General features: G+C 33.7%; 5 protein-coding genes across 6 annotated transcripts in view; 2 read left to right on the plus strand and 3 right to left on the minus strand.

The window, feature by feature from the left end:
* Positions 1-4828: 4828 nt before the first annotated feature.
* LOC124359743 (retinol dehydrogenase 12-like) lies at positions 4829-31050 on the minus strand. Its single transcript, XM_046812741.1, has 8 exons — positions 30896-31050; positions 19537-19727; positions 18081-18173; positions 17709-17945; positions 16507-16695; positions 13993-14105; positions 12303-12392; positions 4829-5027 (listed from the first exon to the last, which is right to left on the minus strand). Exons 2-8 carry the CDS (start codon positions 19706-19708, stop codon positions 4920-4922), a joined length of 1002 nt encoding a protein of 333 aa, XP_046668697.1. The 5' UTR covers positions 19709-19727; positions 30896-31050; the 3' UTR covers positions 4829-4919.
* Positions 31051-31699: 649 nt separating this feature from the next.
* LOC124359745 (sperm flagellar protein 1-like) lies at positions 31700-38618 on the minus strand. Its single transcript, XM_046812745.1, has 5 exons — positions 38440-38618; positions 35300-35415; positions 33814-33982; positions 33009-33130; positions 31700-31985 (listed from the first exon to the last, which is right to left on the minus strand). The coding sequence occupies exons 1-5, from the start codon at positions 38537-38539 to the stop codon at positions 31854-31856; spliced, it is 639 nt and encodes a 212-aa protein (XP_046668701.1). The 5' UTR covers positions 38540-38618; the 3' UTR covers positions 31700-31853.
* A 2730-nt stretch (positions 38619-41348) lies between these two features.
* On the minus strand, positions 41349-81656 carry LOC124359746 (nicotinamide/nicotinic acid mononucleotide adenylyltransferase 1-like). Its single transcript, XM_046812746.1, has 6 exons — positions 81489-81656; positions 75306-75491; positions 62929-63030; positions 59555-59709; positions 54532-54742; positions 41349-43735 (listed from the first exon to the last, which is right to left on the minus strand). Exons 1-6 carry the CDS (start codon positions 81654-81656, stop codon positions 43712-43714), a joined length of 846 nt encoding a protein of 281 aa, XP_046668702.1. The 3' UTR covers positions 41349-43711.
* A 17972-nt stretch (positions 81657-99628) lies between these two features.
* LOC124359747 (tubulin alpha chain, testis-specific-like) lies at positions 99629-108422 on the plus strand. The gene is made up of 7 exons (XM_046812747.1): positions 99629-99868; positions 102300-102601; positions 103181-103420; positions 103538-103728; positions 104015-104111; positions 105976-106221; positions 107331-108422. The coding sequence occupies exons 1-7, from the start codon at positions 99748-99750 to the stop codon at positions 107379-107381; spliced, it is 1248 nt and encodes a 415-aa protein (XP_046668703.1). The 5' UTR covers positions 99629-99747; the 3' UTR covers positions 107382-108422.
* A 20730-nt stretch (positions 108423-129152) lies between these two features.
* Positions 129153-144179, plus strand: part of LOC124359748 (protein LZIC-like) — a 15272-nt gene continuing 245 nt past the window's right edge. The window contains exons 1-5 of one of the 2 annotated variants that reach the window (XM_046812749.1): positions 129239-129370; positions 131468-131585; positions 137065-137200; positions 137750-137905; positions 138832-138967. In XM_046812749.1, coding sequence (XP_046668705.1) covers positions 137090-137200; positions 137750-137905; positions 138832-138967 — 403 coding nt within the window. In that variant the 5' untranslated portion in view covers positions 129239-129370; positions 131468-131585; positions 137065-137089. Of the gene's footprint in view, positions 129371-131467; positions 131586-137064; positions 137201-137749; positions 137906-138831; positions 138968-144179 lie in introns of both variants that reach the window. The other variant, XM_046812748.1, reaches the window with a different exon arrangement.

A 144179-nucleotide genomic window follows, 5' to 3' on the forward strand; every position in this document is an offset into this window, starting at 1 on the left:
CAATTGACCTCTTCCACCAAGATAGCTAGAAATCCACGAATGAGCGACACCTCTTAGTCCAAGACAAGACAGCCTACGTAACAGGATGTCATGATCAATCATGTCAAATGCTTTTGACAAGTCGAAAAAGATCCCAGTACTTTTCAAGCCAGAATCCAGGGACTGAACCACAGAAGAAACCAAACAATGCATGGCATCAGATGTCGATCTATTCTTCATAAACCCAAACTGATTCAAAGAAAACACCTGGTTTGAATTCATGAATGACAGGAGTCTTGTTAGGAATATGCGCTCAAACACCTTAGACAATGTGGAAGTGAGCGAGATGGGCCTATAGTTGTTACAGTCGTCCTTCGGTCCCCTTTTATGAACTGGTGTTATAATTGCATTTTTTAGTGATGAAGGGAACTGACCCAGGTTGAATGACAGGTTTATAAGATACGTAAGAGGTTTGACTATTGCATCAGCGACATGCTTCAATAGCTTTGGAGAGATTTCATCAGGTCCAGCAGAACTTTTAGGCTTTAGAGATCTAATTTCCCTCATCACCTCTTCTTCTGAGGTAGGAAAAATGAAGAGTGTTTTACTGATCATTTCCGGCTGTACAACTCCGTGCGACGACCCAATACTACTGCCTATAGACATTGGTTGACCGATACTGGAATAAAATGAACTAAACACTTCAGCCACCAGATTGGGTTCCACCATCCTGGATCCTTTCTCGTCAGACAGATGGATGAAATAAGTTCGCTCACTGTTGGATGATTTAAGGTCGTTGATGATTTCCCACGTTGTCTTTGTTTTGTTGGTAGACTTCTGGATCCTATTTAACACAGAATCAGACTTGTGCTTACGAATCTCCTTTTTGTACATCCTTCTCAGTTGCCGGTATTCAGATCGGAGAGGGTGAGCTGCTTCTAGATGATTCGAGTCAGAATAGAGAGAATGCAGCTGATCCTTCATAGATAACAGTTGTGGAGTAAGTTTAGGTTTCAAAGTTGAGTTTCTACCTTTCATAGACTTCCTGAGTAAAGGGAAAGAAATATCAAAATAATATTTCAACTTATTCATGAAGACATCAAACAATGTATCAAGACCACCCAATTCAAAAACTTCACTCCAAAGCTCCCTTTTGAGATGAAAGTGGAAACTACGAATATTTTGCGGTGTGAATTGACGTGATAACCTGTACAAAGGGCCAGAGTTCAAGTCAGCGACAGAGAGGTTAAAAGTAGCTAACTGACCATGATGATCAGATAATGCGGTTAACACAACCTCACTGTTTACCAGCCGATCATCTATGTTAGTAAAAATGTTATCAATCACAGTCTTAGAGTTTTTTACCTCTCTAGTGTAGGATGTAATTGTATGACGCAGATCAAACGAGGCCATTGTGTGGAGAAATCTTTTACACCATGATGACGCAGATGACAAGTCTATATTAAAGTCGCCTACAACAACTAGGTGTTTTTCCTGATAAAAAACACTGTCTAAACAATCACTTATACTGCTCAGGAACTGTTCGCAATTATAGGTAGGAATCCTATAAACAGCTAAGACAAACATAGATTTGCCGCATGCCAGTCTCACCCTGGCACCAGCCATTTGGCAGAAGTCTTCAACGCAAAATCTAGACACATCAACAGCCTCCGACTCAATGTGGCATCCAGTCAATATGCAGACTCCACCTTTTAGCCGGGCCTCACGACAGTATGATGACACAACCTTGAAGTCAGGTAAACTAAAACAATTAAGCTGCTCGCTAGTCAAGTTATGTTCAGTCAAACATACTACGTCATGACTTTCACATTGAAGATGGATCTGAAGTAGATCGGCATTAGATTTAAGGCCACAAATGTTTTGGTGGAAAACAACAATTGGCCTCTCCCGGCCATCCCTGGCATGACCATTCGAAGCAAGGGAAGCGCCCGTTAGGTATTCAGCTCTCGGCCCCAGCTCTTCCATAAAAAATTATTTTGTACTGATGAATGGGTCCAGACTCCACTTCTCACCACCGGATAGCAGCTCGATCTAGGTTTTGATAAATTTGGCTTAAGATCATTACTGCTCGACGACCCGCTATAGAAGGGTTTTGAGGCACCAGACACCCGCAACTTTCCATCTCGTTTTAAGTTGGAATTATACCATGTTCTAGTCATGAATCGTTTGTCCATACTGTTTGAGGACGAATTTAAATGGTTTCTTTTATGAACAACAGGTTTGGTAGATAAAAGAGCTCCGCGACTTACCGCCCCCCGAGGCCCGAGCGCACCCAAAACGAGGTCCACGATTAAGCGTTTCCCTGCCATATTAAAGTGTAGCCCGCGCCCCGCGTAACAGCGCCTCGGAACACCTTCAAGAGATATAAAAGTTGCATGTCTATGTGAGTCCACTAAAGTTTTAAGCTTTCTATTTGTTTCGGAAATGAGGGGATTCACACTTGTATTATTATATCGTTTAGGTATGCCCAATATTACTGCATTTGTATGACTAAGATTATTCATAAGATATTCGAAAGAGTCTAACAGGTTATCACAGCAGTCGGGGATGTTATTAGTTCCAGCCATTACTACAGCATAGTCATTATTCGTCAAGGTTTTAACGACATGGGTGCTGCCATCAATTACATCTTCAAGTTTCCCCCCTGGCTTTATCATAGCCGTTACTACGTACTCATCATTAGTGGCAGCGTTTAGACTGTGACCAATGGTGCGTCCATGAGAGTCACTTAAAATGAGCACCTTATGACTAGATTTTACATGCTTATCAAGTTCACTGGTAGACATACACTGTAGGATTGTCGTAGAGTCTTTTTTAGGATTAACAGCATTAACAGATTTCCTGGATGGCAACACCTTCGTCAAATCCTTGGGGACCATAGTACCGTTTTTGATTTTAGGACAAAACGAATTATTCCGAATAGTCTTAGAAAAATAAGAGTTACTTTTTGACTCATCGGAATTCATGCTATTTGTGTTATGGCACAGTGTTTCCTCGCATTGGAGTGCAGAATAAGAGTTATAAAGTGTCACTCCTCCAGCTAACTCTGTCAAATTTTGAAGCTTGGAGCTCTTTTTTGGACTTCTTTTAGACTTTTTAGGTTTCTGAATTTCCCACTGACCACACTCAGAGCGAAATAGAGTGAGTTTAGGAATCAAACTCTCACTTTTGTTCGATTCTGTTGCTTGACTACAATGTGTAGAAGGAAAGGGTGTCTGAGTGTGCTCAGGGGAAGAGGCAGTGGTTGTTTCTATATCTGTAGATGGCTTGGAACTACTTGTTACAATAATAGGCTTTGATACAAAGCATTGACAGTACCATTCATAGAAACGCATTGCAACTTTAGGTATTACGTAAAAATTAAGGATAAACTTAAGATTTACAATGAGGTTGATCCCACATTCAAAGTCATTACGCTGTTGAGCACAAGGCATTTCAACGAACTTGGACTCACAGACACCCAGTTTGACAGACAAAGTCTTTGCATGCACCTGGTTTAGACATTTAGATGAATCAAAATGAAATGACAACTTATTGACGTTATCAACCAGCAGTAGACTCCAGTGTGAAGCACTGTCGTCGGTCAAACCTTTGGTACTATCACTAATACAAGCAAAAATATATGTTCTTGCATTAACTGACAACTGTGCAAGGAGAGACTCAGTATCTTCCATGCAGGATAGTTTCAAAAGATGTGTTACTGAGGGGTCAATTATTAAAATATCATCTCTATTCAAAAGACTTTTGTCACAAGCATCGATAAAATATTTTAAGTTACCATCATCCAGCCAACGCCTTTTGTCCCAGTCATTCGATTTACTTCTGAGATTGTTCAAACTGTTAACCAAACCATCTCTACAACTAGTCAGTTCATCAGTTTTTGTTTTGAGAGCGCTCACCTGCGAATCGAGGTCATCAATTCGCTCAGACAGTGACAAATTTTCAGCTTCCAAATTTTTTGATTTCAGCTGGGAAAGTTTCAACTTGTCGTTCAAGCTGTGTACAGCACCCTGCAATACTTCAATCTCAGCTTGAGCGATATCAAGGGTCTTGAAAGAATCATTTAAATCATTTATTCTAGACTCTTTTTCGGAGTCCAGTTTGGCCTTCAAGAAAGCTACTTCACAATTTAGTTCATTGTTAATAGACTTTAGTGAGTTACGATTATCAGCTATTTCATCATAAGCCTTAATTAATGCACCTAGTGCAGACAATATCTTAGAGAGGTTAACATCGGCAAAATTTACAGATATACAGTTTAGTTCAGACAATAATGACAGAACTACCATTTCCATTTCGTCATCGAGATTTTTTGTATTATTTACAATTAAGTCCACACTTGGCATTTTCATCAGGACATCCATAATATTCCCTGAAAATTATCAATATGACACAGTGGTAATATATTAAAAGAACCTATCTTAATATTGATAGTTAATTAACAATGGACAACTAATTATAATACAAAATATAGCAGTCCAATAACGAGTATGGTCGATCCAGGTACAGGAACGAAGAGCCGTGAGTTTTAAGAAGGCAATGTACTCGCAGGGCTATAGCGTAGTTGCGTCACCAAAACTGAAGGCGTTTCCAAAATAGATATAAAAACTCTCAACTATTCCAAATTTAAGTTTATTTTATTCACTTTTATACACCCAGTGCGTGCTCGCGCACACACTGTGTGCACATACACAAACACACACACACCTGTGAAAACCATTTTTATAGATGGGTGTTCCAAAAGCATATAATTCTAATGGCCATAAAGGAACATCACTATACTTCCTAACGAAGTTATGGGTCGAAAGTAAAAAGGAGTGAAGAAAAATTACATTTTTTATAATAATTTATTTTTAAATTTTTCATATTAGTACTTAAGGCTATAAAAGATTGAACTAATACTAAATGCTGAATTATCACTAAAAGTGCTTCTCTGCAGATTTCAAATGAACAAGTTCTGCACTCTTCTCGAATAGTTTATCCTGTAGGTTTGTGTTGTGTGCGATGTTAGCAACACAGTGGGACACCTGGAAAAAATTATAGCTATGAGGAAAAGTCAATCTCCTTAAAATTCAAAAAAATATTGAGACATTTAAACTTGGGCAAGCAGGGTGTTGTAACTAAACAAAATAAAACTGATCTTCAAGTATGTCAGAATCGTAATTTACACCAACATTTACATAATTTTAAAACAGTAAAACATCCAACAATAAGTGTTACTTAACACCACTAAGCTTACACAACAAATTCACAACACCAGATCAAAACCAATTGCATACGTAGTCTAAGGATACTGCTTTCTTAACAACAGTTTTGTTAATTGAATTATTACACAAAAAATGACACTACAGTGACAGGAACAAATACAGCCTGCTCTGGCTACAATAGCGGTAAGTCATGTGAACAACAACAACAAAGACGTGTCGGCATGTCAAGTCAAAAATCTTTATTAACATTTTCTTCAAGAAATGTAATAGAGTCACAGAATTTACAATCATGTTTACAAATAAAGTTAAAGGATTTAACAATAAGTCAAAAATTGGTTTATTTATTAATTGTGTGCAGTTCTTCCTAGGTGGTCCTGTAGTTCCTGCAGCGGTCAATGAATTCATTGAGGGTATAGATGGTTTCTTCAAGCAGCCAGTTTCGCAGTCTTCTTTTCAGAATGTTGTTGTCTCCTCTCTTGATTTCAAAAGGAAGCAAGTTGAAGAGCTTTGCGCCGGCATATGATGGTTTCTTCGTAAAGAGTTCCATCCTGTGTAGTGGGAGGATGTAATTCTGTGCGTTTCTAGTTGCATGCCCTCGAAAGTCTCCAAGCTTCTTCAAGTTTTTCTTTGTGTCGTGAAGAATTACCTCCAGATTCTAGGTACTGATAGCCGTTACTGTCAGGATTCCGCGATCCTTGAACACCTGTCTGCAGCTTTCATGCGGCAATAGACCCACCATAGTCCTTAGGGCACGCTTTTGCAGGACAAGAACTTTTTGAATATTTGTACTAGATGTACTGCCTCACAGTACCACACCATATCGTAGGTGACTCTCAAACAGAGCATGGTAAGCGGTGGTCATAGCTTCATATGTACTGGTGGCCTTTACCCTTTTCAGAACAAATGTTGCCGTGCTTAGTTTTTGGTACAAGTAGTCAACATGCAGAGTCCATGAAAGACAGCTATCCAGAATCATTCTCAGGTGTTTTAGTGAGTCAGTCATTATTATATTAGGAGGTCCTGATACCCTATCTTTTAGTCATCCCAGGTTCATCTGCTTTGTGTTTGTTTCATTGAACACAAGGTCATTCTTTTCACAATAGTCTTGTGCCATACTTAGAGATATGTATGTATTTATTTCCAGTTCTTCTGCAGACCTGCTGGTAGTGAGTAAGGCTGTGTCATCAGCATACATGATGGGATAGCAGTAAGCTTCCAAGTACTTTGGCAAGTCTGAAACAAATAAGATGAATAGAACGGGTCCCAGGACGGATCCCTGGGGCACGCCCCGTGATACACCCCTAGGTTCTGAAGCCACTCTCTTCACTGACCCTTCAATAACATGTTTGATTTCAACAATCTGTCTTCTGTTACACAAATAGCTTGTGAACCATTTGAGAGGTGTTCCCCATATTCCCAGAGAATCAAGCTTCTTCAGTATTAGGCTGTGGTCAAGACAATCGAAAGCCTTGCTTAAGTCTAGAAAGGTACTAACAACAGAGTTTTCAGACTTAAAGCTATCGATAACAAACTCAATCAGGTCAACAAGCCCAGTTGTAGTGGATTTTCCAGAGATGAAGCCGTGTTGTCTCTCTGGTAGGAGCTTGTTAAACTCAAGATGTTCAATTAGTCTTATTAGCACAACTTTTTCGATGACTAGATACCGTTGGGATAAGTGATATGGGTCTAAAATTGGTTATTTCATCTCTTTGACCTTGTTTATGCAGAGGAATTACTTTGGCAGTTTTTAGTTTATTTGGAAAGACTCCTTGTGAAAGCGATTTGTTTATGATGTCCTTCAAGGGAGCACACAACTCTTCTTTGCAGAGCTTCAGAAGTCTTGAGGAGATATCATTTACACCAGCTGACATTGAAGATTTAATTCCTTGGATGATAATCCTGACTTCTTCACTCGTTATAGGTTTGAAAGCAACAAGTTTGCTCCTCGAGTTGTGCTGAAAAACACCTGTAACAACAGTTCTTGGGGGGTTCTTGGCTTTAAAAGTCTTTTCTGCCACTGTTGTAAAGAACTTGTTAAAATGTTCTGCTATCTTTAAGGGTTCCTCAGTTTGCTCTCCTGCGATGCTTAGCTTCCATTTTTCTCGTTCAGCACTCATTTTCGAAGCCCTCTCACAATTAATCATTCTCCAAATCATTCTACTTTTATTTTCAGAGTCAGTTATCAACTTTTCATTAGCCTTTCGCCTGATAGATCTTAATTTTAAGTCATATTCCTTTTGTTCTCGAGGCTGCTATTTTGTCTTCTTCCTGACCTGTGAGAATGTACCTGTTATTAGCAGCAATATATAATCTTCTTAGATTATCTGCTTCTGGGCTGGAGATGGTTAGCTTAGATCGTTGACTATTGCGTTTTGAATTTCTGTAAGGACAAGTTATGTCTAACACGGTTGTCAAAATGTTGATAAAGTTATCATATGCCATGTCTGCTTCTGATGCCTTGTAGATTTTCTCCTAAGATTGGTTAGACACTAGGTTTTTAAAAAGTGCCACGTTACGAGAGGTGAAGGTTCTGTTGCAAGATGTTGGGTTCTTTTTAGATCTACAAGGAAACTTGATTAGTGCATAACTGCCCTGTATGGTCGGATATGCCAGTGTCAACAATATCTACATCTATCATGGTATTGTTCAGATTAGTGCACACAACGTCTATGGATGAGATGGATGTGTTGGTGATTCTTGTTGGTGGTAGGTCAAGCCTAGCTATGTCATAGGAGGCTAAAAGATCACGGAGGAGGAACTTCTCATTGGTATCTTCCAGACTGTCAACATTCAGATCTCCAACCAAACAGATTCCGCAGTTATTTTGTGGAATATTGTCCAAAGCCTCGGCAATCAATGCTAGTGTTTCATCAAAAGGAGCATTAGGAGGTCGGTACATCCCCAAGACAAAGAGATCACCTTTCCCTGTCATCATTTTTATGACAGCCATTTCACAGATTAATTCTTGGCTTAGATTAGCAATGCTGTGATCTTTTACAGAGTTGGCTAGAGTTTTGCGTTTGTATATAGACACGCTCCTTTTGAGATGGTTGACTCTACAATAGGAAGTTATGAGGTTATAATTGATCAGATTAGCATTAGGAAGAATGCTGTTGCTAAGTCCATGTTCTGTCAGCACAACTATGTCAGGCTTAGAATGATCAAGGAAATGGTTGAGCCTATCAAGTTTGTTGCTAAGTCGTTCTACGTTGTGGTGGAGAATTTTGGTTTTCTCAGGTGAGTTTTTTCCATCTGCTTTTCTAATTTGGGCTGACAAAACTGTTGGTTGTTGGTGGAGTGTGGGACTTATAAATTTACCTTGTCTGGATTGCGTTTTGTTAATATTGAGTTTATGAATGTTCTGGTCGGGAAAAGCTGAGTCTGTTTGAGCTTCTCTTTTTTCCTTTTTGCCTGTGCTAAAAAATGTGAAGAGTTTGGTGCCTTTTGTACAAGATCTACTCTCTGATCAACTTTGTTCTTCTGGTCTGTATTGTTGCCCTGATTTTCAGCATTGATCTTGGTTCTAATTGATAGAATGTCTGTGTTTAAGGTACTTACAGTTTCACCAATACTTATTATCTCGTTCTCATCTTCAACAGAATAAGGTTTTTTGGTTGAGTTTATAGGTCTTGGTCTCTTGAGGTAGGCAGGCAGTTCTACATATTAGCCATCCTCATAGCAATGAATGTTTGGGAACGCAGTAGACTGAAGGATTTTCTTAGGGTGAACTATTGCAGAGATTTGGTGAGTTTCGGGAGTAGACTGCTGAACTTCTTGGTTCCTTCCATTTATTTTTCTTATCCACTTGCTCAAGAGATCATCTGCTGTTGGTGTAATGTGTTTAAAAGATCCTGTATGTCTGGTTATGGCGACTAAGCAGTGGGGCAGTGAGTCATATATTTCATCTTTATACTTGGATGTTCGTATTACTATGATGTTCTCCGCCTGTCTCCCTTGGTATTCATGGATGGTTGAAATGTTATACCCCATCTTGCTTAATTCAAGCTTTTCAGATTGTTTGAAGACCAGGATTTTGTATTGACCAGAATTTATCTGCAGGTTGGTAATCCCGTTAGGGCAGATCAGCATTGACTCATTGCTTTCTGGATTGCTGGTTGTCATGCCTTGTTCGTAGAAAGTTGAGAGAAGATCTGCAACACTACTTGTAAATCGGTATGAATGAGTGACTGAGCACTTGAGTCAATTCTGCTGTTTCCAGGATGTTAAAGTACTTTAGATCATGGAGGGTTCTGTTTATGAAAGGTATTTGGTTTTTGTCCCCAATCAGCAGAGCCTCTGAAACTCCAGCAAGAGCGCAAGGAAAGAGAATTTCCCCTGCGTGTAGCATTAATGCTTCATCCACAATTACCCTCTTATATTTTCCTCCATTTTTCAGGTGGTCTGTGGAGTGTATGATGAAGGAATGTACTGTTCGACAGGAGTCCTTTATTTCTTTAGCAGATGTTTCTTCTCGTTTTAATTTTAGCCGCTTGCGGAAGTCAACTGCTGCATCTCGTGTTGGGTCACCCTCCCTATGGTTGTTGATAATAAAGGTAGTTTTTCCGCAGCCGGGGACTCCTTGAACCAACTTAAGCCTTGTTCCCACTGTGTCTCTGCTACCGATACCCTTGACGCTGTTGTAGAGTCGTAGATGATTCATTACCTCTGTTTCCTCTGAGACGAGCAAGATATCATTTGCTGGTTTGATGTTAGCATCAACTACATATTTTGAGTTTTTACATGCAAGTTTAACAAATCGTGATCCATCAAAGCCATGGCTATATTGCTTGCCAGGGTTTCTTCCCAGTAAGATATTTCCAGACTTAGATCGATTATGTCATAGTTGATTTTGGATGGAGAAGTTATTACTTGCTTCATCTCTTGACTGGATAGATGTTTTTCGTTTAAGCTGTGAGATCTATAAAATTGAGAGAATTGTTGCAGCAGAAGGATTTCAGCTTTCTGCCACAATTCCCTCTGCTCTGTCATTGCATGCTCTGCAAATGCCTGTTTCACGTTGCTTGTGTCAGTTGTACTTTTGGTCAGAGTGCAATCGTTTGTCATGCTTTGTACCTCCCCCAAGCAGATTGAAGTCACTGGTTTCCTCCAATCACTGTATAAAATTGGGATACTGTTTGTTGATATTCTGGATACCTCTTTCTGATGCTTAAAAAGTTTGTTTAGGACAGTGTCTATGTTTCTTTTAACGGTTATATCTTTAGTGTAAAGTCTGAACCTGTGCAAGTAGGCGTTACATTCAAATTGCAGCCGAACTTGTAGTAGATCTCTTGTGGTGGTCATCTCTGGACGTATTTGTAGCCAGGTGTTGTCTATGTCAATTGAGAGCTGGAGGGGGTATTTAATACAATCATTTAATACCTCCAGAAACTTAAATAATTTTGTCTTCCAATTGTTTAGGCATGACGAGTAGCAGATAATGAGGATAGTTTTCCCTTTAACTGTAATTGATATAAAACTGTTATAAGAGGTCTTATTTGCTTTGACTCTGTCTGATATTTGTGTGAGTAGTTCTAGGGGTAGTGATGGTTGGCATGTGTTAGTGTCTTTATCATATAATGCCACACCGCATGCTTTTTCCCAGTCAGAGTCAAAGCTCAATTGTGAGGAGATCAGAGGAGTTTTGTCAGGAACAAATGTAAACATTTTTAGGCTCGTTATGTTACCTTCATCCTGGGGGTTTAGAAAGGACAAACGGCCTGTGTTTGTGCTGACTGCGGTTTTCCTAATAATTCTTCTACAGAGTGATCTAGTCTGGTGTGTATCAGTATCTTCATCATCGCTTAGTTCATGATTTTCTACATTCCTGCGTGTTACACCATCCAGTTTGATCACATGGCCGGATTTAGAATCCGACAAGTGTTCCAATATGGGCTCTTTCTGTGTTGCCGTATTTGCTTCAATGCGTTTTTGAGATACAGAAAAGCAATTTCTTCCTTTCTTGCAGGGTATAGATTTATTGAAAGTACTTTGTTTCAATGTTTTGGTTTTCTTAGATTGCTGTTTATTTTCAGTTTTGAAGCTGTGGTACTGGATTTGAGTTTCTAAAGATTCGACTCTGTTTTTTTAGACTATTCAGACTGTTTTCGAGTTCTGTTGGATCACTCAAAATTCTGGGGATAAAACTTGACTGCATGATAGTGGGAGTAGTTAGATCTAGGTCTCTTTGACATTCTATGCTTTGATTTTCGGACTCCGCTTTTTCTGCCCGCTCCCTTTTCTCTGCCACTGCCTGTAGCTTTGTTGTTAGCTTTTTAAGGTTGTCTATTTCCTTAATGTACCCCGTAATGAGTTGTGTTTGTTCCTTGTCATGTTCTTCGAACATGCTCTGAATTTCTAGGCAGTTTGATTTTCTTTTTTTGATAATATAATTCAACACTTCTTTCCACATTAAATATAGGTCTTACAAAAAAAGTAGACATAAATTATAAGAAATTTATTTTACTAGTGGGTTCTGTTCAAATACAAATTTTCTAAACAATAAACCAAAAACTAGAAAAATTTAAAATTTTTAATGTATTAAAAAAAATTACATATTCGCTTACATAATTTTTGTTGGCAAACATCAGATTCTTGTTCAGTAACCTCGAAAACACAAAACAAGCCAAATAAAATAATTAGACTAGAACTTTCCACTTCAAGCCTGCCTTTTAAAACACCATTTGACTGGGCTATATGTCTAATGCAATCGCGTTTTTAGTAGAACAAAAGTGGATTTTTATGCTTAATATGTAAATAATTATATACTATATAAATATAATAAAAGTACTTGCAAAAACTAAGTGGTAGATTGAGTAAACAAAATTCACAGCAGGATTCTGTGAATAACCAATAGTGACAAATGCTGCTTACATTAATTTGAATGTTAATTTTGATTTTCTATTCAACTCACTACCAATAAATTTAAAAATCTTGTTTATACTTGGAAACTCCTGGTGTTGTTATAATTCAACCACAAAAGATATCCAATAAAATAGAATTTAAAAATTTGTTTAGAAAAAATAACAAGAAATAATGTTTGATTTAATTAAGTTATAATAATAGACGCTTTTCTAAATTATTCAATATAACATTTACCTTGCAGTCAGCAAAATGTTCGCCTGTGACATAAGCAAGTTTAATTTCGGTAGCAGCATATGCTGGTGTCATTGCTGCCTCACATGGTGTCTGAAACATTTAAAACAGTAAAAATCTTGAAACAAGATAGCATAATTTATTTATTTTGTTTATGGTTATTATGTATCATAGAATAGCTAAACAATACAGAATTTATTAAACTTTCCCTCCAATTTTCCTTTCCTATGTCCCTTCCCATGACAGATGTTGAGGAACCATATGAAAAAATGTAGTGCGGTAAAAATGGTAATTGTGTAAATTAAAAAGATTTCAAGTAAATTCTTTAGCATTATACTTGATTGCTCATGCACAAAATTGGATGGTGTCACATATAAACTGTTTTTAAAAAATACAATGAATTATAAAGTAAAAGGAGATAAAATATATAATTAAAGTGCCAATGTAAAATAATAAAACTAAGAATTGCAATATATTCAATTACATAAAGAGTTCCTCAAGACAATATTTATTGATTTCTTTGGAGATTTTTCAAAATACTTGTAAGTGTTTTTACATTGTGCTGCTTTGTCTTAAATGTTGAGATAATTTCTTGAAACAATTTGAACCAGCCAATATTGTTGTATTGTCTTAATTTTTTAAATTATAAAGTTGTATAACTGGATATTTTTTCTAAATTGATCTTTTTACTTCTATATTATTGTTTTTTTTTATCATGAGATATTGACACACACACACACACACACACACACACACACAAAAGAAAAATCGTGTTTATAATAAATTTGTTTTCTTTTTATAGCATTTACCAAAATTTTAGGATAACTTCTTCAATACAGATTTAATTAGGTTTTTGTAAACTTTGTGTCAACTGGGTGCCAAATATTTCTTTAGAGAATTTTGGCTTGGAATACATCAAACACCTTCCACACAGTTCAAATCTTTCTCCTAAAGACTCATTTTTTTACGTGAAATTTGTTCTCGCAAGCTTTTTAACGATCATGATAAATTAAAATGTTTTCAAAGTTTTTACTGTGCTTTATATTACAAATGTCTGCAAACTGGCAAACGCGTAACTTAAGTAGAAAAATAGTTTAAAGAATAATTACTTGTAAATAATTTTCTTATTGTGTTCTTTTCTTTCACAAGTAAAATGGAATTAATCTTGATCACCACCTGTATCTGTATATTAGGAAAGGAATGGAAATAACAAAATTGAACAAAATGGTCAGTAATATTGAATCACATGTGACTGGTTAGTGATCATGAACACGTCCTCCCCAATACAAAAGGAATAATTTTATTATTCTACATACAGAACAAACACATTCCATGACTTATCTTTAAAGTTTTGGATCTTCTTTACCTAAAGAAATCAAACAACATATTAATCAATTGTGTCATCTCAATCTGCAGTTATTATTACAGTGGCCATTTTGAACAGCGTACGAAATGACAGAACTACCCTCAGAGCATCACTGCCAGATGTGTACAAGATGTAGCTACACCACCACTAAGACCATGTCTCTACCCCTACACATTCAATATCCAGACGGCAAAGGAACTTACTTTCCAAACAAACCAAATATATACTATTTCAATAAAGATTGCTGCACAAAAAGTATTTGCTCCACCAGGACTTGAACCCGGATTTCTTACTTTCCAGTACGTTATACATACTACGGTTACTTACTTTACCAAAAACATTGAGCCACAAATTGCAGAGGATTCCAATGAATGAGCCAGAACATTTCTTGGTCATGTCAGTCAGTGCCATACCAGGGTGGACAGTATTCACAGTAACTCCTGTATAAATGTCAGGAATTTTGAAGCATCGAAACATGAATAATACATGACATGAATTTCACAAAAAAAACTGTCTTGTTATTTTACAATTACTTAACTGATGACCGACTATGAATAATATAACTGGTAACAGAAATGTTACACTTGTTCACCATTGTAAGTTTAATAAAAATAACTGAAACATGATATCCTGTGAAAATGGTGTCATTATAATGAATGTTTTACTTGATTCTAATTTGTAAATACAACTGCCACACATTGTTTAGTAAACAATTGTTTGGTGGTAGATTTACATATTACGAGTTTGGTGTATGAGTGCAAAGTTTCTTGATTTCCTAGCTTCTCTGCAAGGTAGTGGTTTGACAACCTGATCATCTGACTGACCCGTCTTAGTCGATCTCGTTCACTACCATGACGCGGTCTATTGATCAGGTCAGTGCAGAGTTACAAAGCCTTCCCGCTACAGCGTGTCATTCCGGTCATTGTGACGACTGAACAGAATGACTGAGCGAAAACGTAAGGATCCGCTTGCAAACAAGTGAATGAATAGAGGAAGAAACAACATATTGTACAATCAATATATACGAGTACATATATCAAAATTAATGTATTGTTTCCAGAATCTAGTACAAGTAAATATATCCATCAAAACTGATAAAAATTTACTGTAAGTTACCAGATACTTTACTAAATATTGTAAATGTCAATTCTTATGTACAATGGACTTTATTCATTGATATGCCTTTGATTTATCATAATGATTCCTTAACACATTTTTAAAATAAATTACTAAAAATCAAATACATTGATGATTTGAAAATAGTTTATTTTTATAAGTAACAACATATTTTAGACGACTGCATGATTATGGGGACCTACTGTAATCTATAACGCCTAGAATCTACCCAGTTTTAGTTAGTTACATTATAATATTCCGCTATTTTTTTGAAGTGAAAACTTCTTTAGGCGCGTTGAGCGTTTTGGTAGAGGGTAAAATCCTCGGTTCGCGTCAACGACATGCTAATGATACTAACCTGCATGAAAAAGTCAGTCTCGCTGTGTTTTTTAACCGTAGACTTGGCCGCGGACTACTAACCTGCATGAAAAAGTCAGTCTCGCTGTGTTAAAACTGTCCCGGCGGAGTATGAAAACAGACTGCGAAAATCAGTGACCTTTACGGCTTCCTCTCGCGATTTAAAAGTGAAGCCAATGTCGTACAATTCTGTAAGATGCGTCAAATTAAAGCTCTTAATATTGGCAATCTATTGGTTACATTTTTAAATATTAAAAAAATTTCGAAATAATTTTGATTATTGTTTACATTTTACATAGCGTTTACAATGACAAGAAAAAAGTAGTAAGCGAGGATTTTTTTTTATTTTTTGGTCAGACAAAATTTGTCAGCGAGAAAGTTGTGTGAAAATAGATGAATATTTTTTTTTGTAATTTATCATTTTTTTATTGGAAGTTTAGTTTAGCCTGTAGTAGCGTATGAAGTGATGAGTGAACGTTTCTGCCGGAACTGTAGTTGGCGCATTGGCTCACTGATACCGTATTAACGTAATTAGTTTATTGTGCAATAAAAATACCTTTACGAAAGAACCAAGTTAATTTAACTAATTTATTAGTTTTAAAAATATTGTGGGTTTAATTGTTATTGCAATTATATACTTTATCCGTAGCAATAACTGTATTATTTACAACGGTGTTCAACTCACTGTTGTTCACTCGGTGTTTACTCACTTGTATTCTATGTTTAACGAACTATTAATATTGAGCAATTACAACAAGTATAATGATTGCATTGAACTTTTTATTAAGATATTGTTAAGATAATTGTATATTAATTATTTTTTCAACCACTTTGTATTTATATTTTGTTCATGATTTGTTTAACCCATCATATGTAACTAATAAATAAAACATACAAAATTTCATATAATTTTTGCATATAGTTTTAATTACTCTCAACTTAATAGTTCCGTTTTCACTTCTATCGGCAGTCCCACTACTGCTACTGTTTTTTTTTTTATGGATAAAGGTTTTTAAATGGACTAAATACTAATATTATAAGTTTTAACGATTCTTAATAATAATGTATCTGATTTGGAAGAAAATATCAAATTTAATCTGTTGGCGAGAAAAAATGAATGCAACGTTCAGGGTGAACATGTCTTTTGAAACACTCTGACCTGGATCAATCGTTCACCTGACTGACCTGTTAGATGTGAACAGGTAATGACTGAACGACACATCTGTATGGCAAAGATTAGGTACAAACTAGTAAAGACCATGTTGGAGTTATTTTTCTTAGACAAACATTTGTAATGGCAAATGTCTATAAAATTTGTGCTATAATGTTAAGGATATCAGTTCAGTTTTAAGGAAACTGATAGTTCACCTGTCCCCTGCAACATCCTGGCAAAGTACTTGGCAGTGAGGATGTTGGCCAGCTTTGAGTTGAAGTAGACTCTGCAGTTAGGCAATCGTTGTTTGTCACAGTTGAGGTTGTCCATACTAAACTTGTGAAAGTGGTGGAAGAGAGATGACACAAACACTACGCGGCTTGGTGACGACTTCTTTAGTAAATCTGTACAGTAGAAAGTTATATGATGGAACTGCCAACTCTTAAAATATCAGAATCGATAATATTAGTGGACCTTTTTTCTTTCTTCTGATTTAATCATGAAAAGTGACTCTAAAAAAAATGTCAGTCACTGATGGTGGACAATTACACATTTCCAAAAACATTGCTAAGTTATTCTAGGCCTCTTCTCAGATTTGTATTAATTTTAGTAAATATAAAAAATCAATTGATTATCAAATTCTAAAATAATGATGCTTGAATATCGCAATTCTGCCATTTTTAATGTGGTGTTAATAGTTTAGAGCTAAAGCAACAAAGTAATATTTATAGTTCAAATAATTTCAAGAGTCAAGTCGAATATTCAATTCAATTCAATTTAATAACACTGAATAGAAATAATTCCAATAACAATTTTATATGGCCATCAGTCAAAGATTTAAACAAATTTATGAAGAAGGTGAATGATTCTACTTAGGAAAAAGGAGTTGTGTTAGGTAAACTTATGAACATACCTTGTTCATATCTAGTAGAACTTGAGAAAGATGCACAGTCGTGTGCAGAGACATTGTGCACTTAAAGAAGATAAAGTAAAAATCGTTCCAAAGCAAAGTCAAACATCAGTTCTTGCACCAAATAGTTTTTTAATGGCTAGATTTTCTTAACTAAAAATGAAGCGAATAAACTTTTACAAACATTATTTTGTAAAAGGAACACGTAACAAGGAACGTGTTATGTTTGAATGTCCTGAATATTCCTTTTAAATTTACACAAGATTTTCATATTTTGTCAGATGATTGTTTTGTTATGACTCAGTTACAATGATTAGGTTATAACACTGTTTTCATAAATGATATGTTTTTATTTTGTTTGAATTATTTCTTAATTATTTTTTCTCTTTTAAAATTAATTATGTATTGTAAATAAAAACATATCAATGATTATTTTTAATTTTTCTAATCAGAAATATCTTTAAAAAGGCAATTGAGTGAATACAATAAAAAATAAATTGTGGTGACCTAGTAGCAAGTTGGTGAGCAGGAATGGCCCAAAGTGATTGACTTGCATGATGGTATTGAGCCCATCTGCTGTAGTAGGATTGGGTGAACATGCTATCGCAGCATTGTTGATCAGCACATCCAACTTGCCCACAGAGTCATGGAAATCCTTGGAGAACTTCCTCACAGAATCCAGCGAACTTAAGTCCAGGTGCCTTACTTCCACTTTATTGTTGTTTGTCCGAGCCACTATTTGATCTGCACATAATATTTTCCACAATAACCATTTCCAAAATAACACTAGAAAAAATACAAGCAATTTACTAAGAGACAAATCTTAACTTCCAATACACTGAGTTTGTTCTGTTAAAAAAGTGCAAAAGCATTATGTACCTCTAGCAATCTGGCCCAAATGAACATCTTTGCAGGCCATAATAAGATGACCACCTCTTGATGCCATCAGGTCTGCAGTCATTCTTCCTATTCCTACAAACATTAACAATACTGTGAGCTCATTCACTATTTATTAATTTATTATTATTTTAGAAATAATTATATATAATGTAAACTACTGCTACTGAAACTAGCTTCAAAATCACATTGCTCCATCTTTCTGAAGGTAGTTGTTTGTTTTCGCTTCTTTTACATAACATTTCATGGAATCGTTTATTTACTACAAGATTAGAATATTTAAGAAATACTTGTGATGTAAATTTATTTCGCAAACAAATTTTTGTTAACACAGAATATTGATTATTGCCTAAAGCTCAGGATTTCAATATCAGAAAAACTCAATTCCGGAGTTAAAAAATTGTTTCTTACGTTTTATAATGTAAATTTGGCAACAATATATTTTATTAAATATTTTACAACCTAAATTTCTTAACTCAGAATATAAACTACTACATATATTACCAAGATAAACATGGGAACTATTTAATATAATTTTTTGTCAAGCTAAATATAATTACAGTACAAATACAAAGTAGTTAAATTGAATATACTGTAGATGACTATCATCGTTAAAAAATGTATTGTTCAACATAAATAAAATAAAATATTTGTAATACTTCTTGATAGTAAATTGAATGATTTCAATTTCTTCACTTCGCTTGCCGGCAAAATTGTTTTAAGTAAGCATTTGTTTTCTGTACTCAATAAGTGCCCATGTATTTGCAAAAATTTAATTTTTACTATTAAAATATATAATTATTGGTTTATTATATAATAAGGTAAATTCTCTCTCTGAAAGTGGTAACATACTATTGTATTACTGCAATTCTAATTAAGGGTGAAACATAACGTAGATTAATTTGTATGACAATTATACTTTTTGCTGTTGTGTTTGTAAAAATTCTCTATAATTTTATTTTTTGTAGAATGCCATGACTTAAATGTCAACAATCCCGGGATTGCCCTGTTGAAATACTGGGATTGCCAGAGCTTAAAAACCACCAGTAAATCGGGATCGCTGGATACCGAATCTTGGGATTGCAATCCTTTTAAGTACAATCCAATATTCAAACCTAGATTATTGCCGGGATATACCACATCACTAGCAAATTGTGCTGACTGGTCAGTGAATTGAAAATAAGCTCAGTGAGACTCAATCTTGGTTCTAAAAATTAATTGCACATTCAATTAATTTTAACCGCCTATAGTATGAAGTAAATATGCAAAATTAAAGTATTATTTAAAAGTAATAATAAATCATATACCTACTTATGATGAATTTAATCTCAGAGTCAAATGGTTTTCCAGAGATTTATTGGTTTCTTGAGAGTGTTAAGTTCATGTTATTAATCTTGAAAATATTGAATGGAAGAATTAAAGGTGCAACCGTACATACCTGTCTCTGCTCCCGTAATGATGAAAGTCTTGCCTTCTGTTCGCTCTATATTAGTGTCATAATAGGCAATAAACATGCGCATATAAGCCCAGTACAACGCTACCACCAAGACTAGGATCCACAGCCATGTACTGTTGACTGCAATGAACAGATAAGCTGAGAGCAGACCCATAGCACCGATTACTCTGAAACTGAACATTTTTCAATCATCATCAGTGAAAGAAGTTGTAAGAAATTGTGCACAACAATTATGCACCTGGTGAAGCAATGAGAATACCTCTTCACCTGATTACACTCTAGTTGTAGTCTAGAGGTCTCTGATGCCGAAACAATGTAAAGCGTTAATTTTAAGCTTCTTTGCCACCGATTTGTTTTATTTTCTCAGATGAGATCTCAGATCAGATATTACTGATTTATTTACAAAAAGATATATCTACAAAATATTATTAGATGCTGATAATTTAGACCCTGTTGTGTATATAAAATGTCTCAGCCTTGTAATCAATGAAACTTTAAGTTGGAACGAGCACAATGATTATGTTTTTAATAAAATTGCTTCAGCTCTACACTGTGAGTTTATTTACTTGTAACTTAAATAAACAAACTGTAATGAATACAATAATAAATGGTAATAAGAATTGTTTCATTCTTATTTAACTTAATATTGCATTGTTATATATAGAGCAGTTACATTAATTTAGGTAGGATATTATACTACAAGAAAAAAGCCAATTGGATAGTGTACAATTAAAAAGAATCCACTTCTACTCTACTTTTACATATAATCATAAATATATGCTTTACACCAACTTTTTATCTTTATATATATTTTACGCTTTTTTATTTTGAAAACTGTCACGAAACATAATATGTTAAACTATTTTTAAATTTAGAATTTTAAGAAAGGAGACATCAATATAACACTTGCTATCATAGGCAGAAAAATTAACACCAACTAGTATTTCATTTCATAAAAACTGAATTTATTTGAAAAAAGCTTATATCACCTCACAAAAGAGTTTGTATATGAATAAAAACATTTAAAGGGACCAACATGCACCTTACTCCTTTGAGGAGTTTTGGACAAATTAAAACAAAACAAAGTCATGTTTACTGTGTGTATTTTTTAATTATATGTATAAGTATAATTAAACTAAATTTATTTAAAAATTTTCATCCTCTGACTATTAGAAGTAAGAACTCACTATTTCAATTTAGCTGTTATTGTTAATACTTTTATTTAGTTGTAATTTTCGGATGCTAATCTTGCACAATAATTGTACAATAACAAATAAAAAAGTAAGAATAACTTCAGAGCAAGGTAAATAACATGCACTGATAGTTTTTAAACTTCTGAACTGCTAGGTAGGTGTCATATTCTCAAATAGCCTTCCAGATTCAATAAGAAATTCACAAGGCGTCACAAATATCTTAAAAGAAATATTAACATCACAATAATTTTAAAGTATGCTGACACACCTGAGGGATAATCTAATTCTGTCAATGACTGAGACAACTGTGGAATAAACCAAAACAATGTATGATATAGATAAAAATTAACACCCCAGTAGTTTTAAAGTGTGTTGGACATGAGGGATAATATAGTTATGTAAATAACAGAGCCAAAAGTACAATAAATCAATACAATGAATGGTCATAGTCATACATTTTTATTCACCCATTCATTAGGAACAAAAATGCCTCCAGTTTAACCTAAATGTTTTTTTCTTGTCATGAGCTTGACAATGTTGAAAATATATCATAATATTCTGTACAATTAATTTAGTGTCAAAATTCTGTCTATCTATCTAAATTGTGTCTATATATGTACAAACTCCTCCAAACTGTAGTAAGGCCAGTTCAGCAACCATTGGTAGATGGTCTTCCACAATAGTTGGTACAAGTGATGACCTCTGATTTTATCAGAAAGGATGTTCCAGTATTTGGTACCAATGAATGATGGTTGCTTCTCAAATACAGTTAGGTGGTGGATAGGAGAGCATTGTTGACTCTCCTTGTCTGATAATTATGGTTCTCTGCTCCTCTTGTCAAATTTTGTTTCTTTGTAAAAGTGATAAGAGTATTTTTATCTCCAGAATGACAAGTCCAATAACAGTTGGGATGTTCAGGTGTCTAGGTATTCCCTGCAAGAATCCAGTGGGCCTAGGTTAGCGAGAATACAAATTGCCTTTTTCTGTAGTATCAAGACTCCATGACTCTATGGAATTTTCCGTTACAGGACTTTCCCTGAGCAGTAATGCCATATCTCAAATGGGTTTTGAACTATTTTAACTGTTTTGGGACTACTCACCTGCTTAAACCTTCTCAAGATATACAGAGAGGAGTTTAGCTTTTTACAAAGCTGGTCTACACGAGGGTTCCAGGATAGTTGGTAATTTATCAGTGCTCTCATTTAAGTACATTGTTACAGGATTAGACTTATTAGATGAAGTATACAGGATGCTCAACTGGCCTATGTGGTCTGAGATGTGGTTCTTTGCTATTTATACAGATAGTTCATTTTAATGAAGGTTGGTCCCAACAAGGTCAATTGAAGCCATGGTATCACCGATAATACTAGTCAGAAGTAGTCCAAGATGTTAGATGTTGTAACAGGAGAACAGTTCTTCTTGTTTCTCATTCTTCCTGGTGTTTGGTTTAATACAGTCCACATTAATATTTCTCATTATTACATGCTATAGATAAAAATCAACATCCCAGTAATTTTAAAGTATGCAGAAACACCTGAGAGATCAATCATAAAATTCTCTTAGTGACAAGACCAAAATGCAATGTCAAGACAGTGTGTGTTACAGATGATTATTTCAAAGTGAGGTACTGAGTAAATAGTTTATTCCATCTAAATTTTACAAATATGTTGATGGGTTTTAAACATTACGTACAATTATTAAAAATTGCATTAAAATACTTGTAATCTGTATTACATATTTACAGCAATAATATTTCTTACAATTTTAAGTTTATTATGAAACCAAAAAAATTCAAATCACAACATATGATACGTATCGAACATAGAACTTTCTTTTAAGCTAATTTCCTCACTAATAATGACTAATACAGACCGTTAGGAATTAACTTTTTATAATTTTATAAAATGTACAAGAAATTGAGTCCTAATGGTCGGTACTAGTCTTAGCCCTTATAACGTCACAGACGCCGTATGGCGCATAGACAAACTATCTCCAAACGGCAAAGACGCAGTACGGCGCATCGACACAAAACTGCGTCTATAGCAAATTTAAGTTACTTTTAAATCCGATCAATGTCACTAACGGTATGCGTCAACCATGTGTGTGGGTTATTGACCTATGTCAAGCGTCAAAATATAGCTGTCGCGTTACATTGTTTGAAACAATGTCTCATACTGCAGACAGGTCTCTAAGGGAGGCGGTGTTGCTATTTTCTTAAAACAAAATTGTATCTTCACAAACTTTACAATCAAAGAAACGTCTGAAAAACATTTTGAAGCAGTCGGGGTCAAACTTGAAACAAACAAATCAAAATTAGTCGTCGTAGGCATATACAGGTCTCCTGGAGGAAATGAAGACGTTTTCTTTTATAGTTTAGAAGCTTTACTTACGGACCTGGGTAAACAAAAAAATTACATTCTGATGGGTGATTTTAATGTTGATGCACTAAACAACAATCACCCATCTACCAAGCGTTTAGTCGATTTGCTAAGATCATTTGATCTTGAACTGTTGGTGAAATCTCCAACGAGAGTAACCACTAATACTCAATCGGCTATAGACAACATTATTACTAATATCTCTGATGTCGCAGTGACTGTGGTCAATACAGCAATCTCTGACCACTATGGCCAAGAGGCTATTATCAGAGGTAAACTATTCAAAAAAGAACCGAAAATTCCCAAAACAATAAGAGACACAAGGCCTGGAAATATTGCTCTCCTCAACGCCTCCCTTTCTAAAGAAAAATGGGATTTTCTAAATTCGATACAACCGGTAGAACAGCAGTTTAAAACTTTTAATGAATATTTAAATTTCCATTTCAACACCTGTTGTCCTACTAAAACAGTTAAAATCGGTACAAAAAAGACGCAAAATACTTGGATTACAAAAGGCATCCTTGTTTCAAGGGAAAAACTTAAGTTTTTTTCAGAAATCAATAGAACCACGACCAACGAACAATTTAAAGCCTTTTTTCGAGTTTACAAAAGAACTTATAGGAAAGTAATCATTGCTGCGAAAGCATATGATGTTTCTAAATTAATTCTTTTTTCCAAAAATATTTCCAAAACTGTCTGGGACATTATAAACAACAAAAGTCGCGAAAATAATCAAATAAAAGTCCAAATAGGGGATAGACTTGTGAGTGATGCCTCAGAGGTCGCTAGCGAGTTTAATAGATTTTTTGCATCTGTTGCTGGTGGGCGAGATCCTCGTTCATCACTTCCACAAGGAAACCCCAGGCGTAGACAGAGCCCAGCAACCTCATTGGTGCTGGCTCCTGTGTTTGAGGAAGAGATTAATCAAATAATTCAACAACTTCCAAACAAAAAGTCTAATGACATTAATTTTATGTCAATGTGGCTCATAAAAAAATGCTCAAAGCATATAGTGAAGCCACTGACCAAATTAGTTAATCTATCGTTTCTAACAGGAGTCTTTCCCTCTCTCCTAAAATTGGCAAAAGTGCATCCAATTCATAAGAAAGATAACCCCAATTCAGTAAATAACTATCGGCCTGTCTCTATTTTGCCTGTATTGAGCAAAATATTCGAAAAACTTTTTTTGTCAAGAATGCTAAATTTTTTAAACAAACACAACCAACTTTCAGACGACCAATTTGGTTTCAGAAAGGGAAAGTCGACAATTGACGCTATAGTGAATCTTGTCGATATGGTTGTAGAGGGAATTGAAGGTCATAATCACACATTAAGTGTATTTATTGACCTTTCAAAAGCATTTGACTGTGTTGACCACAAAACACTGCTTGACAAATTAGAATCCCACGGCATTCGAGGCGTGCCACTTTTATGGATTAGTTCATTCCTAAACCATAGAACACAGGTCGTCCAAATTTCGAATCAAATTTCAAAACCTACTGCACTGAGATATGGAGTTCCCCAGGGATCAATACTCAGTCCAATTCTTTTCCTGATATATGTTAATGACATTGAATCATCACTACTGCATGGAAAGCTTGTGCAGTACGCAGATGACACGACTCTCTGTTTTAGAGGAGGTACAAAACAAAATTTAGAAATACAGACCTTTGTTGACCTTAACAATTGTGTCCAACATTTCAATAGCCTCAATCTTCAAATAAACTCATCAAAATCAAATTTCCTAAACTTTTCAATGCGCTCTATAGATATTGAAAGAGGTCCTGCTGTTATGGTTGCAGATACATTATTGGAAGAAGTCTATTCTTCAAAGTTCCTTGGAATACACCTTGATCGAGGGTTGACATGGAAAAATCACATTGATTATGTTTGTGCCAAATTATCCTCAGGAGTTTATGTCTTAAGATCTTTGGCAAAATACTGCCCAAGTCAGGTACTGATTACGGCGTACTACGGGTTAATTTATCCCCACCTTTCGTATGGAATCGTTTTGTGGGGAGCCTGTGCAAACAACCATTTTATGAGAGTTTTCAAATTACAAAAAAAAGCAATTCGCATTATCGCTAATTTAAACTTCAGAGAGTCGTGCAGGACAGCGTTTAAAAATTTGCAACTGTTAACTTTGCCATGTCTCTACATCTTAGAAACAACCTTATATTGTTTGTCTAAATGTGCCTTAACCAGAGGACGAGACATACATGAATATGAGACAAGAGGCAGAGATAACTACCGTTCGGGAATGCACAGAACGGTGGTTTATGAACATTTGCCTTCGCAGGCAGGTGTTCATTTTATAAACAGATTGCCAAACAAAATTAAAAATGCCTCAACGCCCAAGGTGTTAAAAACTCGTATCAAACTCTGCCTGGCGTCAAACGCTTTCTACAGTGTTGATGAGTTTCTGGCATTCAACTGGGAGACCACGCGATGAGGAAACTGACTCCAGCGCCGAAAGTGGGCGTAATTGGCATGGAATGAATGGGGAGTGAATGTTTGAATGTTGTAAGTTTAAATGTGGCCTTGATGTGGGATGAATGGAAAAAATTTAGACATGAAAATTGACGTTTGCTATGCAATGTATATTGTCAACTGCAATTAAACGATTTGATTTGATTTGATTTGACGCGGTGTCACTCTCCCCGCCACACGCCACAGACGCCGTACAGCGCGCGCGCTTTTGTTTGCAGTTTGGCTTCAGGTAGTGCGTGTCTAACCATCGCATAGTCGGTTTCCTTCGTCGTGCTTTCTGTTTATATGGTTTTTATTTATTTGTTAAAAGTATTGATATCTTAGTTTTAGTATTCATTTAGTGTCATTTTAGTGTTTAGTGTCACCTATTTAGTGTTCATTATTAGTGATAAATAACATGTCTCGTAACATTGACGATCCTGAGTACAGTGACTTTGTTAGTCATCTTATGAATGCAACCTTATCTAGTACTTATGGAGACATTATTTCAAGTGATGAAGAGAACATTGAAGATAATACAGACAAAACCACAATAACTACTACGCCTTCCTTCCCAATTGGAACATTACCTTCTACTTCGACCGCTAATGTGCGTATTCGTACTGTTATCTCGAAAAAAAGAAAACGTAAACAAACTGTGTCAAACAAAAGACCAACAAAGACCGCACGAACTGTTCCCACCCCCAGCAAATGGAGAAATGTGACTGCTAGCGACCCCGGGCCAAGTAAGACGATTCCTATCTATAATATCAATCAAGGTACAAATTTACCATCATTTTTTGACAAAACTACTCAGCCTATTGAATATATTTTTCTCTTTTTCAATAACGAAATAAGAGATTACATTTGTAATGAAACAAACTTGAATGCTAACGAAAATAAAAATAAAAACCAATTTCCTAAATCACGGATTAGACAATGGAAAGACATTAATGACACTGATCTCAAAGCCTTTTTAGGGACTGTAATCAATATGGGCTTGATAACAATGCCTACCGTTGAATCTTATTTCAGCACAAAATGGGAAACAAGTATACCTTTTTTTTTCACAAATATTTTCCCAAAGAGATTTCCTAAATATTTTTTGGAATCTACACTTTAACCATGACGAAACACCCCGTAGAATTTCTGAGGGACCAAAAGGGTTCCTTATAAGTCCCCTAACAGACCATATAAAAAAAATGTGCAAACTTTTTTACACCCCTGGTAGCAATTTGTCAATTCATGAAAGTACAGTGGCCTATAAGGGAAAGGTTGGATTCAAGGTATATAATCCCCTAAAGCCTAATAAGTTTGGCATGAAAGTTTTTGTTGCATCAGATTCGGAAAATGGATATATATGTGATTTCATTCCTTACTTTGGAAAAAAGGAGCTTATTCCAAATTCTCCACTCTTGAAGACGACACAGGTCGTAAAAAAACTCACAGAGTCAGTTGTATTGAAAGATTTGTCAAATCCAACAACTGGAACACATATTTATACGGATCGTTACTATACCAGCCCTGAACTTGCCGTAGAACTTTTGAAGCTGAATTGCCATCTGACCGGAACAGTAATGACAAATCGTATCGACATGCCACCAAACTTGAAGACCAGGGCTAAACAGCTGGAAAAAGGAGATATTTTGTCAGAGAGAGACAATAATATTCTTGTCCTTTCCTGGCGAGATAAGAGAGTGGTTACAATGCTATCAACTAAATGGAAAGGGGATATACAACACATGACTGATGTCCCAAGTCAATGGCCTCATCTTGCACCTACACCTAAACCAAACGTTATATTGGATTACATCAAACGTATGGGTGGCGTCGATAGAAGTGATTATTTTATTTCTACATATCAGTTTTTAAGGAGAACAAAAAAATGGTACAGAAAGTTCTTTTTTTGGCTTTTAGAAGTAGCGATGATAAATTCTTATCTTCTTTATAAAATGATGCAGATAAAGTTTATGACAAAACCACTCACGCACCTACAGTTCCGGAGAAGTCTAGTTCGAGATCTTGTTGAGGACCGAGTTAGAAATAAACCATCAAGAAAGAGGAAAGGTAGACCATCAGAAGGACCTCTCCTTGAAAGACTCAATGGAAAACATTTCCTAAAGAAGAGGGATAAAAAGAAATCACGCTGCGTTGTGTGCTCAAAGAGAGGCCTACGGCGCGAGACCTGCTACTCCTGCAAGACATGCACAGGAGAACCAGCCCTACATCCAGAGGATTGTTTCGAGGACTACCATTCAAAAGAACACTATTAGGTTAGTTGTATATTTACAATCATGCATTTCTTTTTTATATTTATCACAAGTGTAATTTATATAATTGTCTGGTAATGTTTATAGTTTAGCTAATAAAATTTTGTGTGCCTTTTATTTTGACTTTATTTATATCTACAATTTAATGCCTCATAAATATATGTACGTACAAGATAATTTTAAAATTTTTACTTTTTTATACTTACCATAATTATAGAAAGTAAAAATAAAAATCACTTTACACATTAAAAATTTTTTTTTTTAATATTGTGCCGTTTGCTGGAAGTCGTGAAAAGATATACTGACGTTATAAGGGTTAGATTATTCTATACTACTTTAATATTTATTATAATCCTAAATGTACTTTTAAATTTAACATTGCTACTTCTTCCTTCAACATAGTTCTTTTTTCCACCATAATTAAACAAAATTCACATTGTATCAACACTTTCTACTATAGCTACATTAACAATAGAAGTATTGTAAAAACTGTATTCACAATAAAGAACTTTATTCTCCTTTATTCACAACTGTCAAAGAAACTAAATAATAGTGACTTCAACTAAAATAATTGTAGCCTATTCAGAATAATAAAAAAAAACTAGCACAATCTTACAATAATTCTCAGATAACAATGTTTTTATAATTAATTTATTATCAACAGCATAGATCAGCTGTTTTTATGGAAAAGATAGCTTATTGTCTTGAATTCATTTTAGTAAAAAGAATTTTTATAACAGGAAATATCGTGATCATTTAAAAATAATAACGGAGTTAGTTTGTAATTTTTTAATATTTTATTTTACACGCTAGAACATGTTTTTTTAAGCCTACATCACTTTCAGGAATTAAATATAAATACATAAAACCAAATACAATTGATGATAATTTTCTGGTTGCCCTCAAAGGGTTGCCAGCAGCAACAATCAATCCCCTGGTGTGTTCAAATCTTACTGTAGCAATAAATTTTATGTTCAAACTTCTCTAATTTATAATGTAAAGATCTTTAATTTTATCTATATTAATCTTTAACTTATTTAATTAATTCTGGTTTGCAATTATTGATATGTAAAATATAAGCATATTGAAGTTCTTGTCTGTTAATTTCTAATTTTTTGACTAAAAAACTTTGGATAAAGAATTGATGATTTGTCTTTTAACATCATTTTCTGACACTTCATTCCAACTTTCATGTTGCAATATTTTTCAATACTTTTCTTAGAAAAAATTATCAGTTCTACTTTTTATGTCGTACTCGCTTCTTAGAAACTGCTAAATAAAAGGCTAATTTGCTATGTGAAAGATTAACAAAAATGTTGTCTATATATTGCCTGCCCTGTCAGATTCCAGGTTAATGCCTGAAGTAGTTTGTCTAAACCTCTAACCCCAACATATCTAATATGGCAAAATAGTTATATCTAGTATAATGCCATTAAAATAGCCAAAAAACAAAATAGATTTATTTTTATCTGTTGATATTTGTGTACGTTCATTAATTATGATAGTTATTAAACCGATCACTATTACTGTATCGTATTTCTGTCACACTTTGTGTATGAAAACCCAAAACTACACAACCAAAGTAATGTATCATGCTTTGTAAATAACATTTAACTTGAAGTTCATATTTTGTATATATATATATATATATATTTGTTCATCGTCGAGTGTCTGCCGTGTCTTGCGCAATGCACACAGTGGACGTCAATCACTCAGCGGCAGTAAAAAACACACAATTGCTAATATCATATCTAAAAATGTGTGTAGTTATATACACAGTAAATATATCCTCTATATAAATACATTGTAACTTCTCAATATTGTTTATCAAGTACTTGAATATATTTTGGCTTGAAATAAAAAAAAAAACATTTAGATGTAAAATACATATTATTTAAGTAATATGAATAAACACCCATATTTTAAGCCAAATGTATGTAATATATATGTATCTTGGAAGCTCATATTAGAATATATCAATTCTAGATAAAAGGTGGAGGAAGTGTCTTGGAATTCTTAAGATATAGCCATTTTCCCCGATTCTCTGTTATTCTCATTAATACAGCTTCATTTTCTTGAAATTCTTTTGTGTCATCGGGTGGTCTAAAAAGGGTAAATTTTAACTAATGTTATAGCAGTTTTTGTATAGCATTAAATAATAATAATAATGCTTTAAGATGGCTCATACTTACAATTTGTAATATTATTAGCATTTAACACATTCTGAGTGAGGGGGTAGGGGTGTTCCCATACATGGGAAACGGAATATTTGTAGTGGTACCCCCCATAAGGTGGATTAGATATTCAAGATAAGTTAAATTGGGCATATTAAAAAACATGTCCTATTTTAACATATTTTAGAAATGGATTAATGGGTAAATAAATAATAATCAGTATTTTAATCTGTTTTAGCATAAACATACAGTAAATCACAATTAAGCATTTTTACTACCCAACAGAGATATCAAAGTTAAGTTTGTGTTTCTCAAAGGTTTACTAAATATTACTAACAAAAAGTTTGACTTTTTCAAAATGTTCAAATCGGAGTAAAAAAATGTGTGTATAAAGTGTTTGATTTAATTTTTAAAATTATGTTCATATAAAGCGAACAAAGATGGAGATTTCCAGTTTGAGCCAAATTTATTGATGTTTTGTTGTCTTTCCAAATATATATCACAAAGGGGAGGTGGTTTCATTCCCAAAATTTGATTTAAGGTCTAGAAAACATAAACCTTCAAATTATCAACAAAATATCCCAAAAGTCCTAGTCATTTGAAAATTAGTGGTAGATGGAGAATTTTTGATAATTCTGAATCAATGTATAAACATGCATGTTTGTCTGTGTGGTTAAATTTTGATATCGTGCCATTATGAGTTATTATATATAAATGAAATATTTGCTATAATCCGAAATGTTCTACAAAATGTAACATATTGCCTCATAGAAAACTTGTATAGTTCAGTGAAATGTAATTTCGTTTAAATAAAACTTTAATAAAACATAAATGTTTGCAACAAATTGTAAGCTTACCTGAAGCACACGATGAAGCTACATATCAGGCAAACAACACGAAAAGGGAAATTTGATGTTGAGAACAGTATTGTATTCAAATATACATGCAAACAAAACCTATTAAACCGAGGTCAGTGTTTACACATTTGTGGTTAAGTGGACAAACAGTAGTAACAAGTTGCAGCTTATTCTGACTGTTCATATTGGCCAAAAGTAAATATTTAACTTATTAGCTCTGTAGTGTTTTATTTAAAAAAATAACACTTATTTTGACCACACACAAATTATTATGAATTAATATATGTTACTACAAGAGTTGAAAGAGATTAAGTATGTTACATTAATGTAAAAGTTAAAGTAAACAAAATGTGCTCAAAATCTCTAGTCCAGTAAATCCATCAGTGGCAGAGCTAGGACTTGGCATGGAGGATAAATCTGATTGAAGAGCACACTGCGCTAAGGGAGGGTGGGGATTATAAAATAAGTTTGAATAAAACTACAGTTAAATAAATGGATGGATGTAATTATAAGTAAACATTTTAACTGCTGTATTTTAAACAAGTTAGATTTCTGTTGTACAAACATTTTTCAAATTGTTCAGGGCTTTTGGGTGGGTTTTACCCCTCCCTTTTTTTTATTTATACCACTGAAACCCTTCACCACCACCTCAATTAACTTTCAGTTGAAAAACTCTTACTACTGTGTATGTGGGTCAACAATCTCCATTTCTTTTAGGCTCTCATGTAAACAGGGGTTAATACCTGTATGAATACTACTGTTATCCTTCTTCAGTATTAAAGAAAAAATATTGAACATTTTACATTTTTTTGTGTAAATGTGTTTATTTGTTGTACTATCACATAATACTAACCTCAATAAATTTTATAAAACAAATCACTGTATTAATACAATACAAAATATTCCTTGCAGATAACTAACGATCAGATGTGTCCTCTACAGTTTCCAGAACTACCATTCAGTTTCCTGCTGTTGTGGTACAAAAACTCTCCTGAGACTCCTTCGACTGCGCCTGGAGACGGTCCACACTCGCCATTAACTCTTTGAGCCTCTTGTCCTTCATGTCAATCAAGCTCTCCAGATGAACCACCTGTTAACACACAGGTTGATCATAAAATGTATTTCTATAATTCAGGACTCAATTTTGACCTCCTCCCTCAAAGTTATTATAATGACGGTTTTTAATCGATTATTGGTTTTCAGTTGAAATATAACCATTTAATATAAATCTTCAAAATTAATTTCTCACAAACTACTTAATACTACAAATTGCATTTCTGTAAAAATTCTCCCTAAAAAAATTATTTGATTTTAATTATTGAAATTAAATTTATAGAGATGACGGATAAGACTAACCGACTTACCTTGATCAAAATATGTCAAGTAGGACTAATTTTTCAATATTTTGCTGATTTAGGAATAATTGGTTTTCAATGATTTTTCCCACCCAACCACAAGACAGAAAATTCCTAAAATGGTTGTAATCAGTTCAGGAGTGGGTAGACCCAAATATTTGGTCACAATAATTTTGGATATTCTTAATTTAGACTCCCAAATTTAGGTGTCTAATTAGAATCAATTTTATTATTATAAATATGTTAATTAGCATATCATACAATTCCTTTGTAAAACTTAAAAGAGTGATCAATTACAGTGCATGTTTTGTTATTTAGGAATATTGTTAACTTGGGTGCATTTATGTCAAAAAATTATATTTGACTTTCAGAAAACAGACATTGGATATTCCTAGAAGGAACTGCACCTCATAGAAGTTTATATATATGAGTAAGGAAAATAAATAATATGGTTTGTTCAGGTTGGCTCTTTCTGCGTATCAAAAAGGGACAGGTATTAAAAAAGGTGAGATGAGGCATATGCAGTAAAATAAAACTTTGATTAGTTTAAACCTCATGGCCCTGGATTCTGGAGAATTTGTATACTTTACAATGGTTGTTATTTTATTGAATATGTAAAAGAAGATGAGTTAAACCCCCACCAACAACACTACACATGCCACAGTTGTTGTACAACAAAAGGTTGTGGCATGCAAGCAATTAGTTATACTCATTAAAGAGATTATAATTATAATAATATTGTGATCACACAAACATGCCTTTTGATTAAGAACTGCTATTGTGTCATTTTTTAGTTGAACCTCTGATTTTAATTTTTTAATTTCAGATAAAATCCCAATATCAGAAAATGAATCTGCCACCATGTTGTCACCCCATTCACCTAAAAAAACACAAAATTTCAGTTAATATTGATTTTTATATTTAGAAGGCTACTTTATTTTATACAAGAAAGTCAAGCAATCAGTATTTCAATAAAATATGAACTAAATTGCAAGTAAAGTTAAATAATGTTATGAAATTGTACAAATTATCTATAACTTAAGTGGAAGATTTTGTATGTATCTTTTAAGGTAATGAAGAAGATATAAATAATTTCTTGACATTTTAAAATTTCTTATGTAACACGATTAAATTTGAAAAAGAAATTAAAACACAAAATCGACTTCCTTTACTCAACAGTAGCAAATGAAAATGGCAATCATAGATTAAAAACATTCAGAAAACCATATCAAACCAATTTTCTTATCCCAAATGATCTACTCATCCTTGAAATAAAAAAAAAATGGCAGCATTACATAACTCAATGATGAATACATTAACAAAAATTGCAATAAATGTATCTGATTTCGAAAATAAAAATAAAATAATTCTAAATTTGACAACAACAAAATGGATACAATCCATAATTATTGAAAAAAATATAAAGCAGTTGTGTATTTGAACAATTTCCCCTCAGAAATGGATATTTTTCCATAATCAATACCCTGTCTGAATAGAAGTAAAAACTCTAGACTTTTTTTGACTCTACATTGTTATTCCCAAACAACCTGAATTCATAATTACCCCGAAACTGCTGGTACCCATCAGGAGACCGAACTGCTCCATTCTTCCTCTGCTGAGCCTCCACCTTCTCCTTGACAGCCATCAGCACAGATTCTAGAGCACCCGGAATACATGCTGCGATCTGCTGGATCAACTCTTGGGTAACTCGGATGTGCAGCTTGCTAAACACCTAACACATCATCGCTTATTGGTGTCATATGATTTATTGTGAATCCATCTTATTAGCTTTTTAATAATAAAACAAGGACAGAGTAAACTATTAAATATAAATTTAGGGGTGGAAAGTTGCATGTTTTATTAATATTTTGATAATATTTAATAGACTAAGTTACTTTTTTAAATTTTAACTTATTCCAATGTAAATATTGAGTTAAGCTCTATTTCACGTTTTGCTTGGTGCAGTGTCTGAAATATTACACTGGTTCAGATTGACTCCTGGAATCTGGAGACCACATCTGTCCAAAGATAACCATAAAAAGTGGTGTTGAAAACATTCAAAACAAACACTTTGCACCGTTTTGACACCTAAAGGAATTCAGTCTGGTTACCCAGCAACTATCTAGTGAAATCTAGATGAAGAGGTATTCTCATTATCTCATCAGGTGTACAATTAATTGATTATCCTTGGTGTCCATGATATTAAATTGATGGAAGTTTTGAATGTCTTTGTCACTGATTTTCCTTAACTCTTCAGACAGATGTGGATTTCAGATTCTAGGAGTCAATTACGGACACTACACTAAGAGGAAGGTGAAATGGAGCTTAACTCAGTGTTCATATTGAATCAAACCTTCCCAAGAAAAAGCGAAGTTATTCATATATAACTATTTTATTTATTGTAGTCTAAAAAAATTGTTCAGCTTGATCTTTTACAATAGGAAAATTAAAAAAAATTATGATAAAAAATTAGAAACTTTAATATTGGAATTATAATAATTGTACTGGAAGTGAGAAAAACATGGAATAAACAAATGAGGTAACAGACTGATCTCAATCAAATGTCGTTAAAATTTAATTTAGTACATTACCAGAATATGTGATAGTTATTCATTGAATTAGTTAATTTAGAAATAAACTTGAACATTTTCACTTAAGCTATTATATTGACTTCCTCTTTTTGGTTTTTACCATTTTAGAATAAGGATTTTTGTGGACCTCAAATTTGTAGCATAGTCCTTTGTCACTTAAAAACTCTTGTTTAGTACAATTAATTTGAGTAATTAATTGGCATAATCCTTTATTAAAAAACTTATTTTCAGAATATAGGTCGGTCAACCTGGTATCCTTACCAAAATACGAGCTAATATATTGCAAGATTGGTCTCAAAATCCAAAAAAAGGATTATGCCTACATTTTTGGAGTGGGGATTCTCTGGGCACAAATCTTGTCTGTCAACCCATGGTATTAATATCATTCATTATCTCACTCAAAACCATCTAAAATCAGAATTATGTTTCAAAAGCTACAAAAGTTGTCTTGAACGTACCTTTCTATTCAAGGTATCCCAGTTTACTACCTTGGCTGTGTGGCTGTTGGCTGAGGGGTAATTGTGAAGGTCGACCAACTTTGGAAACAGATGTTTACAAAGTTCAGCCATCAGGACTAAAATATACATAATGTTTTAAAGTTTTAAAACTATTTGTATATTACACTGACAAACAAAGTGATGAAATCATTCATATGTAATTAGCATATATAAAAGAATAAAATAATAAGTAATAATTGATTTATCTTATTTTTTTATTAAAATAAATGATTTGTCATACATTCTGTAATTTTTGTTATTATATTACAGTGGCCTGCTAAGGCTTTAAATGTACCTTGTTGTATTTGTTTATTTTTGTACAGTTTTAGCAATAAAATATGAGAACAATGGTCACACTTTCTTTTCATATAAATCAGAAATTTATGGAGAATTTAGAAGTAGTTGATTAAAATTTAGTTCTTTCGATCCTTTTCAGACTTAAAATATGATACTTCTTTGTTTATACTTATTAGTATCAAAAAGTGGCATTATTTCTTTGTGTGTACAAAAAAAGTTTTCTTTCGTGGGTCTAGTACCAAAATACTTTAGCAATTAAAATTGTGAACCTATTCGATTAGCAATCTAGCAGTGGTGAGGATGTTTTTTTATTATTGTAATACCAAATAAAAATATTAAAAACATTTAAATAATTGAAATAAATAACACTATCAATATTGAATATATTGTTTTACATTGTATTATTATTAAATTTTGCTGTAAATCTTAAAACATTTAAATCATTGACATAAATTACACTATCAATTTTGAAGGCCTATGAGACAGGTGTATATCCTGGTTTAATTACTATTTATAAATATTTTTCAAAAATATTATTAAGTTATAAAATAAAAATATACTGCTTATTTATTTATTTTATATGAATGCGGTTTATACTAATCAAAAACATATGAATGTTGTGGACTTGCATGTTTTCTTAAATAATGGGTCACAAACGTCCCTGAGTTTAATTTAGTTACTCCAATTATATTTGACTCATATAATGGGTGATTCAAAAAGAGCGCCGGTTTTGAAAAGACCGGTAAATTTTATTTTATCGGTTGGCAACGATGTTTGATTCTATTTCTGACTACATTCCGATTGTTGACGCAGCTAATATTTCTCTCATTAGTGCATTCTGTGTCTAACCATGGAGAAGTTTACTTGTGCGGCAACGAGTGTTAATAGTGAAAACGTTTTATCAGAGTGGAGAGAGTTATGCGGCTACTGTTAGGCGACTTCACGGTACTCTAGGACGTAATGAAGCACCGAATAAATCAACAGTTCGCAGACTCATGAAAAAGTTTCAAGAAACGGGTTAAACAGTCAACCTCAAAAGTTCTGGACGTCGTCGTTGTCCCCGAACTGAACAGAACATTGAGGTGGTTCGTGACAGAGTGGCTGTTAGTCCAGCGAAATCAATACGTCGCCGTTCTCAACAATTGGGTTTAAGATGTTGTTCTGTACGGAGAATTCTTCGGTACGATCTCAAATATCACCCCTATAAAATTCAGCTGACGCAACAATTGAAAGTTGCCAGAAGAGACGACAGTTTGTTGATTGGATATTGAGAAATTCGCAGGAGGAAGAAAACTTCGCAATGAATATCATCTTCAGTGATTAAGCGCACTTCCAATGGAATGGATTTGTTAATAAACAGAACTGCCGTATCTGGGGTTCAGAAAACCCTCGCATGATTAATGAAAGGGAAATGTATCCACAACAAGTGACAGTTTGGTGCGGCTTTTGGTCGGGCGGCTTCATCGGCCCTTAATTTTTTTGAAGATCAGGAAGGGCAAACTGTAACAGTGAATGGAGACCGATACCGTACGATGATTAGGGAGTTTTTGTGGCCTCATTTGGATAATATAGACATTGACCAATTGTGGTTTCAGCAGAATGGTGCCACCTGCCACGCTGCCCGTGAAACAATTGTGTTGCTCCGTGACCGCTTTCAGGATCACGTCATTTCTCATAATTCCGACCATCAATGGCCACCAAGGTCATGTGACTTAACATCTTGTGACTTTCATCTTTGGGGTTATCTAAAGACATTAGTTTATGCCAATAAACCCCGAACCATCAATGAGTTGAAGGAGGAAATTCGACGGGTTGTCGGCCAAATTGAAGTGGAAACTTGTCGTGCAGTCATGGCTAATTTCATGGACAGAGTTGTTGCGTGCCAGCGTAGCAGAGGAGGACACATGCATGACATTATTTTTCATACATGAAATCAGAAGGTTAGATGAACATATTTATGTATTTGATTTCAGATTTTCATTAAAATAAATCTCTTAATTTGATATATCAAAACCGGTGCTCTTTTTAAATCACCCTTTATATACTAAGAGAACATTTTACATTAAAATATTTTTTTATTTCCAATAAATCATGATTTATATAAGCTGATAACCAAGTTTTTAAATTAAAAGATTTTTTTTATTTTATAGCAATTTATGTAATGTTATCACATGTTCTGAATTCTGAAAGCAGTAACATGATGCATATAAATTATTCCTTTAAAATGTATAAATTAACACACTGGCTGTGGCATCAGTGTAACTAGGACTGGCTTAGGGGGAAATGAATCTGATTGAAAAGCATATCACACCTGGAAGTATGAAATAAATTAAATAGGTTTAATTCAAGTAAAATATTTAATTTCTGTATTTAAAACAAGTTGGATTGCTGTTTTATGTATATTTAAAAAACTGTTTAGGGCTTTTAGCTGGATTCTATCCTCCTCATCCCCCCCCCCCCCCTAGTTACACCACTGGACTGGACAGTGGCAGATGTTGTATAGTCTAGAGTTATTCTGAGGCTGCTCAGACCTACTCAGTATAAACCTGCAGTGTAGGTGTTAACCTTCAATATCTTTGTACAATGGTTTAGAATGTATGAAAAATATTCTTATTGGATAGAACTCAAGATCTTTTCATTATAGCCAACTCTTAAAGCGTCATAACATTGAACTTTGGGACAGTGGTGTTTGGTATAGAAATGGTAACAATCATTCATTTTCTTAGTTCAAATTTATTCTGAATAAAACATAATGTACTGCTTTTAAAACTATATGCTTTTTAACCTTAGTATGCTAGACTTACCTCCATCAGAGAAATCCCTTGTTAAATTCTTCTTACATCTGGAGAGAGGAATTTCATCAATCCATGCATACAGCCTTTCAACATTCTCATAAACTGCCATTACTTAATTTCAAATATTTTTGCCAAAGGAAAGTAGTTGTTTGAAGAATTTCTTGTTGTGTAAACAAATGATAATCAGCTGATTCTACTGAATGGAATGAAAAGCTGTGATGCAGTAGAAAGTGAATCCTGTATAAGATAAAAAATGTATCAGGATTGGTTAAGCTGTTAAAATTGAAACTTTGCATATGATGAACAAAAGTGGGACAATTTTAATAAATATTTTTGGTAACTCTTTAACTAGTGGTAGTCAATGAGAGATGACAGTTAATATATTTAAATGCACACATAAGCCAAATTGTATGTAAGGTTCATATATATATATATATATATATATATATATATATATAAGTAGATATGAATATGAGGTTCCTAGACCACTTTTGGGACAGACAGATATTCTATGTAAAATACTGTTAACCAAGGCAACACACAATTGACATGGGCTAAATTACGTTAAGTAGCAAAGTAAAACACAACCATTCAAGTTCATGTTACGTAATCTGAACATAGAATTTTGTGTGGTAATAATTTGTTTTAACATAACATGTAACGTGCAGTTTTTTGTGTTTTATGTTACGTAAAACATGGAACGTTAAATTTGATAGACACTTTTAGTAACATTTTACGTGGTTTGGAAAACCAAAAATCAAGTACCTTTTTAAATGTTTTTTATGGACCTAGACTAATTGTAAGTAGAATGTTTTGCACTACAATATACATTTTCTATATAATTATTTGGTTGTATATTGTCAATAATATAATAATAATCAAACCACACAATGTGCGTAAATTGAGATGTTATTGATTCAGTTTCTTTTGCTTTAAAAGTAATTAAGGCCAGTATTAAACGAACAGGAAATCTAATTTTATGAAAGTACAGTTAACAATTAAGATACTATGCCTGAATGAATAAAACATTTCATATTTAATAGTCAAAAAAGTAAACACTGTTTTAAAAAACTTGTTTGTTAAGATATTTACTAATAGGAGCAATATTTAAATTATTACAATTAAGAAAAAAGTGACATTTATTTAAACATAAACTACTTACTCAGTAATAAAATGTTGCGAGGGAATTAATTGAAAAAAATATAAAATAAGAGAAAAAGTATCACATTTTTTATGAGTAAATTAAAAATGTTCAACCAACTTATTGAATTATTTTATTTTAATACATAATTAAACTGGCAAGTTGTTTTTTTTTTTTCATTCCGTGACTAAGAGGACAAATTTAATTTATTTTGTACTTAATAATTTCTGATAAGTTGGGTTAATAGCTTGATACTTTAATACAACAACCAAACGTGAAAAGCTTGTTTCTGTACTTGTTTTTTGTTTCACAAAAATAAAACACAGAAGGTTCACATCTGTACTTGGTCACAAATGGTGTGAGTATTCTTTCTTATTCTTATTGTATAAACCCTGTGCTCTTCTCCTGGTGATCATGCCAACAGCCTAGTTGTACATAATAGTAAAACAAAGAATATTGTTTTCTCATTGGATAGTAACATTCACACTTGTTTCAAACCCATAAAATTACTAGGGATTGTACTAGACAGTAGATAAGACTGGGAAAGCCATGTACATAATTTTTCTGGTAATAAATTAACCAGAATAATTTTCTTCAATGTAAATTAAAGAACTGTATCACCAAAGGTATGTTTAACAACTTCTTCTTATGTATTTTGGCACCCATTTAACTATGGAAAAACCTTATAAGGAAATAGTATTAGTTGTTATGCTAATAGAGTTTTTGTCTGGCAAGAAAATGCAATAAGGATAATTACAGGTTTTTATGATCGGAAATCATGTCTACCTGCTTTTAAAGAATTAAAAATTATGACACTGCACTGTTTGTACATATATTATTGTTTATTAGATGTTAAAACAAACCTGCAAAATTATAAAATTAGAGAGGATGTACATGCATATGAAACCAGGCGTAAATATGTTAGAATTATTAAGAGCTAGACTTGAAAAAAAAAACAAAAAAATAGTCACATGTATATAAAACAGAATATTATTGTTGACTATTTGTAATTTTTTATTTTGTTTTGTTTCTTGTTATTTATTAATGCCTATGAATTTTAAAGTGATACAGTCTCTCAAAATAATTATATTTCTCCTATAGTAATTTAGTTTATACACCTTTGTTGTGTTAACAGTTTTCAAATTCATTTGTAACCTGCCTAGAATTTTTAATATACTTTGACGAATTTTATTGTAACTGTAACAATATTTAGCAACAAATAATGAAAATTCTTTGCTTGAAGTTTATTTTTGACAATGGAAAGATTGTGAAGGAAACAGGAATTTTCCCCACATTTGCCATCGTTCAGTGAAAAAAATCAGTAACACTACGTTTCGAGATCTGCAATCTGATCTCTTCTTCAGGTTATATAACTAACCTAATATATAACTACATTAAAATAAACAAATTATACCAAAGCGTTGTAGCACGCCTATGTCAGGAATCACAACCACCCTGTTGTGTGTCAACTTCACTACCAACCACCTACGACTGACCAGAGGCCAATACCAAATGGTAATCGTCACGGCAGAAAGAAACAAGATGGCGGAAATAAAAAGGAAGGGTGATAGGAATGGGCCTTTTTTTGTACAGGTTTGTGTGTTTTATTTCATATAAATCTTTATTATTTCTTTGATGCAAATACTGGGTTTATCCAGAACTGGGCATCAAACAAACAATCAAGATACACTCAGTAAAAACCAGATCAATAATTTAATCACTATCAAAATAGAAGAGGTTTAAAGGGAAATGTACATAAGGATAAAGTAAACTCAAGTTTGTTAAATAATTTATATTTTAACATTATACACAATTTAGTAATAGCAATATCACAAAAAACAATAACTTTATAAACGGTTTTTGGTGCATTTATTAATCTATGAACTGACAATAAAATTTAACTCATAATTACTCATAACACACACAGCTTTTTATATCACAGTCCCTAAATGTTCATTGTATATTGATAAAAATAATCTATACAAGAAAAATGTGTTCAATAGATCCCTTTAATTTTTACATATATAAAAAAAATTTAGTGATTGTTTATTTTTACCCAGCAACATATTAACAATAAGCATTTTTAAATATAGTGATCTTATCAATTTTTTGTAATTTTAACAAGCAACATACATACTATATTTTAACAGCCATGTTTGCAACTTATTAACAATGTTTAATGTATAACATTTTAAATCTTAGTTCTTAGTTCAAAATTAACGATGCATTTTCAAAGGGAAGTGTATTCATCAAATCTTTAAAAGATATTAAAAAACATTTAAATGACAATCACTTAGGATTTTCTAACTCTTCTATTCAGAAATTATAAAATGTAATACTGTAACTTAATTACACACTATGAGTTAGAAAATAATGGTTGTAAGGCATTTAGTCAATACTTTCTTAATACCTCCCGACTATCTCGTTATCTTCCACTTTTATTTTCATACACAGGTTTAATATAAATGCGTAAGAGACAATAGCCAGTGATAAGGAAAATCTACTACATGAAAACTTCCTATTGTAAGGCTTTAGTGCAAATATTATTGGATTGTATCCACTGTTATTAATTAATATGCAAATAACAGAACTTGGTAGATTATACTACTGTACCATATGCTGTTTACATCACGTATTATGTAATTCTGTCAGTTTTTAACATTAAACTCTGCTGGGCCATTACCATTTTTTCTTAATGACACAACATGTAAAACTCATGTGTAAGCAAAAGTTACTGGATTTAATCAAACAGCACTAATTGAATGTAAACTAAAATTAGTGTGTGTATGTAACACTACTTCATATTCTGCAGAAGCTCATAATTGTGAATTTTTATTACATACTTTTATATGAAGTTTAAGTACTACTGAATGAACACTACAGTAAGGATAGAGATCAAATTCACAGACCACCAAATAAACAACAAGTATAAATTTGTTACTGAAAACTAGTGTAATGTTGTAACATTGTTAAAATGAAATAATAAAAACACGCATTGACAATGTATAAAGAATTATCAGAATACAGAGATGCAAACAAAAATATAGAAAAATTTCATTTAAACAATACTATATTGATATCACTAATAACATTATCATCTAGTTTGCAAAACTATTTAGTCTGTCTCTTATAATTATACAACTATAAAAACAAATTTGGTTAGGGTTATTCTGCAAACTAACAGGCAAGTAAATGATGAAATAAAAGAGTACATATACTTTACATCACTATTGTTAGCCTAAGAATAAAATTAAAGTTGTGAAGTTTTAATTATTTATAGTCGGTTAGTTATAAATTAATGAATGTTAAATACAGATTTGATACTTAATTTATAAACAAACACTCCAACAATTATTAAATTTTTATTTTTGTGAGTCCTTTTGTGTTCAAGGAACACACAATCAGACCCACATAACTAAAATAAAACTTTTACTTCAGTTATATGGATCAGAACACGAAAGAACTCACAAAAAATTCAATAATTATACGAGTGTTTGTTTATAAATTTAGTATTATATTCCAATAAGAAGAAGCTGGTAGAATGTACAGATTTGATGTTGAGGCAAAATCCAAAATCTACACAGAGATTTGGCTATGGCAAATGCATAGTTAACTACTATATGGTATATAAAATAAAAATACAGTAATAAAGATGCATAAAAAGTATCCTTATCACCGATATGTAAAAAAACTAACCAAATAATACAATGAAATATATATTTAATAAAACATTCAGCAATCTTACAATAATTAAAAGTGAAATATATTGGGGAAAGTGTTAGTGGTATGCTATGTCACTATGTGAAAAGTGATTTCAATAATAAATAAGTTATGTTAAAAGTTACAATACAAAAATATTTTAAACTTATATAGGGCTTGAGAAAAAATAAAAATTACTGATAAGAGAAGGGTTGAAAACAGGAAAAGTATAAATGCAATGAAATGGTACCAACAACAAAGTGATACATGGTAACAAAATCTTCCAACTGTTACTGTCACAGGAAGGAAATAATGAAAATAAAATGGCCCTGAAGCAAAGCAAATCGGGTACACTAGCTAGTAGCGTGGTACGTTACCAGCATGCATGGGTTTAGACTAGGGCAGGCATTTTGGTTCGGGGACAGAAGAAGGCAAGATGCTTCACAGGCAAACAGGTCTCAGGGCCTGCAAACAAGAACGTCCATCAGAACAACATTTCGTGCAAGTACAAAAAACTGACATAAACTTTTTTGAACTCACCTTTCAAGCTACTCCAATAGAAAAGTACCTGTAAAGTCTTTGGATTCAAAAAAAAATATAATAGAGATCAACTCAATGGATCCACTTTGAGCAACAATATTGGTCAGTTTTTAATAGATTAATAACCTAAAATCATAGAATTTTTTGCTTCAAAAAGTGTTTGAGTCTGATTAAATACTGTAGTTATTATTGATGGCATATTAAAAATTATTTCCAGTAAAAAATAATACAAAATTATCTTCTTTCTAGTATCCTTGTCATAAATACATGTATACAACTAATTTAACCCTTAATATAAAATATACAAAAGTTACAGATTTTGTACATTCTGATAAAAATATCTGTACCATGGGTTTATACACAGAAATCAAGATTTGAGTGGAGACGAAGCAAGTAATTTTAGTGAATAAATCTTTATTGTAACTGAATGAGGCAGTTGTTATTTATAAATGTAATAAATAAACGTATAATAAATGAATAGATATATACGAGGGTCGTCCAGAAAGTAAAGAACGATTGCGCATCACGGGCGGCGCAGTTCACCCACCACCACGGTAGATAGCTTGTTCGTTAGCCACACCTTCTGCATCAGTGTGAGCTGAGTAGCGGTACCGTGAGGTCACGTTTGCGTCTCCTGTGAAAGTTTAAAATGGCGGCGTTAATTGAAAATCCCGCCAAGTGTGAACTGCGTAGTGTGATACGGTTTCTGAATGCACAGAATGTTCGACCTATTGAAATTTATAGGCAAATTAAGGCAGTTTACGGTGACAAAGCTCCAGTCAATGGAATGGCATCACTCGAATTCACCAACAAAAAACAGGAAAGAAAAACCAAATTTGAACACCAGGAAATTGATGGCAACAGTTTTTTGGGACCGAAAAGGCCTAATCCATGTGGAGTTCATGCCGAGAGGCGAAACAATCAACTCAGAGGCCTACATCGAGACCTTGCATCGGCTTCGCCGCGCTATTCAGAACAAACGACGCGGAATGCTGTCGTCGAAAGTGGTGCTAATCCATGACAATGCTCGGCCTCATTGCAGTGCACGAACCAAAGCAGAACTCAATTCTTTCAAATGGCAAATCTTCGGACACCCTCCGTATAGTCCAGATCTGGCTCCGAGTTTTGGGTGACAAAGACCTCAAAGAAGGAGTAAAAAACGTGGCTTCATTCCTTGGCGGCAGAACAGTATAACGTCGGTATAGAAAAACTGGTGCCACGCTACAACAAGTGCCTGGACAGTTCCGGCGATTTTGTAGAAAAATAGAGTAAGTTTATAAGTATTTATAAATAAATTTTCATGCTCTTATCTTTTGTTTTTATTGACTTATAACAAAACGTTCTTTACTTTCTGGACGACCCTCGTAAATATATTAAGTGTTCCAATATAACCATTATTTTTTTATTTAAGGTTTAATAAAATGAAATTAAATGCCACAAACTATTATAAGGTATATTTGTGTAAAATAATTTATAAAAATAAGATAACACAATCCTATCAATATATACAATAGAAACGAACTTGAATTTTCAAAAGTGGAATATCAACTCACAGAATTTGTAAATCATTATTAATAACTGTTACTAATACATATAAATATCAGATTTATTGAGGACCGTGCTCGCTTCGGGGCGGGGTTTGGGGCTTGCTGCGGGGTGGCCTGTGGGGGTGACAGGGGGTGCTGCTTGTTGCAGTCATGTGGTCAATCGGTGTGTTACAGTGATTGAATGTTTTCTTGCTCTTCATTTTGAATTGTTTTGTATTTATCATAAAATGTATAAAGTTTTTCTTTTGTATTTTAAGTATTCATTTAAATATATAGATTTTTACTTTAAGATAATTTAATTTTGTACGGGTTAAGCAATTTTGTTTTTTCTATTTAAAGAATAAGTAAATAATTTAACACAATATTGTATAAACTATTATAAATTTTCTGTATAGAATATGAGGTTGAGTGGTAGAGAGGGCTTAAGAGCCCTAACTCCGCCTCTTTAATAAAGGCATTTTTCATTCATAAATAAAAAAAAATGACTGCAACCAAATATAGTATTCAATCATTTAATTTCATAATAATGCCAACATGAAATATGATATCATGTTAAATAGTATGACAGTTAATATAACTGAGTAATGTTTCTTTTGTTTACTTGAAAAAATATCAAATATACAAACAACAAGAATGCTTAGAATGTTCCATTATAAAAGCTTAGATTTTAGTGTCTCAATGCTAATGCATTGTTAAAAATATGATTATTAATATTAATGGTTTATAATTATGTGCAAAATAGAGTTCCTTATGGGAAAATTTATACTGAATATAAATTATAAATATTAACAGATAATCAAATTTTTAACAATTTAATAAAATTAACACACAAATCTAAGCTTCTATAAAACATTTGTAGATTTGAGACGAATTATATATTCATCTTAAAAATGGAACTTCAGAAGTGTAGCCAGCAGCAAACTCATGTTTCCTCTTAAATAAAAGTGTATAAGAAATGTATTATAAACACAATAGATTTCATTGCTAGCCAGCAACTCGCTCAGTAAAGTAAATATTCTAATCTCTGCGAAACACAAAATTAAGTTTAACAGATTTGTTTGATTTATATGTATTAGTATTAATTGCTTTCCTAATAATATTATAAATGTGAAAGTACCTTTGTTTATTTTGCTTTAACATTGAAACTATTCAACAAGTTGTACTGAAATTTTACATAGACATTCTTATGGTCTTACGGTGGTATAAATATAGGCCTATTTTAATTTAGGCTGGGCGACGCCTCACTGGTCTTTAAGGTAGCGAAAAATCCAATCTAGGTCTCAAAAGTTGTGAAATATAAATTGAAAGAGCCTGTCAATCAACTGTTTGGCATAAACATGGTTTTGTGACAGCACAAGCATGTTTAATTAATTTAATCTCTATTTTCAATTTCATACATTTATAGTGTGTACGTTCTCTAAGAAGTAACCGAAAGTTTTCACGCTGTTTTTAGATTTCAGCGTTCAGGTAAGTACCTTAAAAAATGTCCTAAAATATATAAGATGGTCAGAATTTGACACTGAAGATTCCCTTTGAAGCAGTTGGGAAGAACAATGCTAGATAAAAGTTTGCTGGACTTTTCTTTTGAACTATTGTGCCTATTGCAGCTCTAAATGTTCTAAAATATTTAAAAATTATTTTTCAGTTTATATAGAAAGAAATACGTAAATAGTTTTATTGTTAATATACTTTTAACTGTACATTTTTAACAAATTATATAGGTTATATAGGTCTAGGTTACTATCTAACTTTTACCCTAAATTTGTTTGTTGTCTTTTATTAACAGATGTAGACTTTTCTGATCTGTGAAATGTATTTTCTTGATCGAGAAATGAGGTAAAATCCACTGTGGAACACAAAATACTAAGAATGAAGTAAATTGCAATAAATATACACTTTTTCACATATTTTCTTGATCATGGTTACAAGGCAAACTCAATATTGGCGTAGGAAATAGAATTAACTCGAACCAGCAGTGGTCATACACGTGCAACACCTACTAAATTGAGAGCATTGAGCGGGTAACTACTAACACTGCAGATATAAAAGACAAAGTAATCTAACTTTTACTATACATTTAAAAACTTGGCATATTAAACCTATCTTAGTTGCCATTTAACAGAAGCAGGCTTTACAGAGCTGTGTATGTATATATATATTTTTATGATTGGGAAAAAGACAAAATCAACTATGGAGCAAAAAATACTATGGCTGGAGCAAATTGCAATGACCATAAATATACGCTTTTAAAAATATTTTTCTGATTATAGCAAGAAGGCAAACTCAACATTGGCATCAAAAATATAATTCAATTGAACCATCAGTGCTCATACATGTAAAAAGCCGCGAAGTTGTGTACAAAAGCACAGGTAACTGCTAGTTAATTGATAAAACTTTAGAAAAATGTTAACATTCTTTTGAAACATTCAAAAGAAAACCAAGATAAAATATTTTGAAATTTGGTTAATGTTGAAGTAATTCTTGTGTATTTTAAATACTCAAACTGCTACACCAAAAATACTTTTCTAAGACCCTACAAGTAAATTAAGGCATTAAAAATGATTTTAATATAAAATACAAAACAACATTTCTATTTATGGTGATGGTCAAATCTATGAATAAAAAGTATTACTAAGTAACAATGCAGTTATATTCTTCAGTACTAAATTTAAATACAATAGTTTTTATACTAGATTTGTAGTAATTAATATAGTTGAATCGGTATTTGTTAAAAGGGCATCAGTCACTTTTTTTCACAATTCCACTTTTTGGTGGATTTGGATTCTTTATTTCTAGATCTACATTCTGTGTTAATAGGGCATCAGTCAATCAAGTAATAAGCCCACAGCACAAGGTTGAATATTGTGTAATTTGTTAAAAAGGCATCAGTCTATGACTCATGCCCTTTTAACTAAAAATGTTGGCTGTACTTTTGTTTAGCTACAGCTGTTAACATGGAAACAGCTGTCTAGCAGCTTGAATATTGTGAGCAAGTTTTAAGGTTATAGTTTTCAGATTCATTGGTTAATTCAACAGAGTAAACAAGTAGAAAAATATGATAGAAAATATGGAAAGTGTTAATTATGATGTTTCTTGTAAAAGGAAGTTTACAGATCCTAGTGAGTACAAAAGGAATCAAATAAGGAAATCCATTATCAAAGGGGAGAAATATGTGAACCATAAAGGCAATGAAACTCCAGCTAAGAAGCCTTCATTTACTTGTGGGTAAGTAATAATTTAAATGAGGTTATCAACATAAACTTATAAACTTTGTTTACCAATATAATTGGTGTGTTTTTTTAAATAACTTATATAATAAAATCCTCAGAGCTACATCAAGTTACAAGTCTGAGCCCTAAGTAGGCTATTACTGAAATAATTGGTTTACATTAGCCTAAAACTCTCATTTTGTTACAGATGCAAGAGAAATTGCTTGGGAGAGTTTCCAGAGGACAACGTGACTGAGATTTTTGCTAGGTTTCACGACCTCGGTACGAAAAATGAACAAGACATGTTACTATATGGACTTATTGATGTGGAGGAAGTGGCAATACGTAGACCAAGAAATGAAAATCCAAGAAAAAACAGTGCTAGTTTCAAATATCACCTTTTGATTGGAACTTCAAGACATATAGTATGTTTGAATGCTTTTGTCAATGCTTTTGGTGTTACAACTAAAAGAGTCCGGCGAATCAGAGAACTCAAGAAGGCCTGCAAAACTCCCGAAGATAAAAGAGGAAAGGCAGTGTCTTTTTCCGTGTCCGATGAAATAAAAAGCTTGGTTTAGAGAACATATTAGTTCATTTCCTGTGAAGGAATCCCACTATTTGGGAGGAACCAAATTTTACCTGAATGCGGAATTAAATTTAAAAATAATGTATAACTTGTTTTGTGAGAAGTACCCTGAAAAGAAGGTGAGTTATAGTTTTTACTACACGTTTTTTAAAGATAATTTTAATCTCAGATTTGGTCGGCCTCAAGTCGACACATGTTGCACATGTGAAGAGCTTAAGCTAAAAATTAAATCTCCGCACTTGAATGAAGCTGCAAAACGGAGTGCTGTGGCTGAGCTTCTTGTACATAAGCGACGAAGCCAAAAGTTTTATTCTGCGCTAAAGTATGAGGCCTCAGAAGATGCTAAGGAAGAAAACAATATTCTTTCAATTGCATTTGATTACATGCAAAACATTTCCCTCCCAAAAGTGCCTGTGCAGGAACTGTTTTATTTGCGCCAACTTACAGTGAATGTGTTTTGTATAACAGACTTAAAAAGTAGAAACAGCAACATCTACCTCTATCATGAAGGAGAAGGTCACAAGGGGCCTAACGAAGTTTGCTCCTTTTTGGATGACTACCTTAAACATGTTCCGGAAAGTGTGACAGAGCTCCGTATTTTTTCGGACAATTGCGCTGGTCAAAATAAGAACCAGACATTGACTAGGTTTTTCTTATTTTTAACTGACAGTAAAAGGTTCTTAAAAATTCAGCACTTTTATCCTGTCAGAGGTCACAGTTTCCTTCCTTGTGACAGAGAGTTCGGCTTAATCAAAAGGATGCTTAATAAGCATGACAGAATATTCAGTATGTATGAAATCATTGAGGTAATAATAAAAAGTGCCAAACCTGGAAAGTTTCTTGTGAAGGGGGTGAGAGCTTCAGAGATTTCTAACTTCAAATCTTGGTGGATAAAGTATTACAAAAATACTCCAGTTTCAGAGGAAACAAAAAAGAAACCAAGCAAAGAAAAAGTCAAATTTGGGATCAGTAAGCTGTTTCATTTTGTATTTGAATCTACTTTAAAAGGCTACATAAAGGCATACACCACCATTAATGGTCTCCATTGCCACACCTTTTTCATGTCTTTAACAAACACAGGGATTACTGGTCCCAGCGAACTTGCTTACCCAGAGGGTAAAGTGCCTATAAAAAAATCAAAACTCCAAGATTTAAGAAAAGTCATTCAGTATGTTCCTTATGAGAACAGACAATTTTATAATGATATTTTAGAATGGCCTGTAATGGAAAATATTAATATGCAAGAAGAAGATGAGTGATAAGTATCAACAAAAACCTACAATAGGGCACAAATTTAGTTTCTTTTCTATGATAAGGAGTTTAAAAAAATTGTTTAAGTAACATAATTTAAGCTTAGGCCTATACCAATAATTCTGTACTCATTGTATCTTTAAAAATAAATGTTTTTTTTATAAATTATGAGTGTTGACACTACTTTTTTCATGTGACATATTGAAAATTTGTTAAAAGGGCATAAGTCACACATTTTTAAAAATTCATAAAAATTTGAAATTTTGATAAAAATTTGAAATCTTTATATTGGGATGTTAAAAATAAGGCAGAAAATGCAATGCATATTTATTTAGGAATTTTACATTTGCTAAATAATATTTAATCGGTTTTATCAAGTTTTCCGAAAGTTTACTTTTCATGACTGATGCCCTTTTAACAAATACCGATTCAGTTAATGATCTTACTCTCTGTTAATATAAGCACAATTCATTGAAAATACTGTTTGGGATTAGGCAAGGTTGTAAATAAAGAAAACAAACATTTAACACAACAAAAGGAATGAGTATTCCACAATAGTATGTCTGAAATATCTTCAAATTTAAAATTTGAAGAATTTTTAAGTTCATGACAAACATGAGAAAATCCATAAGAACACAGGTCGCTTTACATTGACGGTGCTTTCTTCAAATCAAAACAAACAGTGTGCAATTCAAAACAAACAAATAGTACACTAATCATTTAGTAAAGGAATAGTGTTGCTCCATGACAATATTCGGCCCCTTAGTGATGGTGGCACTCAAACTGTGATCTGGCAGTTTTGTTGAGAGTACTTTGATCACTTGCCATACAGCTCAGCCTATGCAATATACAACTATCACAAGCATATAAAACAATAGCTAGGCGGTAAGTGCTTTGGATTCGTCAGTAAGGAGAAAAATGCTGTGGAGTCATGATGGAATGCAAGTTCAATTGGTTGGAACTTCCTTAGAAGAAGTTATAAAACAGCTGGTCACCTGTTAAGTATGAAAATAGTTGAAGTTGTGCTCTTTCATATGTAGATAAAATTGCCTTAAAAAATTGTTTTATTCATTTTTTAGACAGCACTCTGAGTATGCCTCATAATACACAAACAAGAGGGATCATTTATTTGCTGTGGCATTCAAAATCTGAACGTTGCTCTAAGCCTAGTGGCAAGTTACAGCTGTTTGTTACTGCTGCTCGCTGGTCTCCAGTCACTCTCATAAAATCACAAGTAACACGAAGTCTTGTCTGTGGCTAAAGACACTTTACTTATTTAAAAGTTCAATTTATAATTAACCCGTCACAGCCCAGTTTAACCCATTGCGGATCGTGAAAACGGCGCGCGCGCGGGCCTTAGAGTACGAATTAATCCGTATTACAACGCAGCACCCGCAGTGTTTGCACGCCTACCTGCCTGCTTAGCGCGCTCGCTAATTAGGCCAGCGTATATAATTATACATGTTTTGTTTGTTTATGTTGTTATTTAGTTATATAAACATTATACAGATCATATTAGACAAGTATATTATACTGAACAAATGTAAAAATACAGGTACATAACATTTTACCTACGTTTTTTGCGTGTTGTAGCTGCTTGATGTAGGACGGATCAAACGTTTTACACAATAAAAAAATGTTCTAATAAAACTGTCACTTCAAGAAACAACTAATCTAATATTTACAAAATATTGAGACTGTCTTTGTCTTAGTAGTGGATTTTGGTGTGATAGTCACGGAAACAATTATACGCGTGATAGAATCGTCTCCATCCTCAATAACACTATCGATATCACTTTCATCACTTCCACTTTCTAATAATAGTCTATCTAATTCAGATGATCGTAAATTATCACCCATTTTATTTACGTACACGCACACGAGGCAAAGGAAAATCGAACGCCACGACTGTACGACTCAGACAAACAATTTGTCGCAAATAAAAACGTTATTGACCGATAACGAGGGGAGTATTTGTGGACAGGTACCAGAGATAAGATAGGAAGCCAGTCCAGGAAAACGGACTATAAATAATCTCCGAGACTTATAACAGCGATAAGCGTTCAAAACAAATGAGTCATCCGTACCACGTCATCCGCGTGAGGGTCACGTCATTGTGCTTTTGGTCCACGCCTCGCTCCGCGTCACCCTCACGTCGTTGATCCGCAATGGGTTAATTATTCTGATGACTATACTCTGTGTAAGTACTGTGGTTAAATCTGTGTCCATATGGCTATACTATGTTGTTATGGATTGAATAAAAAACAGAAATTATAACAGAGAGTGAGGTCGAAACAGTGACACAGTGCCACATTCATATCAGAAAGACGTGCATTGGTAGCTTCACCAACACAACTGAACAAAACTAACAAATAAATCGTTAGTCAGCTAAAACCATGTAAGTACCAATTTAAATCTTGTTATAAAATTGTTTTAAAGAATCCGAACACCACCTCAGCATTCAATACTATAACTTTGATAATACTAAAACTTTAAAAACAAGTTTCAAAACCGTATGCTAAAAACAATTCAAACTCAAAATAATGTCACAAGAAAATATAAAAATGATTGTCATATTGCCATCACTGTCTTTTCATAACAATATGGCATGCCAAAACAACTAACGGAAGTATCACAAAAATACAAGATGCACCTATACAACAATGGCTAATACACATGAGTTTTCTACACACAACAGAATATTTACAGCAACACTGACAAGTATTTGGCACAACTCAGTAGAAAGACCTAGTTTTCTAGAAGAAATTAGGAACAAGTCTGTACAACGCACAATATAATGAATAGGGAAATATATAATACTGAAGAATGTAGGGCCAACATTAGCTTATATCGTAGTATAACTATTTTGTACTAAAATATATGGCTTTGCTTAAATAACATGCTAAAACTAACATTTTATATGGTAAAAAGACTATTATATCACTACGAAAACACTAGTACTAAACTAAAAATTATGTGGAATTAAATATTCCTCAACTAAATGCTGGGAACATGCATAATTCAAAAGTAATTTCAATACCATTAATCTATATATGTGTGTTCTAATTATTAATCTATGAATTTACTGTGCAGCCAAATTAGTGATATTATTTGAAGAATCTGATAAAAACCTACGATAAGAAAACTCAGTGCTTGTGCAGTTATTCAACAGACAAGCATACATGAAATATTCTTTCACAGATGCCTGAATAATACATTTTAAAATATTAATTATGCTGTATATAAATATTATTTGAACACCAAATTATTCACAACCTTGATTCATTATTTGGAGGACATTTTAGGTAGTCAGGAAGTTTTAATTATAAATTAATATAAAACTATAAAACGTAAACAATAATGAAGTTTTGTTTACGTAAACAAAATTTTATTATATATATATATATATATATATATATATATATATATATATATATATATATATATATATATATATATATATATATATATATATATATATATATAATCCTTGTTTGAGTCTGCACCTAATTAAATATGACATCTATAATGTTATTATTTATTAACTGATCCATTACTGGTAAAAGAGGCAACATCAATTCTAATATTGTTTCTTGATTTAAATTAAATTGTAGCATAATGTGTTTAGGTCAAAATATTAAATTATTATTTAGTGTTATTTTCTTTTAACAAAGACTCAAATTCAAATAACTACATCAACATTTAATTTAATTTCACTCTTTAGATAAGTTAAATATTTTTCAATTTCAATTTGAAATATGAAACTTACTTTCATGCAAGGTTAAATGTTCAATTTAATAACAACTGTCTATAAACATTGGTTAAAAACTAAACTCTTTTTGTCACAATAGAAGAGGTTATTTTTTTGAAAATCCTTAGAATTGAAAGTTAGAATTGTTTAAAAACATATAAAATAGGTTGTGGTATGCTTGTTTGTTATTGGAAAGGTTAGTTTCTGTGGAAGCATGAAATTTCCGGTATCGCTGAGCAAATGCTCTCCGGTTTGTCTCAAACTGTTGTTTCCTTGTCGCTAATAACTTGTATGGTCCCATCTTCCGTGATCTGTATTTCTACTTTGGGTAGGTCATCTAAGTCATCCTGTGAGAGAATCTCATCCTGGAACCTCACCTTGACCCCCCTCCCCCCCTCATCCGTGACTTTGACTGCACCTCCGGGCCGGGCCTGTGAGCGCTTCACATTCTCTTGGTTGCGATCATTGATGTAATTACCGGAATTGTCTGGCACGTCGATAATCGTCACTGGAGTCATTGGCAGATCGCTTGGTGAAGGTGTCAAAAAGATGCTTCCATGTTGATTCTGTGGAAATAGCTCGTACTTACTGATGTCCAGGCAGCGTGGCAAATCAAACATTTTTATTAGAATATCACAGATAAATATTTGCAGTTAAGTATACTAAACATTCACCATTTATAATAAATAATTTAAGAGCTTTCTACAAGGTAGGAGTATACCACACCATATATCGTGTAAAAGGCTTTGCTGAGGTTGTATGCAACATTTCAAATCCGTAGCTTGATATTCTCAAGATGTTCTATGGAAAATCATACATAAAAGACATTTTTATGTCCCCCCGGTAGAAAAAAGCAAATTGTGTTAGCCTACTGAAGCTCCAATGGAGATCAGCCAAATTTCATGGTTGGACATGCATAGTTATACAACTCATCAAGTCTACAGATGAAATCTTTCTTGCAATACCTTGCCGAATTATAAATTCACATTTTTGTTCATTAAGTCAGGTTTCATAGTAGTATTATAATTATAAATGTTTTGGTGTCCTAGGGTGGGTACCACAACGCAAGAGTGCGCTGAAATCAAATCTCGTCACCAACGTTTAGGACTTACTTTTCACTCTACCATCTTTTCTTTTCATTCTACGAATAAAAACTCTTGCATGCTAAAATATCATTTGATTCTACTCAGTTTGTTTACAAATTTATTTATTCTGATATTGTCTCGTTACCATCATAGTTACCCACAGTACCATTAAAAATATTCACTAACACTCACTAAATCCAATAGAGTGACATGCCTCTATCATACATCTCAGTGTTGCTTATATAAAAATAAAGCTTCATGCAAAATTTCACGTACATAGATCAGTTTATTTTCGAGAAATTGTGCGGACAGACAGAAAAGCAGAAATGACATGTTCTAGCTCTTCAAAAAATAGGCTTCGCTAATGCTTAGCCATTTAGGTGAAGCTAATCAATTGCAGAAACATATAATACTGAATATTGAGTAAGAGATAAAGGAGATTTTTTTCTAAGACTGCAAACACCCTTACAGGAGTTTTTATTTGCATGTATACACTCATGTGCGCACACAAATACACACCTATTTACTTTGAGTGAACATTATAGAAGTTAGTGTTTTAATAAACAAAACATAGACAGTCAATTAGGTAGTGTTTATGAAAATATTCCAATTTGAGTGTTAATTTATTCATACACTGCATAAATATAAAATGAAAACAAATTGGAAATGGCAATAAAAACATAAAAATCTGTTACTTCTTTATATTACTACTAAATACACTATATATTTAAGACTTATTTAGCATGGGGGAATAATATACAACTGTCAGTTATAATCGCTTTTCAAAAATCAAAATATTTGCATTGTGTTAGTAGATTTTAAAATGCTCACAATCATTGCATTCGGTTTTCTTTTGTTACTAAGTAGTTCTATCTACATGTCTTAGTAGATGTCAGTAGCTTTTGCAGAATCCATATATGCAAATGTAACATAAATTAGTGTTTACACAAAATTGAATTATTTTTCCTTTTATTTTGCAAAATTTTATACTATATGATCACCAACAATTAAATAATAATAGTAATGTATATGTATGTGTGCAAGAATAATAAAGATACTGTCGTGAGATAAATTTTAACAAGTGTAATTTTTAATTCTCCTTTCTTTTAATAAACTATTTTTTATCTATTTAACTATTAAAATGTTTAAATAAATAAAAAGGGTGGCCACTCAACTTCTTTTCAAATTCCCGCTTATTCCAGTAGACAATTTTTGATTCTCTAGTCCATTTTCAAACCAAATAAACAACTGTAATACTGTATTTAATCCTTACACCGAGTGCACAGGTGATGGTTTATCGTCACCAGCTGTATTTGCAAGAAATGCCACAAGTCTGCGGTGGTCTAGCAAATTTTGTCGCTAGCAATATGCGAGAAATTTTGTGACAATTTATCGCTACCACTTTTTTTAAGATCCTTAGTTTTTATCTCTGTCTTTCAATGTGTCAACACAACATCGTGTATATCCAATAACTTTCCTTTCCTCGATGTTTGGAAAATACACGTATCCAATTAAGAAAAAAAACAAACAAATACCAACACAGCACTACCATGGGTAGTATGCAGTCCAGCACTACAGGTCAGAGGTCTTTTGGTATGAGGCTATGATTTTGCCGGTACACAAAGTCTGTTCAGTACAATCAACAAATAAACCAAATACTTTCATCTGAATTCTACTTAACTTATTTATCCTTTTTGGTGGGGGTGGGGAGGGGAAAGCCTAAGAACGCCACACTATTTTAAAGCAAATTGCAGAGATTCAGGGAAATGAAAATATTTAAAATTACCTTATTAGACATAATCTCTACCTTCTCCTGTTAAATAATAAAAATGGTAGATTATAAAATGAGCTTCCAGAATATATTCCCATTTATGTGTGAATGGATTGATATATTTTTATTTACAAAAATCTATTAATGTACAACACAAAGTACAACGTATAGATAAAATAAAAATTAGCGATCGCAAGTATACATATTACTAAACTGGAGAGTCATGATGTGAACACACTTTTCTGGATTGTTATCATTTATGACAAGGATCAACCACTCAGCTGTGGAGGGAGACCTGCGGGGTGCACCGCTCACTCACAATGGAGTTTAGCATGCCATGTAGTAATCTTCAGAAGGATTGAGTGGGCGATTAACTTGTTTAGTCCATATTAAATTAAAGTACAAATAAATCTATAGGTCTCCTGGGAGAGATGGAGTGAGACCAGTTTGCTTGCAGCAAGGGTTGGATATTCTCCTTTCCCTGCTGTGCAGGCTTTTCCGGGCCTCTGTGGTCCTCAGGTACCATTCCTCTGCCCTGGAGGGTATCTAGGGTAGTGTTTATACTGAAGCAGGGGAGGTCTAGCATGGATCGACTTAAGTCTTTTAGGCCGATATGTCTGACCTCCTTTCTACTCGAAGCCATGAAAAAGATGTTTGCTAGGTTTGTTTGGGAGGGATCTCTCTTGGAGTGTTCTCTACATCCAATTCAGCATGCTTACAATCAACTGGTATGTAGGATTGAGAAGGCACTGGCATTGATAGAAGTACCTATAGATGTCTTTCTGGTCATTGAAGGAGCTTTTGACAATACAGGTACTCAGGCGATTGCCAATGTGGTCTCGAGATGTGGTATTAATGATCAAATATGTGACTGGGCCTTGCTCACAGATAGGGTGGTTACCACCACTCTTATGGGAGCAAGCATCAGTGAAAGAACTACGAGGGGATGTCTCCAAGGTGGCATCCTTTTTCTTCATCTGTGGAACCTAGTTGCGGATGACCTGAGTCTTTGAACAACAGTGGTGTCTTTGCACAGGCCAAGATGGCGGTTGCTGATCTAGCTAGCATCCAAAGGTTGACTTGCCTTGCTATCACTGGGGCTTTTCCAAGTGTGCCAGGTGCAGCTCTAGTCTGTTACCTCAATCTTGCCCCCCTCGACATTGTCATTCGGGCTATGGCCAGGAGGGGTGCCTACTGTCTTCAACAGGAGGGACTTTGGTCAGCCTCGGGCTGCAGTACAGGGCACTGTAGAATTAGTAACCTGATTCAGGGAAATGCTCTGCACATGATATCGGATCAGATGCCACAAAGGCTACATTCGGGTCTGAGAATGAGGAGAATGGTTCTACAGTCGCCTTCCTCTAGGGTGGTACCTGACATTCTTTCACTAAATAGATTGGTGTCTTTTCGGGTTATGGGTCTGATTATGAACATGGTCACCTGAGGAAGCAACTTCACAGAGTCGGTATGTGTGACGAGCAGAAGGAAACTACTGAACATCTGCTCTTTGACTGCCCTGCACTGGCAAGGGAGCAGTATATCATCTTTGGTAATTTGGATAAGAGTGGCGAATTTCGCCAAGTGGACTTGATCGGTTGTTTTTGGTAGTTTGTAGAACTGCTGAAATCATAGACTAGTCGGCCTCATGGTGTACTTACGGGGTGCCCAAAAGGCCCATGAGGATTAAGTGCATAGTAATAGGCCACCCCACAGAAGAGCAGTGGGTGGTGAGTACTGGCTTGCCAAAGCACAGGAGTAGCATTAACCAATATAAACTCCACTACACTAGTGGAGGCAACATTGATTCAACTGGCGTCAGACAGAGCTCGTGAACATATGTCGATCTTCGCTCACGTTGCGTAAAATACAATGTATCAAGATTAATCAGTTCTTGATTCAAGAAGCTGTCATTTTATACCTTGATTTTATAAGTTATTGGGGACAGAAAAATTGTTTTTTGAAATTTTCCTGGGTTCTACACGGCTTATTCTTGGTTTTTTCCCTGATCCGTTAACTTCTTGGTGGCCACCCAGAATACACCTTTCTCATGAATTATCTGAACTGAAGAGATTTTTAAATTTATAAGAGGGAGAAATAATCTTTATGATTGATTTTATGTATACGAATACCAAAATATTGTAGATACAAAAAACTTAATATATTGAATTATACCAACTATATTATAAAATATAAATAAATGAAGTATTTATGATACCGAGATTTTATTGAGTTTTTCCAGTTTGTATTAAAGTACAAATAAATCTATAGGTATATAAATTACAAAACTGAAATAACAAGACAGGAAAAACAAATAAATGAACAAAAACATTAAAATTGTCAAAATTTAATAAAGAAATGAATAAAATAATACTTTCTATAGAGAAAAAATTAACAATAGAACAAAATAAACTATAAACGTAACTGTAATAAAGAATAAAATAACAATACAATTACAGGCCTATAAAAATATATACAATCTCCTTTAAATGCAATCACAGATTTCTACGATATAATGAACAACATCGATGTCTTTAAGGAACTCACTTATCATTTGTCATGTACAGCCCATTTTTGTGAATATATTCGATAACTGAATCTGCCACCAAGTATTTCACACTCTCTCCTCGCCTCAACGCTCTTCGAATTTTGGTAGAACTTATCTCATTGGTGATCCACTCAGGCACTATTGCTATATTTTTCTGCAAACAAAAATCATTATAAACTGTAGTAAATTATATACAAGTGTTTTAAATTAATTATGCATGTTTAATACAGATTAAACTAAAATGTGAACAATGTCATTAAATGGCAATTGATGAACAGCTGAATGAACATTAGAATGCACATTGAGAAAATCTACTGCAGGAAAATCTAAATTATCCATGGCAATGACAGTATGCAAATCTTGAAAATAATCAGCAAATTGCCGTTAGTATATGCAAAATAGTCACCAGTGGCTATAAAATGCATTGTATGGGATGTGGAAGACAATGGAGTAGTTAGTAATGGTGATGGGATGATGAATGGGGGGGGGGGGGTAGAGCACGCTGTGACAATGATGCATAAAGACTACCTTGCATAATATGCTCTATAAATAGCCTTATTGCAATGCCAGTTGCATGAGATTTCTCAAGCGTCCAATACTTACTGTACTCTATCGTATTACAGTTAATTCTTCCCGTATTTTAAAATAAGTAACAATATTAAGAGAATTGTTGAAATATTTGTAGGGTATTTCTAAAATTTAAAATTTATATATGAAAATTTTTTAAGTAAAGTTTTGTCTGTGGACAACTTAATCTTCAAGGAGAATGAACTGCTCATGTAAATTTATTACACCACTTTTTTATGTGGTGTATTTTTAAATGACAGGTTGATTAACTTTTTTTGACATTAACTATTTTGTATTTGCCATTAATTTTGGTTTGGCATCACTTTGTTACATCTATAGTTGCATTCTTGTAACACCACTGTACAGCCTAACACATATCAGATCTTTACAATAACCTTACGGTACTTTAGAAGTAAGTTAAAAATACAATATTTCACTGCAGTATTGCTACAGACAGTGAAATGTTACATTTATCTGTGTACAGACATTTTATTTACCTGTACAATCATGATTTTAATTAAAAAGACATATTTAATAGATTCAATGTGACTGCATTAGAATTACCTCAGTACATCACATAGTACTAAACAATATTTTCTCCTTTTCTAATTGATATATAGAATAGTTTAAATAATTTATTCTTTCTTTGTGTGGGGCATTTAATTGTGATGATTCTATGAGTGACAAGCTTACAACAATATACAGTACATGGACATGGCTGGTTGTTTATTTCTTTCTGACTACACGGCTCTGGTGACTCTGAATTCTCTCTGGTGACTATTATCAGGACTACGATGACTGAAGCGCTGCTTGACAAGTGTCTCACCCTAATTTACAACTTTGGTACTATGTTGAGAGCACATACTCACATCAAAATATTATCTTGTGTCCAATCGCAATTATTTGGACCCTGTATGTTTCACTATGTGAAGGTTTTTATCATTTGTTTATTTTATAGTGTGAATGTGAAGTAATTATGGCTGATAGTCACAATAACGAAAGTGAAGTAAGACAATTTCTTGAAGAACCTAGTACACAGTTAGACAACGAAAACACCAGAGGTTGTCAGAAGATAACGGATATTACAACATTATAATATGACCAGTTAATTTTTTATTAAAATTTAGGTAACAAAATTTTTTGTAATCTAAATATAAGCATTTGTTGCAGGCTCGCAGTTGTTGATCGACGATCTGACCTTTAACTCCATGCTGGCCGTGCCATGACTCTCCCACTCAGCTTGCGGTAATGTCTTGGCACTATGGTACATACACGTCGTTATCAATTGTTTGCTTTACATTACCATCTTGAAAAAACACGTTATAGAATGGATTTCAGGTCTTAGGGTGATAATGGAGACCTAGGAATCGACATGGAAAGATAAAGTGATGACCCTGACTGGCTGTTAGGTCTGCAGTTTGGAACTCACTGTTCATTTGAATCAGTCAGCTACACTAAGTTGATAGTCATAATTCAGTACTATCAAAGTTTTGTGAAGTAAACAAATCAATAATAACATTAATGATGGTTCTTATTTTAGAAGAAAAAGGTTAATTCGAGTAAAAAGTACATTTGTATAATTTGGGGTTAGATTATCATTTAATATTTATATTTTTGTAGAAAATTCTACTCTAGAAACAACAAAGAATATATTATCTCACTGTTGGTTGGTGCTATTTTTTGAATACTATATTGACATGTGAATGTTTGGTATGTTTATGTAGATTTTTATCATACTTATAACGCATTAATTTGTTCTTTGAATTTTATATGTTGATTTTTTTAACTGCACTAAATATCCAATAAATTGTAATACTTTATAAGCAAACAATTACAATTTGACTTTTACTATCTATTTTAAAACAAAGTCTCGTAACATTGTAATTGTTAATTGCTTTTAATTTTTGTTAATGACTATATAATATCAAATGAGACAAACATCTCCTTAACCCTTTAAGGAGTGCGTGTAAACGCTACATAATGAGTAAGGACGTCATATGAAGTTTAGCCTCTGTATTGTTGTATTATCGTAAATGCGTTGCAATTACTGATTGCCTGTAGTTAGATTAGTCTGTAAAGTGGTTCCATCTATCAGTAACATACTTAACTTCCATGTTTGTGCTCGCATTCACTTGTAATCAGATTTTACCACCAGATCGCAATAGCCACCTGGTAGAAGCTACTGACTGAAGGTTGCGTTGTGCGAGCATTGCTTTGCTGTCAGAATATGCCACCACATTATACTAGCCATTCCTTGTATACTGCATACTGTGGCCATATTTATCTTGTGAGAGTGACTTATATTATTTGTTGAGCAACCATCTAGTTTGTTACTCTTGTCCAAATAGCAGTCAATATTGATCGAGTCTGTCGTAGTTAGGAAATAAGACATTTGATTTTGAAAAAGTACTGAAATATTAACTTGTAGAACATGTACTCCTTTTTTATTAAGCTTTAGAATATAAATAGAAAGATTTTAAGAGAATTTAAGGTTTTTTATTTTTTACTCCTTTTGGTATTTTTTTTTATTTCATCCATTACTCATTTCAGACTATCGATAGAAGACATATGACGTCCGTACTCCTTAAAGGGTTAAAAACTGTATGATTACTGTGAACAAATAGGCTATAGCATACTCCAATTGATTAAGAACAGCTCCCGTATTTTTTCGGTGCATCAATGTTAAAGATGGAGAATATCACATAATTAAGGTCTGAGCCTGTTCAGTGTTAAGACAGTTTGGTAACTTAGCATAACTCTGGTTTCATGAGGCAGTGGCGGGCCATAGGAGGCATGCCTTAGTTACCTGGTATTTGTAGAGAAGATCTGTTTCGTAAATAATTTTTGCTGGATTCACATCTTCTCTCGTTATAACCACTAGTCCATGGTCAGCAACTATACACTCTATCTGAAAGTATTGACATTTTAATTTACAACATATCCAATGAACTAAAAATTATACCAACAAACTGACACTTTCTTTTATATTAAGTCACACAAAACCAATGGGTCAACGGTTAAAATTTAGTCTTACCACTAAAAGTGCTTTGAAAATTTATTTTATAATCAATTTCGGAAATTTTATACATTTTTTTAGATCAGAGAATAATTAATTTCATAAGCTAGTAAAGAAACCAAGTTGACCGACTGACCACAATAACATCACATCGCCTAAGGTGTACTTTCATGAAACTAAATGTTCTTTCCTAGCACATATACTTGAATTTTACAGTAAAAAACAATAGGCATTGTTTTGTAAAATCACTATGCAGTGTTTACTTTACCCCTGGAAATGGGAAAAAAAGCTAATGCTAGTTGTTTTTAGTTGCTTTTACTATCACTTCAAATCAATTCAATCAAACATGCTATCCGAAATTAAATTAAAATATTTCATATTATTTATTGATTTATTCGGAATATTCTGCTGTTTAATAAGATGTATAATTTTGTCAATTACAACGCATAATACACATGCTGAAATGATTTGTCACTTTTGCTCACCTCACCTGTAATACTTTACCAATTTTTGTAGAAATTAAATTACCTTTCTATAAAGTAGGATCTTTTTAATGTGTGCAAACATTTTTTTTGGTACTTTTTGTATAACTTGACAAAGATTTACTTTAGAAATTTTGTTTTTGACTTTTATTTATTTTAATTTTAAATGCAATAAAATTACTAATTAATTTATTTTAATAATTAATTACATGTTGGCTGTAACATATTGATCGAGAAACTATACAATATTATATTCTTCACCCCAATGATCACTATTCTAAAGATTTTTAAATGAAGATGTGAGCAACAAGCAAAAAAGGGGCGCCATTACAAGTTTTGCAAATGCCACTTCCAGGGTTAACCGTGAATAACCATTGCCTGGCAAGTTTTGATTTTGATACTGTTTCGTATTTTCTGTAACTTACAAGTCATTCAGGCACATACTATTAGTCAATGTGAAAGATGAGTCATTTCTGTCCAAAGAATTTAAATTTATTGAAAGTATTTTAACGTGGTCTTATGTAAACTCTTCAATAAAAATACAATCATTTAAGAATTTTGTTGTTATATATAGTACTAGCTGTTTCCCGCGGCTTCGCACGCGTCTCTTAAGCTTTGCCCGTATATTTCTTTGCCTTCAAATAGTGTTTGGCTATTTAATATATGTAACTGTGTCGTAATTGCAGTTTATAATGTGCAGGCGCTTTGATAACTTTTATATCTTGCAGTACAGCCTGGTGGTGAGTTACATCAATGGGCATTGCATATATGCGGCTGTGAAATGTACCGTGTGCAAGTCGTCGTTTCACAACACGTGCGTGCGGAACATCGCGAAGACTAAAACTCGTTCGTGGAAGTGTGAAGGGTGCAGTGATGAGACTTCGTCAGTTTCGTCTGTTGAAAAAGACTCTAGTGAGGACAGAACATGGTTTCTAAGTGCCCTGAAAGACTTGAAAATTAAAATTAACTCTAACACCGATGAAAAACTACTTGGTTTACAAAATGAGCTGTCGCAATTTAAAGCACAACTTGAAGACATATCGACACGAACTAACGTTATGGAATCGTCTCAGCAGCACCTAGTACAACGCTGTGACATGCTGGAGCAAGAAAACGTGCGACTCCTAGGCGATGTTCTCGCAGCCCACGCGAAACTCAGACATTGAGCAATACACTCGCGCCAACAACCTGGAGATAATCGGCATACCTGTCACCGCAGAGGAGGACGTCTACACCTGTCTGGAGATGCTATCGGGAGTCATTGGCGTAACCTACAGACGAGATGACGTCTCGATCGCCCATCGGCTTCGCCTTTATTCCAAGAAGCTCTCGTATCCGCCGATCATCGTGCAATTTACTACAAGAACAGCAAAAGACACCTGGCTGTCAGCGGTGAAGCGGAAGAAGACCATCGAGACGTCGGAGATAGCAGCAGCCCTACGACCGGGGAAAGTGTTCGTGAACGAACACCTAACGGCCTACAACAAAACCCTTCTTGGACGTGCCAGACACCTTCAGCGGAACGGGAAGCTGCATTTCGCTCGATACGTCAACGGGAAAATCCTCATTAAGCAGTCCGAGGATGCAGCTCTCATCCGAGTCCAGAGGATGGCGGATATGGACCAATTTGACAAGTGATGACAATACATTTTCAGTACCGTATATCTTAAATGTATGTATAATCTTTTTTTTTTTTTTTTTGTTTAGAGACGTTTGTTTGAGGTGTGTGTTTCTTAGTTTTAAGGATGTATTTTGAAATTATATATATATATATATTCTCAAGTAACTTTATAGAGAATTTAATTCGTATAATTTGGGAAACTATTGAATCACAGAAAATCACATAAAATTTACCTTTAGTAAGTTGAACATTTATAAATCTGTCTTTATATTATTACATAATTCAACTAATATTAATTACATGTATTAATTACTATGAGTAATAATGTTTTATATATGTCACCTAAGATGTATATCAGAATAGTTCTCACTCACATTTAAATGTTTTATATTATTGTTTTCATAATTTGTTACCTTACGTGATTTTTTAGGAATTAATTTCATTACAGTCTAGTTTCATTACATTTTAAACAGATGTCTATGTACAAGATGTGTAATTTACTATTTTTAATCACTTATTATGTGTGTAAAATAATTAATATAGCAAGGCCTTTTGCTTTTCTCTTAGAGTATAATTTTAAGTTCATTGTTACATAAGGATTGTTAGAATGGCGCGGGCAGGTGGGCTGTTGCTGGATGATGTTCGGTGACAGAGATGAAAACACAAACTTTGTATTTAATAGCTGTTTGGAACTGGATAGTGATTTTGATTGCAATCGTTTTTTCAATGATGTGCCAATAGACGGTAGTTATAAAATTTTGCATACAAACATTAGAAGTTTTTCAAAAAAGTTTGACAATTTTTTAGTATATTTAGAGTCTCTTTCAACTAAGTTAAATATCATAGTTTTAACGGAGTGTTGGTTGAGTGGGGGGGAGATAGCTCACATTGACGGGTTCGACTGTACAATGACAGACACACAAAATAACAGGAATGACGGCGTCATTGTGTTTATCAATAAACGTTTATCTGCTACTGTTACACAAATAAACATTAACCAAGTTTTCGGCTTATCTATGGAATTCAAACTTTTTAATAAAACGTTTAACATTTTAGCTGTATACAGAACTTTCGACAGTGATATTGTTTCTTTTGTAAATGGGTTAGAAAACTTTTACAATAGCGTAAGCAAAAACAAGACGTGTGTATTTTTGGGTGACATTAACATTGACCTACTTAAAACTGATACAATTACCGACTCTTACCTGAATTGCTTACTGGGCGCTGGACTTACTCAGTGCATTGACAAACCTACCAGAGTGACACATAATACATCTACTTGCATTGACCACATTTTTGTTCGTTTTCACGATATGAGAGGTGTTAAAGCCGCTGTTGTTCATTCATATGTCACGGACCACTACAGTACTGCACTGACTATCTCTACTACTGATACCATAAATACTGACACTATTACAGAGAACCGTAGTCACACCTACATTGACCACGCACTTTTAACTAGACATATCTCACAAACCGACTGGAGCCCGATTCTTGATAATTATGATGTTAATCAGTCTTCAGCTTATTTTACTACTACATTGAGCAGCTGTATTGAAGCCTCTAGAAAAACAAGCAATCATTGTTCGTCAAGATTAAAAAAAATAAAGCCTTGGATAAATTCGGAATTAATTAAACTCATTCGTAAGAGAGACAAATTAAGTAAAAAACTAAAAAAACAACCATTCAATTTATTACTGATAAATACATTTCGATCCTTGCGACATACATTGAACCAAGACATCAAAAAAGCAAAAAAAGATTATTATAGGGGGAAAATAAATGAGTCGAGCAGAAATCCAAAATCGTTTTGGGAAATTATTAACGAGCTGTCTGGTAGACATAACCACAAAGAATCGTTCCCTTTCGAGAAATACCTACCTGGCTCTTCAAATGACTTGAATTTAAAATTGCAAATTTCTAATGATTTTAATTCCTTTTTCACGTCTGTGGGCTCTAGGTTAGCCGGCTCACTCAACTCTGGAGGGGCTCCGGTCATCAATGACGCAGACTATTCACTTGACCCTAACTTTACTTTCAATACTGTCACTCAACTCGACATAGTACGTTACGCCATGGGTCTTCGCGGAGGGTCGGCACCTGGTCATGATGGTATCTCGGCCTTCGTTCTTAAGGATAACATACATTTAATCTGCGCACCTCTCTTGCACATTGTAAACCTGAGCTTGACTTCGGGTGTTTTTCCGGATAATTTAAAATTAGCAAAAATTATTCCACTGCATAAATCCAATGATTTCACAGACATGAATAATTATCGTCCAATTTCTTTGTTAAGTGTTGTAGCTAAGATCATAGAAAAAATTGTCAAAGACCAACTTGTTTTCTATCTCCAACAGTTTCAAATTATTTGCAATTCTCAATATGAGTTTAGAAATGACAAAGACATATCTGATGCTTTATTTCACATTAACAAAGGTATAAATGAGGCAATATCGAATAATAAACGTAGTATGCTAATTTTTTTAGATTTAAAAAAAGCTTTTGATTCAGTTGACAGAAACTGTTTGTTACGAAAACTTGAATTCATCGGGGTGCGGGGTAGCGCCCTCGCGTGGTTCCGTAGCTATTTCACAGATAGGCTACAGATTGTCTCGCTAGGCGAGGTGTCAAGCGATGTTCTGCCAGTGGACTACGGCATAGTCCAGGGTTCGAATCTTGGCCCTGTTCTTTTCTTAATTTATATTAATAATATTTCAAAGCTTTTAAACCAATGGTAAATTAACTTTATTTGCAGACGACACTCTTATTTTCATTACTGGTTCAACGTGGAAGGAGGTAAAAAACAAGGCAGAATCAGACCTTTTCTTACTAAAAAATTGGCTTGACCAAAATATTTTATCCTTAAATATATCAAAAACCAAATTCATGCCTATTTCGTTACGTAAAACAACTGATTACCAACTCGATAATTTAAAAATTCATGTCTGTGGAAGTCCCTTTAATAACGCGTGCTTTTGCAGTGAAATAAACAAGGTGCATTCGTATAAATACCTAGGAATTTTATTTGATTCAAATATGAAGTGGACTGAACATGTACAATTCTTAAAAAATAAATTACGGAAATATATCTTTGCTTTTAATCAGCTTAGTGAAATATTAGAAGAAAAAGAAATTAAAATGGCCTATCATGCTTATATTCAGTCTTTGTTATCGTTTGGTATTATTGCATTTGGAGGAGCTTATAAAACAATTTTACAACCGCTTTGTGTAATTCAAAAATCTATTCTTAAAGTAGCCTTTAAAAAACATCGGAGATATCCAACTGATAATCTTTTCTCAGAAATTGGTGTCCTAACAATTCGTCAGTTGTTTGTAAAATTTATTTTAGTTCATATGTATAAACACTCAGAAAACATTTTCGAAAGAGTATCACATCCTCATAACACCCGCTTCTCTGAGAATGTTGGTATAGTTGTTCCGCAATATGTTAAAACCTTTTCCAAAACAAACTGCTTTTACTTATCTCAAATTACTTATCTCAAATTATTTATCGTAATATGTGTCAAAAATACCAGAACGTTGATTTGCTCAATTTACCCTCTCTCTTTATTTTCAAAAAGCAAGTGACAGAGTGGCTTATTGCGCTGAGTTCGGAGGACACCGAGGCTGTTATCTCTCTGGGCCGGCCTGACCGTTGACCTCACAACATAACACAACACAATACAATACACTCTCACCGACTCACTTACTGTACCCCTCCCCCACATACCATCACCAATCATCTACTATTAATAGGCACAAGTTCTTTCAGACATAATTAGAATGAGATAGTTATATATTACATATTAGACAGTTCCAAGCTGAAACCCAGACTTAATTTTTCTAAATTATAATAAACTATGTTTATCATTGTTATTTTATTTATTTTTTATTGTTTCTTTCTTTTTTTTTAATCGTAATATGTTAGTTAAACTTTCTTTTAACTTCTTCATTATCATTTCCCATATTATTAACTTAGCTCACACTGTAACTTAGTCTACGCACAGGCTTTTGCCCATGTAGACTATTTCCTTTTTTTTATTATATCAAGGTGTTTTTAGTTATAATTAGTTAAACTTATTTTAAGATTATTAATTTAAAAAATTAATCAACAATATGCTTATTTTTTTCTTTTCTTTCTTTAGGTATGCACCATGTATATACTTGTGGTTGGGAATAAAACGATATTTCATTCATTCATTCATATAAACCTTCTACATAGAAAAATACAAATAAATACAAATTTTCATAGTGATCGGTCCAATAGTTTCTGAATCTATAAAGGACAAACACACAAACATTCATTTTTATATATTATTATTGATCATTGGTGCAATCTTGGTGAATTTAAAATTAGGCAATGACGTCTTCTATGCAACCTGCATTACACTACTGATCAAGCACTTTACAATAAAAATTTTCTAAATTTTAAATGTAAACAAATGTTTCTGCCTCTTTGATGAACTTCAGCTGAAAGTATTAACAGCTGTTAAGTATCAGTTCGCTTTGTATTATGTGTCGTAGCGCAGTCTGTCGGATCCAATATAAAACACTCTAACATCAACAACAATTTATAATTAAAAAATTAATTAAATAAACTATTTAAATTGGGCCAAATTTACTCTAGTATGTATGCCTATATTACTTCCAGGAACGTGTAGAATCACTGTACAAAATTTCACGATGTTTCGTGCATTGGTTCCAGAGTTATAACGGAACATACAAACATTCGCATTTATATACAGGGTGATTCATGAAGTTCTCCCCCCACTTCTACAGTACATTGTACTAGTAAAAATAATGAAAAAATGTTATATAAACATAGGTCCGAAAACGCTTCGTTAGCGAGTTACAGCTAGCGAAAGATTTCGCCTGAATTCCTGGGTAAAGAGTAAAATAAAGCCATACTGAACTTTTGGAAAGGTTAATTAAGTAAGAAATATCGTGGATTCTTATGTATTTTTACCTGATAAAGCTAATAAAATAGGTTTCAGAACTGTACCTGTAGTAGTTTTTGAGGGATTCAGGGTTAAATGCAAAAAATTGGGGCACGAAACAATGTTTTTTTAAGTTTGATGTACAATAACTTTGTTAAATTGGTAATAAATACATAAAATCAACAAACATTTATTGTAGAGAATTTAATAGTCTATAATGTATATAGACTAGCAGTTTCCCGTGGCTTCGCACACAATTTCCCGTTGAAAACAGTACACTATATTCACTTATTCTTCTTCTATCACATTCTAAACATTGCTGAGATAATTGACAGTCGTTCCTTCGTGAGCCTCTTGGGCGCATTATGAAGGTATGTATCATATTCCTGCCCCTATCTTTCGTGGTTTTTGCTAGGTGTTGATTAGTTATTCAGAACAGTTACTGTATACGGATAAAATGTAAATAACTACTAACTCTTAAAGTGCTGATATTGTGCTATGCAAGGTTAGGTTGGTGTATAACGCAAACGATAACATCCATAACATCAGCACAAACCTTGTCCTGATATTTCATCCAAGCAGTATTACTCCTTTAAAACATGCAAATTTTTTTCGAGCTGTACTGTAAAACTTAGAGACTATGATTGGGGACTTATGTACAGTCTTACCTCTGTTAATGAATGTTTAGATTATTTTCTATAGTGTATTGTTCTCTTGTATCAGTCAGTGTGTTCCACGAAAGAAGGTGAGAGTTCCAAATAAATATCCAGTATGGTTTACTCGTGAAATAATTATGGATTTAAAATTAAAAAACAAATGTGCTAAAAAAAAGGAAGTACTCTCGTCATCATAATGAATTATTTAAGTCTTTAAGAAAGACTGTTAAGAATAAAATACAAGTAGCACATAGAGATTACATTTCTTCGGTAGAGAATAACATAAAATTAAATCCTAATAATTTCTGGTCTTTTATCAAATCAAAACGAAATAATAACCATTTGAGTGTGAGTGAATTGAATAATATGTCTTGTTTTGATGACACATATACTGGAGATAATATACCTGATGCTTTTGCAAGTTACTTTTCATCTGTTTATGACCCACAACCCTCCTGTTACAATCTGGACCAGTTCATTAGTAGTCAAATCCTTAGACAATTTTTTTATACCCAGTTTTAATTCTAGTGATGTAGTGAGTACCATAAGAGAGATGAAATCAAAAAGGTCTTCGGGCCCAGATGGAATTCCAGCGTATATTGTAAAAGGTTGTGGGGAGATATTAGCAAAACCACTGTGTTTTATTTTTAATCTTTCACTTTCGTCATGTGTGTTTCCGGACAAATGGAAGGAGGCCCAAAGTTACTCCTATTTTCAAATCTGGAGAAAAAAATAAAATTGAGCATTATCGTCCTATTTCGTTGATAAATTCATTTGCAAAGGTTTATGAGCTTCTTTTGTATAAGCGGATATTTAGTGCAATCAAGTCTAGGATTTTCCTCAGAACAACATGGGTTCTTACCCAAAACGCTCTTCAGCAACAAACTTAATGGAGCTTTCTTTGAATTATTATCAGCTGAACTTGATAGTGGCGGTAGACTAGATGTAATATATACTGATTTTTCAAAAGCATTTGACAGGGTAAATCATGATATTTTGCTGCGCAAATTATTTCTCTTAGGATTTTCAGTTGATTTTTGTATATTTATGGCGTCATATTTACAAAACCGAACTCAGTTTGTGTCAATGTTAAACAAATCTTCTTGTGTTTATACAAGCTCCTCGGGTGTTCCTCAGGGCTCAAATTTAGGACCTCTCTTGTTTTTTAATATTCATTAATGATCTCCCTGTTGCTTCTCTGACTGTAAATGGTCTATTATTCGCTGATGATCTTAAATTATACAGGCCTATAAAAGATGATTTTGATGTTAACTTATTACAAAATTCTTTAGACCAGTTGTATGTTTGGTGTTCGACTAATAAGTTGGAATTGAATGTAAATAAGTGTTTTGCCATGTCATACTCACGGAGGAGGATTCCTGATTTTAACATTTACTTCATAAATAATAAAGCTTTAAAAAAATGTTTCTAAAATTAAAGATTTAGGTGTAATTTTTAGTTCTTCATTCTGTTTTAATGATCATGTCCACATGCTGGTGTCGATTGCATACAAAACTTCTGGGCTTTGTCAAGAGAAATTCAAGATATTTCCACAATACTAAGACAATTATGACTTTGTATAAAACTATGATAAGAAGTAAATTAGAGTATTGTTCTGTTATCTGGAATTCAATAAATGTGTTAGAGTGTAGCAATTTAGAGATAATACAAAACAAATTTCTTAAATTTTTATTTTACAAACAACATAATTATGTATGTCCTTTACGACATGCCCACTTCTAATTTTAAGGGGAAATGTTTGAGATTAAAAAATTGTCCATAAGAAGGGAACTAGCCTCAATAAGTTTTTTATGTAAGTTACTTAATAATTCAGTTGATAGTTCGTATTTGTTAAGTCACATAGGTTTGCATGTACCACATCATATATTTAGAGAATTTAATTTATTTGCTTTACCTACATGTAGAACAGTTTCCTCATTATAACTTTCCTTTGTACAAGACTCTACGGTTTCTTAATTTAAAACCAATCAAACATAGATATTTTTAATGATAATTTGGAAAATATTTTAAAGATATGCAGCAACCTTTTATTTTGATTTAATTTATTGTTCATTGTAGAAGTGTATGTGTACAATGAAGCAAGTTGTTATTTTTTTTTTAAATTTTTATAGAGTTCATTTATTTATGTTGTGTAAAGAAATTTTAATATTAATTTGTGTAACTGCCAGCAGTTTAGTTTAGTTTAGTTTGTTATGTTAAAGTTCATATTAAGAGTACATTAATTTTAGTTAAGATAGCTGTTTTGGGAATAATTGAAGGTTTTGTACTTTGTTTGTGCTATATCATGTCCTGTAGCTGTCATGTAAAATTGAAAATAAATAAATAAATAAATAAATAATTGACATCTCTCAGTGTATTTTATATAGTAATTAGCTGTATCCCGCGGCTTCGCACGCTTCGTAAACACATACTTCGTAACCTTTGCCCGTGTATGTGCACTTTTGGTTCAAGTGAATTATATTTCCAGTGCCGATGTCGAGTTTGCCTTGTTGCCACGATCAAGAAAATCTGTGTATGTTTATAGCCATCATACACTTACATGTAATTTATTATAAAGTGGTCTAACACTCAAACTTTTAACCCTTTCCACTCGGATTTTTTTCACTAGTCTGCCCCCTCAGCTCGTATTTATTTTAGAATATTTTCAGTAAAAACCCATTTTTAGCAAACTGGAAGTCAATAAAGTATATACATTATTATATTGTATAATAATTTTATTTTATTTCTAATTTATATTTTAGAGATATAAAATTTTATAATTACACTAATAAGTTTTACATTTTAGCATGGTATGGTATCGTTCAAAACACTCTGCAGGATGAAGACCAGGATTTTTTGAACAGGTTTTACAATAGTAAAGTGTTTCCTTTCTTCCTCCTGGCACCTTTCTATTGCTACAAACAGCACAGTCTTTAGTTTTTTTTGGTGGATGAGCTGCAAGAAAGTGAGGTTGTTTGTTTAGCCTTTCTTCTTTTTCTACTGATGAAGGACGACCCCGCTTCAAACTCATAGGGTTACGGACATGGCCTACAAGTTCAGTGATAAGGATTTCTCTGAAATTCCTGTGTTGAATTGTTTTTTCTCCATGGTTTTGTTTATTAGTGTTGAACAAGAGAAAGCTATTTACTATTCCCACTTCCAACATCCAGAAAAATAGCTTTCTCCACTACTTCAGAGATTTACGGGGAAATTTGTAGGAAGCAATATAGTGGTCTGCTTGGTCCAAGCCACCCATATATTTGTTATACTGACAGATAACTGTTGGCTTTTGTATGTTTATTTGATTATCCTTGCCTTAATTAAGTAATTCAGCAATAACTTCTGAATCAGAAAGAAAAGAGGTACTTGGTAACGACATATCGAGTCACTAATGCGAACGCGTCTGAAAATTGGTTAGGAAACGTGACTACAATGACAAAGCAAAATAAATCAGCAGCCAACCAATCGTAGTTCAGCTGTAATTTATTAGTTCCTGAGAATGTCGTGCGATCGCAGCACCAATCGGAAACATCGTAGGCCGGCTAAAAATAAAGTAAAGCTGACGTCACTGCAATGTCGGATGGCGTCCGACATACGAGCGGAACGGCAAAATAGCAATGTCGGACGACGTTCGACATACGAGCGGAAAGGGTTAAGTTCAATCAGAAATTTATCTTCAAGACAAATATACATCATAACTTCAATATAGTGTTTGGTTATTTAATATACATAACTGTCTCGTAATTGCAGTTTTTAGTGTGCAGGCGCTATGAAAACTTGTATCTTTTGCAGCACTGCCTGGTGGCGAATTACATCAATGGGCATAGTATATAAACCTTCTCAATGGAAAAATACATATACATACAAATTTTCATAATGGTCGGTTAAATAGTTTACGATTCCATAAAGGCCAAACATTCATTTATATATATATATAGATAAACTAGGAAATCTGCGCTACTAATTTATCCACATGCTGTCTTTATTTTGTCCATCTTAAACTCATTTATTGAAGTAATTGTTTGACTTTGCTAAATTTTTCTTTATTTTGTATATTTTAGATCTTTATTTGAGTGTGTTTATTAAAGTGCAATAATGTGCTATAAACAATATTCTAAATGTGAAAAAAGTAAAAAAATATTAAAAACCGTTAATAACTTTTCAACACTATAACGATAAGCAATTGTAACAATTATTTTATCATTCTTTAGCTTTAAAAAAAAATATATATATATATATAATATGTAACACTGATAATTTTTATGTCGTTATTATTTACATTCAATATATGCTTGCAAAACTCCTTAAGAACGTGTAGCACTACAAGGAAATATAGTCAGCACTTTAGAGGTTAATAATCATATTATACAAACAATTTTGATCAAACAAATTTGTAATTAAGGTAATGAAGTTTAAATACATCTAAACATTGTTTGTAATATAGTTTTATATATTCGTTTGTACGACTTACATCTTCGTCAAGCCAAAGGCCAGGTGTGTTGAAGGACTGGATGACATCACCTCCACAGAGCAGTTTGACGACGACTTTCTCGTCCTTGTTGCAGTGTTCCAACACTTTCGCCACCCACTGGTGTTCCTCTGATCTATGACGTTTGTTGGGAGACTCGTTACAAGACAATGCCGCGTTCAACTGGTTCTGTACAAACATTTCTTTATAGATGTAGAAAACCTTTGTTGTGAATTTGCCTACGAAATACCTAATATTAAAACATTAACAATTCTTTAAATCACATGAATATTGTTGCTCAACATTGAATACCAAGCAAAAATTGTCCACTTAAGGTCATTGGTAAGACCTAATTTATATTTGGCGATTCTAATTTCCTTCATAAATACAGCAAAGTGTAGCTTGCTTAAGCTTAAAATATATAATATTAAAAATTTTCCTTGCATAATATCAAAATTTTTGTAGCATGTTCTTATAAGATCTTAGAGCTCTTTTGTAAATAAATAACTATAAATGAAAATAAACCGAAAGCATTATTAAATCAAATGCAAATAAATCAACTGATTCTTTACCATCCAGACCTTCTGAGGAATTTCCAATATTTCCACTTTTGAATTAGTTATAAAGCCATGGATGTATACAAAGGGGCTTATAGGGCTCAAAAATACCAAAATTTTTAAAAACACACATTAAATTGCATCTAGTAGTTTGTTTTTAAGGTACAATACATTCATGAGATCTTAAAGCTGAACAATTTCTTTTAGGACGTTTTTTGAGGGTATTTTATACCTCCTAAACCACCCAGGTATTAGCCACCTTCCAAAATAATTTTCTACATACGCAACGGTAGAAGCATCTAGTTCTAAAAACAAATTGATCGGTGTCAGCAACCAATCCACAGCACTAAATTAAACACAAGTTACCAAGAAGGCAGAAAAAGGTTAAAATACAGTCTGCTTCTCGTTAAAAAAAGATTTTTTGGATTAACTGTTTGTTGAAAAATACATAGCTATAATCTAAATAAATCATATCTGCAGCTTGATAATACTGAATAAAAGTTCCCAAAATGTCATGTTCCCATTGCTTAAAAATTACATATAAAACTCTTTTAGATGTTCTTGTTATTTTTAAAATTTTATTATTGCACTAAGATAACTTTACAAAATTTTATTCATCCAACAAAATAAATGTAAAGAATTTACTGTTCTTTATTATATGATATTTACACTTTGACTGCGACACAAATCATCTACCGACTTTAGGACAGTCAGAGTATTAGTAATGTGTGTACCACAGTATAACACAGCCAATGTGTTAATCCTAGAACTGGCGGTCATTTCATCCTGTAGTGCCGGGCTGTTTTGGAGCTTCGCGCAAGGTTTTTTAAAAAAAATTATTAAAAATATAAAATAAAAGTATATATTTTTGTGTTCAGGATTAAACGTAGAATTACACTATATTGTAAAATTAACCATACAAAATTTTTTTAATCAAATATAAAATTTACGAAAAATATTTATTAAATTTGGGGGGACCATACCTAGCAAATGAAGTTATAGTGACATATATTTAAAAGTGAGATAGCCATTCTGTGTCAAATTTTATCTAGTTTCAGAAAAACATAAACATTATACACATTTATGAAAGCATCATAAAGCTATAGAACAAAAAGCAGTGATGCGCATAAATTCTGAAAATCGGGTGTACACTTAAGACTTTGGTAAAACAAGTTTTGCTAATACATTTATCTATGAATACATGTTATATTGTGTATTTTCTTACTTAGAATAAAATAGAATATACAGTACTGATGAAATAATATTACCATAAATTATTTTTTGAAACGTAAAAAAAGTCACATTTTGGCATCATTCAAAAATTTTGCGAAAAATTTTCATTCAGCAAAATATAAAATCGTTTCTAAAGCTTGTACTATATCAAAATTTATAAATTTATGGTTTATAAGTAATAGGAAATATTACGTAGTTAGAAAACTATAAATATAACTAAATATATGGAAAAATTATAGAATAACCCAAACAGTTATTATATATAACTAAGGAAATTACAGGAAATATATATTTTATTGTGAAAACTATCTATTTACCAAAACTAAATAGTTACTTCAGAGCTAAAAGAGTGCTATAAATAACGTTTAGTAAGTGAAAACAATAATAAACTATGTGAAATGAATTTTAGCCAAGTCATTTTGCCATAGCCTACACAGAGCCGCTAATTTCTCAAACATATTTCAGTAAATAGAAATTGATTTATTCTAAAATATATATATATTTACACTACTACGACATCTAACAACACACTACACATTAAATACGACACTAAAACACGCATAAAACTACTGAAACTTACAAATATCCACAGCTCGGCACGAAAGTGATACCGAACAGCCGCGGCAAAATGGCGGTCACAACAAACGGCGTCGCGTTTTCTTTTACGTTCAAAATAACAAGCTTACTACGTCATAACCATAATACAAAGAGGAATAAAACTTATCTGTTCCCTAGCATTTTTCTTCCCGAATCCAATGGTGCATGAATTAAATCGATACATTACCGGAGTATATTGTAAAAAGTAATTATACAAGGGAATGTTTGACCAACAAAATTTTGTCGGTTAACACTACAGAAGCGGCATTGACTGACAAAATTTTGTCGATTAACAGATGGAGGGTTAAGGTTTAGGCAATCTAGGCATTTTTACTGTAGGAATCATTTTCATTATGTTGTCTATATTGTATAAGTGTATCAACCAGAACAAAAATTAAATAAAAAAATTAGTTAGCGTTTTAAATAATGAACGTGCGAAAACATACATGAAACACATTCATAGTGCAGACAATAAGAATATGTAGTAAACAACAACAAAAATAAAATTACTTTTCAGGATTTATTTGGATATCTAGGCTGGAATAATGTAATCTTATACATGTAAATAAATTACAAAATGTGTTGCTAAGCATTAATCTTGAGAATGGCTGGATCAATTCAGCTAATTATTTTTTTACAATATTCAATTAAATCCGAGGAAGGTTTTGGAATACAGAAGAAAATGGTAATATTTATATTTTATGATTAAAAACTAACTGACACTAAGCAGGTGTGACCCTTTCAACTGAAGCTGAAACATCTGTTAACATATAAATAATAAAAATATTAAGTATACAGTGCTTGATAAGTAGTGTAATGCAAAGGGCAAAGACAAAGTTAATATCCAACTTTTACTCCTGATTAAGCCAGTGACGAATTGAAAAACATTTAATGCATTATAAATACTATTTAAACACTGCCATAAAACCAATGGTATCAATGGAAAAGTATATGTGTTGTTGATATATTGCCAGTTGAGCCTCACCCCTGCTCTACTTTACCGGCAATACAATAACAGCTGGTTCTAAAAGAGTGAAACGAGTTAATGATGGCTCATATATTTAACTAGACAATAGACAATAGACAAGTTTCTTTATTGACATATTCTTAAAGAATAGTAATAGAGTCACATATTACAAAAAGTTAGCTTATAATGAAACAAAGTCAAGGTTTTTGTAGTCTCCATTCTCCATTGCAGGCGTTCAGGAACTCATCCAGTGTATAAAAAGGTTGATTTACTAGGAGGTTATGCAGTCTTCCTTGTAGGGCATTCCTCTTCAATCCTTTCATTGTATCTGGTAGAGCATTCCACAATTTCCGGCCGATGTAGGATGGCTTTTCCTCAAAGATTGCTGTGCGATGTGGGGGCAGAACATAGTTAGTTGCATGACGAGTATTGTACGAGTGGAAGTCTTTCCCTGTTTGAAGACTCAGACTATGAGCATGTAGAATAACTTCTTGAATGTACAGAGCAGTGATAGTCTTTATGCCAAGGGCTTGGAAGGCTTGCCTGCAGCTTTGTTGAGGTTCAAGGTCAGCAAGGATTCTGATGGCTTTTTTCTGTAGGATGAGCACCCTGTTGAGGTTCCCAGCAGAGGACCCACCCCATACAGCAAGCCCATACCTCATGTGCGTTTCTAGTGAATAGTAAGCTGTTTTAGCTGTTTCTAAATTTCCAGTCCATTTTATGCGCCGCACAGCATATATACCTGTGCTGATTTTTTTACACATGCCATCTACATGCTCTGTCCAGTTTAGACTTCCATCCAGGATGACTCCTAGAAATTTAACGTGGTTTTCAATTTCTACGTCAGGTATTTTTGGAATGTAGTCTTTTCTTTTACTAAAATTAATCTGTATTGTTTTTGATGGATTTACAGCCAAGTCATTTTTTCTGCAGTATGTCAGTGCTTTGCGCAGGGAGTTGCAGGCAGTTGTATGCACTCCTTCTGCTGTAGCATCACTGATTAGGAGTGTTGTGTCGTCAGCATACATAACACAGGTGGGTGTTGTGGTCTTGGATGTATGCTGGGAAGTCATTGACAAATAAAACAAAGATGACTGGGCCTAGAACTGATCCTTGTGGCACTCCGCGTTTGACTGGTTGTGGGTTTGATTGAAAGGTGTTTTTAAGGCCATGTGTAGTGCTCTGTACTTCAACTACCTGTGTTCGCCCTGAGAGATAACTCATAAACCAACTGTTAGCTATACCAGTAATGCCTAGAGATTTAAGTTTTTTTGATATGAGATCATGTCCTAGACAGTCAAATGCTTTGCTGTAGTCAAGAAGCAGAGCAGTGATGTATTGTTCTTTATCTATTTGGTCAATGATGTATTCAATTAGGTTGATGATAGCTGATGTGGTTGATTTACCTTTCAGAAATCCATGTTGACAACTAGTGACTATGTTAAACTGCTCCAGGTGGGTCATAAGTCTATTGAGAACTACTTTTTCAATTATTTTAGAAAAGGTTGAAACAAGTGAAATAGGACGGTAATTTTTTATTTCAGTCGTTGATCCTTTTTTATGTTTTGGATACACTTTTGATTGCTTTAATGCAGCAGGAAATTGACCAAGGCTGAAAGATGCGTTTATTATGCTGACCAAGGGTGGTATTAGCTCTTCAGCACAATGCTTTACAATTTTGGATGAGTATTCATCCATTCCACTTGACGGCTTAGATTTAAGGGAATTGATGACCTCTCTTACTTCTCTGTCACTTGTTGGGCTTAAGTTGAAAACAGTTTGGCAGTTGTCTGTTATGGAATGGTTGTTTGCATTGTTGTCATGATTTCCTACTGTGTGGTTGCTGAGTTTCAGTGTTGCTTCAGCAACTTGAGTGAAGAAAGTGTTGAAATGTTCTGCGACTTCAATTGGATTATCCACCACTTTGTCATTGATTACAATACGGCTTTGAGGTAGGAGTTCTCGTTTTCCTTTTCTTTCATTGTTAATAACAGTCCATAGGGCTTTGGTTTTGTTGGCGGCTGACTCAATGAAATTTGAGTTTGCATTTTGTCTTAGGGCTCTAAGTTTATTGTCATATTTTTTCTTCCTTTCCACCATAACTACTTTATCTTGGATATTTCCTGACATTTCGTATTTATACAGTGATTTTAAAAAAGTATCTTTGAGGTGTTTTGACTCATTGTCATAGCACAATCTTTTATTTTTTGATTTCCTTCTACTTTTCTTCATGGGGCAAGCGATATCAAGTGATAATTTCAAGATTCCTAGAAATATATTGTAGGCTGCATCAGCGTCAGGAGCATTATGGATGTTGTCCCAGTTTTTTGTTCAGTAGAAGGGATTTTAGATTGTCTAAATTGGTTTGACTAAAATGCCTTTTAAAGGAAGTCTGTGGCAGAGTGTTTATTTCATATCTATTTATCTGGCATATCTGAGCAGTATGATCAGAAAGTCCTGTTTGTATAATGGCTGTGTCAACGTTGTACTCAGGTATGTTGGTGCATATGCAATCAATCGAAGAGGCTGTGTCGTGAGTAATGCGGGTGGCAAGTAGGGGCAATCTTTTGATGTTATGGGTGGACATCATAAAAAAACTCATAAAATCCCAACATCCACATAGAGAATCGTTTTGAAGAGTGCTTGTCCTAAAGAGATTCAGTTGGTCTACTACCAAACATAGGATTGCAAGAATTGTTAATGTCTAAATATTGTAAATATTCTACTATGGATTCATATATGTGTGTTGAGAAAAGTAGCTTATCTTAAAATCTGAGCACGAACAGTTAGCACAGGGGAGCCAAAAAGAATAGAAATACAACAATTCTCTACCTGATGATGCTGCAGTACGAGTCTGGTGCGCGTCCAGTGGTCTTGTCGGCTCTCCCACTCACTCATTCGGATCCAACTAGAGCTATTGAGGGCGAGGCGCAGCATCTCACAGCGGTCCAACGAGCAGGCGAGATCTTTCTTCCCATACTTATCATGCACAGGAGACATTACTCCTCCTATTACCTTGTATTGCCCAGTCCTGTCCAGGTAATCTCTTGCAATTTCTGGGAAGTAAATATTGTTTTGTACATTTACATAATGCTTTTGGAAAAGAATCCTAAAGTAAGATAATATATACTAGGAATAGGGGTTAGCTTTCATTTCAGAGTGCAATACTTAAAGAATAGCATAGGGAAGAATCAATTACATATGAAATAATTTTGTTTATACATCATCGTTACTATAAGAAAAAACATTGGTTGAATCAATTCTTTCAATACCAACTTATATAGGGAATAATTTCATGTCAAATCAAACACACTTTTAGAATGGTTTAAACTCAACACCTCATATTTTGATGAAATTTGGTGTATAGGTAGTCCCCATATAGAAAAATACCAAATTTTTTCAATATCAACCGGTTTTGGGATTACAGTTATGTAAAGACGGCCAAAACTGCCAAATACTGTGCATTTAGACTATTTTTTTATTGAAGTTGCTGCAAGAGCTGAATAAGGTGTCATTTTAAAGCTATTTTAATGACCTTACATGTCATATACCATTATGACATGAAATGGCGATGATAAAACTAAAAATCAACAAAACATGTCTAAATATAATTGGAATATATAGATCTCCGGATAAAAACCTTGATGAGGCTCTGGAACTAATGTCGGCAATGATAGAAGTCAGCAAAGCAGAAAATAGTCCTGTTATCATCATGGGAGACATAAATGTGGATATCCTAAAACCAGATCGAAAGTCAATCAAATTAAATGAAACCCTAGCATCTCATGGAATACAACGGGTCACTCTGCCACCCACAAGAATAACACCGGAATCTAAAACTTCAATAGACTGTATCTGTACCAACCTTACAATGGAAGAAGTGGATACTTCAAATTATTGATGCAAAACTATCAGACCACACAGCTCAAATGTGTTCCTTGATATTACAAAACACACCAACAAAGCCTACTAATCTAAGTAGAGATCTTCAACCACAAAGTCTACAAGACCTTAACCCCCCCCCCCCCACCCCCCCCCCCCCCCACCCCCCCCCCCCCCCACCCCCCCCCCCCCCCACCCCCCCCCCCCCCCACCCCCCCCCCCCCCCACCCCCCAACTGTAACCTTTCAAACCATTAAAATTTGCTTTTCTTGAAGTTGAATACGTTTCCCATATTTTGATCTTCGTACATAGGTAAACAAATTTTTCGTTTTAATAAAAAAGTGGGAAATGAGGCATTTTTGTTTAAAATGTGTTTAGAGTACATGTTTGGATGTTATATTTTTTTAACATTGGACACCTTTACCAATGAAAATGGTGAAACTCACATATTTACATTTAAAAAAAGAAAGATAATACAAATTACTAAACAATATTCTTATAAATTAATAACAAAGGAACGTTTACTTCTTTCGACCACCTTTTTTGGCTTCACAAACATTTGAGTGATGCAATTTCAAAAAAATATTCCTGATACACTCGTTGAATGTGTAAAGTCTCAGAAAGATCAATGAAGGAATATACAATCCATAGAAAATAAAACACGTATATTTCTTCGAGGAACACTACATGTACACCGAGTAAATTTTGATACGTATTATTAGTACGGTTTTGTCTACAGCAAGATTTGCGTACGCAGATTCGCTGTCTGCACTTTCTTAAATAAATATGTTGAAATTTTCAGTAACTCAACCTAAAGTTTTCAATAGGAAGTGTGTTAAAGTTCCATCGAATTTATTGACGTAGGTATAGTGCCAAAATCGGATTGTCATTTACCTGTATGTGCTTCACTTGCGTCAAAAATAATCATGGGTTGCAAACTTTTCGGTTATTTGGTATTATACGGAGGCCATTATTGTGAAGAGTTTTTCTTACCGTTAAAAATTGCCTATAACAAATAACTATAACAAGTAGTATATAGTGACTGAGTGGCCTCCTTCTCACCGACGACGCTTTTTTGGGGGGGTAGAAAACGAGAACTGATCGTCATAATGACTTTTTAATTTTGACAGTACCGCTAAGTAAGATAAAGTCTGTTATTTCTAATTATGTAGTTTTTTTAGATTCCCAGTAAGAAATCCCTTCCAAAAATAGTGACCTCCGGACAGTACCAAAGTAACAACATTTATTTGTTGATTCAGTTTTTTTAGATGGGATAATGTTACTGCTGTAGGATATGAAAGAGGGCCTGATTAGGTTACAGGGTGTGAGCAGCGCTAATCTAACCAAGCTCTTAAAGCACTGAAATCTCTAATTATTCAAATAACCGGAAGACCAGCGAGATAGCCCGGAGGAAGTCGGAGCGGTGCTATCACGGTGTATCTCGGAATCGCTATATGAACAATTACAGAAGGCACAATGTCCATTACACGGGTTCGTTACCGGTGCCTATGGCCACACCGTGACTCGCTGTTTACTCTTTTCTTCGTAATATTACGTTTCGGCCTTTACCTAATATCAAAGTAATTACCGACGCAAGGTGCACTAAAAACAAATATCCTGAGACAATGCAAGGGAATCCTGCAATGTAATCCTTTGGCAAATTATCTCATGGAAGAACACTTTGATAATTTGTAATCTGCCCACAATGTCCATTACACGGGTTCGTTACCGGTGCCTATGGCCACACCGTGACTCGCTGTTTACTCTTTCTTCGTAATATTACGTTTCGGCCTTTACCTAATATCAAAGTAATTACCGACGCAAGGTGCACTAAAAACAAATATCCTGAGACAATGCAAGGGAATCCTGCAATGTAATCCTTTGGCAAATTATCTCATGGAAGAACACTTTGATAATTTGTAATCTGCCCACAATGTCCATTACACGGGTTCGTTACCGGTGCCTATGGCCACACCGTGACTCGCTGTTTACTCTTTTCTTCGTAATATTACGTTTCGGCCTTTACCTAATATCAAAGTAATTACCGACGCAAGGTGCACTAAAAACAAATATCCTGAGACAATGCAAGGGAATCCTGCAATGTAATCCTTTGGCAAATTATCTCATGGAAGAACACTTTGATAATTTGTAATCTGCCCACAATGTCCATACACGGGTTCGTTACCGGTGCCTATGGCCACACCGTGACTCGCTGTTTACTCTTTTCTTCGTAATATTACGTTTCGCCCTTTACCTAATATCAAAGTAATTACCGACGCAAGGTGCACTAAAAACAAATATCCTGAGACAATGCAAGGGAATCCTGCAATGTAATCCTTTGGCAAATTATCTCATGGAAGAACACTTTGATAATTTGTAATCTGCCCACAATGTTCATACCGATTCACAATAATCTCGAGCATCACCTTTCATAACCTTTTTAACATGATGTTCCTCTCCCTTCGTATCCCTCCAGTTATGGTTTGAAATACCTGCATTGAAATCAATGAAGTCGTGCGGATGTTAATGTAATATTAAACAAGTTGTCTTTGAAGGTAAATGAAAAGAATTTTAGAAAAACTACCACTCTTGCATTTGATCATACTTGTGATTTTTAGTTCAGCACAAATAATGAAATCGTTGATGGTGGCTCAACTGGAATGGTATGTCTTAACTACATCACTGTACGGTACACTTATGTCTTCCTCTACACTCTAGAGCAATTATATAAATTATTGTAATGTGGCAAGAAGTTTGGCGCCTGGTGATTGGGCACCGAGATAGTCACGAAGCTCCCATCTGAAATCTAGGGAGTCAAATAATTTATATGTTTGCCAACACAAGGTGCACGATGTGATCAATCTATCGATAGATTCGTGGTTGAAGTAGAAAACGGGTAAAAATTACTTTACCTAGAGAGTGTGTTTCTCTGACTTCATAGATTTTCATAAGAATAATAGGTTTTTCCGTAACCTCGGCCTCATTTCCTCAAGTAATTAATGCTGCTTTTAAAGTTTTAAATGTTATTGATAATGTTTTTCAACATGGATCATCAAACTTCATGATTACGTAACGCTTCTAATAGTGTGGTGTTCCTCATGTACCCCTCATTTCCGCCGTTTAGACACCATCATGTTCGTAGACAACGTGTTAAACCCGGTGCGTGCTGCGGCGGACAGTACGACGCGCGACGTGTCGGAGATGACGGGTTGTAATCAGGGCACAATGTGCACGTAGACCGACTAACGGTGACAACAAAGCCCAGAGCACTGACCTTGACTGACCAGATCATCTGTGACCTTGGAGGAGATCATTTCTCCCCCTGACTAACGCGTTACTCGACTCGCCTTAGCTGAATCAATGCTGTTCTTATGCGGAGTTTATGGTGCTGAGTGTGGAAGAATGCGTGATGCCTGTAAAACCAGCTCGCTTGAGCGTGTTAAATTCCGAGAATTCCTAGATATCCCGTGGAAATTACAATGTCATGCCCTTTCTTCAACTGATCAGAATAAAGTATGCCAAGCTTTGCTTGGTAGGAGAGCACTGTTGGGTGTATTGATAAGATTAAGCATCGAAAGCAGAAAAGAAAAAGTAAGATGAGAAATTAGTTACAACTTGCAATAACGCAAAAATGAAATTATAGTGATTGTTCTTTATGCGCTTGCCTTGGTATTAATATAATAGGTATTATGTAGGTATTAATAGGCCTATTTTGTAACACCATTAATCGGGATAGTCAGTTTTTACCCCTTTTCTTAGCATGTTTCTATTCAGGTACATCATGCTGGCTGTTACTACTCCCGTTATTGTCACACACTCACTTTAGGCCGAAGAAAATAATTAAAAAGAACAAACTGTAGATATATGAAGGAATATACCTTGGAAGGTTCTGAATAAGGTGGACACTCAATATTTCCGCCAAGGGTCTCGGACCTACTACTGTGGCTTGCCAGACCATGGTTCCTGCCCGGTCGCTGCCCAGACCACCTCCGCAACAATTGCTCTGGATACGGTAAATCTTACATAATACGGGGCTCTGAATCAGGTGCGGTTGTCCAGAATTCCTATTTATGCAATTAGGTTTTTGCCGAAGAATTATGGAAACAGAGAAGTAGGTGATGTAATGCGCCGCACGCAAGGGGGTGCGAGGAAAGAACTCGTATATTGGACAATGCAATACAATGCAATTATCTTCTCTTAAATACACATTACATCCCTACAGAATTATGCAATAAGTTTTAGCGTAGAGTTCCTTAAAGAAATTTTTTAAACTCAATTCTATGGTAACAAAATTGCTAGAAAATGTACATTACCATCCTATTGTAATAAACACTTACTTATTTACTGAATTCCCCGTATTTGTCTCACTTTCGACTAAAAATATAAATTTCATTACATAATTTTGAAACATGCCATTAATATTTCAGACTATTATAAACAATTCAAATAATTTGTCTCCTCGAAATGTTCTATTACATTCTTTTTAGAGAATTTGTAATAAAAATATTGTTAAACAGCAATCAGACATGTGATAAATTTGCCGAATCTAAAACAATTCATTATTAATATAATATGTGAAAAATATAGACTATTAATATTGCCTGAGTACGTGTATGTAATTTTCAAATTTGTTCTTGAATGATCAGGACGTTATCCCATTCTTTAACATTCATATAAATAAAAATTAGAAATATATTAAAATGTTACTATACAAAATTGTAGGAATTGATATTCTTTCCATCTTCGTGTTTTCAGGACAATGAAATCAAAAATTTAGGAGTTGAATTTATATATGTTGTATATATAATGAAATGTATAGATCAAGCTAAATTCCGATTATTCTAAGACGGATCAAGACAGTGTACTACAAAAGTATCGTTGAACAACAGTTCTTTTTTTCATTAATCTATCGTCACTAGCGCTGATCCTAACTCCTCTTCTCCTTACCAGGGTCAGTCAAACTTCCACGAAAGATGACTGTACAGTGTTCTTCTAGGCCTTGAACGGGTGTGCGTCGTCGATCCGTGACCCGTATGCTCGGGCGACTCCAGGCAGGCCTAAATAAGGAGCGTGATACAGATGTCATTATAACAGGCGTCCCCAGGGTCGTTTAATGGGACCATTGTTGTTTCAGCTCTATGATACACTTTTCAGAGAACCGCGTGGTGACCCGAGTCTCTCCCATTACAAACAAACACAATCAACTTGTTTTATCTCTTTAGGCATAATATGTATTTAGCTGCACGGAAATACCACTCTGTCATATAGGTCTGGTAATGATTGTCTGACGAGACAATTAATTACATTTACATTAAGTTACATTTGGTAGTTATCGATCGTGGTGTGGATTTTGACAAGTTGTAAATTATGTTGTTATTGTTCTGTTAATGATAGATGACGTTATTTCAACGAGAAATAGTGACAATAGTTTATTATGTGTAACAATTGACAACAAATGCTTGCACAATTGCAACAAATATTTTAAGTTGCAAATGCTACTTAAAATATATAATCTAAGATTTTCCAGTTATTTATATTTATCAATACATACATTTCAACTCATTCATTAGTTTCTGTTTTTTGTGTCATTTTTTCTTTAGGCATTTATTAAAATTTCGTTTTGGATGTAACAAACGGAATGGAACATTATTAAACATTACCTTCATCTACTAATCATAAACCGACCAACAGTTTAAGATTGGCTACCAGAAATATTCCAAGGGTAAATCTAAAAAAAATAGCAAATATTGGCTTTTCTATTTCTAGGACTTTTGTTTTTAAACTTTTACACCACCTACTAGGTTAGTTGAGAACAATAAGATCAATGTTAAAAATTTCCGCTTTCATCCACCCCCAAGGAGGGTAAAATTTTTGAAAATGTGTAGTACTACACAGCAAACGTTCTATCTAGCTCCTACAATGTCACTAACATTTTTATTTTCTTGTTTGTACTGGATTCCTATAACAATGTTATCTATGATATGAAAGTAAGGGATTGATTGATCAAATTCTTATAATCAGTATCATGAAAATGTTTAAAATTACCAAATTATGATCTTGTTTTTTATTCGCTGTTTAAATATTTAAAATTGTTGTTGTTATTCAAATGCTAAACCTACACTTTTTATCATAGACAGTGTTATTCTGAATCAAATAACACAAGAAGTATTTCAATATCTTTTCAAATGGCTATGATACAGCGTTTCCCGTAAACGCCAAAAACTAACAGAATTATTGTATATTCTGTAAAAGCTTTACATAATTGTTGTTAAAATCTCCCGGCTCCATACTTTGCACTTTCCTACTCTGTTTTACTTTCTTATTTTTGAATGTTTTTTTTTATTTTTAAATAGTGTCTACGTCTCTTCAATCTCTCAGACTTTTTATTTTCACTTTTCTTCGGCGTTCGCGCACTATTGCTATGATAACACTTTTTATTCAAAAATTGTTTTTTATTTGTCACAGACTCCCCATCTTAAAAATGAGATTTGGCTCGCCTAATTTCTTCAGGGAATATGTTTCGGAATCTAATGAATAATGAATTTCAATTTTGTCTTCTAATAGCAAAAGAATTGTATGAAAAAGCTTTCCAATAAACATTATAAAGCAATATTTTTAAAATCACCCTCTCAACCCTCAACGGCTATTTTAGTTCTTAAATCCAATTTTGATTTACTTATCTTATTGTATTTTGTTTGTTTGATAACTGAATAAGTTTTATATTACGATCCCTTAAAAGTCAGCTATAATTAAACTACCTGGAGTTTTCCCTCATAAGTATAATTTTAAATCTAATGCACTTTTACGCCCTTACAGTTTGTAATTGTTTGTAACAATCTTTAAAAATATCGAACCAATCAAGAATAATTTGGTCGCGTATTAATTATATCTTTAAAATACATTACTAAATAAGATAAAGGTTTGGTTTGAAAAAAAGTCTTTCACCGGTAAATCTGGTAAATTTCAAGCCCACTGACTGTAAAACTATACTGTGAAATACAATTGCGCCTGTCTTGGATAACGATCTGGTTACGCCACTAAACTGATTAGCTGCAATAATGTGCATTCATCAAGCGGTGCCATTAATTGGCTGATATTCATTGTTGGCTAAACAATGCCGGAGTAACAATCGATGCCCTGTGAGTCGGAGGATGTCATAGTAGGGCCGGTTGTATAACCGCAACTCTTGCAACTCATCGCCACGTTCGTTACTCATCAGTGACGTGCCCTCATGGTGTCATCACCCTCTTACAGTTTACCGTGTGGACCTCGCACATGTGTCTCAGACAGTGGAGTCGACATTGCGGCCCGCGCCCTGTGTAACCCAAGTAGAGTATATGGTGTTAGACCGGTGTTACATGGGCGGTGTCTTGTATTACCGTGGGACTGAGTGAGATCCCCGAGGCTCAGGAGGCTACCGTCCTCAGAAGAACTTGTACATGCTCTATATTGAGTCTGGATATTTCAAGGTAACGTCAGACCACGTTTCGCGGAAAAACTGGTCTCGTTGAAGTTTCGTTCAAAATTTCAAGTCCATAGCTCAATTTGTTCTTTATGTATCCTTTGGAAAACAGACAGACAAACCCCTAAACAACAGGCAAACAGGAACTTTACCAACTCCTTACAAATATGCAAAATTCTAAGCATATCCCGAGTGATCGTAAGATATCCACCTAATGATCACTCAAATTTCATGGATGGACATGATCATGATAATCTAACTCTATTTTGCCTGTAAAGGAATCAAACGTCATGCAAAATTTCACATCTGCAGCTCATTTCGTTTATGGTATATAGTCTGAAAAGTAAAACAGGCAGGCAGAAGAAGAATTAAGCCATCTCCTGAATTGCAGCAAAACAATATTCAAAATATCAAGTCTATCACTCTTTCCGTTCTAGAGATATTCTACGGTAAGATGGCCTTGTTAACGCTCAATCATTTCCCATGATGAGTCATGGACCGTCACCAAATCCTATGTACCCTATACAGAAATCAAACTTCATACGAATATCAAGTCTTCGCAACTGGTATTCGAAATATCGTGCCAACGGATATACAGAACCACAGAAGAGATATTTTGTTAATACATGAATAATAGGTTTCCAGGCAATAAACATGGTTTTAAATATAAATTCCTTCGACGTTCTATGAACCATCTCTTTAAAATCATTTATAACATAAAATAATTCTTATTCTATGACAGAAAACTGACTAATTTGTTTTTAAATAATACATTTTAAAGCACTATTTGTGTGTTAATGCTTCAGTAGTGATACATGTTTAGATTGTAGACGTTGTCATGTTATAGGGTTTTAAAGTGCGGTACAGGTTAAAGAGATTACATGTACGACGTAGTAAGTAATACATCACGCCCAAGTATTTTATTATATATCTTTAACTAATCAACAAGTTCCTCTGTTAGACGTTTCACATTTAATTAATTGGATAAAAAATAGAAAATAATTCAGATTAAAAGGGAACAGTGCCTGCAGAAAAATCGATAACTCGCCAAATAGCCACTTAAATTTTAGTATCATAGTACTTAAAATATAAAGGAACATATTTTTATTAAAATAATTGAATATTTGTAAATTTTTACTTTATTATTTTAATAGAATTTTGGTGTACGACTATTTAGGATCTATCTTAGAATAGAATTGACTAATACTGCCAAAGATGCGTACAGAAAATGGTAGTACAGTATTAGTAGCCGTCGAGTCGCATTTCATAGCACTGTACAGCATTAACAAGAATTTTATCTTTCCTGTTAACTTTCTGTAACAGTTCTACTGATCTGACTTTCCATTCGGGTGGAAATATAATGATTTACAATATCAACGTAACTGAGTTTTAAATAAATTAATAAATTTTTATTAATATTGCATAATATAGACGTCACGCTGCCGACAATACGTACTCAGTGTACGAGTCCTGGAGTCAGAGCCAATTTGAATTGTTAAGCACGCAACCTGTTTTTTCTTTACATCGATAGAGAAATGTACTCTAAGAAAAAAAAAAAGATCATCAGCAGCGTTAATTTTGGAGGAATTTAAAATGGGAGATTACCAAAAAGTTTAAAAATATAATGTGATATTTTTTTCTCACATAATATTTGTGTTAGATTGACACTATAAAAGGAACCATCAGACACGTAATTTAATATTAAATCAGAATCAGCTAACCATATACTGAACGTAAAGGTGACGACTTTCTGTTTCTTTATGTAGTCGTACAACTGATATTTAAGAATTAATGTTGAGTTTAGCGGCAGCTCACGTTCCTCTTAATGCAGCGTCTGGATCTGACGAACTCTGGAACCATGTTCGTCTGAAGAGATCGGAAAAATTCGACGACGAGGAAGCTCAAAACGAAACATTTACATAGTTTAGACATCAGAGAGACTTATATTACAAAATATACAATATAGTGAAATCCAGGTGAATTGGAATTCGCATTGTCTCATCAGGTGCACAATTAAGACAATTAGACGCTGCACGTGCACCTTCCAGACGCTGCACGTGCACCTTCCAGACGCTGCACGTGCACCTTCCAGACGCTGCATTAAGAGGGAAGGTGAACTGTAGGCAAATGTAACATTGATATTACATCAACCCTTCCAACCATGACTACATTGTGTGTGTTATATAACTATCATGTGTCTGACAGTCGGTTGTAAATGTGTCAAACTATCAAAAATATAATCTGAGGACAAACTATTTTTCATATTTTAACACTTTCGACGTAATCGTATTTCGTCCTCCACCAAAACTAGCAATTGTTCACGATCGATTTCTTTCTTAGAAAAATCCACTATCTATTCCAAGAAAACCATGTTGTGTACTTACACTGTAAAAATTGGGGTTCGGCTCCTGATTGCGAAGATTCTTGTACAGCTCTACCTGATTCAAGGTCGTCCAAATGGTATGAACTCAGTAGTTTTAACTCATATGAGTAGCCTTAATATCAGAGAGATATATTTAGTTGTTCCTAGAACAGAACTTAAGATCCATCTCACAGACTCTCCATACAGGTAAGTATTTTCCAGTTGGTTGAAGTCAGGATTACATTGCGGTCATTTGACTTGATCCGAATACCACCTGTAATGGTATGACGGTTAAGTGTAGTGTACTGTGTGAAGAGTAATCTACACCTGTCCCGGTCGTTGTTCAGATTTCCCCGGAGAGTGCAGTTGCAGGTATATGACCTGGAATGTGTACCAGAACCCATCATCAAGGAGTGGCAGTTACCCGCGCACGCGCACTGCCAAGCACGCACACACGCGTGCGCCATTCGTGTACTTTTCTCACACTTCTGTATCTACTGTAAATGTCAAAAGTATCTAATTAAATCGCTTTATTCCCGAAAGTTATTTTCGCTACTTATTGTGCCAATCACTTGATTCGTTGTAGTGAATGCCAAAGTTAAATCCTTCATTGATCATAAACAAATAATTTGACTAAATCATTGTCAAATTGATGTCTAAGATTGTCTATATGTGTTACAGGTGAGCCGCTGGTATTATATATAAAAATATATTTAATAAAAGGGAATTTACAGCGTTTTACATCTAGAACAAATCTAGGGATAGAGTAGTAGCCTAGTAAAAATGTTTTTGTTTCGACCTTAACGAAGGTAAAACTATTATAGAATCGAATTATTTCAGGCAAACGGTAAAATAACTTATGTCCGAAATACTGAATCGACTTTTTAGGACATTAGATTGGAATATAGAAGGTTATTTTTGTTCATCGTTGCAAATCTGTGGGTGATGCTTGGAATACTACAATATGTTTCTGAAAATGTTAAAAAAAAACAGAATATATGAAAATTGAAGATGAAGTCAACAGCCCCTCCGCAAGAAAGAAATCACGGCAACTCTGCTGACCTAGACTACACGCTTTTGAATTGGTCTTTTTTTCTAATTTAAAAACCCATTCAAAAGAAAGATTTGTGGCGGCACCCTATAACATGATGCTAAAACTCTTAAACAGTGTAAAAATAACCAGAATATATCCAAAAAGATGTTTTTGTCAAGAAAACATGCGGCTGAAAAACTTATGTCATTATGATAGTTCCAATTACGGTTGACATTGGTAAAAAAACCTACAAAATTCACAGCATTCGACTCCAGCAGTAAACCTAAGACGCACCTTAGGAAACCTGAAAATAAAGCTGGGTTTGAAGCCAAGTCACTGTACACGTATTTGTTGGGCCGCTGATAACGTGATTGTTTGCTTTATCAGTCTAGAGGCGCTGCTTACTTTGAAGATGAATTCTCCAGCAACGCAACTGCACTTTTGAATATTTTCTAAGCACCATCATTAAGCAGACTTTTATCTACAAATTCAAGGCAATCTCAGAGAGTAGTTTTTTAAGATATGTTCCCAAGTTAAATAACTAGCCGTAATAACTTGAAATTTGTACTTTCCTCAAGCACTATTCTAAATCCGTTTAGACGAAAGATTCTTAATTCTCATTGATGACAACTCTACCAGCTTTGTTACTCTTCATTACAGACTGTCTCAATCAGTGTTTATTAATATTGTCTTGGATTTATTAAAAGGTAGAAATCCCTAATTTTGCAAATGTGAAATTGCACATATCCCCCAACAGATACGCAAATATGTATTAGTCTACATTGATTTAGTAAAGGTTAATTCTCTAATATTGAGTGCAAGTATAAGTAACTAAGGAAGGTGTTATGGCGATTAAATCTACCTCCCTCATGATATCTCACACAAGGCCCTAAAGAATAATAGACTGAATTTCTTTTTTAATTCATGCTACAGCAAGTATTTGTACTAAATTGACAACCAGTTAATTTATCTTTGACAATAAAGTAAGCGGTAACCCCCTTCCCCTATTGATAAATCCAGTAAACGTGTATGATAGACTAATAGACAGTGACGTAGCCAGAGAAAGAGGCCTTTTAAAATTCTTAGCTACACTACTGAGATAGATATTCCACGTAAACAGTAGCGGCAAAAGTCTGCATGTTTGTGTATTTTTATAATGATTGCTGTCAAGATATTTAATTAAGTCTTATTTATACTTCAGCTTAATGAAATTAGAAAATTGGATAGCGTGTTTTACTCGTCCCCCGCCTCCCATATTCGCTCCAGTGCACAGCCCTGACCGTCGCGTGCCCGACGTGTATTACGTTCCGCCTGCTGTAATGGAACACCTATGTCAGTTATACTGCATTATGGAAACATCACGCTTATGGAACATTACTGTTAGTCCACTTTTTTGTTCTAAAAGTTATTAGGTTTTAGTATATACTACGGATACACGTTTTATACATACCCAGTAAGTGCAACTCAATCGTTCTTATTTGAAATCTCCAATCTCCACAAATAATAAGTCACGGACATCCTCAGCTTGTATAACTACCATGCATCTTGAATTTAGCCCTATAAGAACAACTTTCGTCGTAGAGTTATAGAAGATGTCTCATTTTAAAGACGTTATTAATGATAAAACAAACATATTTTAGGGTTTTCGATATGTTTATTTGTGTTTTTAAACACAACTCAAACTTGTTTGTGTGTTCCAATGCTCTATCTATTAAAATCTCTCAACAAATATTTAAAGTTTATATTGTTAACAGTTCTTTTTCCCAAGAACGCCACTTAAAGTTCGTGCAAAGCTTGTAACGAGTACGACAGTATGTGGTTAAATAGTGGTTTGTTCTTATTTTGAGAAGCCAGACAAGATGGATATCTGCCTGTAATTCACCAGGCCAGACTCCTCTGTGGCTGAATGGTGGTCTCAGTCGTGTCTGTTGAGTCATTTTGCACTCATGTTTCGCGGTCATTGCTCCTACTTGCAGGAGCCATTCGTTCTTCGTATCCACAGATTCTGGTATCCATAAGACTCCCTTGTATTATTCGTATTTACACTGATTGGGTTATTAAAGTACAAGTACAGTTATTTAATTTCGATGTTTAATATAAAAACAGCGGAAGCCTATTTGCCTAGCAGCTGAATTTAGAGAAACTAACTTATGACTTTAGCAACTTCTGTTTTATTTGTCCCCTCTCCTAGAACGAAGATACCATACTAAACAAAACTGTAACACTTCACTAATAGTTGAACTTTTCATATTATTCTTTATATGAAGTCTTTGAAACATGAGCCAATGCATGTATGCGTACGTACGCACGTGTATGATGTATAGCTTGTATGATATCGGTTTTCATTCCGTGTATAGTAGTTGTTTTATCGTATAACTACTTCTGGGTAGTTGTGTATTATTTTCTTGACAAATATCATAGATTGATCAATTGATTCCTTGGAAACAGTGATGTAGGTAAATTCCTGCATTCAATCACAACCTGTCAAAATGAAACTAGCTACGATCCGTTGTGGCACGAATTGTGAATCTCCAGTATCCATTGAGTACTTAACGGCATTTCTCTTGGGAGAGGAACCGCACGTAAAACTCCCTGTTATCGATTATTACAGATCCAATCTATATTAAATTATGCTTTTTTTATTTGATACTCCATTACGTGGGTTGATCATGAATATGTGCAGGTGACAATGCTTGAGATATCTTTCTTTGTCATGCCCCACTTATCCTTTCCCTGTTCAATTTACACCTAGTTCATAAATCAACCCTTTCCTCACGACCATGTGTGTCTCAAACGACACAGGCATTATATTCCAAGCTCCTGAATGGTCCAAAGGTTTGCCATAGACCCAACAATCATTTTCCGTGCAGTTTAGCCGCGATACGAGGTCTCGGTAGCCGCAACATATAACAAGTTTATAAACAGGCGTGTTTACATCAGCTGTTTGTTGGCCACATGGCACGGCGGCTGCAATCAGCTGTTCAATTGTTGCCTTTTATAGCCGGCCCTCCAGCCACGTGCAGTCCGCCGCAACATTGTTGCAACTTCTGCATGTGTCTTTTGTTCTACTCTTGCTTCGCCACCGACCGTTTTTTTTTCCCTGTTGTGAATAGCAGAGTTCCTTCAAAGAAATTACTTCTAGAACAATAGACAGTAACGAGAAAGAATTAAAATTAGTAGGCTTAACATGAATGTTTGTAGTACTTTGAAGGTTCTTTTTTAAGAAATAAAATATTTCGGTAACCTTCAGGATTTTCAATGTTCTCCTTCCAGTTGAACTTGATCATTTGTTAAATAAATAGTTTTTTAATTTATTCATAGTTTTAAATAGTTTTAATTGTTATGCTGTATTAGAACACCTCTACTACTACATATTTCTGTTGATAACAAATGAATGAGAAATATCTTGCGTGATTTATTGACACTTCTATTTTAATCAGGTTTAAAAAATCCAATAACCTTTATGAATGCAAGACTAGATAGGCTATTGGAAAATTATTATTAGTTTCTGTAACCATTACGAAAAGTTAACTCCTGAATTCATGAGTCACTTGACTATAAATATAATCACATTTTAAAGTGACTCACTGACAGTAAAACTGAATGAAGCAATTATGCGGTTGCACAAACCAGTATATAGAGTTGTTTTGTGATCGAACATTACGACAAGCATTGAGAACACAACAGGCCATTGGCGCTAATAGAAAGGGAGCGTAACCACTCCAAGTTGTCGTGTCGGGTGGAAATTAATTCCTCCCACACACGAGTCGCCTGTCGGACCACAATAAAGGCAAGAACTGGGAGAGGTGTTGAGGGAATGGAGGAATTGGAGACAGCGATTGTAGCGTAGGAATGGTCGAGGAAAGTGGGCCAAACCGACGATTGGGGAGCAGTCATCGACTTGCATGTGGAGTGGCGTGTGGTACTAGATCAGCTGATGCGATATCGCGACCAGCTGACTGCTCCTTCCCGCCATAACTTCTCCTTCCCGCCAATGTAAACAGTTCCGTGCTTTCTTCCCTCTTTAATTTCCCCAGTAGCGAGGAAATTTATGGTAAATTATTCATGAGATGTGGACGGACCGTGGAGTGAGGTGTCAAGATTGTTTTGTAATTCTTGATGCCCTGACAGACTCACAGTGTTTCTGATAACGATGATATGATTCTACGCTTCTGCAAAGGTGAAATCCCCGTGCATTTAATTTACTTTCTCCTGTACTTCAGACATCGTCACGTTTCGACTGTAGTGATCATTTCACCGATGTATCAGTATTCGTTCCTCAGAGCAGAAGACACTTTCATATTTTTCAGCACTTGGATAATCATTTCATTATTTGCTATGATGGTGATAAATAAACGTATAATATTAATAACATTGGATCAATAACACCTTAAAAACTACATAACATTACGAAAACAAATTAATAAATGTGAACGACCATTAGGGTAGCAGATGTTATGATACAGACACTCAACAAAAGAATAATCAGGTCGACTGGGTAGTTTTATAAAACGTTCCTTCAAAGTGTAAATGGACAGTCGTGGCCTAGATCGATTAATGAAGGCATGAAGTATTGCTGAGTGAATTATTAATGCTCACTTGTCTACTACTCCAATGAGTTAGAAGAAAGGGTAATATTGCAACCGACCTCCATTGGGAAGTTGTCAATAATGCAGCAATCAGACCGACACTCAGCTCTTCCGCTAACAGCGGCGGGCAGAACTATTTGTCCCAGAATAAACTGCCTCGTAGATAGTTCGATAGCGATCAATAATGTTGATTCTGGTGGGAGGGTCATTGAGAATAATATAGTGCGACTAGTAGCAGTGCGTAAACAAATGCCTCCCCACAAGTATTACAAGAACATTAAACTGTGCTAACCTAACGGGTCGTAAGAACTTTTAAAAAAGTTTTTAACAATTATTCTGGCCATAAATATGGGTTTACACATTACGTAGTCTCATTCATTTTTAAAAGTAACTTCTTTGGATTTTATCTTTAGTAAACAATAGTAATGTTTTCTTTTGACAAATCTGCTCCAGTTTGTTTTTAAGAATTCAAAGACACTCTAAGGTCAATCAAGGTGTGCAGGATTTAAAAAAATCTTATATCCTAAGAAAAAAAGTCATGATCTAAAAATCTCATGGTAAAAGAAATCTGATGAAGATAACCTCAAATATTTATAAATGAATAAATTGTAGAAATAAAGATTGATAATTCAAGACTACTTTGAACACAATTTTGGTGTGGAGTATGAGACGTGTTTGATAATAATTTCTTCTATTGCGTGATGCTTCTGATACTTTGTAAATTGTAATCATTATGTGTCCTCTATGATCACGCTGACCTATGTCGACTCCTTGAGGATCGAACTGTGATCAGATTATTATCACCTATAGAGTGTTTAGAAATCGGTTATCCTGTGTAATGTGAAGTCTGGAGTTCATACTTAAAGTTAGTCAAAATTTGTAAATATCAAACCTTAAAACTGTAAGGCTACTTGTATTCTAAGAGATGTTCATGGACGGTCACAGGGTAAGTTAAAAAACAATAAAACAACAAATTGAGCTGAGTCTGATACAGAAAACCCTGTTTGGGTGAGCGATGATGCATTTATACAAATTTTAATAAATGAGAATATTTAGAATCATATAGTTTTTACGAACAATTTATTATTGTACTAAGCAAGCAAGAAATCCATTCGATTTACTCAGTTACTGTTCGGTACTGAAGGTAGGTTTGTATGTATGGTAAGGTATCTAGAATGTTTTAACGACAGTCTGCCCATTCAGCAGGGACTTGTTTTGGTTTGAACTCAATACAAATCTGTAAGACTCCCTGACATAATCATTACTTATCGAGCTATTGAGAATAACACTTCCTAAGAAACGGTCGATATTTTTTATGACAAATCTAGCCGTACATTTTAGTAATCCACTACTCACGTATAAATCTTTTTTTATTAAAAGGTATGCCTGTTTGATAGTTTAGACTACAATATAACAAATAAAAATCAGAGGCATTTGTAGACAAAGGAAATTTCTGTTGATGCTGAAACAAAACAAGGGCAAAATGTCCACGACGGAAATGTTTTATTTTTATTTTAAACAACTGACAATAAAAATTCAACTAAGAACAAACTAAGATTCAAATTGGGTGAAATACAGAATCTTAATATTGTGATAGATCCAAAGAGAAGTGGATTGTGGTAGTTAAACTCACAATTATTGCTAACAATGATGTGTTGCAGAGGGAATGTATCTCCGTCCACATCGGCCAGGCGGGCGTGCAGATCGGCAATGCCTGCTGGGAGCTGTACTGCCTGGAGCACGGCATCCAGCCCGATGGCCAGATGCCTTCCGATAAGACCATCGGCGGAGGTGACGATAGCTTCAACACCTTCTTCAGCGAGACAGGCTCGGGCAAGCACGTCCCACGAGCTGTCTTCGTTGACCTTGAGCCCACCGTCGTCGGTAAGTCGACCTACTGACAAGAAACTTTAAATTGTGGATAGATTCAAAATTTGAAATGGAAATACTCTCCTAGCAGTTCATTAAACATAATATTGTGACATACTCGTATATAAATTAAAATCTGTCATAAGAACGTTATTATATATTAAATCTGGAATCGGACAACTGTTTAAAATTGCAACTGTGAAGATTGAAAGATAGTTAATTTTGAAACACAATTTGAAGGTAGAGGATTAAATCTGAAGTACAAATATATCTTCTTCAAATATAAATTCCTGGATGTAAGTCTTATAACTTTCAACAATAGAAAAAGATACTCAGGAAGTACCAAAATATAACCAAAATTTTGCTACACAGATGATACAGACTTTTCAGTAGTACAATCGCATTTTTAAACAATTTCTTATACAAATGATACGAAAGTGCATATAATATTTTATTGATAGGTACTATTATCCGTTGGTCAACATTAGCGCGGGGCATCAACGAATAAGCCAAACGTTCTCCGAAGGCATTTCTGCTATACGAAAGCATTTTTTCCAATAAACCATCTCATTTCTTGAACAGACTTCCAATAAATCATTTCAGACAATAATATTTTATACTTTCATATAATTGTGTTTGTAGAAAACTGTTTGATAAGTTCAGTCGTAAGTAAGTAATTTCCATCGAAGGTGATTCTGTCGAACCTGACTCCACGCCGATAACACTATTCAAGCTTCTGTTACTCCACAGTTGTGTATAACAACAGACATAACAAGGCAACTCGTGCACTCGTGGCCTCGTTTCTGTCATGACATGATACATCCAAGTATACGACAACTCATAAAAGGTTTCGCCGAAGCGGGAGTATTGTCAGATGAACTATGGCATGCATACAGATCGAAGTCGGATAAGTCGGCTATGTCTGAGCAGCAAATGACTGTCGGTCACGCAGCAGCGCCGGGACTGCTCACATGCATTACGTATACGTTCTGCTCGTTCACATTTCCTCGAGTCACGGGTAGCATTCGTCATTCTGAAGCGGCATGAGCTGGCCGATACGAATGAGGAAGTGAAGGAGGGGAGGGGATTTTTAAAGACTGGTGATACAATTTGTTTGATGGTATTTCAGATAATTATTTAATCATTCGTTAATGTTATACGAACGTAAACCGACATAACAAAATACTGTACGATGATATGAAGTTGGTTGGTGGATGAATCTGAATAACATCCATGTATTTGTTACACAAGAGACAAATTATCCAATGTTGTCAGTTGATGCACGAAAAAGTAAACGCCGGGACTGCCATCGTGGAGAGAGAGAGAGAGAGAGAGAGAGAGAGAGAGAGAGAGAGAGAGAGAGAGAGAGAGTGAGTGAGAGAGAGAGCGAGTGAGGGGGGAGGGGTTAAGGTAGTAATTAATATTTTAACGGTAACAATCAAAGCTCTAGCAAACTAGCTTAAATACTTCCCTCTTTTGTAAATAATACAATCAAATTTTATAACAGCCTGCGCAACACGTGTGTTTTAGTTATCAGCTGTTATGAACGAAATTAAAATACTCTTATAAAATAAACATTGGAACTTCGGAAGTCCGTGGGGCAGAGCTCTATGGTCGGGTTAATTTAAAATCCACAAAATACACATCTAGATTGTATGAGTTTTCGACTGAAATCTAAAATCAAGACATTCTTTAACTATTATACGAGTATATACTATGTTACATGATATTTGTATTGCTAAAATCAAAGACTGGTAACAATTCTCATTATTAACTTACAATCAAAACAGTTTTGTGACCCAAGTCGTTCAAATTCAATGGCTTAATATATTTTTAGATTAATACGTTTAAAAATGTCATGTTAATACATATTCTTGGTAATAAGTTGATAGTTCTTTTGTTGGCCATGCTGAAAGAATGCCCTTTAAAATATTAGCGTTCGTTTCATATGTACAATAATAGTTTGCACATATATGATAAATCTATGTATTTGACTAAATATATTAGACACTCACACCACTTATTATGAAGCGCAATAGAAAACGTATTGATCTAGTTCAATGATATCTTACGGCACACACAAAGAGGTACACTCGGTGTGTCATTGCAGCTCAAATCAATTCGCGCCTAGCCGCCAGTTCCGCGAACCTGACCCATAAATCAGCTGCTGCAGTGAATAGAGGTGTCAGCTGACATAAAAGCTCGCAAAATGGTGGGAAAGGACAGCTGAGGCAATTTCAGCTGATTGATAATAGACGCCTTGCTTGACAATAGGTGGCGTAGTTGATCCTCACACATGATAGATATATCAAGGTCGACGTTGGTTTTTTGTTTTTCCATTCAATTTCTAAGACATATTTCTATGAATTTTTACTTATTGGGACGAAATTTATCTGTTGAAGATTAAATTATTTCTGAAGCTCTCTCACCAACGCATTTATTCCAGATGAAGTAAGGACCGGAACATATCGCCAGCTGTTCCACCCCGAGCAGCTGATCACTGGCAAGGAAGATGCAGCCAACAACTACGCCCGAGGACACTACACCATCGGGAAGGAGATCGTTGACATCGTGCTGGACCGTATACGTAAACTAAGCGACCAATGTACAGGCCTTCAAGGGTTTTTGGTGTTCCACTCCTTCGGCGGAGGAACCGGCTCTGGGTTCACCTCTCTACTTATGGAGAGGCTCTCTGTAGACTACGGAAAGAAGAGCAAGCTGGAATTTTCAATCTATCCAGCTCCTCAGGTAAAAAGGGTTACATTCGGATCCAATTGTTAACGTTAGTTTTGTTTTGTTTTTGAAAGGTTTTAATATGATTTTTCCTTCCGATAGCCAGAGAATTATACAGAGGTAGCCAGCTTAGGTCAAGGCTGTCTTTGTCTGCTTCTTTGGCCACAGTTGTTAACTCGAGACCGAGTAATGAAATTTTGCAAGCACTTTTTTACCATCGATCAATCCAGGCGTCTTTTCACTCAGTCTTTCTTTCTGGAATTTTAACTTTGGATTTAAATATGATCTTTGTTACATGGCTTATTAAATCTTAAGTAGAATTTAGGGCCTTACAGTCATGACCCTATATTCAATTACGAGTACATGTTTCTGATTTAATTGCATGACACTTTGTGCATTTTCGCTACATTAGCTTATACCTGTGATAATCAGTTTTGGAAAATTGTAAACTATTTGGATTCGATGCCAATAATGGATTATAAGGAAATACTGTGATGTATTTAATCAATAGTAAATAGGTAAGTGCAGTTAAAAAATTATACACCATATCTACGTTTTATTTTAGGTCTAGATAAGAAATATATTATTTTGTAGGTATCCACTGCCGTGGTGGAACCCTATAACTCGATCCTCACGACCCACACCACTCTGGAACACTCTGACTGCGCTTTCATGGTAGACAACGAGGCCATCTACGACATCTGCCGGCGTAACCTGGACATCGAGCGACCCACCTACACCAACCTCAATCGTCTGATCGGCCAGATAGTCTCCTCCATCACCGCATCCCTGCGCTTCGACGGCGCTCTTAACGTTGATCTCACGGAGTTTCAGGTCAGTTATTACATTTCTGTTATGTACATATCATTAATTTTACGATTTACGATACATTAAGATAATCATTTTGTTGTTCTGATGTTATCATAATCCTATCAACTCTGTTATTTTCAGACAAATCTGGTACCTTATCCTCGCATCCACTTCCCTCTGGCCACCTACGCACCAGTCATCTCTGCAGAGAAGGCCTACCACGAACAAATGACCGTTGCGGAGATCACCAATGCTTGCTTCGAGCCGGCAAACCAGATGGTGAAGTGTGACCCTCGCCATGGGAAGTACATGGCCTGCTGTATGCTTTACAGGTAGGTTTATTTGTGGCTTTGCAATAAATAATTTATCCTTTGATTTTCTCTTTGCAACCCTATGTTTTAGTATTCAAGAGGTAAATACTAAAACATGTTCAAAAAAATAGTCAAGAGAATTGTAGACTTATAAATTGTAGACTAAAGATTGTTTACTTTGTTTTATACGAATTGCAAAGAGCTGCATACTTTTCTGTGGTAAAAAAATCCTAAAAAAATACCACAAATTTAAATTTCAACCGCCAGTCTTTCATATATTTCTAATTGAACATTTGTACATTTACAGAGGTGATGTTGTACCGAAGGACGTAAATGCAGCTATAGCTACGATCAAGACCAAGAGATCAATTCAATTCGTCGACTGGTGCCCTACTGGCTTCAAGGTGAGTTAGAAGACAGCTGTTGAATTTAACACAATCGATGAAGCGAACTTCTAACTTTATAAACCAGCGTTTGTTCCCTGCCTGTCACGACTCTGATGGCTGTCCCGCTGGAAACAAAATTATCGTTCCCAAAGTTGGTCAACCTGATTGTAGCGAGGACGTGAGAAGAAGAGGTTGATGCAGGTGCAGGAAAATTGAGGTGAACCAGTGGTTAGAGGCAGGGCGAACTTCTAACCAATTGGTTCGAGGTTAAACCGTTATTTCTGTGATTACGCTTTCATCCTGAGGAACGATGATGGGGAGATTGAACTTGTTAGAAGAATTTATTTGATATAAAAGAGAAATATCATCTATTTCGGTTCCGCTCCCTCGGCCTCACAGCCAGTGCGTATCTTTATGTAGAAGCTGTAATTATAATGGTGCAAAACAAAATTGGAAACTTCGTTCCGCTGTGCAGTTGGCTTTTATTTCATAACGAGTTCAACGACTTTATTGTTGCGGTACATTACTAAAGTTCCCTCAAAGAACCTAATTAATACCTCTTTAATAATTTTTACGTGCGTTTAATACGACAGAAACATGAAATGGTAATTGAAACTAGTTTGGTTTTACCACCTCATTCAGAAACTGAATGAAATAAACATATTATACAAAGATAATCAAAATCGTTTCTGAAAAAATGTAAAGTTTGTTTCACTTAATGTTTACTCCTATTCCATCCCAAAATATTACATTATTCATTAGTAAATTTTAACAAAATTAAGAAATATTAGATCAAACTGTTTCACAAACACATAGTACAGAGACTTTTTGTGACCAGTAAATTGTCATAGATTCGCAATTAAATTTGTACACGTTTATTATTCATAAAAATTAATTTGGTTTCCACAAGTTACAATTAAACAACTGGGTAAAGTAATTATTTAATGTGGCTTTTTAAAATTCAAATAAGTTTCCCTCCTCAAAATACTACGTTTATACAAATGTGAAAAAGGCAAGAATATTAGATGTTACATCGTATAAGTTTTTATGAAATATTTATACAAATGTTTTGAACTGTTTCCTTAATTTATTTTATATTTATTCATTTTTCTGTAACATTAGCCTTACTGAGCTGCTAGACACAAGTTTTAAGGTGCTGTGGTAGATGATGAACACGGTTTTGAATAAACAACTCTTCAAACACACAAATATTGCAGTTTGGATCTTTCAGGAAGGAAACTTTACAAAAATGAGGTCCCGATAACCATAAATTAATATTTTTGTAAAAATAATAGCCTTGTATTTTATTTTGATGTGGAATAAAACTATTCAAGTTTTAAACAATTACAATACTATTTGGAAAAATTTTTTAACTGATTTCCAGTGGACTTTGTATTGTAAATAAATTTGTATTGACGTTTTCGTTAAGAGTTTTGACTATTTCTGTTAAATCGTCAGAAGAGTTATTAAATTATATATTTAGTATTTAGCTTTCTATAATTATTGCTCTTGATAGAGAAGTATGCTAATGACCAAATGTTATATTTAGTTTATTTATGTCTCTTGCTCCATCTTTATGTAAGTAATTATTTTTTGGATTATTACCAACAATAAATCTTATTCAACTAATGGTACTAGTAACGCTTTTTATTTATTTTGTAATATCTTCACGTCTTGTAATATATCTTACAAAGGACAACAATACTGGAGTAAAATGTGGTGAACATGATGTTTAGAAAATAAGTTCTAAGCGTACTCAGATGAACATCATGTATTGTTATCAAATTGCCCTTGCAACAATTTTGGGCTTCAACCGTGAGGTAGATCGCACCACGGATAAAAATACTTGCAGGTTGTGATAACGTGACAATACTGTTCCCAGGTGGGTATTAACTACCAGCCTCCCACCGTGGTTCCTGGGGGCGACCTGGCCAAGGTACAGCGAGCCGTCTGCATGTTGTCCAACACTACCGCTATCGCCGAGGCCTGGGCACGCCTGGATCACAAGTTCGACCTGATGTACGCCAAGCGTGCCTTCGTCCACTGGTACGTCGGAGAGGGTATGGAGGAGGGAGAGTTCAGCGAGGCCCGGGAGGATCTGGCAGCTCTGGAGAAGGATTATGAGGAGGTACGAAGATCATCCACTGTCAACATCTTTGTGGTTCCTACTATTATTATTATTTTGAGACGCAAAGGCTGAGTGAGGATTTTGTTAAGAAATCTTCCCGAAGGAAATTTGAAGTTCGTTGTATATTTAAAACGGTATGAATACCGGTTAGAAATATGTAGATAGCAACAATCGATTTCATTTTGTATTCCTCCACCTTTACATGACATCCGTTAATAAGTGACTGGTTCTGTTCATTGCATTACCTATAACATTTGACGAATCTTGATCGGTTTAGACTGCCGTGTAGTTCAAACCAACACATGTACTTAATAGGCTAAGCCTTATTAGATCTCCCGCTTAGCTCTAAGCCTCTCGGATCGAAACATGTATATACTCGAGTTTGAAAGTTAACCACAAACCAACTATTACAGCTACAATAATGGGAATTACATTACAATTGTATTTATTTATTTCTGCCTTTAGACATATAAATCAAATTATTAACAAACAACTTCAAATTTTAATATCAGAAAGAACGGAAAGAAGTACTGTACCGGTTTTTGGCGCTTTTCAACCAAAATTCAACTTGGAACATTAGTAACTCGGAAATTTCTTATCCTTTTAAGACCATGTTTTTTATACAAGTTAGGTATAAGCGTAATGGTTTGGATCATATGAGTTTAGAATCATACGAAAATTTAGTTATTAAATAAATTATCATTAATATTAGTAATATTGAATTACCATCTCAATTTTTATTCATGACCAGGCGATTAAAAAAACTCGGCACTGGTCACTTTATTGATCTCTTGGTCATTATCTTAGGCATGCTGTTTAACAAATCGTTATTTAAAAAGATCTTTGACATAGTTTAAATGAGGAGGCTATGCCTCCTTGTTTGAAAATGCAAAGTGAAAACTATTAAACGGCTACTAATTTGTCTAACGGCTTTATCTCTATGTCTATTGTTATTATATACACACACACACATATATATATATATATATATATATATATATATATATATATATATATATGGCCACACGTTTCAAACATGAACCTGCAGGTTTTCGAGTAACCTTTACAAACATTGATCATTTCCTTATATCCTCAATTGTTTTTTACAGGTTGGAGTGGATTCCACTGAGGGTGAAGTCGAAGATGGTGACGAGTACTAATTTATACTTAATTTGTTTTATTAATATTTAATGTAGAACGGCTTTAATAAAGACAACGACAACTTGTTTTGGGGAAGATGCGGACGATTTGTGTACTATATAAGTTAAGAGTTATTTCGTTTTTTATTAAGAATATATTATCTTATTGTAAATAACGGTATTAAGACAATGAAGCCCTATCTAACTACCCTCCCTAGAGTAGTATTTGTTACTCAAGACTTGGATATTTATATTTTTTAGATGTAGTAAAATGTACTATCATTAACGAATCACAATCTAAATTTCATTTTATTTTTATTACGTTGTTTTATCTTAATAGGGTCTACTTAATGTGATTATTTTTTAGTATTATTTATTTTTCTATTATATTTTTTCTTATACTTGGAGACTTGAAATCTTGTGCAAGATTGTTTTTTATTTAATTTTTTACACACATAAGTCAAAACTGGAATAGCTGCATTTAATTAATGCCGTATCTACTAAATTTTACTTCAATTTATTTTCCAAACAACATTGTATTGTTAAAACAATTATACCATAGGTTGATATTAATACATTTAAAATATTTTAATATTATCAATTAAAAATCTATACTTTGAAAATGTCTAAACTTCTTTATGCGGTCTTAATTGTTAAATATGTGTAGGTTAGTATTTGCTTATATTGTTAATTTAGATTGTGATTTACACACATTTCCATTATCCACTACTGTTTGCTTATTATTGTATCGTGAGACAATTTTTATATCAGCTTACACCAAATGTTATTGTTAGATTATTAAAATAATTATGTCGTTTTCATAGTTAATGCTTGGTTGTAATATTGATATTAAGACTAATTTTATAACTTTTAACAATTAAGGTTTCTTTACAACGATGTTTATTGTAATGTTATTTATTTAATTGCACTGAGAAGCATAGTGTGATCTATTTCATATGTACTCTACAGTACTGTGTTAAGTACTCTATGTACTTAATGTACTCAGTAGAGATACTGTTGCCTTGTAATCATACTGCCTTAATAAAATGGTAAGCAATATTACGTTTGGTTGTCTTATTATACCTGCATCTCTTTTTTCCGTTATTTTAAATTTTAAAATGGTTTTGTATTTTGTAGATAAAAATAAATATTTTGTATTTTATTACGTGAACACTTAAGACAACACCTTCATTGAGACAAAGTTTGAACTTTGAGTGAATAGACAATATGATTGTTATACAGATTTTCCAAAATTGTGCCATTAACAAATTAAAAGTAAAACACTACTTTATACTGTTATTTACACGAATTCTCCACATCTCTGCTTTACATTTTTAGTTGTTTTACCAATTCTATTGTAATTATTTATTTTTAGTGTGTCTATAAAGTGGTTACAAGAATGCATAAGAAAACAATATGTAAGTATGTATACGTTTTGTTGTGACATTTGGAGATGGATTTTACAACTCTACTTATTAAAATTCTAGCATTATTCAAATAAGGCTTAAAATGTAATGCAACAGCGATCCAGTAAAGTATAGAGGGATTAGGAAGGCCTTCATGAAATTAGTAAATACTCATTTTTATATTTTTAGAAACTCTTTATAATGAAGTGGTGTCACTCTTGAAACTTATGTTGTAATGTAGTACGCATGACACTGAGACATTATTCTTCTCCGTTGTTAGAGGTTTCGATAAAGATACATTTCCATAGTTATATTACAACTCAGAATAATGCTACTATATAACACATACATAGTCACATACAGTAATTAGTATCACATTTAAGTAATATGTTATTCTAATTACTAGATGATTGGTAATGGATGATAAAAATCACAAGTTGGCTAGGTAATGGCTAGACAATCACTAGGTGGATAGGCAATAAGCGATGCACATTACTAGGCAACGGATGTTGTACATTACTAAGTTACATAATAAATGGATGATACAAATCACAAGTTGGCTAGGTAATGGCTAGACAATCACTAGGTGGATAGGCAATGAGCGATGCACATTACTAGGCAACGGATGTTGTACATTACTAAGTTACATAATAATGGATGATACAAATCACAAGTTGGCTAGATAATGGCTAGACAATCACTAGGTGGATAGGCAATGAGCGATGCACATTACTAGGCAACGGATGTTGTACATTACTAAGTTACATAATAATGGATGATACAAATCACAAGTTGGCTAGGTAATGGCTAGACAATCACTAGGTGGGTAGGCAATGAGCGATGCACATTACTAGGCAACGGATGTTGTACATTACTAAGTTACATAATAATGGATGATACAAATCACAAGTTGGCTAGTAATGGGTAACACAAATAACTAGGTGGCAAGGTATTGGCCGATGCACATTACCAGGTGACTAGGAAACGGATGATACAAAACATTAGTTGAATAGGTAATGGGTGATACAAACCACTGGGTGGTGGCTAGATATTGAGGTAAAACTTCTTTAGTAATATATTTTTAAACCATTTTGCTACTTTATTAGTTCTCAAAATCAAATAATTTAAACCAGATTGTGGTAATGAGTGGTACAAATCACTAGGAAACAGGATTTTTCCGGACATTTGCCATCGTTCAGTGAAACAAAAAATCAGTAACACTACGTTTCGAGATATACAATCTGATCTCTTCATTAGTTATATAACTAACCTAATACATAACTACAAACTAGGTTAAAATAAACAAATCATACCAAAGCGTTGTAGTACGCCTATGTCACCAATCACAACCGCCATGTTGTGTGTCAACTTCACTAACTCTAAAACACACTTAATAAAAACTATACACAACACTAATCATTAAAACTGAACTACAGAGTACAGGTCACTATACGTCTGTATTCGTCTACCAAAAACCAACGACCGTAAAAATAAACTTCAAACAAAGGACAAATTACTAGATGACCATACAAAAATGGTAGTGAGAGTACCTAAAGAACTCTACAACTTAAGAGGATCCCAAATTTAAACTACTTAGACGATGCAACGAGTGGTGCACATTACTAGGTGACATCACATTGTCACGTGCTAGCAACGCTGAGGGTACGTGTAAGGCTATAGCTCTGTTCGTTTTCAAGATGTCCTGTGAACAGATAAGCAGATAGAAAATCATAATACAGGATTCACCTTGTACTTCTTTTTTTAATTGTAATTGTTGTAGTTTACAGCTACGCTGACGGAAAGTAGATCTGTGTTTGACCTTGTAATAAAAATGCACCTGTCAACTATAATAAAATATAATTGTATAACCATATACACAAGTGCAAGAGGCATCTTGAAAGTTTTTTTTCTAGTGTTTAAAGTACAATCGTGTACGATATAATATTATTCAAGGACGCTCCTTTTGAGCTTCCAAATCACCCACACATTCACATATTTGTCCATTAGTTAAGTTTCAGTAGATGTGTTCAAATAATAGAAGTTTCGGGTAGCTAAGGAAGGTAATACAACGCAATAAAGTGTTAAAATCAAATCTTGTCACCGACCTTTTCACACTGACTTTCTCTGTTAGTTTTTTTTTCTTTTTACTACATGAATAAAAGTGTCACATGTTAAAATCTCATATGATTGTACAGTTTGCTTACAAATTTATTATTTCTGCCATTTTCCGTTACCGTAATAGTTATTCATAACACCAATGTACAAATATTCGCTGACGCTCAACCAAAGAAATTGTGCTGATAGACAGATAGAAAGAAATGAAATTTTTCCAGCTCCTCAAATAATAATATCGCGCAGCTAATAAAAAAGTTTATTATATCTCAATACTTGTTGTATGCGGCCATACCCATTTGCGGATACACTGCTTTATACACAAAAATGTTTTGCTACATTCAAACTCACAGGCAAACAGGTTTTTGGAATATTTCATTCATTTGGGTTAATGGGCCTCCTCTAATTTTAAAAATCAATATCTTCATGTTTTTGTTCACTTAGGACAAAAAAGTTGGAACCCCCTTTATTGCACTTAGTGCTAAAAGGACCTTTGCAGTACTTCCTGAGTGAAAGGATATTCAGGATGGATAAGGTAGGGTGTAAGCGCCTTCCGGTGAGATCCCATAGAAGAGATAACAGGCACTATCTCAGTCTTATCCCCTTAGAAGAAGGAGAGGCTAGAGCTCTTTTCTAGTCTCTTCCACTCAAATCTTGTAGGGGTAACCTTACTCCTTATGATAAAACTTTCAACAAGACTTTAATATTAAGGGAGCCCCACTCACTCCAACAGTAATTTTTCGCAGTAAACCAGAATCTTTTACACCATTATCTCGATATTTGCAGTCAGTGGTGGACATCCATTGGGGTTCTCGAAATTATGTGAAACATCGGTTTTTGCTGTGCCCAGTATAGATTCCACTGCCCGTGAATCCATCTTAGGCATGAGATCAGGTTTTTCTTACATACTGGTATTGTGTTTTGTTTTGTTTACTTGCCTATTTTACCAATCGATTGATTGATTTACGGTCCATTATGTAAGTTTAAATGACCGTAACATTCTTCTTTGTTATCCTTTGAGATGGAGAAAATGTTTTAATATACGAGGGAGATTTTCAATGATGTTTGTCTTTTGTCTCTGATTGTATACAACAATGCGTAAGTATGCAGTTAAGCATAATCTTTTCCTCCAGTTTTGGCACAGGAGTAATAATGGTTGGTTCAGTGAATATCGTATCTTTAAACATATTTTACTAATATACTCGTCTTCTGTCTCATGTGTAGAAGATGTGTTTTTATAGCCTGCAATACTCAGCTTTCCAAGGATTTGATAGTAAATCATCAGTCATTGTCACCACTATTAACTTCTTAGTTTTAACTACGTACATTATTAATGTATAATTAACAGGTTACACTCATTCACAGATTTAAAGCACAATAATGTAATACGTACAGTAACTTACTGTAAACCTACATTAATTGACTGTGAAGTGCAGCTGTTTCTGTAATTTGCAAAAATTTCTGTTTTTACACAATAAAATTTCTGTTTTTTACACAATAATATTTCAATTTTATTCCTACTACGCTACTGAATAAGGACAATTGTAATAAACGATCACGTTAAAAAATGTATATTACTAAATTCCGTCATATGAGAAGACATACATAAAACAATTCTGGAATAAGTATTTTATAATGAGTAGTATTTTACCATAACAATATGTCTATGTAATATCCTATCATCAAGGCGATGTCTGTGCCAAATTTTTGTATAAATCTGTACATGTACTTCCACACCTGAGAAGATCTTAGATTTCAATCGTGGAACTTAGTTTTATAGATCTTTTAACATAACGATGGCAAATGGCCGAAATCCTATATTCTTTTAAACCTTCTATCATCAATGACAAACTTTAAACAAAGTAAACACCGCTATTTCGTAAGAAAGACAATAACAAAAACTAGAATGCTTTACTGCCTTAGAATGGTATACCATCAGAAAAGCCACGACTACTTATATGCATTCAACTACTCTAAATTGTCTATAGCTAGTGGACAAGTGTTTTAATATATAAAGTAGCTTGAAATTAGGCATATACTGCTGCTATTGTATATCAATAGTATATATGCATCAATAGTTTCTACAACAACGCCTTCACACTCAGTTTTTTTGTGAAAAACTGGGACATTATAGACATACTTTTTATAATTTATATATAAGATACACCTGTGATAAATTATGATAATTTGAATCTGTGAAAGTGTCCTTATCCGTTTCCGAATAATTGTACTTTAAGATTAAAGACCAGTATTTTGAGGTCATGAAGCAGTTTTTTTATAGAATAGCTCCCAATGATTTTCAGAATTATTTTAAATATTTTAGTCCAGTGTGCAGGAATAATAGCAGTAAGTCCGCAGTTATGTTTAGTGAAAGCATTTGTAATGTAATATGGCTGAGCCATGGGATGATACTACATCGGAAATAGGTTGATATAATTTAGATATTATTCCAATTTTTACGTAAAGAAGATTATAGGTTAAGCAAAATCGCGGGCTTTTATTATTCAAGTTTTGCGCGTGTAAGAGCACTTCTGGTTCGAATGAATTATATTTGCCACAGCTGTGTTTGCGGTCTTGCCCCAATCAAGAAAACTGAACTATAAGTTAAAAAGCCTAATTTGATCAAAATAGTAGACCTCCGGCACTTGCAATCTACTTCGATGTAAGGTTAGAGTGAAAAAACAATTCCTGAATGTGCCTTACTCTTCAATAAACAAAATTTGGTGCTGAATCGCCCCACTGTGCGTCAAACGGTTCTCAAGATAATGTGCGGAAACACACAACCCTACACTCCAAGACCTTCTCGAACCGCTCAGAGCGGTGTACTGATGATATTTATGATCGTTTTAATTCCCTACAATAAATGCAGGTATATTTTGCGGACCATCCAACTCGCTGTCTTTACTTGTATCCTTGGTATTAGTTTTCAAAGGTAGCTATTGCTTTCTAGCCTCTGTTCTGTATATTTATTATAATATATGTTATATACATAATTAGTATCGAATGTTTCTTCAGTCCAAAAGGGACCCACTTCCTCCTCGATGATTTTTCTGCCGTAAAACTTATATTTTGTGTCCGGTACATTACTTTTTGTGCTTTGTTTTGCAATGGTCGCAAGCTCAATGTGCTCGTTTGTTTCCTCAAATTCTTTTAGCCACGGTGCAAATGGTTCTATGAATGGTACCACTCCTATATTTTGGATTTTCTCAGCTATTGTAAGTATGCCGTCACACAATGTAAAGGAAACTCATTTCGAATATCCAAAATAAACTAAATTGTTTGAATTCGTCACCGCTGTCATCTATAGTAAAAGTCTGATAATACTATTTTTATACCTATTGGCAGCACACTACGGTATGTGGTACTTTGCCAAGCTGAAAGAAAATTCTAGAATAAGTATTTTATAATTAGTAGTATTTTAGCATAAAAATATATCTATGTTTTATTCTACTCATGTCCAAGCGATGTTCATGCCAAATTTTGTATAACTCTGTCTGTATAACTAGATTTTGTTTGATTGAGTATCAAAACATCACTTTCTTTACAAATTCCTCATTTAATAATTATTTGTACTATTATCGACATAAACAATGATATATTGAGTATCAAAACATCACTTTCTTCACAAATTCCTCATTTAATAATTAATTGTACTATTATCGACATAAACAATGATATATTGAGTATCAAAACATCACTTTCTTCACAAATTCCTCATTTAATAATTAATTGTACTATTATCGACATAAACTATTGAGTATCGAAACATCACTTTCTTCACAAAATTTAATAATTAATTGTACTATTATCGACATAAACAATAATATATTGAGTATCGAAACATCACTTTCTTCACAAATTCCTCATTTAATAATTAATTGTACTATTATCGACATAAACAATAATATATTGAGTATCAAAACATCACTTTCTTCACAAATTCCTCATTTAATAATTAATTGTACTATTATCGACATAAACAATGATATATTGATGAAATACAAATATACTACCCCAAATCATCCGATTTTGAGCGATCGGTGTTTATATTTGTTTACTGTAGATTTAGATTTAATTTAATTAAAATTTACGGGTTTATACTAAGTTTTAATAGCGTTAGCCACGCAAGTGATAGTTTTATTTTAAGGTTACATGCTAATGAGAATAACTTTTACCATTCAAATAAAAAATATTGTAGAGCCTGAACATTGCTGCAAGTTTTTTTCTCAAACCCTTTTATTGGTTTCATTCCGGTTTCTCACTAGCTGTATTATATAATAACAAGAGTGGGATGAAAACTTCAGGAGTCAAATAATTTTTAAGAAAAACACTTCACCTTTTTTAACGTAAAGTACTAAAAACTCCATGCTTTTCAACATTAGTTCACATTGAGCACTAAGTTAACAAATTAGATTATGTATTTTTAGGTGTATCCCTATCGTCAGTTTTGGGACAATGGGCATCATCCTTAAGTTCTCTTGTAATGGGCACAAGTTATCCTTTAAAAATAATCAGTCATCTTGTCGTCGTGTTCCTTTTTATCGTAAATTCTGCAGTTTGTGACATTCAAAAAAGTACAATACTCCATTGCAACTGTGGATTTTGATTGCTGTATCTTTTAAGACTGACGCAATTTTTCATTTGAGTCAACATTCGTATATTTTTCAAAGACAAATCAATAAACTGCTCTACAATCGTAACACCTCATCGAGAACTCATGTCCACGTCTAAGGATGAGATGATCCATCACTCCTGGTTCCCTACATTGAGGCCGAATTGTTCTAATTGGCTGTCAATTGGTCCAAATTCTTGATTGGCCCATAAAACATCGGTACTCGCCTACACCGAGCTAATTTTACCACCGACGCTCAAACAACGTTAACTGATTAATTAATTGATTAGTCTTTATACTTGACGCTCTCACAATGGTATGTGACAGCCGCAAGATACTACTCAAGCAGAATGTGCCAAAGTTTAATAAAACTCAAAATGTTTACATAAGCTAGTGAAATAAAATGTTTTTCTAATTTACCTATTGAATTAAAAATATTTGACGTAGCATACTGTGTACATATTTCGGAGTATCGAGAGGAAATGTATATCTACACAATTGAGACAGATATTGCAAACCAGTTTGTTCAAGAACCGCAGACCTCAGAAACAATGGTCCTGAAGGCCAGAGGTATTTGACCGGTGAATTACCTGTAAGGAGGTTAAGTTGACCTAGACATGTTGAAGTGTTACTGTACATTCCGAGAAAGAAGTCTTCAGGTGCCAGGTGGTTCAGAGCTCCGAAAGTTCCTGTCTCATAAGAATAACAATAACAAACTTATCAATAACTTTGTAAATACTGTTTACATGTTTATGTTCTACACTACAAGGAAGGATACGTCGCACCACGTGTCGCGTAACAGGTTTCGCTGAGGTTACTTTCAAATTTTCAAATCTATAGCTCATTTCATTCATAATGACAGATAGATGGACAAACAGACAGGAAAAACTTTTCACATCCCCCGGCAGACCAAAGTGAAATGTGTCATTAAGTCTTAATGTCATTTTACCTTCAATGACGCTCAGCCAAATTCCATGTTTGGACATACGCCATCATATAACTCATTCTTGTCTATATATGAGTGAAGCTTCAAAGTATAAGTGACAAATTTTAAAGTGAAAGTCACGATTAAATCTTTCAGAAGATATCTTGACACTTGATTCATTCATATTTTTATTAAATTGGCTATCATATCAGTATTTGAATAATTAAATTCTTTACACCAAAACTTCGTCACCACAAAATGATGTTATGTTATGATAAAATAGGATGGTTACGCTACATGGATTAATATTTAACATGTCAAAATCTCTTACAGGTGTTCTTAGTTTGTTTACAAATTTATTTATTCTGCTATTTTCTCACTGTCATAATGGTTACCCATAAGACCAATATAAAAAGATTCGCTAATGTTCAGCCAAATCCCGTTGTTTGACATACACCATTATCAAACTCAGTGTTCCTTATATCAAAATAAAGCTTCGTGCAAACTTTAAAGTCTATAGATCGGTTTGTTTTCGAAATATCAAGCGAACAGACACACATATATGAAATCCTTCCAGCCCCCACAAGTGATAAGGCTTAGGTAAGGCTCGGCAAAAAAGAAGAGATTGATTGTTGCATGAAAATTTTAATATAAAAACTATTATTTTACAGATATTACTTGGTACTAAACAAAGCTCTTCCACTCTATATGTACCTTTTATAGATTTGTAATACATCCGACCATAGCATTCTTTCGCACGTGCTTCTAAATTTCAAATATTAAACTTACGATATAAGACTTCTCGTATTTTTGTTTACAATAAAACAGCTCAGACATTCATTCTCAATCCACTAACCAATTTAATATCAGTATTTTCTTTATGATATCTTAAACTCCCATTATTTTACAAACAGATATGAAAGTAGAAATTTTTATTTTGAATAAACTATATAGGTTTGTTTATAATTTAAATTATGTAAATGTGGTAAATTGAAACTCCACTTCGTACTGATTTATTTGGAATATAATTATGCTATATATGCATAAGTATGGGACAATACCTATGCATATAAGTTTTACACGCTATTAACTCTATATTATCTTATTATGTACTCTTAGGTATATCTATACTATATATATATATATATATATATATATAATTTTATAGTTCAAATAAGTCGAAAATATTCAGTGATTTTTTTTATTCGTCTTAGTATTTCTGCGGTTTCACATTTTTTTATTATTTCAAAATACTCCTAGACATTGTTTTTACCTTGGTAGATATTTCCAGTATAATTTAAATAATACATAAAACGTAAGTTACGTTCACTAACTAAAAAATGATAGTCTTTTTAAAATGTTATATAGTCAAATATCATAAAAATCAATAGATTTAGAAAATAATTTGCACATTTCAAAAGTTTTACAACTTTTCAATTCAAACGAAATAATAACTTGGGTTTAAAAAATTGTTTTATGAATAAAACATTATTTGACTTATCTTGTTGTAAACATGATTATTTCGTTTTCAGTGTATATCACGCGTTGGTGGTATAACAGCGCGAATATGTTTGTGTATAGAAGATCTGGAATAAACTGGAACATATTTACCAAATTACTTCTATTGATTATCGATAAGCGTATATATAAAAATGCCATACCCAGACCGGGGTTCGAACCTGGGTCCTTAGAATGATAAACCAGGTTCACATCAGCTAGCAGAGACGGCGGAGTGTGAATCCCATGTTTACATTTTCGTCCAATTCAAACAACAAAATATACTGTCATCGTATTACGATGATCTGTTTCTTTAAAAATTTTAAACACTTCAAATGTAATTACTGGTATAGGTAGAAAATAAATTGATACCCACATTTTTTCATTTATATGGGAGACAAGCTGTATCCATTCCAAAAAGGTGGTTGGGTTTCAAGAGTTTTGAATGTTGCCGTTATTTAAGGGGGTTTGTTTTAAAATTAAATATTAAGCATATTGATATCTAACTGTATACGACGCTCTTATAAATGTTATCATATTGTAATATGAGGCTCAACCGGTTATAATATATAGCATGTCACTCTAAAAAGATACCAACTTTAAGTTTTTTAACCCAAGATGACCTTTTGTTATTTTAAAGCAATATTGATAATGTTGGAAAGGCACAAGAACTATACAAATGAATTTTGGTATTGGCTACTCAGAATTTCATAATAGAATACATTCCAACTATATATACTACCGGTAACTAAATATTTGAAAGAGAATGTTTTAAAAAGATTCACAACTGGAACACACTTTAAAAAGTTGTACACAATGTAAACATTTTGTAGATATAAAAATGGTGATTACTTCACGTAACTCACGGTTACTTTCTCTTCTATTTTAATGCAATACATTCTTATCCATACAAAACTTAATTGCAGCCAAATAAAGAGGCGAACATGCATAAACTTTGTATGATGAAGGCAAAATAAAATAACATACGCATTGTATAACATGGAAAAGTTTGTGTGCCACTCACCATGGAACTGGTCTATAAGTGTACATAAATTTTAACACTTTTGTATACTAAACTCATCATGTACGAGTTATAAAACAACCTAGGTAAGCAAAAAACAAATTATACCATTTATTATGAACAGTAATATCTACTCTTGAAAGAAAAACGAAAATTGTTAAAACGTACATCTTAGAATATTAAGACAATGAACTCTAAATTTATTTTGGGAGTTTTTACTTTTTTATAGTTCATTACTATTGCCATAAATAATCTGGACTGACGATTGGAACACTCCAAAAGCCATTTAATTTGTAAAAGGACATGAAAAGGATTGTATCATCTACTGAATGAGCTTGACTGACTTTAGGGTTACTTAAGAATGGCGCCCATAATGCTGGATGGTAATTTTCAATTGGATCTCTTAAGCACATTGTTAAGCCTCAAATACTAATTAATACTAATACTGTCACAGTAAAGCAGGTGGTCCACAGGCGTAGAGTAGACGTTTATGATTGGTCAGGTGAACTTGCGGGATTTTGCTGTAGCCACACCAACGGACGTGTGTGGTCATACTTTCTACTCAGCTTTGTTATAGCGGTTGTGGGTGCGGTTGTGGGAGGGTGGTGCTACTCACATAATTTCTGCGAACTCAGTTTTTTACATGATCCAGAAAACACTATCTTAATGGGAACACATTTTGGCCGTATGGGATCATTAAGTATATTTTCATCACTCTGTATGGTATTGGGTTACTTTCCAATACAGCTGAGATCTGCAAAAGTCATCGTTTCCCTAGGAGCTAAGTCAGTTGATTCTCCTTCTCCCAAAATTACTTTCCATATGTAATTCAATAAGAGATATAGAAGATGTTTAAAAATAAAAGTTGTTTAAAATGACGTAGTTCCACTTTAAACACTCTTATAATTTATTTTGAGTATATATTAAGGTGTTAAAACTTTAGTACGAAGGCGAGCGCCACCACCGCGGCCTCTTAAAAACTTATTAGCTGAGCCTGGTTAACGATCCCATTTAACATATTTGTACAAATATGTTGTCTGTGTACTCAGTTTAGTGTAATGTAAGCTTAATAACAATTGCGGTAGTTATCGTGTTAATAATCTTGTATTTTATGACATCAGCCAACATAAAATACGTTAGGTATATATAAATATAAAGGAGTTTTAGTTTCAAGGACTAATGATCGGAGAAATTGCATAAAACCTCCCGAAAATGCCGCCAAGAGGAGAGATTTCAATAGGCACATTTATATAAAACTAGCTGTTTCCTCGCGGCTTCGCACGCTTTACGTAAGCCTTGGCCATGTACTTGCACTTCTGGTTAAAGTGCATTATATTTCTAACACCGATGTAGAGTTTGCCTTGTAGTCACGATCAAGAAAATCTGTGTATGCTTATTATTATATAGCCATTATACACGTACATGTATTTTATTATAAAGCGGTCTAACAGTCAAGCTTTAAGTTCAACCATATATTTATCATAAAGACAAACATATATTCTAACTTAGTACCTTCAAATAGTCATTTGGTAAATTAATATACGTAACTGTCTCGTTGAATTGCAGTTTATAATGTGCAGGCGCTTTGAAAACTTTTATATTTTGCAGCGCCTCCTGGTGGCGAGTTACATCAATGGGCATGGCATATACACCTTCTCCGTGAAAAAATACATATAAGTTAAATAAAAATTTTCATAATGATCGGACAAATAGTTTTTACGATTCCATAAAGGACAAACACACAAAACATTCATTTATATATGAAGGGTACACGGGAAAAAGGGGCTCATTGCATTTTTTAAAATATTGAAGCCACTACACTATGAATGTATCCATAGCAAACCAAAACGTATGTAAACAATTAATTGTGTTTCTAGATAACCCGCTAACCTTATTTGCTTCACACCCATGCATCTATGCATTAATAGATTATAAATCTTACTTAATTCCAACACTACCATAAAAATGATTAGAGAGATCTTTTTAGGAATATGGACTATGGAGTTTTTTTTAAAATGATTACTTTGGGGTTAGCAAAAGAGCAATAGCTTCTTTTTAAACTTGATTGAGTAAGTCAATCTATGTATACAGAGTAATCCGGATTGTCTTTATCCATATTTCGTATTGGCGTACTTTGTCTATTCAAATATTTTTGTCCGATTTGCATTATTTGGACTTCCCTTAGAATATTTTAACCGATACACGACCACGGATCAAACTTTATTTTTTCTTTAATGGGATGAGTGAATATCTAACCTGTTCACGACAATTTGAAATCCTGTAGTAACAAATTATTTATTCCCTCCCAGTCATGAATCTTTTTCCAAGGCAATGCTTGACTATTCCTCTGAGAGCGCTCTGGAGAATTTCCTTTTACTAGATATAGGCTACTACTGGAGAATTTGATAGCAGGCTATACTAGTTCATATAGGTAGAGCAAGCATAACTACTGACTACAACTCTGGAAAGGATTCTCCAGCGATTCCTTCCAGGTATTTCATCTTCTAGAATACACTGGTCTTGACAAACCGTTAACAAAAGTATATAATATATATATATACACACATATATATATATATATATATATATATATATATGTACATATATATTTATATATATATATAATGTATTCATCTACCTACACACTCGACTTACACTACTCACATTAATATTTCGAAAAGAACTCAATATTTCCCTCTTTAGGTAAATCTCCTATTTTTAATCTGCGGTGACGAATTTTATGTCTTCCGACCGTACGAAGGAACAGAAGAACCCCAGAACCGCGGCAGTGGTCACGTCCGTCGTGGATATATCTCTGCCAGCGCCGCCAACATCTGTTTTTGCGTTCTCGCTCAGTTGAGATATAGCGGCTATATATTAAAGTGCGAGCCAAACACCATCAGTCTCCATTACAGTACAGTAGCGAGGTCATCCTGGTCGCTCTTTAGGGTCGAGATTGTACGCGGGTCATATCTGAGGGATTCCTTTCACACTGTTTACTGATATTTCGCTGTGTTGGCTGAGGATAAAAACAGAACAGCTGATTCCTTTCCTCTACTTTTATGTTAGCTATTATCTAAATCCATCCGTTAGTAACACAGAAGAAAAGAAATATTTTTAAATTATGATTAGTTCAGTCAATCAATGATCAGTATTGATGTTTCGGCATTATAGAAAATATTAGTCGTACTGTACACTTTTTGGAGCGCATAATTCGAATTTAAAGTTGTTGTGTCCTTAAGGAGGTCGGCTTCACAACGAAAACATACAACAGTTCGAGTTTCTTTTTTTAAAGTTTTCAACTATGTAATTCATAGCTTCGTGCAGATTGTATAAACAGTATTTATCAACTGTTGAACCTTAAAAATTGTAAAATTGTATTGTTTAATTTCGTTCAGTGAGTGATTATGGTTGATCCAGCTGTAGCTTCGTACGCAACTTCCGTTATTTCATTGATTGGATAATGCCCACGTTTATTTGGTGCCCTTTATCTAGTTTAGCATTTTTTTTTTTTTTTTATTTCGAGATCAACCACTTTTAGAATGGTCTTGTTTATATTAGTCAAGTACAGTATATTGATGTACTTACAATTAAGATACTGATTCAATACCCTCATTTCAGATTTTTTTTATATGATTTTTATGTCCATTTAGTTTTAAGATATGAAAGTATATATAATTTAAATATTAGTTATCATTAATGTGTTAACTAATATGAATACTATCTCCTATTGTGTGCTGGTTTTCCTTTTAATTAATAAAATAGCCCTGATCTATATAAATAAACAAATTCTTAAAAGTTAAATGTTTACTGATTTTTGTTGTTGTTATTATTTTATTGCTTTTCTGCATGACAAATACATATGCTGGAATATATTTTTCTACAGCCTATTTGAAAATACTTTTTTCTGTTTGGAACTCTCGTTTACTACTATGTGTTCCAGTAATTAGAGTAACAGAGGAGCCTACACTTACGGACTACACTGAGGTATAGTACAATCACAGACTATACATATTTTTATAGAAATACGTATCTATAGTCTGTGATTCTATTTGACCATAACAATAATGTTTTAACCAAAGTTCGAGTTCGAAAATTAGCATCAACGTTTAATCGTTTCGAATTAATAAAAGTACAACTTGATCTATACAATAAGTTTGAGCTAAAATATCAATTTAACCCTTTTGTAATTTTTATAAATTGGATTTAGTACACGATTTGGGCTTCATTGGCTTAAAAGAACAATTCAAGACTAGACTTAAAAGTAATAAATACCATAAACATAATTTATGGAAAATTGGGAACAAATTACAAATCTAAAATAAAATACAGAAAAATGAAATTTAATATAACCATAACAACTACCTTACTATTGAACTCTCAGTGACTTCAGGGATGTTGCTGTAACCTGTAACTTATTTAAATGTTCTATTTTTAATCCCCTTAACCCTTTTAGCCCCGGCGTCCGCTATATCGGACAGAGGTGGTCTAGCTAAAATGCCCAACGTCCGATATACCGGACGTCTCGAGAATTTAATGTAGCTGGCTAATAATATGTCCAAATGCCATCAGTTTCGGTATAGTAGTCGGTAAAGAAACGGGCTACATGAAAAAACAATAAACCTTCCAATTGGCATCGTATTTCGTCGTCATTGAGCGTAGTTTATTTGTCGATGTCAGTTGTCAGACGACTTCAGTTGCATTGTTGTTGTATGCTGACTTATAACCTCAATTAGTTTGCGTAATTGAAAGCGGTTGTTTTTCGTGTGATTTATTGTATTATTAGTAAAAAAAACATGAGTAAACGTCGTAGAGAAAAGTTACCAGTGAGTGAAAACACTTTGATAAACACTGGTACTTTGGGATTATACCGACCACACCCATACATGAATCGTTATTTAACATTTTGCTTCTACTGATTACTAGATTAGCGTAGAACAATATTTCGTCAATATAAAACAGGAATTGTCTTATCGCAAACCCCTCCCCATCCTCAGACAGAGGTCAAAGTCGAGCGGTCTAGTAGATAAGTGATTGCAGAGTCCCGCCGCGCGGCCTGCCGTAATCGGGATTCTCGAGAAAGATAAGATAACAGCGACAAAAATACCGATCACAATACCTGGAAATGCTTGTTGATTAATGGAATGTTAGTTCTGTTACTCAACTACATCGTTTTATAACGTTCTAAGTTCATTGAAAAAGGTTTAAGCGTTGGGGGCATATAACGGAATCTGACCCCATTCCCAAAGTACCATAAAATGTATATATTGTAAATATTATTTCTTTTACTTTTTTGAAAAATTAAACAAGTTTTAGTCTTACAAACCATTACAATTAGTTTGTGTTATTTTACAATTGTTATTATTTCAAAAGTGCAAAAACAAGTAAACATATCTGTATACTTCTACTGACGTATATGTGAAAATATATGAAGAAGTGCTTATGCAGCAATACAATTAATTGGATATATCTCCTGCATTTATCAAGGAAAGTTCTTAAAATTTTGTGTGTGTAGTAAGAAATATGTGTACAACAAAATTGCTTCATTTTTCAGGGGCTACAATTTTTTTTTCTACCGTTTATGTATGTCCAAACTATAAAAAATAAAAAAAAAATTAAAAAAATTTTATGTATAAATACGCTAAAAAAAACAAATAATTCTGTAAAAGTACTTTTTAACTATTACATCTAATAGTACACTTATTTGTGAACAATTTAAAACAAAAACCTAAAAATTATCTTCAAAAATAAGAAAACTAGATGAATTTTCCCTCAATTCTGCACTACGGTCCCTTATCGCCATGGGCTTTCTGGCAAGTCCATGAAAAAATGGCTGGGGTTAAAAGGGTTAAATAGTGTGTAGTACCTAAAGGTTGCTAATTTTATTGTTACTCGGGTACTGTTTCCCCTGCTCCTTTTCAAAATGTGATAATACTTTACTACACTCTAAAAAACTAAATATAATACTATTACAATAGAACCGTATGCACATCAACGATCAACGTTGTCCTGAAATGCCACATTTCTCTCTGAAATGCCAAATGTCCATTTGATTTTTATAGTGAACTATAAAGTTGAACTATATAAGACCATTTAAAATTAACTAAAACCCTTATCAGTTCTCATCGCTTTGTTTTCCCTAACTTGGAGGCCTTATTCATAGGAAATCTTAATATTCACCTGTCGAGAACATCCGTTCGAACCTACACATTGATTTTCCGTATGAGTCAAACTCTCATATACGTGCAAGATTCCCGCCTTTACATTAAAGCTATAGTTTCCGTATATAGAGACTGTAATGTAGTTTAACAACATGGTGCTGCGTGGCGGCGGAAGATTTCAGGGAAGGAAAGATGACGATATCCAGGAAGCACCGCCCGTGTCCCACCCAGACAATGCCTTCTGAATATCAACCGTGCAGCCACGCCTGCCGATCTGTCCAATTTGATTGTCAGTCCACATTGTTTGAACCTAAGAACAATTTTAGATCGTACCGCACTGATAATTCTTGTAGTTACAGTGTCGGCGAAGGTCCCTCTGTATTTTCTCACGTAATAATTTGAAGTGAAGGCACTGCAATAATATGATAATCAAATGATTATTATTTCAGACAGAGTACCCGTAGTACTAATATCGGTTTATTCTGCTACACTTCATTTGTAAAATGCTTTTATTAAATCTATTAAACAATTTTTCTAGTTTTTTAATAATGAATTTTATAATTGAACTATAAACTATGGCCATAATTTAATGTTGACCGTTTAACAGATTGATTTAATCTAGTTCTATTTTGCGCACATATGAGTTAATCCCTATTTGAGTACCGGTACTGTGGCATACAACAGATTTGTTGAGTTAGATACTCTCCATTACGGGTAAAATTAATATTAACTCAACTACAGTAATTTACACGAAAAGTGTTCTATAACAATTGAGGCGGTGTTGCCAAATCGTTGCTGACCACCAGCTGTTCCCGTTATGACGTGGTAAATACAATACTGTATCCTTGGGTTATATGTATGAAAAACAGATTAATTAAAACTACGTGTTATGTATATTTGTTTACTGTAACACCTGATTATGTTTGTTTATAACAGTATAATATTTAAAAACTAGAAGAAATTGCATGCAGATTATATGGTAAACGTCCATTATAGGCACTAATAAGAGAGCTGTGACAGTTTGAAGATTTTGAGAAAAACAGTTTTTAGAGCGCGCCGAGTGGTCTCCGTTATCGATAATTAACTTATAATTAACTGTTATTACACAAAACTTTGTCCATTTAATCTTTGGTGTATCTCTTATGGTATATCTCTTTCAAGATCCCTTCAGTGTGCATAAAATTGGAACCAGACTGTATATTCTCCATAATTAAATGCCTCAACATTAATTGATAGTCATAATTTAATAGTTGTTTTCTACAGAATCTCATTGTATCAAATATCGCTCTGCTATTGTCTTTTGAGCATCCTTACATTATTGTTTGTGTCGAATTTAGAGAAATCAAAAATTTTGTAAATCAGAAGCAACCTGATACCTTAAAAAAGTTAATTTTGTGCACTTGTAAGACAAATAACTTTAACGCTTTTTAATTACGGATTCTTCAATGAAAATAAGAACCGTATAAAGAGATGGTAAACAAAGTTATATAGGATATTAAGAAAGAGGCAATTTATCTTATTAATCCATTACCCCCTTACCCCGACAACTTGTAAGATAGACGCACGTCTTTCCAATATTAACTTGTTAAAGCCAAAACTCATCGGAAATGTTTGTCTGCTCACATTAGAAATATTCTTATTTGAGGTATATAAAAACAAGTGCTCGGTTATGAAGCAAATTAAAATAAATTATTGCTTAAATTACGATTCAGATATATACTGTACATTGTTAAAAATAATTTTAAAGAGAACAGACATATTAATTTCATTACATTATGAATGATTGTTTCTAGAAATAAATTAAGGTTGTATTGGTACGATTCAAGACAATCCTCAATGAAGCAACAATGTACAAAAATTAAAAGGCAATATATTAGGATTTAGGATAATATATCGGTAAACAAAAGATCATAAACATCTAAACATAAGATAGTTACAAATATTATATACAATGTTTCATGAATAATAGTTTGATTACAAAGATCAAAAATGTTACATTTATGTCGTTACAGGTAATTAAAATTTGAGTAAGCTTAAAAACCACACAACATAATATTTTATAACTCATGTATTCAATGTTTGAACCATTTTCCGTTTACAATATTACGTGTAGTTAATCTACTTTTGGTTGCAATTTTACTAATTGCATATTTTTTGGAATTTCTCCTTTGTCGGAATTGGATTTTCAAAATAAATCAAAAACATTGCTGCAGCTATAAAATAGGGAAAGCCCAACAAAAATATTTTAAACCTACACGTAGCTCTAAAACTAAGAAAAGGCGTAAGGCTGAACTCCTTTTACAGTGTTATTTGTGCCAATGTAGGCATTAAAACACCAGCACAATATTACTCATAAATTTAATTTATTGCTTTACTTTTGCAGTTACAAATAATGGTTCTTTACGCTTAAAAAGTGTATATCCAAGGATCTCATTCACTACTAAATAAAAATTAACGGTTTTTAATTTCCAAGATATTTATAATTTAATTTGTTTTTAAGGTATTTATAAACATGTTTTGAATCTCTTTAGACGGTCGCTGACTCCACACACCAGGGGTCAAGTCTGTGACAGCTTCAGATTTTCGACACTGCACTAAGCAGGAGCTGAAAATGAGCTAAACCCAACATTCTTATTGAATTGGCCCTTGCCGCATTACCAACTAGTTATAATTCAAAGCTTTTGGAAAAAAGTATAATTATGTAACCAGTCTATATAAACCTGTTTATCGACAAGTTAGTAAAGCGTCAAGATCAAAGACTAAGAATATAAATAAAGCAACCAAAGAAATGAACAATTGTTTAGAAAATCGCTTGTGGTATAATTGATAAACACAAAATCAAGGCATCCATTTAATCTATAGAAATTGAAATTGATAGGAAAATTATTAAGTACCACTCGGATGTAGCAAATATTTATAATGGCATTTCTATAATGTCTACGATACAAATATTGGCTGTTGTTTTGAAACGAATCAAACTACAAGTTCCACGAGTCAATAGTATTATCTCCTGTAACAGAGGAAATGGCTGGCTTGATATGTTCTCTGAGGGTGTCTATGTGAACCACTGACAAAGACAATTAATACAGCGCGGCGTTGAAGAGAGCCGTAGTAAATGCAATTTTCAAGAAAAAGTCCATTGAAAGAAATAATTAATAGCCAATCTCAATCCTGCTAGTGCTAAAAAGGTTTTGAAAACTTTTCTTGAGTAGATTGCTACATCCTTTTTAGAAAAATTGCATATTATCACAAACTTAGTTTGGTTTCAGACAAGGTAAATTCAAGATCGATGAAATCTCGCACTTAATGGAACTGATTGTTGATCGCTTGTACAAGAAAAGGGTAATAGTAGCATTTTTTTCTAGACTTAACCAGGGCTTTCGATTGTGTGGATCACAACTTTCCCATTAACACATTGCACAATTACGGTATTATGAGATTGCTGCTAAAATAGCTTTAGTTAACTCTCTGTTAAATAAACAAATTAGTGAAAAATTCACTGTCACGTACAACCACTCTAAGATATAGAATCACTCAGAGATCCATCGTCTAGCCAGTTTAGTTTCTGGTTAAGTAAAAAAAAAACTTGAATTTAAGGATTCATAAAGGACACTCACTATATATTCATAACATTCACATAGTCCACTACAGACGACTCGACTCTCTTATTTAGATTTTGTTTATTACCTAGGAATTATATTAGGCAACTAAGCTAAGTAGATCATGACTAGTGAAAGACGCACATTTTAATTTATATCACATTAATAGAAATTATTCAGATAAAAAAATATATATATATAGTTATGAGCTTCATCATAATATGTTATGTTTTCATCCATATTCTAGAGGTCGCTTTCTACAGTTGCAATTTTTGCTGCCTCTTATTTACTGTTCTGTTCAAATACTTACAATTTAATATTTACAATTCAAAATGAAATTAATAAATTTCATTTTGAAATAAACCTATACGTATTATAGTACAGAGAAATCAGAGACTACTACAGTAGCTTCGCAATATACTGTATGTCTTTGTACTCACGGAGGGTATCATTTATTGCAGCTGATTTATTCTGGATAAAAATAAACAAACAGTTACATAACCTAAAATTTATAATGCAAAATTAATAGAAATTAAATGTTGTAATTTAATTTCAGTAACGAATTGTATCAACAAGATGACTTCTAAAGGACAAATTGAGACTGATAAATTAAAACAAAACTTAGAAGAACAATTGGAACGCCTTGTACAACAGTTAGCTGATTTAGAGGAGTGCAAGTAAGTAACTCAGGCCTAGGTTCTGAAATTACCACAAATAGACTATCATTGTTATCACACATTCTGGATATAATTTTGGGATTTTGTCATATGTTTTTACATTTATTTCTTGGACATTAAATCAGGCTTATTAAAAAAAATTTTGAAAAACACCATTCTTTTTTACTGACTTTGCTAGGGGTTATTTCTTAGGTTACATATAAATTTTTATAATAAGCCATAATGATTTTTATAATTTGTATGATAAGCAGCCACAACACAATTTAATCATTGATGTTAATGAATATCAAATCCCCAAAATTCATGACTATCTAAATATACTGAAAACAAAATTTCGAACCAAATTACATGATAGGTATTTAAAATAACAATATAAGTTATTCTACAAACAAAACAATATAACATTTACTTACTATTTTCCAGGATAAACGTGTCTTGACTCCTTGTGGCACAAAGAACACACGTACATCACAACTTGTACTTGTACTTGTACTTGCAACTATTACTCAAATAGAGTGGAGAATGATAAGCAGCCTGGTTTTTATATCGTTTATTACAATCATTGATACTTTATGCATCGAATAACACAGCTTTTAATCTATATCAAGCTTTATAAAAAATAGCCTACTAAATTAAAGTCACATGTTTCAAATAAATATAAATAGTTTAAACAATGTCATAGATAATAAAAAACTATAACCATTAATCAAACAAAAAATTATGCAGATGACAGGAAAAATTTCGGTACTTTGGGATTATACCGACCACACTAGTATGAAGAACACAAAAATAGAAATTTATAGAAACAAACATGATAGAACGAAAAAACAACTCTTCAATTACAAAATTACAAACTTACAAGCATTTCCAGGTATTGTGATCGCTGTTATCTTATCTTTCTCGAGAATCCTGATTACGGCAGGCCGCGCGGCATCACGTGATTTGCACGGTACATAATTGCCTTTCCATTACAATTCAATTTATATTTCTGATTAGCCCCTCTAGAATTTGATATTTTACTGATAGGTACTATCTCGAGGGATGTTTTTCTTTCGTCGACATCAGCGCGGGGCAGCACCGAAGGTGCTGTCAATGCCCGCGCTGATGGCCGGAGGCACTCGCATTTTGGGTGGCGGAATGTGATCAAGAATAAAAACAAGTTTTTAGTGTTTTTTTAATAAAGAGTTTAGTTTGGTAAATGTTTGTTTTTGTTGAATTTTTGTGTTTGGAGAAATGTAGAGGTAAAACACGGAAGTACAACAAAGCGATGCACCAGCTGAACGGGCGGCGAGACTGCAATCACGTTATCTACTAGACGCTCGACTTTGACCTCTGTCTGAGGATGGGGAGGGGTTTGCGATAAGACAATTCCTGTTTTATATTGACGAAATATTGTTCTACGCTAATCTAGTAATCAGTAGAAACGAAATGTGAAATAACGATTCATGTCTGGGTGTGGTCGGTATAATCCCAAAGTACCAACATTTCATTTAAATTATAAAGAAAAACATAACAAAACATACATCTTGAAACTAAAAAAGAAACAGTAAATCATCTTTTAGTATTAGTTTGTATAGTTTTATAAATTAAACTATCTTTTTTTATTTAAAAGTTACTTATAGAACAAATTGTGTATAGAATATGACAATGTGAGTAAAGTTGGTGCAGATGATGTAGTTATTGTTCAAATTAATTACTATTGGTGATGGTTTATATCGATGGGTATAATGATTAAATATCATTTTATAATTTAAATATAAAAACTGGGTCCCCTTATCGTACTCTACCTCTCAATAATACCAAACGTAATTTTTTACTTTCAATTAATTTGGAACAATAATGGGCTACAGTATAATAAGCAACCACCTACACACTCGGATGATGATTACTGAATGATATATAATCATCGATATCCACGACCATCCAAAGAACTGAAAGCAAAATATCAGACCAAATAATGTAATAGATATTTTAAAAACAATATGGTTTGACTAGTTTTCAATCTTAGAAATTAATGTATAAATATTAATATAATTTACAAATTAACATATAATTACAATAAAACAAAAACATTTACTTATCTTATGTATTTTCAAGGATAAACTTGACTGCTTGTGAAATAAAGAAGACACATAGTCACTGATCTTGCTGTCATTAGTCAACAACAATATTGTCAATTCACCTAACCATGATAACTACCATCTATCTTTGCAATGTAAGTCCTACCAGTATTGATAAAAGCAAATTTGAAAATAATTCAAATAAACTTAACCATAACTTTCTATGTTTTTAATAAATAATATAAACGAACTTAAATTAATTATAAATTTAATTATTGAGAAAAACTACGTTAACTATAACTTCTTATTCATTTCATATATACGGAAAAAAACTTTTATAAAACCACCTGACATTTTCTGATCATACCTAAATTTCAATCTCCTAATTTAAAAATAACATACAACTAGCCTACACTGTCACTCTTTAAGACACAGTTCAATTACATAACCAATAAATTCGTATTTTTTAAATACTTAACTGCTCATATATCCAGTAGTGAAACACATAAATTACATAATTTTCCATAGTCAAGGAAATAGCTGACAGTATTAAAGTTGAACTTGCAGTAAGTAATGGATAAAGTAGTAAAGTGTCCACAAGACACAATAATACATGAATAATACTGATTTATGCAGTACTGATCACAGAATGCTCAGATAAACTATAGGCCACGTATTCTTACTTTCTGTTCGGTTCACATAAGCAAAAATTTCCATTTTAAAGGTATGCTTGCACAAGCCGAGAGCAACAAACATGTCTAACAGCTGATGCCTCTCACTGACAATAATGTTTGTTGCTCCCGGCATGTTCAAGGATACCTTTAAAATGGTTGTGCTCGCTTGTGCATTGACGGATTTCATTGAGAAAAGCGAGCTGGAATTGTAATAAAAATTGTTGGTATCTTGTAAATTTGTTACATCTATACTGTTTATTTTATTTTACTTTACAAATTTTTAACATACACCATTTTGTTAATATTAAAGAAAATCCCATCAATTTTTTGAGTTTCCTTTTATTTGTCTTAACCTTTGTGCAAAGTTTGGTATCTAGAGCTTTACTAGTCCTAGAGATATTTTTATCAAAAATACAAAATGGCCGCTAACAGATAAACAATACATTTTTTACCTGTGTTTACTGGACTTTTTTGTTTGAAATCATGAGTAATATCAGCCACAGAAGTTTGGGACACCCTTTTCTGAGCACCCTTTATATAATGAGAATCACATAGTGTCCTTCATGGTGTCTTTGTAGGTTTTTTTTCTTTCAGTTTGTTGGCCTCATTCGAGTAGTAGAATTTTTCCAATTCCGCAAAATAGATAACTACTCAATTTTCAATTTCAATAAAGTAAGTTCCCAACTAGCCACTTTTTTATATCAGGGTACACACAGTAATCTAAGGGAACAAACTGAAGAATAGGAAGGATGAGGATCTAGTTGGAAGATTATCCCCATAACATTTTCCATCCGTAACTGTAGAGGAATGAATTGGTGTTATCAAGGTAGAAAAAACATTTTTTCAGGCTGTACATGGATGTTTTTCTTCTAAGTAATTTATTCACACAACTTTATCCACTGACCACGAAAAAGCCACCAAATCTACTTCACTCAGTGAGCAAACATAACATAAATATAGCCCAATAACAAAACATAACCTAACTACACATGATTAGCAGAAACTGTTTCGACCAGACAATACTACTGCACATAACTGGAGACAGACAAAGAGGAACAAAATCAGACATGTATGCACGTATTTCATAACATGGAACTCCTAGAAGAATATATTGTTATTATTATTAGATGAATTATTTTCAAATATCAAACCATGTCATTGTAATTTATATTTCGTTATGTAATCATTATATTATTTTGTTGTTATTGTTATATTAAGTTCTAACCGTATTCATACAATTGCCAAATATAAATAGAAACATGATGCCTGCCCTAAACCGCAAATAAATCATCATTAGTATTTTCATTTAGTGAATTGGTTTAAGCGATACAACTTATCAAAGACATTATTACCAGTAGAAGTGGAATAGTAGAAGTAAGGAAATATCACTGAACCTCGCCGACAAGTTTTTTATGTAACTTGGCGAGGCCAAACTGTGTAAAACAATGTAATTGAATAAATAAAATTCAATAGCAGTGCATAATATACATCTGTAACCATTATGAAGTAAGTAGCAAAGATTATCCTTAGGAATTTCAACTATGTTCAAATGTTGATACAAAATATTCTTCGTTCATTTGACATGTCCATTTCACTAGCAATTTCCAGTACCTTCACTCTTCTATTACCCATTGCCAGGTCATGAATTTGATCAATGATTTCTGGAATGGTGTCCTTGACAGGATGTCTAGAAAGTCCAGTGTCACTTGTGTTCATACAACCACTAACCACTTCAAACTCTTGCAAATCATCCTAACTGAGAGAACAGATTCATCAATATTTTATAAGCTTCTTAATAGTCAACTGATGCAATCTGTTTCAGAAAGCAATGTTTATCAACACCAAAATTCTTGTTCATCCATTACACAGAAATTAATCAGTGTTTATGATTACAATGAATGCGAAACACATGCCAACTTTCAAAAGGTTGTAACTGTTGACTCTGCCTAGCCTCTAAATTTTGAAAAAAACGTATTGTATCTCTTAACACGTTGACTGCTAAGAAAAAAATCCTTATTTGACGCATGCGTTGAACAAAAAAACAAAACAAAATATCAGAATGGGTTTTTAACTATGTTTCTATGTATATCTGAACGTACTTACATCTTTACATCTTTGTTGCAGTAAAATAAAATAAAAACGCCATTTGGCGTTACCCGCATATTTCATTATTTTATGATGGTATATGCGTAAAACGCCATTTGGCATTTTCACTTTTTCTGCCTAATAAAACTTAGTAATGATTAAAATAAAGGAAATACAAATTTTGAACACTGTTACTTACTTTAATTCAACCAAAATTGACCGTTTTTTCTAGATAATAAACAAATAAGAATAATAAAATCCATAATAGAAAGAGTTTTTGACAACGTTCATTGATGGTATTTTTGGAAGCATCCCACTAGGCACAACGCGGGCTTCTCATTACATGCTTCACACATGTATGACATGTCTGTTCTCCTTTCCTCACCACTGCAAATGACACATCTCCTTCTTGTGGCCTTCCTTTGTTACCATGGGGAGTTTAGTAGGAAGATGTTTGGTAGCAGCAGGTCTGGCCACCTCATGTGCTAGTGGAGTTAGCAATCCATCAATCACGCTGAGTCTAAATTCTACCAATGACACATTTTTGCCATTTTTTGTAAAGCAGGTAAGCGTTCAGTAGGCTCATTTGTAATATATGGATCAACAACTTTTTGTACCATCTGATGGTCTTTCTTTCGCAGGGGTAGTAACTTAGGAGTTGATCTTGTCTGTCAATACCACTCATATTTTCATGTATCTGATAATTGGCAATTGTTTTTGTTTCTCTTCACCTCTTTTAGTGATAATAGTAGTCATTTCATTTTCGTATTGGTTTGCATGGTCCTTTCCCAACCGTTCAGATAATAAGTGCATTACCACTTTTTCAGTGTGCCCAGCACCTGATACATCATCCTTAGCTCCAGCATAAACGCAGAACTTCAAGACTAGGCCATTTGGCTCAGATTGAATATACAATTTTAAGCCGTATTTATGTCTTTTTTGTTTGATATACTGCTTAAAAATCAAGCAGCCTCTCCACAAGACCATGCTCTCGTCAAGAGAGTTCCTTTCCTGGTATGTATATGCATTGCATCTTATTATTAAAATAATCTACGACAGGCCTGATTTTTTGCAATCGATCGTCAGACTCTGGATTATCCTTTGCTAAATGTAAGCATCTTAATATTAATAAAAACCTATCCCGTTTCATGTACTCGCCAAAGCATGTCTTCAAAAGTTTGTTCGTTTTCCAATAATCTTGAATTTGAGGCATTTTTACAATTCCCATGTGAAATAAAAGCCCCAAAAAATTGTTAAATTCAGGAAGTTTCAAGTCTCTCCATTGGCTTGTACGAGATTTTTCTGTCATACTTGATGATAAAAAAACATTTTCAGCATTATCATTAGTTTCATTTATAATAACATGCAGAAAGGTGTCATCAACTAAAAGTTTAAAAAAGTCTAAGGGAGTATTGGCACTTGGTATATTAACACGTAAACTAGTTGGTTCCATGAACATAAATGTTTTCATAACAGGATTTTCATTCCAATCTAGCTGAGGGCGGGAAGCTTTATTTACTCTCGTTTGAGTGTTTTGGCTTGTAGAAGGTAAATTCAGTTGTGGACTACTTACAGCTGAGGACACGTCCATCTGGCTATTATTTGCTGTGTCTAAATACAATTCAGATACACTTTCATTACTCTTAATATCATCAGTCACATCACTACTATAAGCCTCAGACCCAGAATCAGTACAATAATACCTATCTATTTCACTAATAATTCAATTATTCGGGTTTCGAGGTTCTTTCTTGTTTTGACTCATTTTCACAAAAAAATATTCATAGATTCAAAAACGGCTTGAAGAATGTAAAAACATAACCTCTAAGTATGACCTTCCAAGACAAATTATATCAAATAACTGAATAATAATAACAGGAACCGACCGGTTATAGTTACCCGCCAACAGCTGAGCAGAACGCCATATGGCGTTATCCGCATATGTGGCAGATAGATCAAACGCCAATTGGCGTTTCCCGCAGTCAACGTGTTAATGTGCCTTGACAATGGGCCGTGACATTCATTCGTACGAGTCTAGAGGCAGAGATTACTGCCAAACTGGGAGATACAGGACAGTGGTTTATGAACGCTTGCCTTCACAGGCAAGGATTAATTAAATTAACAGATTGCCTAATGAATCAAGAGATGCTTCTATACTCAAGGCATTCAAAACTCGTTTGAAAGCTGTTTAGCATCAAATGCATTTAAAATGCAAATGAGTTTACACAATAACAAGACCGACTCCCGAATGAAATGGAAAGCATTGGTGATGAATGAATGCGGAATGAGTGGTCAAATGTATATCTGAATGAGAGCTTGATGTGGTGTGCATGTCCAAATTGTAGCATGTTTTGACGTTTGCTATACAAATGTATTTTGTATCCGCAGTAACTATTGACTACAGAATAATTATGAGAACATTAAAATTATGTTTTGTCAATTCCAGCCGGTAATACCACTAACATTGACCTAAAATAATTCTGGACAGTAATGCAAATAGAATCCTATTCTTGAAACAATCAAATCATGCTTATTTAAAATTTACATTTAAAAAGAGTTCCTATTTAGTTAAGTTACAATACTCAACAAGTAGCTAGTAGGGTATAGTAATAAATAGGTTTATTTAGGTATTGTTTTAGTCGTTTCTTTTCTTTATTTATACAATAACTTTATAATATACACATTTTTTGCCTATAAGAATTAAATCTTTTTTGTTAAAGTTTCGATCTCTATAATCAGAAGAAGTAAATTACATTGACTGATGTTTATTATAATTCTAATCCTTTTATATATATATATATATATATATATATATATATATATATATATATATATATAATATGTGTGTGAACTTATTGTAGTTGTCATTGTTTAGAGATGACCTTGAACCCATTGAATACATGGAATCCAAAGCTGATACAATGGAACAATTGGAAGAACTGAATGTGAAATTGAAGAAACACCTGGCAGGAGATATGACGCTAGTGGACCAATTAAGTTCAATGCAGCTGGTGAGTGTAGTGAGTCAAGTGAGAAAGTTAAAAATTTCAATTATTGAATCCTGTAACTTTTAGCTCTCAATATCTGTCATCTAAAGATTTTTGATGGATCTTTGTTTCCAGATATGGAAACATTCTGTCCTCTTTTTCTTCCAAAGATAAAAAGATCTGCTTCGCACAGGTGACAGAGCATAAAATTATCTCATACTTTAATTTTTTTTTTTTTTTATGGCAGGGTTGCAGTGGTCAGCAGCTTGTTCATAAGAGAAATTGGACGTTAAAGTAGACTGTATGTGAGAACATAATTAAAGCTAGCAGTAAATAGTTTTCTGCATAGTTATTTTTAATTCTTTATTTCCTTATTCACTTTGTGCATTTGACTTGTAACAAAATGTTTAAGTATGACATCTATTTAGAATAAATCAAAACAGAATCAAGTGTGGTATAAAATAATATCTTGTGGAAAAAGGAATATTAAATAATTAATCACTTATTAATCTTAGATATTTGTTTTACATTGACTTGTTTATGTAAAAAAGTACCTGCGTTACAATGTTACAGGCCACACAAGCTGCCATCAGTAAAGCATTCCAGACGCCGGCTGTGATCCGTATGTTCGCCCGCAGGGAGCCTCAGCAACTCAGGGAGAGACTGCAGGCTGTTGAAAGAGACCTCAAGCTGGGCAAACTGTCCTCCAATGCAGCAGACAGGGAAAAGGTAACCATCCCTTACGTAACTTTATATAATGGAAGATAATTACCATTCCATTTAATCTGGTCTATTCACTAACAATACATATTATAATCTATGTATTTAAACAACTAATTTATTAAAAGTGGTTTGCTAAAATATACCCAGTTCCTCACTGACTTAAATTGATATTGGAGTATGGATCATTTACGAGAAGACATAAAATAACGGGGAAAACTAAATTGTTGTGATTCCAAAAATAATGAACTATTTAAAATAAAAATCACAAGATTAGATATGCTATGAATTTTTTCATGTATTCATACAAGTTTATACTTTTCAGGAATATAATAAAGTTCTTTGCTCCATTTTTTATTGATATTTATGTTATGTAGCCAGTCTCCGATATGGTTTATTAGTTTTAAGCAACTGCCTCTTACTGTACATTTACTGTAGCTTTTTTCCCATGAGCAGCACCACTTTGTGTATCCTATATGCCAGTAAGGTCATCAAGCTGAAGAAAAGGATGTTTGGATGTTTATTGTTGAATTTGCAAATTAGAAGTTGGAAAAGTGAAATAATGTTTTTTAGCCCTGTCACTATTCATTTCAAAGTTGATTTCGTGTTGAATATCTTATTTAATTAATAAATATAATTTTATTAAGGGCAATATCATTTTATAAATTGTATTTATATTAGTCAATATATTAATAAGTGTGACTGCTTGGAACTCATTTATTTCAAATAAAAGAACGTTTTATTATGGTTTTCAATTTATCTAAAAATGTTATTTTCAATAATTATTGTTTCAATTGTTTTATATTTTATTACATATGGTTTTTGTATATTTTGATTGTTTACTGATTTTGTATGACAATAATAAGATGATTGTGTCAATCATTTATAAAAACCTTTAAGGCAACAAAATATTATTATTATTAATGGCGTGGCAGGCAGAAATACTCTCTGCGTTGAGACAACTTGGGGAGAAGTTGACACCAGCAGAACTTCATTTCATCTCCGATCAAACAGACAACCAAACCTCTTTGGGTAAGAACTTCAGGTTTGAACAAGTCACAGAGGATGCAAGTAAGTGTACACTTTTAGAATAACAATGGATAATATAACAAAACCTCAATTACCGTACCAATGTTTTTGTACATTGTATAATGAAATCCTAATTTAATTTAAAATTTAACTTTGTTGGTAAACAAACTGTGTGTGATTTACTGTGACAACACATGGCCCACATTGATAGCTGTTGTTTATTCAGTTTAGTACCGTTGGCTATTCAAATCAAATCAAATCAAATCTTTAATTGCTCGTCACAATTACACATTTGTATGGCAAACGTCAGAATTAATTATAAATTTAAGACTCGCATTCCACATTACCACCAACGTCCAAACTTACATAATGTTCATGCATTCCAGTCTCATTCATCCATCGCCAATCTCAACCCACTTCCAGCGCTGGAGTCAGTCATCGAATTGGGCGGTCTCCCAGTTAAACGCCAGAAACTCGTCAACGCTGTAAAATGCATTTGACACGAGGAAGCGCTTAAGACGAGCTTTTGACGCCTTGGGCGTTTGGGCGTTTGTAATAGAATTTTGGCAAACTGTTGATAAAATGAAACACCTGCCTGCGAAGGCAAGTGCTCATAAACCACCGTTCTGTGTCTTCCAGTACGGTAGTTATCTCTGCCTCTAGTCTCATACCCGTGTATGTCACGTCCCCTGGTTAGGGCACATTTAGACAAACAGAACAAAGATGTTTCTAAAATGTAGAGACTGGGCAGAGTCAACAGTTGCAAAGTTTTGAATGCTGTCCTGCACGACTCTCTGAAATTCAACTTTGCGATGATACGAATTGCTTTTTTTTTGCAATTTGAACACCCTCAGGAAATTATTGCCTGTACAGGCCCCCCACAACACACACTCCATAGGAAAGGTGAGAGTGAAATTAGCCCATAATATGCCGCAATCAATACCTGACTGGGGCAGAGTACCGGGCCAAGGACCTCAAAACATATATTCCTGAGGACAGTTTGGCACACACATGGTCAATGTGATTATTCCATGTCAACCCTCGGTCGAGGAGTATTCCAAGGAATTTTGCGGAATAGACTTCTTCCAATATGGAATCTGCCAACATGACGGCTGACCCACATTGGGAGTCCATTGGACGCAGTGCGAAATTTAGCACGTTGGATTTCGAAGAATTCGTGTTGAAGGTTGAGGCTATTGAAATATTGCACACAATTGTTGATATCGACAAAGGTTTGTAGCTCCAAACCTTCTTGTGTGTTATCTCTGAAACAGAAAGTCGTGTCATCAGCATACTGCAGCACACAATTTTGCCATGCAGCAGTGATGAATGTACGTCATTGAAAAGGATTGGGCTGAGTATAGAGCCCTGAGGGACTCCATAACTCAGTTGGATTGGTTTAGAAAGTTGGTTTGATATCTGGACCACTTGAGTTCTCTGACTTAAAAAATGATTTAAGCCATAAGAGCGGCACAACTCGGATGCCATGAGAATGTAGTGTGTCAAGCAGTATTTCATGGTCAACGCAGTCGAACGCTTTAGACAGGTCTAGGAACACACTTAATGTGTGATCCTGACGTTCTAGTCCCCTCTACAACCATATCAACCAGACTCACCACTGCGTCTATCGTAGATTTATTTTTCCTGAATCCAAATTGGTGTTCAGAAAGCTGGTTGTTTTTATTTAAGAAATAAAGCATTCTCGTTAGAAAAAAGTTTTTCAAATATTTTGCTCAATACAGGCAAAATTGAGACGGGCCGATAGTTATTTATTGAACAGGGGTTTTCTTTCTTGAAAATTGGATGCACTTTTGCAATTTTTAGGAGAGAGGGAAAAAACTCCTGTGTTAAAAGACAAATTGACCAATTGAGTCAGTGGTTTCACGATATGCCTTGAGCATAGTTTTACTAACCACATGGATCTCGATTCTAGATCATTTGATTTTTTAGCTGGTAATTGTTGAATGATTTTATCGAGCTCTTCCTCAACTACAGGAGTCAGAGCCATTGAGGCTGTTGGACTCTGTCTGCGCGTGGGATTCCCCTGTGGCAGCGATGGACGAGGGCCCCGTCCACAAGCAACGGACGCAAAAAATCCGTTAAACTCGTCGGCAACCCTAGAAGCATCACTCACTAGGGTGCCCCCAATTTTGACTGTGATTTGCTTGGATTCGTGTTGTTTATTGTTAATGATGCCCCATACAGTTTTAGAAACGTTTTTTGAATAAATAATTGATTTTGAGACATCATACGCTTTTGCAGCTTGGATCACCTTTCTATAAATTTTTTTATAATTTCAAAAAAAAAATTTTGAACTGTTTCATTTGACGTTTTTCTGTTTATTTCGGATAAAAAACTTGAGTTTCTCTCTCGAAACCCAAAATGCCTTTAGTGATCCAAGTATTATTTACCTTCTTAGGACGAGGTTTGATCATTTTTGTAGGGCAGCAGGTGTTTAGATGGAAATTCAAACATTCATTGAAAATTTGAAACTGCTGCTCTACTGGGTGTGAAGAATTTAAAAAATTCCACTTTTCTTTTGAAAGGGAAGAGTTGAGGAGAGCAATATTTTCTGGCCACCCTCGGGTGTCTCTTATTGTTTTGGTAATTCTTGGTTCATTCGCGATTTGTTTTTCCACTAATGATAGCCTCTTGGCCATAGTGGTCCGAGATAGCTGTGTTTGACCACCGACCACTGTGACATTTTTCAACGTTTGTGATGATGTTATCAATGGCCGACTGGTGTTGTAGCCGTCACTCTCGTTGGAGTTTTGACCAACAGTTCAAGGCCAAATGACCTCAGCAGATCGACTAGTCGCTTGGTGGATGGATGATTGCTGTCCATTGCATCCACGTTGAGATCTCCCATCAAGACGTAATCGTATTGATGGTTTAGTCAGGTCAGTGAGTAACACTTCGAATTTTGAAAAAAAAACTGATTCTTCATTTCCACTGGGAGACCTGTAAATCCCTATCACAATTAATGTTGACCTGTTAGATTGTACTTTGATCCCAAACTGCTTCGAATATTTTCGCGGTCGTTTCTTTGATTGGAAATTTTGTGAAAAACTAAATTTTGTCTCAGAAAAATTGCTACACCACCTCCTTTGGAGGTCTGGCGACAGTACGCTTCTGCCAATTTGTAATTTGGAATTTTGCATAGTTCAAGGTTTTCGTTGTTAAAAAAAACCGTTTCGGTTACAACGAGTATATCTGATTTCAGCTCCTCACACATCAGCTGAATTTCATCCAATTTGTTGGTTGCGTACTGAGCGTTTTGGTGGAGTAGTCTTAGGGAACCTTGAACATGTAATTTTTGGTTTGTCTGATTTTTGCCGATTCTGGTCTGTCAATTTAGTCCTTTGCTGTAAAGTGGGTCCCCTAAAAAAACTGAATTTTCTTTTAAGTTAAGAATGTCTGGACTGGGGGAGCGTCTCACGGCGTCCGCGTAGGAGACATCATGAGAACCTCAATTTGAGCCATGTCACGTCACAGTAAAATCTGTTCTAAATCAGTTATTTATTATTTTATTTAAATCATTTTGTGGTCATTAGTTTTGTTATTAACTTCTCTAAAAACTGTTATTCTTGTAATTCTTGACCAAAATTACTGGGTTTTAAGATATTCAAAGTTTAAAAGTTTTAATGGGTGCCATTTTGAAACCACTAAAGATAATTTCTTGATTTTTTTTAGTAATTGGTCTTGTTATCGTAAACATTTGAGCCAAATTTTGTATAATTTAATTTATTATTTTTGAAGATATTAATTTTTTAATAAAAAAAATACAGAAAGACAGATGGGAAACTAAGCATGGGAGACCCATGTTCATATAGTGTAACTAAAATAACAATTAATTTATAACTAGATAAAAATAAGATGTTACCATTATTACAAGCTACGTTATTACTGGGTGAGCTCAGTACCAACTCACTGTAACTGTGGACTTAAATGAGTCTAGCCCTTTGGTTAGGGTCATTCACCGTGGTTATGTATCGGTGATGTGTCCTTGTTTGGTTAACAAGGATAAACCATTATATGTTACAACATATAACGATGGCAAATGTCCAAAATCCTATTATCCTATTAAACCTTTTATCGACAATAACAAACTTTAAGCAAAGAAAGGAAAAACCATCACTGATCTAAAGTAAATAAAACCATGAAGCATAAAATAACCTTCTATGGTTACAAGTATATTTTATTACCTTGAACATAACATTCATTGATATAACAAGACTCCATTTTATCATTTTAAGGGAGGACATTATACAATCTAGGACCAAGGTAAAGGAGGACACAATACAATCTAGAACTAAGGTAAAAGAACATTCATTTACCAATTTAGAGCCTAGTCTTTTGGAAAGGTGCTGCAGAAAAGTGTGATAACATGATCAGTAAAAGATCTCAATCCATCAACACCAACGATGACAGACCAAGTACTTGACCTGAATAGACTTGTGTACTCACTCTTGTCTGTATGTGAGTTTGGAGTGCAAAGTGAACAACAGTATACTAACTGACTTTCAACAGAGGCAATGGTTAACTGACCAAATACTGATATGAGAAAGTTACAAATATGAAATGATAATGTTTTTCTGTGATTATGTTTTTGATACTTAAAACTGACTGTCACACACATATAGTTATATTACCGAAAACTAGATAAAGAGACAGTCACCATTTTAGGGATGTGTGTATGGTTAGCTCATGGTGATTTTAGATTTATTTATGTGTATGATGGTCAGTTTTAATGTATCAAGCAAGGACACACAAAGTGAGAAAAAAATCATTTCATATCTTTAACCCTATTGGCACCCTCCCATTTCAATCTCCACCAAAACGAGTGCGGCTGATGGTCAAATTCTTTGTTAGAGAAAATTTCTCTATTGATTTTGGGAAAAAACCAGGTTTTGTGTGTATAAAGTGCAAATTGGTTCTTAACTTTTTGATTATAAAGTAAATTGGTGAGTCTATTTAAAATTGAAAGTGGTTGGCTTGGATGGTTATTGATCGGTTTGGTGTCCTACACACAAGGCATTTGTTTTCCAATTCTTATTTCACAGTTTAATTTCTATGTCAATTTTAAATTACGGTTTAATTCTTTACAATTTCATAGGTATATTTTGCTACAGATAAACAATAGAATTAACTTTTTATAATAAATTAAATTAAAAAATAAAACTCCATCAAGACTTTTTTTTTATAAAATTCAATATATATTTTTTATGTTTTGGAATAAAGTAGATGGAATTAC

Source organism: Homalodisca vitripennis, chromosome 4 (assembly GCF_021130785.1).
Source record: "Homalodisca vitripennis isolate AUS2020 chromosome 4, UT_GWSS_2.1, whole genome shotgun sequence".
In the NCBI taxonomy this organism is placed as follows: Eukaryota; Metazoa; Arthropoda; class Insecta; order Hemiptera; family Cicadellidae; genus Homalodisca; species Homalodisca vitripennis.

What these genes read in the sequence shown, in the direction of transcription:
- LOC124359745 (XM_046812745.1), bottom strand. Translation starts at nt 38,539, where the DNA reads ATGGCAGTTTATGAGAATGTTGAAAGGCTGTATGCATGGATTGATGAA. An exon ending in AAGGGATTTCTCTGATGGAG is followed by an intron (nt 35,416 to 38,439) that starts GTAAGTCTAGCA and finishes TGTATATTTTAG; the next exon opens with TCCTGATGGCTGAACTTTGT. An exon ending in TGGGTACCAGCAGTTTCGGG is followed by an intron (nt 33,131 to 33,813) that starts GTAATTATGAAT and finishes GTGTTTTTTTAG; the next exon opens with GTGAATGGGGTGACAACATG.
- LOC124359747 (XM_046812747.1), top strand. Translation starts at nt 99,748, where the DNA reads ATGCCTTCCGATAAGACCATCGGCGGAGGTGACGATAGCTTCAACACC. An exon ending in CCTTGAGCCCACCGTCGTCG is followed by an intron (nt 99,869 to 102,299) that starts GTAAGTCGACCT and finishes CATTTATTCCAG; the next exon opens with ATGAAGTAAGGACCGGAACA. An exon ending in GGTGCCCTACTGGCTTCAAG is followed by an intron (nt 104,112 to 105,975) that starts GTGAGTTAGAAG and finishes TACTGTTCCCAG; the next exon opens with GTGGGTATTAACTACCAGCC.
- LOC124359743 (XM_046812741.1), bottom strand. Translation starts at nt 19,708, where the DNA reads ATGGGTCTGCTCTCAGCTTATCTGTTCATTGCAGTCAACAGTACATGG. An exon ending in TTTGGGCCAGATTGCTAGAG is followed by an intron (nt 17,946 to 18,080) that starts GTACATAATGCT and finishes TATTATGTGCAG; the next exon opens with ATCAAATAGTGGCTCGGACA. An exon ending in CAGGATGTTGCAGGGGACAG is followed by an intron (nt 14,106 to 16,506) that starts GTGAACTATCAG and finishes ACATTTATACAG; the next exon opens with GAGTTACTGTGAATACTGTC.
- LOC124359746 (XM_046812746.1), bottom strand. Translation starts at nt 81,656, where the DNA reads ATGTCTCCTGTGCATGATAAGTATGGGAAGAAAGATCTCGCCTGCTCG. An exon ending in TCGTACTGCAGCATCATCAG is followed by an intron (nt 75,492 to 81,488) that starts GTAGAGAATTGT and finishes ATGTTTGTACAG; the next exon opens with AACCAGTTGAACGCGGCATT. An exon ending in GCCTTTGGCTTGACGAAGAT is followed by an intron (nt 63,031 to 75,305) that starts GTAAGTCGTACA and finishes CAATACTTTCAG; the next exon opens with ATAGAGTGTATAGTTGCTGA.